The sequence below is a fragment of the Hyla sarda genome, chromosome 7 (assembly GCF_029499605.1).
Source record: "Hyla sarda isolate aHylSar1 chromosome 7, aHylSar1.hap1, whole genome shotgun sequence".
Taxonomy (NCBI): Eukaryota; Metazoa; Chordata; class Amphibia; order Anura; family Hylidae; genus Hyla; species Hyla sarda.
The window spans coordinates 188,210,195-188,354,373 of record NC_079195.1 but is presented as its reverse complement, the minus strand read 5'-3'; the positions used below and the strand labels follow the sequence as shown (position 1 = coordinate 188,354,373).

The 144,179-nt window shown below is 44.2% G+C and overlaps 1 protein-coding gene across 1 annotated transcript; it reads left to right on the top strand.

The window, feature by feature from the left end:
* The first annotated feature begins 32,770 nt into the window (after positions 1-32,770).
* LOC130282926 (vitrin-like) lies at positions 32,771-122,855 on the top strand. Its single transcript, XM_056531891.1, has 9 exons — positions 32,771-32,794; positions 33,943-33,995; positions 53,652-53,687; positions 56,076-56,127; positions 61,932-61,998; positions 62,828-63,311; positions 107,591-107,642; positions 107,736-107,802; positions 122,440-122,855. The coding sequence occupies exons 2-9, from the start codon at positions 33,944-33,946 to the stop codon at positions 122,611-122,613; spliced, it is 984 nt and encodes a 327-aa protein (XP_056387866.1). The 5' UTR covers positions 32,771-32,794; position 33,943; the 3' UTR covers positions 122,614-122,855.
* Positions 122,856-144,179: the final 21,324 nt, after the last annotated feature.

Here is a 144,179-nt window from a genome sequence, read left to right as displayed (position 1 = left end):
TGGTTTAAATTTGCGTATTCCATTATTTGATTAAAATTGGATTAAATTAGACTCATGTGCTGGTTGATACATTTATGGAATAATTAATACAAAGTGAACCATTTATGTTTTGGTCACTTGGTGGTGCTATTGTACAGCACATTTGTCCACCTAGCAAAGGGTAATCTGGAAATTGGAAGCAAGAGAAGGGATGGGGTAAGGTGGAGTAAATTGATTTGGTTTTCTTTTATTTTTCTTTAATTTTACTTCAGATGCCTGGGGGATTGTGTATCCCTTACTGGGGATTGATAGGGATAACAGATCTCAGTGGGATGCAAGTGTTGGTTGGTTATGTGTAAATAAGAGATATACATAAGGGAAAGGGGAGGGCCTACATAGGGCAGGATTGTCGGGAAGGAGGGGAAGGGGGGAATAGGGGAGGGGACTTGGAGGGTAAGGATTTTGGATATATATTGTTGAATCATCTAATAACTTCAAGCATTTTGTTGAGACCTCTGGGTTGTAGGGAGCATAGTTTATAGATCCAATACATTTCTTTGTTATTTAGAGTTTGTATCCTGTATGGTAGGTCTTCTGGAATTTGCTCTATAGGGTAGATGTGAATGGGCATGGGTGAATTCGGGTGTTCAGCTTGACAATGTCTGGAGAGGCTATGCAGTTGGTAGCCCTTGTGGATGTTAGCTCAATGGTGAATTAGCCTCAAATGGAGTGGATGGGTGGTTCGACCCATGTATTGTTTGTGGCATACACATTCTATAACATAGACTACAAAGCTTGAGTTACAGTTAAGATGTGACTTGATGGTGAACATTTCTCCCGTTTGATTGCTTTTTTTTTTTTTTATCAATACACGCACAGTATAAACATCTGGATTTGCCACATTTGTACACTCCATTTTTCAGTGGATGAGACTTTAGTACACTTGAATTGTTCTTCTTTTTATTCTTAGTGTGTCTTTTTAATTGGCTTGGGGCCAGAATATTTTTCAGAACGGGTGCCCTTCGGAAGATAACTCCTTTCCAAACTTTTCAAATGTGGTTGTAGTATGGGGTCTTCTTGAAGGATGTGCCAATGTTTTCTGGGAATTTGTTTTATACTGTTGTAGGCTGTATTATAGGTAGTAATGAAGTTTGGGGTGGATGTGTATTTTGTTATTTCTCCTTTAGTTTCCGAGTCTGTGTATGTGAATGGGAGGCAATCCTCTTGGGTGAGGTCTTTGGTCTTCTTATATGCCTCCTATAATAGGCAACGCTGGGTATCCTTTGTCAATAAACCTTTTCTGTAGAGTTTTTGCCTGCTGTTTAAAGATGTGATACCGGGTGCAGTTTTTCAGGACCCGTTTATAATGACCAAAAGGTACATTGGTCCGTCACTTCTTTAAGTGGCCACTAGAAAAAGACAAGTAGCTATTTGAATCAACACTTTTAAAATATAGGTCGATATAATAATTTAATCTTGCTCATGAGTAATTTCAAGATCCAGGAATTCAACCTGATCTTTAGACCAGTTGGCTGTAAGGGATAGTCTACAATTGTTGTTGTTGATGTTCTTGACAAATTCCTCAATCAGTGCTGTCGTCTATATACCTCTTATAAATTTTCACATGCGGAAAATAAATCTTGGGACCGCATAAATTTGTCCTTGAATTCTCCCATTACTATATTCGCATAGGATGGGGCCACTTGCGTCCCCTTCAAGGCTGACATGTCTGCCCATTGTACCAAAATAAGTTATTTTCCAATAATGAAAAGTGGGCGCAGTACCTTGTGTGGCATTAGATGCAGCTGGACGCCGAGCGTAGTGGGAGATTAGCATTGTCCGATCATGCATTCTACTGGAAAAATATTCCATTTGGAATTTGGAATGGGAGGAGCAATACACAAAATTGTAAGACAATAACCAAAAGTCTTTGAAAATAGTCAGGCACTTGATTGATTGCTGCCGATCTGTCTGGAACCACTTGGGTCTGGCCGGAATCCACAGGGGAGATCCGTATGTCTTTCAGGTTTATATGGAAAGACAAAACAGACAGTGGTGGCGCTATCCTTGTGCCATTACCAAGGACAACACAATAACAGTTCCCACTTTGTAATATGCCCCCGTACCTTGACGTGTTGTTGGGCTCAGAGCTCAACACCTTTTTGCGCATAAAAAGGAGTAGCTGCGTGGCAGCCAGGACCCGGTTCAGTAGATGCACGGAGTTTGCAGAGAAGACTTGGTTCCTTTGGAAGGCTTGAACGGAGTGGTGCCATCAGGTTGCATCTATCATAGGGATATGCTGAAAGTACTGGTCAGATTCCCCCATCCCCTCAACTTATAGCTTGGTTGGACGTGCATGACGCAGTGTTAAATAGCCTTAATAACCAGCACTTAACATAATGTGGAAGGTATAGAACTTTTGTGGCATTATTCCTCCATACTTTTCAAATCAGACAAATGATAATGTAACAAAATAATTTTTTACTTTTGATAAAGCTAGTTCTGTAATAAACATTTGTCATTATACAAATGACAAATGTTTGTCATTATACAAATTCTCTCCTGCGTACACATATCTGACAAGCTGAGAGCTCAGAGCTTTATTTCCATAAGTACCGTACATCATTTATTATGAGGACACTTCAATATGCTTACATAGTAAAATAAAACATGAAACTGCATGGGGGACGGTGAACAGAAGGAAATAATGTCACTTGTACAAGAAGACCATCAACCATCCTCCAGGAACAGGTACTGTGACCGATTTTATTATACATTAGATGCATCAGATTTGTTGAAATGTATGTAACTTATTTATACAATTGACTTAATATTGAAAAAAGATAAAAAAGGAAAACCATGCACATGCTGCAGAAACAACCACATTCAGATGTATCGAGCAGATCTGTAAATTAGCTGCAACCTGTAATCAACAGGGGAAAGATCTCTATACTATGGTGTGGCAGTATGGCAAGGAAAGGGTGTATTTCCTTGGCTCACCCTGCAGAAGCTCTCACCTGCTTCTTAAGTAATGAGGCAGGAGGGAAGAGAGGTGTGTGTATATAAGATGGAGACTCAGTCTAATCTAGGCTCTTCCTAGGAGACAGCATGTGGGCTGTAGGGAAGAGACAGAGCCTGCTGAAGAGTACACAGCCCGAGCTATGAGCGGCTCAAAGAGAGTGACATGAATTGTGAGTAAAAGGTTGCAGGGGACATATGTTTAACCGACTGAGGGAAGCTCAGTGGTTGTTAGTCAGGACAAGCTGATCTGTTTAGTCAGTGACCAGACGGTCTAGGATTTTGTTTGATCCTGCTTTTTGTTTATTTCTTTCCCGGCAACCTGTCTAATAAAAAATAATTAAACAAGCAGAGTTAATGCTCTGATCCAGTACAGATGCTCTGGGGGGGGGGTTGGTATTTATTTACATGCTAGCATCAATAATTTGCTGTATTGGCATATGACCACTGCAGCCAATCACTGGTCTTAGTGGTCCTGCACGGTATTTACTGGCATCACTTTTTTAATGTAACTCTCAAACTCTTTTATGCAAAGTCCTCCACTCTGGTGCCTAACATACTGTCTATTCAATCATGCATAAGCAAACTAATCATGCATAAGCAAACTTAGTCTGTTTTCTTTAAAGGGGTACTCAACTGGAAAACATTATTTTTTTTAATCAACCGGTGCTGGAAAGTTATACAGATTTGTAAATTACTTCTATTTAAAAATCTTAACCCTTCCAGTACTTATCAGCCGCTGTATGTTCCATAGGAAGTTCTCTTATTTTTGAATTTATTTTCTGTCTGACAACAGTGCTCTCTGCTGACACCTCTGTCCATGTCAGGAACTGTCCAGAGTAGGAGCAAATACCCTTAGCAAACCTCTCCTACTCCGGACAGTTCCTATAAAAGAACAACTCAACTTCCTCTGGTCCTTTACAGGTCGTAAATGTATGTCCTGGTGTGCGAAGTACCGCCGCACCAGGAAGTACATTTACGTCCTTGACATACATGACCACGAGCATCGGACATGACCACTGTGGTCAGACAGAAAGGAAATTTTAAAAGAAAATAACTTCCTTTGTACTATACAGAAGCTAAGTATTGGAAGGATTAAGATTTTTAAATAGAAGTCATTTACAAATCTGTTTAACTTTCTGGCACCAGTTCAATTCAGCCCAGCGATCTGCGGCGGATTCCGGGTCAATCGGGTCTCCAGTGACCCGGTGACCCAGAATTACAGGCTGTTCGGGGCCGTCTCTGACAGCCCCGAACAGCCATAGCCAGCAGGGGTGAGGTGGCACTGGTGCTACCTCACGATCGCCCTGATTCGTCGGCCGGTTTACCGGCCAACCAATCAGGGCACCTGCTGCGCGTGTCACTCCCGTAACCCGCTCCGCCCCTCTTCCAGAGGACGTGATCGGGTGCAGGAAGTGGACCCCGGCAGCTGGGGACCCCGATCCCCGGCGTCCCTGTTGGGATCGGGGCCCCAGGAGCGGCGGCGGCAAGGGACTGACCTGACGCGGCGGCTTACAGCAGTAGGAGGTGAGTGAAAGCCTCCTGTTGTTGCTTAGCAACAGCTCCCAGCATGCAAAAAGAGCATGCTGGGAGCTGTAGCTATGCAACAGCAGGAGGCAGACCACCACAACTCCCAGCATTCCCTTATGAGCATGCTGGGACTTATAGTTTTGCAACAGCTGGAGGCACATTTTTTCTATGGAAAAGTGTACCTTCAGCTGTTGTATAACTACAACTCCCAGCTTGCACAAACCGCTAAAGCGCATGCTGGGAGTTGTAGTTATGCAACCAGCAGATGCACCACTACAACTCCCAGCATGCCCGTTGACTGTCGGTGACTGCTGAGAGTTGTAGTTTTGCAACAGCTGAAGGCACACTGGTTGTGAAACACTGAGTTAGGTCACAAACTCAGTGATACATAACCAGTGTGCCTACAGCTGTTGCAAAACTAAAACTCTCAGCATGTACAGTCTGTCAGCGCATGCTGGGAGTTGTAGTTTTGCAACAGCTGGATGTTCCCCCCCCCCCCCAATGTGATGTGAATGTACAGGGAAAACTCACATGGGCGGAGGTTTACAGTAAGTATCCGGCTGCAAGTTTAAGCCGCAGCTCAAACTGCCAGCGAGAAACTACTGTGAACCCCCGCCCGTGTGACTGTACCCTAAAAACACTACACTAACAAAAAATAAAATAAAAAGTAAAAACACTACATATACACATACCCCTACACAGCCCCCCTCCCCTCCGCAATAAAAATGAAAAACGTCTGGTACGCCACTGTTTCCAAAATGGAGCCTCCAGCTGTTGCAAAACAACTACTCCCAGTATTACCAGACAGCCACTGACTGTCCAAGCATGCTGGGAGTTTTACAACAGCTGGAGGCACCCTGTTTGGGAAACACTGGCGTAGAATACCCCTATGTCCACCCCTATGCAAGTCCCTAATTTAGGCCTCAAATGCGCATGGCGCTCTCGCTTTGGAGCCCTGTCGTATTTCAAGGCAACAGTTTAGGGTCATATATGGAGTATCGCCGTACTTGGGAGAAATTGTGTTACAAATTTTGGGGGGTATTTTCTGCATTTTAGGTTAAAAATAAATAAATTTTTACATATGCAAAAGTCATGAAACACCTGTGGGGTATTAAGGATCACTTTACCCCTTGTTATGTTCCCCAAGGGGTCTAGTTTCCAAAATGGTATGCCACGTGTTTTTTTTGATTTTTGTTTTTTTTGCTGTTCTGGCACCATGGGGGCTTCCTAAAGGTGACATGCCCCCCAAAAACCATTTGTCGCTCCTTCCCTTCTGAGCCCTCTACTGCGTCCGCCGAACACTTTACATAGACATATGAGGTATGTCCTTACTCGAGAAAAATTGGGTTTCAAATACAAGTAAAAATGTTCTCCTTTTTACACCTTGCAAAAATTGGGTCTACAAGAACATGCAAGTGTAAAAAATGAAGATTGTGAAGTTTCTCCTTCACTTTGCTGCTATTCCTGTGAAACACCTAAAGGGTTAAAACGCTGAGTGAATGTCATTGTGAATACTTTGGGGGGTGCAGTTTTTATAATGGGGTCATTTGTGGGGTATTTCTAATATGAAGACCCTTCAAATACACTTCAAAACTGAACTGGTCACTGAAAAATAGTGAGTTTGAAAATGTTGTGAAAAATGTGAAAATTGCTGCTGAACTTTGAAGCCCTCTGGTGTCTTCCAAAAGTAAAAACTCATAAATTTTATGATGCAAACATAAAGTAGACATATTGTTTATGTGAACCAAAACATTTTTATTTTTGAATATCCATTTTCCTTACAAGCAGAGAGCTTCAAAGTTAGAAAAATGCAACATTTTAAATTTTTTCATCAAATTTTGGAATTTTTCACCAAGAAAGGATGCAACATACCTAAAAAATGTAACACTATGTTAAAGTAGAATATGTCACGAAAAACTCTCGGAATCAGAATGATAAGTAAAAGCATCCCAGAGTTATTAATGTTTAAAGTGACAGTGGTAAGAATTGCAAAAAATTGGCCGAGTCCTTAAAGGGTACCTTTCATCAAAAAAAACTTTTGATATATTATAGATTAATGTATGCAGAATAACTTTCCAATATCAAGTTATTAAAAAATACACTTCTTTCTATTTCATTTTCCACTTTGAAAAAATGACCACTAGGGGTCTCCCTACCAGTCCTTTTTTTTTATAGATTTCAGACTCATGCTGGAGTCCTAAATCTCAGACTGCAGCCGGGACACGGACAAGCACAGCACTGCTCCCTGGCAGTGAGCAGTGCTGAGTTTGTCTGTGTTCTGGCTGCAGTTTGAGATTTAGGACTCCTGCATGAGTCTGAAATCTATAAAAAAAAAAAAAAAAAAAAAAAAAAAAAAAAAAAAAAAAAAAAAAAAAAAGGACTGGTAGGGAGACCCCTAGTGGTCATTTTTCAAAGTTGAAAATTAAATAGAAAGAAGCTTATTTTTTAATAACATGCTATTGGAAAGTTATTCTGCATACATTAATCTATTATATATCAAAAGCTTTTTTGATGAAAGGTACCCTTTAAGGTGAAAAAGGGTTAAGTCCTTAAGGGGTTAATAGTCAGTAACTGATGACAGAGACAGAGCCCCCAACTGTTATTCCATGACCCTCTCCATCCCATTAATTTCTAATGCAGGATAGAGAATGATGTAAATGACACAAGTGTATATAATTCTTACACTAAGGTCATTAACCCCTTAAGGACGCAGGACGTAAATGTACGTCCTGGTGAGGTGGTACTTAACGCACCAGGACGTACATTTACGTCCTAAGCATAACCGCGGGCATTGGAGCGATGCCCGTGTCATGCGCGGCTGATCCCGGCTGCTGATCGCAGCCAGGGACCCGCCGGCAATGGCTGACGCCCGCGATCTCGCGGGCGTCCGCCATTAACCCCTCAGGTGCCGGGATCAATACAGATCCCGGCATCTGCGGCAGTTCGCCATTTAAATGAACGATCGGATCGCCCGCAGCGCTGCTGCGGGGATCCGATCATTCATAACGCCGCACGGAGGTCCCCTCTCCTTCCTCCGTGCGGCTCCCGGCGTCTCCTGCTCTGGTCTGTGATCGAGCAGACCAGAGCAGAAGATGACCGATAATACTGATCTGTTCTATGTCCTATACATAGAACAGATCAGTATTAGCAATCATGGTATTGCTATGAATAGTCCCCTATGGGGACTACTCAAGTGTAAAAAAAAAATGTAAAAAAATGTAAAAGTAAAAGTAAAAAAAAAGTGAAAAATCCCCTCCCCCAATAAAAAGTAAAACGTCAGATTTTTCCTATTTTACCCCCAAAAAGCGTAAAAAACATTTTTTATAGACATATTTGGTATCGCCGCGTGCGTAAATGTCCGAACTATTAAAATAAAATGTTAATGATCCCGTACGGTGAACGGCGTGAACGAAAAAAAATTTAAAGTCCAAAATTCCTACTTTTTTAATACATTTTATTAAAAAAAAAATTATAAAAAATGTATCAAAGTTTTTTATATGCAAATGTGGTATCAAAAAAAGTACAGATCATGGCGCAAAAAATGAGCCCCCATACCTCTACTTATACAGAAAAATAAAAAAGTTAGAGGTCATCAAAATAAAGGGATTATAAACGTACTAATTTGGTTAAAAAGTTTGTGATTTTTTTTTAAGCGCAACAATAATATAAAAGTATGTAATAATGGGTATCATTTTAATCGTATTGACCCTCAGAATAAAGAACACATGTCATTTTTACCATAAATTGTACGTCGTGAAAACAAAACCTTCCAAAATTAGCAAAATTGCGTTTTTCGTTTTAATTTCCCCACAAAAATAGTGTTTTTTGGTTGTGCCATACATTTTATGATATAATGAGTGATGTCATTACAAAGGACAACTGGTCGCGCAAAAAACAAGCCCTCATACTAGTCTGTGGATGAAAATATAAGAGTTATGATTTTTAGAAGGCGAGGAGGAAAAAATAAACTTAAAAATTAAATTGTCTGAGTCCTTAAGGCCAAAATGGGCTGAGTCCTTAAGGGGTTAAGTTGCAGAAGCCATTAGCAATCTACTTACCTTATTTTTTAATTTTTATTTTTTTCATAAAAATGAAGCATTATTTACATTCCTGTGTAACTTGATTTGTTACAATCGAGGACTGAATGCCCTTCTTCTTTTCCATTCTTTCTGACGTGGTGAAAGCGACCATAAAGAAAATAGAATCACTACTTTCTTCAAGTTCACAGAAGGTGATTCACATAGACCAGTGGTCTCCAGCCTGTGGCTCTTAATCTGCTGTAAAACTACAATTGCCAGGGACGGCTTTGCCTATAGACAAAACAGGCAACCTAGAGCGGCCTCTCGAGGGGGATGCAGCTCTGGCTGCCACAAAACAAACGTGATAAGCCGACGCAGCCCATCTTTAACACCACTCCCCCCTCCCGTCCTGATCATACTGGTGGAACATGGCAGGCAGGGCTCCACTTACAGCACCCCCCCACCCCCCTTATCATACTTCTGGAGTGCTACTTGGGATGTATGTATGATGTGTACATATGTGTGTATGTAGGCTTGATGTGTGCATAAATTTATGAATGATATATGTATGTATGATGTGCGCATGTATGTATGATGTGTATATGTATGTGTGATGTATGTATGTGTGTTGTACGTATGTATGCACATCATAGCCATGTGATCGCCGCATCTAAAATAAAAAATTAAAAAACATTCTCAGCAGCTCAGTCATAGCACAAAAAGCATTAAAACTTCAAGGTGTGGACAGGATAGATGGGCGCTCAACCACCAGGTAGAAGGATAAATGTTTCACAGCACAGCTGCTTCATCAGGCATGCCTGATGAAGCAGCTGTGTTGTGAAATGCGTTGCATTATGGGTGAATAAACGTTTTATCCTTCTAACTGGTGGTTGAGAGCCCATCTATCCCGTCCACACTTTTGGAGTTTTACTGCTTTTTGTGCTATACCTGACAAGACGTGGAGTGGCGGCTGACACCTTACTTGTATTCCACACCTTTATCCATTGTTGCACTTGGTGGAGTGTAACCCATTGTGGTAAGTGCGATATCCACCTAAATAATTCCTTTGTGAAACAACGGTATCACACTATGGAGCGCTGTCTGTCTTATGTTTTATTTTACCAGCAGCTCAGTCAGGCTGATCAAGATTACAGCAGTGAAACCACTGTGTCCCGATAAGCTAAGGGAACGGCAGGAGGGCCCTTATCTGCCTCCTCGCTGTCCAATCGTTGCTAGAATGCTCCAGCCAGGCTCAACAGGCTGGAGCAATCGAGCACAGGTAACATTGATCAATGCTTTGCTATGGTATAGCATTGAACAGTGTATGCAATCAAAGGATTGCCGGTAATAGTCCCCTATGGGAGCTATAAAAGTGTGTATATAAAAAAAAAAAAAAAAAAAAAAAAAAAAAAAGTAAATGTGAATTAACCCCTTCCCTAATAACAGTTTGAATTCCCCCCCCCCCCCCCTTTTCCATGTATGTAACAAAAATAAGCATAAACATATGTGGTATGACCGCATGTGTAAATGTCCAAAGTATAAAAATATCATGTCAATTAAACTGCACGGTCAATGGCGTATACATAAAAAATATTCCAAAGTCCAAAATTGCATATTTTTGGTCAGAATAAATATAAGGTGTCACTGAAAAGTGCTCTGCATGGAAATGGAAGCCTCCAAAAGTTACAAAATGGTGTTTTGCTTTTGAATTTTGTCCCACAAATAATTTTTATTTGTTTCGCCATAGATTTTTGTGAAATGACTGATGTCATTACAAAGTAAAATTGGTAGCGCATAAAACAAGCCTTCATATTGTCGCGTACCGGCAGGACTGGTAGTGGATTCTCATAACCAGAGAGGCGATGACGCGGGTTGTACCAGAGGACCGCTTCTAAGTGGTTACTGGTTTTCACCAGAGCCCGCTGCAAAGCGGGATGGGCTTGCTGCGGCGGTAACCACCAGGTCGTATCCTCCAGTAGCAACTCGACCTCTCTGGTGGCTGATATGGCGTGGTACACAGGGAGCAGGCAAGAGCGTAGTCGGACATAGCAGAGGTCAGGGCAGGCAGCAAGGGTTCACAGGAGAGTATACGGTAGCAATGGGTACGGCAACTGGCAAGGCAATAATCACTGAAGGGAATGCTTTCTCAGAGGCACAAAGATCCGGCAAGGGCAGGAAGGGGCAGGTGCCTTTTATTGGGAAATCACAATGGGAGGTGTGGAACCAGCGCACCAATTACCGGTGCGCTGGCCCTTTAAATATACTGAAGCTTGCGCCCTAGGGAGCAGGGCCGCGTGCCGGGGCCCAGGAGCAAGTGAGATGAACGGGGACGCGGCGCGTGAGCAGGGACCAGCCGCCGCGCTAGCCGCGTCCCTTCCACAGGGAGACCCGCGCTCCCGGTCAGTGTGTTTGACCGGGAGACGCCGGGATCCCAGCATGGAGGACACAGGCAGCGGGCGCTCCGGTCCGGAGGTGGAGACCGGAGCGCTCGCTTTGACACATATGGGTCTGTAGCTGGCAAACTGAAAGCGTTATGATTTTTAAAAGGTGAGGAGGAAAAAACGAAAGTGCTAAAATGGAAAAACCCTGAGTCCTTAAGGGGTTAAGATCAAGCTCTTCCCATGTAACTCACAGCTCAGAGATAATTTGCGCCCACAGCGTATAAATGTAGCTTTATTATAAATGCCCCCCCCACTACTTTTGTTTTGGACCCCAGTGTGCCCCCCTAAATTTTTAAGCTGGAGACTCCACTGGACAGTGTGCAGTGATGGAGCTCTTAGAGATCATGTCTGTCTGCCTCGAAGGAGTACTGCTTTCAGAAGCGGCGTGGTGCTCCTCCGAGGCAGACAGACATGATTACTCAGGTCCTTGGGCTCCTGCCCACCGCCCCTCCATCACTAGTGTGTCACCCCAGTAGTAAGCTAATTACATGAGTAAGAGGTTGTTACAGTGTGTCACCCCAGTAGTAAGGTAATTACATGAGGAGGAAGTTTGTTATAGTGTGTCACCCCATTAGTTAGGAGATTACATGAGGAGGAGGTTTGTTACAGTGTGTCACCCCAACAGTAAGGTGATTACATGAGGAGGATGTTAGTTACAGTGTGTCACCCAAGTAGTAAGGAGATTACATGAGGAGGAGGTCTATTAGTGTGTCACTCCAGTAGTAAGGTGATTACATGAGAAGGAGGTTTGTTACAGCATTTCACCCCAGTAGTAAAGAGATTACATGAGGAGGAGGAGGTTTGTTTTAGTGTATCACCCCAGTAATAAGGAGATTACATGAGAAGGAGATTTGTTACAGTGTGTCACCCCAGTTGTAAGGTGAGGCGTGTCAAAGGGCGGAGAAAAGAGGGCGACAAAATAAATTTTTGCCTAGGGTGCCAAAAATCCTTGCACCAGCCCTGACAACTGCAAGCATGCCCTGTGCCGCTGTAAAAGCATACATGTAGAGATAGTCTTACAACAGCTGGAGAGTCACACTTCTCAGAATACAGACACTGAATATCACTTATGTAGTCATGTAAAATTTAGTAATAAATAAAGAAACAGACAATGAGATCAAGTAAAGCTCAACAACACGATTTGCCTAGTGCTCTGTAACCTTAATTTTTTTATTTCTTTATGGAAATATAACACTAAGAAGCAAAATCACTAAATTCTACCAGACATTCCACCAAAATACTACATTTCATAATAGGGAATTTATATTGACTATAGTCAGGCCCCACGCTTGAATAAGGCAGACCAAGTGGCCGCTTTTGGGGGCCACAAAATCGAGGGGGGCGGAAAGATCTGTGATGTCCCAGTACGGAATATATAGATATATATTTTAAGGACCTTTGAGTTAGTCACATGATAATGTGTCCACATGATGTGTTTGTTACCCAGAGAGCACCAGCTAACCAGGTGACCTGCAGCTTGACCTATGGGCTTCTGGCTCAGCCCCCCTTTATAAGAGGGGGAGCCATTACAATCTCGCTCTTAGATCCTGAGGCACAGTAAAGACCAGACATCTCAGAGGTAGTGTCCAGTATACCTGGAGGCCTTAATCCTACCTACAGCCACATGCCAGTGAGTCTAGTCATCTCTGTCTGCTGTCACTACCTACAGTCAAGTCTATTATAGTCAGCGTGGCTGTCCTAAAGCCTGTCAAAGTCACTACAAGTCCCAGCAAGCTGTGTGGTCCTTCTGTGTTACTGGCCACCTCTCTGGAATCCTGGCCTAGCTGTAAAGACTATTTCCATCAGTCTACCTCAGTAAAGCTACCGTTAACCCTAAACTGGTCTTGAACTATTATTGCGCTGCCTAACCTTGGGATAGCGGTACTACGGTTCAAGCAGTTACTGGGAAAACCACGCCCTGGCATCATGAACATTTAGGGGTTAATAACACCTGCCCCTGGGCTACAACATCTGCCCCATACCTCACCTCACACCCCGTGACCCACCACAACTAAAACTTTGGCGTCACGAAGATGATAAAGGTGTGTGCCTTAGCCATAAAGCCACAAGTCCTCCCCCCTAGTCTGAGTCTGAACTGTGTCCAAAGTCGCATGCAGTTGTGAATAAGTTTGAGCCAAAGAAGTGTACGGAACTTTGTTGTTGAAATGTCTCTTTACTGTGGTGCTGAAAAAGTAGTGGGGGAGGTGAAGAAAATGTTGCTGTTTATTGTGAGGTAGTCAGCAAAAGTTAAATTGACGATGTTCAAAATCAGGCCTGAAGCCATGTTACGCGCCAAAATGTCTGCCTTACCTGAAAGGGTTAATCTAAAGGTCGAGAAGCACGCGAAAGGTTCCCGCCAGAGCCTGCGTCCCACCCCTGAGCATGGAGATCACGTTGCTGTGTCCAGTCCGAGGTGGAACTTGAAAGGTCTACCCCTTGTTGCCAGGGGGCGGACAAAGAGGATGCACCGCTGAGTCGCTTCTGGTCCCAGGCCCTGCTGATGACGTCCTTCCGGGCAGCGGCCATCTTGTCGGAGACATGCATAAGAAGCATCGTGGAGCCTGACCTCTTCAGTTGACCGTAAGTGCCGGCTGGTAGGGAGAAGATGGAGCAGTAGCAGCAATCCACGTGTGCTGGGAGTCCCAAGATGGAACAGGAGCCTGTTGCCAAGGGGACCAAAGCAGGAAGATCCCTGGACGCAGCTGTACAACGAATCCTGGTGGCTGCGCAGGGCTCCGGAGGTCACGGTCAAGTATCCGCTGCTGCGCAGACTCTGTCGACACAAACGCTTGCGAAAAGTAAGTCATTGGTACCGGGTGGGGTGGCCCCTTTATACACCCTGTAGTGCCCCGCAACGCCCCTGAAAATTTGCAGTATAAGGGGAAAGCACTATTTGGGGGGTCCTTACCAATACTGACCAGGCCACTGCAGGCCCGCACTAAGTCTCTTAAAGGGCCAGTAACCCTTAGCCTGCCAAGAGGCTCAGCCATGAGGAAAAAACGGTGTTCCAAGATTAATGACCTTAGCTCCCCGACGAAGGTCAGCATGCCGAAACGCGCGCTGGAGTGGCGGCATCCCGGTCCCTGCAGTTCTCCTGTTTCTGTTTTATTGTTGTGGGTATTATGCACACTTTGACTTTTATTACTATGTACTTTACCCTTAGTGCATAGGTTGCCCATACACCTTAACATACAGCACCTTGTTTACTTGCATTTTGCACTTTTTTTTATATTCCCTGTATATATGCTGCTATACATAGAATGGTGTCTGTATCTATATGTGCTGTCTGATTACTGGCCTATGTGCAATACCCCCATACTACCATCTCCTCTGCAGGGTATCCGGCGTTGCCGCCTTTTGTGATGCATTGTTTGTCTCTTTATGTGTATATCTATCTCTTTAGTGCATACCAATAAAATTTGTTTTACTTTTACACAAGTGACTCTTTTTTGGGGCTTTTTTGCTCTGTATTTGTAATGTTTAGTTTGGAGTCATATTTATGGGTTTCATTTACTCAGGGAGGGTGTTACTGTGGTATCTTATTTGTATCACACACCTACTCTTTTCTCCTATTTTTTTTTGGTCTGTCTTTTCTTGTTTGTCATAAAAATAACTAGTGTTCTGGGGAGAAGTGTGTAATGCCAAGGGACCCCAGTAGCCAAGGCATTGGGCAGAGAGCCTCCGGCAACCCAATCCACCAGTGTCATGTCTAGTCTTGTATAAAGTGTTGTTATGTATAGTCAACTGTCATAGTATGCATAGCCATAGTTAAATGTCATAATATGCATAGTCATAGTCCATAAGTTGTGATATAGTCATAGGTATGTTGTTGTTCTCTGTTGAATGCAGAAAATTTAAGCATGTATGGACATTGATACAAAGAGTCTATTGCATTATCAATAACAGCCTGGAAATGGGCATTGGGTTACAATGCCCCAGGACTGCATTCGGCCGCTTCGATCCTCAAGCCTTACAGGACCATTCGTCGAGGATTACTTCTATTTAGTAGGGGGGTTTGTGATGGCCCAGTACGGGATATAGTCCCATACAGTACTTAGGTCCTGTCAGGTTGAGTCCCTCTGTGTCCTAGGGGCTCTCCTGCAGTGTCTCCCCCATAGTAATATATATTATGTATTGTGTAATGTGTGCTATGTATAAAGGACTTTTAAGGACCTTTGAGTTGGTCACATGATAATGTGTCCACATGATGTGTTTGTTACCCAGAGAGCACCAGCCAACCAGGTGACCTGCAGCTTGACCTATGGGCTTCTGGCTCAACCCCCCTTTATAAAAAAGGGGGAGCCATTACAATCTCGCTCTTAGATCCTGAGACACAGTAAAGACCAGACATCTCAGAGCTAGTGTTCAAGCCTACCTACAGCCACATGCCAGTAAGTCAAGTCTTCTGTGTCTGCTGTCACTACCTACAGTCAAATCAAGTCTATTATAGTCAGCGTAGCTGTCCTAAAGTCTGTCAAAGTCACTACAAGTCCCAGCAAGCTGCGAGGTCCTTCTGTGTTACTGGCCACCTCTATGGAATCCTGGCCTAGCTGTAATGACTATTTCCATATGTCTACCTCAGTAAAGCTACCGTTAACCGTAACCTCGTCTTGGACTATTACTGTCCTGCCTAACCTTGGGATAGCAGTACTACCGTTCGGGTGGTTACCGGGAAATTCACGCCCTGGTGTCATGAACATTTAAGGGTTAATAATACCTGCCCCTGGGCTACATCATCTGCCCCATACCTCACCTCAGTGTGAGGAGACTGTGGAGGGGGAGGGGTTGCATATGTATGATGGGGAGGGGGGTGTTGGTTAGGACCAAGGATAGGGGGGGGGATTGTATTTGTATGATTGATGGGAGGGAAGCAGGTGGGTGAGGACCAAGGATGGGGGGGGTTGAGGAAACCGAGCATGAGGGGGTTGTATATTTTTGATTGACGGGGGGAGGCTGGTGGGTGAGGACCAAGGATGAAGGGGGTTCAAGGGGGAGGAGAACAAGGATGGAGAGGGTGAGAAGACCAAGGATGGGGGGTTGTATATTGATGGGGGAGGCTGGCGGGTGTTGGTGAGGACCAAGGAAGAGGGGGGGGGGGGGGGATGCCGAGGGTGAGGAGAACAAGGATGGAGGGGGCGAGGGGGCGGAGACCAAGGATGGGGGTGGGGTTGTATATGTATGAATGCTGGGGGGGGGTATTGGTGAGGACCAAGGATGGGGGGAGCCAAGGGTGAGTAAACCAAGGATAAGGGCGGTTGGGTTGTATATGTATGATTGTTAGATGCATGGTTCTTAGGGCATTAAGGTTAAGACTATTCAATTTTTAGCATCGATATACAAAGGTACAGTCAATGGTGTACCTACCGTTTGGGTGGGCGGAAGGCTGGGGGATGTTGGTGAGGACCAAGGATGGGTGGGGCGAGGGTAAGGAGACAAAGGATGGGGGGTTGGTGAGGAGACCCAGGATGGGGGGGAAGCCTTCTGAAGCGGGGCTTAGGGGTCTGGGGAGGGGGCAGAGGAGCCTGGAGAGGACTCTGGGATCTGGGGAGGGGGGCAGAGGAGCCTGGAGAGGACTCTTGGGTTTGGGAAAGGGGGCAGAGGACCGTGGAGAGGACTCTGGGGTATGGGGAGGGAACCAGAGGTGCGTGAAAAAGACTTAGGGGTCTGGGGAGAGGGCAAAGGACTGTGGAGAAGACTCTGAGGAGTGGGGAAGGGGGCAGAGAACCGTGGAGAGGACTCTGGGATCTGGGAAAGGGGGCAGAGGACCGTGGAGAGGACTTAGGGGTCTGGGGAGGGAGCAGAGGAGGTGAAGTACACAGGGATCTGGGAGAGGACAATGCGAGGGTGGGACTTAGCTGAAGAAGAAACAATGTGAGACAACATCATTATGGGCACAGTATGTGGCACTAATATATTCAGGGTGCAGTGTTTGGCAGTATTATATTCAGTGGATACAGTGTTTTTATTTTCCCGTAAACGGGGTGGTATGATGGCTCATTTTTTTTGTCATGTGATCTTTAGTTTTTATCGGTTCCATTTTTGTTTTGATGGGACTTTTTGATCACTTTTTATCATTTTTTTTTTTTTTTTAGGTATTACAAAGTGACCAAAAATACACAATTCTGGACTTTGGTACTTTTTTACGTTTGCGCCATTGACCATGCGGTTTATTAATGTTATATTTTTATAATTCAGACATTTACGCACGCAACAATACCACATATGTTTTTTTATTTTTGTTTACATACAAATATATATAATTTTTTAATGGAAAAAGTGGGGTGATTATATTAAATCCCATTTATTATCTATGGGGGACATTTAACAAGTGATTTAGAGGGAGAGTTATCAAAACCTGTGCTAAGGAAAAAGGTGCCCAGTTGCCCATAGCAACCAATCAGATCGCTTCTTTCATTTTTGAAAAGGCCTTTGAAAAATAAGATATCTGATTGGTTTCTATGGGCATCTGCAACACTTTTGCTCTACACCGGTTTTATTAAATCTCCCCCTTAGAGCTCTTTTTCTGCTTACAAAAGTGGCACAAAGTGTGCCTTAGCAAATTTTTGTGCGACTTTTGTGGGTACGCATAAAGTTGCAAATAACCGTACTTAAAGGAGTAGTCCAGTGGTGAGCAACTTATCCCCTATCCTAAGGATAGGGGATAAGTTGCAGATCGCGGGGGTCCGATCGCTGGGGCCCCCTGCGATCTCCTGTACGGAGCCCCGACAGCCCGCGGGAAGGGGGCGTGTCGACCTCCGCACGAGGCGGCGGCCGACACGCCCCCTCAATACAACTCTAAGGCAGAGCCGAAGCGCTGCCTTCGGCAATCTCCGGCTCTGCCATAGAGATGTATTGAGGGGGCGTGTCGGCCGCCGCCTCGTGCGGGGGTCGACACCCGCTATCTCGGCGGAGAGCCGGGGCCCCGTACAGAGAGATCGCAGGGGGCCCCAGCGGTCGGACCCCCCGCGATCTCAAACTTATCCCCTATCCTTAGGATAGGGGATAAGTTTTTCACCACTGGACTACCCCTTTAAGCAATTTTCAAAATGGAGAAAGGCTCATTTGGTCCACCAACATCCATGAGCAGCTCACACAGTTTCTTTAAAGACACAAAGTCCATCATCCAGGCACAGGTGGCATCTTCATTACACACTCCAGTCTCTGCCCAGACCATTTCCAGTGTCTTAGTAGAAAGAATTGAACCCCTTAGGACCTAGGGCATATGGATACACCCTGGCTTTCTGGTACTTAAGGACCCAGGACGTATCCATACGCCCGTGGGAATTACTGTCCCCGCCGCGCGCCGGGGGGGGACCGGACCGGGGTGCCTGCTGATCGATATCAAATGCACAGGGTGGTCATCAGACCCCCCCATGTCGGCGATCGGCGCAAATCGCAAGTGAATTCACACTTGCGATTTGCACCGATTCGGGTCTATGGTGATCCGGAATAGAAGGGGGATCGCGGGTGTCCAAGACACCCACGATCCCCCTGAAGCGATAGGAGTGAGGTGGCAGGGGTGCCACCCCTCCTATCCCTGCTATTGGTCATCAAGACGCGATGACCAATAGCAGATCGGGGGCAGGGGGCTTTACTTTCGGTTTCCCCGTCCTACCCACCCACAATAGGCGGGGCAGAACGGGGAAACGACACAGGACCGGCACCGGAGTCCACTCACCCATCGGTGACTGTAGCGGGTGACAATCGGCGGCGGCAGCGGGCGACTATCAACGGAAGAAGAGGACGGCGACGCAGCTCTGTGGATCCTACGGAAGCCGGTGAGTTGCTTAGCAACATCTGGAGGGCTACAGTCTGAGACCACTATAGAGGGGTCTCTAAACTGTAGCCCTCCAGGTGTTGCAAAACTACAACTCCCAGCATGCCCAGAGAGCTATTTAGGCATGCTGGAATTTGTAATTTTGCAACAGCTGGAGAGCTACAGTTTGAGACCACTGCACAATGATCTCTATACTGTCGCTCTCCTGCTCTTGCAAAACTACAACTCCCAGCATGCCTACATAGCAGTTTGCTGTCTGAGCATGCTGGGATTTGTAGTTTTGCAACATCTGGAGGTCCACAGTTTGGAGATCACTGTGCAGTGGTCTCTAAACTATAGCTCTCCAGCTGTTGCAAAACTACATCTCCCAGCATGCCCTTCGGCGATCAGTACATGCTGGGAGTTGTAGTTTTGCAAAAGCTGGAGGCACACTGGTTGGAAAATACTGAGTTAGGTAACTGAAGGTTTTCCAACCAGTGTGCCTCCAGCTGTTGCAAAAGTACAACTCGCAGCATGCACGGTCTATCATTACATGCTGGGAGTTGTAGTTTTTGAAACAGCTGGAGGTTTGTCCCCCCATGTGAATGTACAGGGTACATTCACACAGGCAGGTTTACAGTTTCTGCTTCAAGTTTGGGCTGCGGCAAATTTGTCGCCGCAGCACAAACTCCTAGCGGTAAACTCACTGTAAATGCCCGCCAGTGTGAACGTACCCTAAAAACACTACACTACACTAACACATAATAAAGGGTAAAACACTACATACACACCCCCTTACACTGCCCCCCAATAAAAATGAAAAACGTATCGTACGGCAGTGTTTCCAAAACGGAGCTTCCAGCTGTCTACACCAGCCTGTTAGTGTAATTTTATTTTTTATTTTTTAAACTAACATGCTGGTGTTGCCCCATACTTTTTATTTTCACAAGCGGTAAAAGCAAAAAAAAGACCCCCAAAATATGTAACACAATTTCTCCTGAGTACGGAAATACCCCATATGTGGGCGTAAAATGTTCTGCGGACGCACAACAAGGCTCAGGAATGAGAGCGCACTATGTACATTTGAGGCCTAAATTGGTGATTTGCACAGGGGTGGCTGATTTTACAGCGGTTCTGCCATAAACACAAAAAAAATACCCACATGTGACCCCATTTTGGAAACTACACCCCTCACGGAACGTAACAAGGGGTATAGTGCGCCTTAACACCCCACAGGTGTTTGACAAAATAGTTGGCTGGGAAAATGAGAAAAAAATTTTTTCTCTAAAATGCTGGTGTTACCCTAAATTTTTCATTTTCACAAGGGAAAATAGGAAACAAGTCCCCCAAAATTTGTAACCCCATTTCTTCTGAGTAAGAACATACCCCATATGTGGATGTAAAGTGCTCTGCGGGTGCACTACAATGCTCAGAAGAGAAGGAGCGCCATTGAAGAGAATAGAAGAGATTTTGAAGAGAAAATTTGTCCGCGGCCACGTGTCTGAAGGCCACGTGTGTTTACAAAGCCCCCATAGTGCCAGAACAATGGACCCCCCCCACATGTGACCCCATTTTGGAAAATACACCCCTTACGTAATGTAATAAGGGGTACAGTGAGCATTTACGCCCCACAGGTGTCTGGCAGATTTTTGGAACAGTGGTCCATGAAAATGAAAAATTTAATTTTTCATTTGCACAGTCCACTGTTCCAAAGATCTGTCAAACGCCAGTGGGGTGTAAATACTCACTGCACCCCTTATTAAATTCTGTGAGGGGTGTAGTTTCCAAAATGGGGTCACATGTGGGGCGGGGGTCGACTGTTCTGGCACCACGGGGGGGCTTTGTAAACGCACATGGCCCCCGACTTCCATTCCAAACAAATTCTCTTTCAAAAAGCTCAATGACGCTCCTTCTCTTCAGAGCATTGTAGTGCGCCAGAAGAGCCCTTGACGTCCACACATGGGAAATTTCCATACTCAGAAGAAATGGGGTTACAAATTTTGGTGGTCATTTTCTCCTATTACCCCTTGTAAAAAATGTAAAATTTTGGGAAAACACAGCATTTTTGTGAAAATATTTTTTTTTTCATTTACACATCCAACTTTCACAAAAAGTCGTGAAATACCTGTGAGGTGTTAAGGCTCACCGTACCCCTTGTTACGTTACTTGAGGGGTGTATTTTCCAAAATAGTATGCCATGTGTTTTTTTTTTTTTTTTTTTTGCTGTTCTGGCACCCTAGGTGCTTCCTAAATGCGACATGCCCCCCAAACACCATTTCAGCAAAATTTGCTTTCCAAAAGCTAAATGTGACTCCTTCTCTTCTGAGCATTGTAGTTCGCTCGCAGAGCATTTTACGTCCTAACATGGGGTATTTATGTACTCAGAAGACATGGGGTTACAAATTTTGGGGGGCATTTCCTCCCATTACCCTTTGTAAAAATGATAAATTTGGGGAAAAAACTGCACTTTAGTGAAAATTTTTTTTTTTCATTTACACATCTGACTTTAACAAAAAGTCATCAAACACCTGTGGGGTATTAAGGCTCACTGGACCCCTTGTTACGTGCCTTGAGGGGTGTAGTTTCCAAAATGGTATGCCATGTGGGGGTTTTCTGTTGTTATGGCACCATAGGGGCTTCCTAAATGTGACATGCCCCCCAAAAACTATTTCAGCAAAATTCCCTCTCCAAAATCCCATTGTCGCTCCTTCCTTTCTGAGCCCTCTAGTGCACCCGTTGAAAACTTGACATACACATATGAGGTATTTCCTTACTCGAGAGAAATTGGGTTACAAATTTTGGGGGGATTTTTCATCTGTTACCCCTTGTAAAAATTCAAAAACTGGGTCTACAAGAACATGCAAGTGTAAAAAAATGAAGATTTTGATTTTCTCCTTCACTTTGCTGCTATTCCTGTGAAACACCTAAAGGGTTAACAAACTTTCTGAATGTCATTTTGAATACTTTGAGGGGTGCAGTTTTTATAATGGGGTCATTTATGGGGTGATTTTGATAAGAAAGCCCTTCAAATCCACTTCAAAACTGAAGTGGTCCCTGAAAAATTCCGATTTTGAAAATTAAAGTAAATCCAAAAGTAAAAACGTGTCAACTTTATGATGCAAACATAAAGTAGACATATTGTATATGTGAATCAATATAACATTTATTTGGAATATCCATTTTCCTCATAAGCATAGAGCTTCAAAGTTAAAAAAAATGCTAAATTTTAAATTTTTTTCATAAAATTTTAGAATTTTTCACCAAGAAAGGATGCAAGTATCGACAAAATTTTACAACTAACATAAACTAGAATATGTCACGAAAAAACTATCTCGGAATCAGAATGAAAGGTAAAAGCATCCCAGAGTTAATAATGCTTAAAGTGACAGTGGTCAGATGTTCAAAAAATGGCCGGGTCCTTAAGGTATATTTGGGCTGGGTCCTTAAGGGGTTAAGTCAGCTTCTGTTACTTTTTGCAGTGGTAAAGAGGAGGTTTGCAGAAAGAGAAGCCTAGACTGCTTCGGATTGGAACCATACTGTCTTTAGCGAAAACACGTTCTATTTCAACTTTGCTCTCCCCTGGGAAGGGAGCATCACAACCCCTGCATGAAGCGGTGGCTGACACGCCCCCTCCATATATCTCTATGGGAGAGAAAGAGATAGCCGAACGGCCCTCCCATAGAGAAATATAGAGGGGGGGGGTGTCGGCCACTGCTTCGTGCAGGGTTTGTGATGCTCCCTTCCCAGGGGAGAGCAGAGGGCCCATGAAGGAGATCAAGGGGGTCCCAGTGGTTGGACTCCCCACGATCTAAAACTTATCCCCTATCCTGTGGAAAGAGGATACGTTTTTATGCATGACATTTCTCCTTTAAGCTGCAGTAGCATACTAATTTATTTGTGTAATTTGTAATTATAAAGATGAAGAAGTGATAGTCAGTAGTAGTTATGCTGTCATCATCCTATACTGTACATCCACAGTAGTTATTTCACAAGAATATCAGCAAACAATTTACAGAAGGGACTATACTGGATCTACCTGTCAGCATGGGTGTTCATGAGAACAAATGACTACTTACAAAAAGAAGACTAGAACATAGACCCAACAGAACACACAGAAACTGTCTAGTGATCTCTCTGACTCATTCTTAGGGTTTGCTAAACTTGAGGGGGGAGATTTATCATTGCTTTTAGAGCATTTTTTTTGTCTATGTTTTGGTGCAGTTCAGGCCCAAGCAGCATATTTAGCGACTTTTATGCGTCTTTTGATTTAGACAGTTTTACTCTTTTTGCCTACCCATAGAACTTTTTCTTTTTGACCATGCAGTGGTCACGTATTTATCATTTGCGACTTTTGTCAAAAGTCTCTATGTGCGCAAAGTCATTTTTTTAGGCACAAAGCTACACCACCTACCCGTAGGTGTGAGAATCCCTTCTACCTTCTGCAATTCAACCTTTAAAGGGGTATTCCAGGATTTTTTTTTATTTGACTATGCTACAGGGGCTGTAAAGTTAGGGGTAGTTCATAATATAGTGTCTGTACCTGTGTGTGACGGTTTTCTCACAATTCTTCTGTGATTTTCATTCCAGTATTTATTTTTACCAGCATACAAAATTACTGTTGTCTCAGATTTTTCCCAGGTTGCAATGCGGCCGAGACCTGACACTAATAGTCAGCTGATGACAGGGAGCCTGTCTGCTTCAGTGGGTGGAGGGATCGCTTGGAGGGAAAGAGATCAATCTGCAACTAATGCAACAGATGTAGGCACCCTGATTGAAAACCACAGGTCTTTGAATGGATGCAGCTTATTAATGTTTCAATGAAATTGTGGGATTTGTAGTCAAAAAAAAAGTCAAACAGGAAATACCAGTTCACAAAAAGCATAGCCACAGTGTTATGGTAATCTCACAACATAGCCATTTAGTCCCAAAACAAGTGCAGATCCTTCCTAAGCATGTCCATTAATGTCTGCCAGGTACATACAAAAATCACCTTATAGTGGATAACCCCCTTAACCCCTTAAGGACCAAGGATGTACCGGTACATCCTTGGTCCTGCTCCCGTGATATAACGCGGGGTTACACGGTAACCCCGCGTCATATCACGGCTGGCCCGGCGTCATAGTGAAGCCGGGACCCACCGCTAATAGTGCGCAGCGCCGATCACGGCACCCCGCGCTATTAACCCTTTAGCCGCGTGCTCAGAGCTGAGCCGCGCGGCTAAAAGCGAAAGTGAAACCATGCCGGTTAACTCAGTGGGCTGTTTGGGATAGCCGCGGCAAAATCGCGGCATCCCGAACAGCTTACAGGACAGCGGGAGGGCTCCTACCTGCCTCCTCGCTGTCCGATCACCGAATGACTGCTCAGTGCCTGAGATCCAGGCATGAGCAGTCATGCGTCAGAATCATCGATCACTGGTTTCCTATGAGAAACAAGTGATCAATGATAAAGATCAGTGTGTGCAGTGTTATAGGTCCCTATGGGAGCTATAACACTGGAAAAAAAAAGTGAATGAATATCATTTAACCCCTCCCCTATTCAAAGTTTGAATCACCCCCCTTTTCCCATAAAAAAAACAGTGTAAATAAAAATAAAAATATATGGTATCACCGTGTGCAGAAATGTCCGAATTATAAAAATATATAATTAAACTGCTCGGTCAATGGCGTGCGTGCAAAAAAAATCCAAAGTCCAAAATAGTGCATTTTTGGTCACTTTTTATATCATTTAAAAATGAATAAAAAGCAATCAATAAGTCCTATCAATGCAAAAATGGTACCGTTGAAAACTTCAGATCACGGTGCAAAAAATGAGCCCTCATACCGCCCCATACACAGAAAAATAAAAAAGTTATAGGGGTCAGAAGATGACAATTTTAAACGTATTAATTTTCCTGCATGTAGTTATGATTTTTTCCAGAAGTACGACAAAATCAAACCTATATAAGTAGGGTATCATTTTAATCGTATGGACCTACAGAATAAAGATAAGGTGTAATTTTTACCGAAAAATGTACTATGTAGAAACGGAAGCCCCCAAAAGTTTTTTCAATTTTGTCGCACAATGTTTTTTTTTTCCATTTCACCGTAGATTTTTGGGCAAAATGACTGACGTCATTACAAAGTAGAATTGGTGGCGCAAAAAATAAGCCATCATATGGATTTTTAGGTGCAAAATTGAAAGAGTTATGATTTTTTAAAGGCAAGAAGCAAAAAACGAAAATGCAAAAACGGAAGGGGTTAAGGACCATGGCTTTTTCCATTTTAAATTTTTCCTCCTTAACTTAAAAAAATCATAACTCTTTAAAATTTTCACCTAAAATTCTATATGATGGCTTATTTTTTGCGTCACTAATTCTACTTTGTAATGACATTAGTAATTTTACCCAAAAATCTACGGTGAAACAGGAAAAAAAATCAATGTGCGACAAAATTGATGAAAAAACACTATTTTGTACGTTTTGGGGGCTTCCGTTTTTACGCAGTAAATTTTTCGGCAAAAATGATACCTTATCATTATTATGTAGGTCCATCCGGTTAAAATGATACCCTACTTGTATAGGTTTGATTTTGCATCACTTCAGAAAAAAATCATGAATACATGCAGTAAAATTTATACGTTTAAAATGGTCATCTTCTGACCCCTATAACTTTTTTATTTTTCTGTTTTCAGGGCACTTTGATGGCTCATTTTTTGCGTCGTGATCTGAAGTTTTTAGCGGTACCATTTTTGTTCTGATCAGACTTTTTGATCAAAAGTGATCAAAAATGGACTTTGGAATTTTTTTGCGCGTACGCCATTGAACGTGCGGTTTAAAAAGTGGTATATTTTTATCATTCGGACATTTCCGCACGCGGCAATACCACATAAGTTTATTTTTATTTACACTGTGTTTTTTTTATTCTTGGAAATGCCGGGTGATTCAAACTTTAATTAGGGGAAGGGATAATTGAAAGGGTTAATGATTTTTTTACACTTTTCTTAATGCAATGTTATAGCCCCATATAGGAGCTATAATATTGCATAACTGATCTTTTACACTGATTGATCCATCTCCATAGAAATGGATCAATCAGTGTTTTCGGCGATTGAATGCTCAAGCCTGGATCTCAGGCTTGAAGCATTTATTCGGTGATCGTACAGCGCAGGAGAAGGTAAGAAGACCTCCTCCTGTGCTACAGCTGTTCAGGATGCCGCGATTATACCGCGGCGATCCCGAACAGCTCCCTGAGCTAGCCGGGGACTTTTACTTTCGTTTTTAGCCACGCGGCTCAGCTTTGAGTGCGCGGCTAAAGGGTTAATAGCGCGCGCGGCACCGCGATCAATGCCGCGCGCTATTAGAGGTGGGTCCCGGCTTCACTGTCACACCGGGCCCGCCGCGATATGATGCGGGGTCACCATGTGACCCCGCGTTATATCGCAGGACCGTGACCCAGGACGTACCCATACGTCCTGGGTCCTTAAGAGGTTAACCTCTTGTGGACGACAGCATCCCACTCCCCTTCAATGACACATACTCAGGAGATGAGCTCGGGTCATGGCTGAGTGGTCCTGGTGGCTATCTGCCATCAGGACCCATCTCTAATGCCACATATCACCGATCACGGTGATGCCCGGCTTTAACCCTTTAGACACCGCAATCCAATTTGATTGTAGCATCTAAAATGCAAGTAAAAATGTCCCGGCAGCTCTGTGAAAGTAAAAACACCTAACCGGCCAAATTCAGGACCTGGCAAAAAGTGTTACTTCCCACCCTCACAAGCATCTAGAAAAAGTGTATGGGGTAGAGATTTTCCCACCACAGCAGAGTTGCGCAAAATTCATCATCCTGCTGCACCTTCTTCATAAATAAGATGCACGCTAGTCAAACCCACCACCCAAATAAATGCAGGAGAATAGCTCTACCATAGACATTATTTTAAAAATCTGGGCCGAGGTCTCTTTTATAGTCTTTGGGGAAAATTTACAACATTCTGGGTCATATTTTGGCAAAAAAAGGTTTACATGCCGTTGCTTGGCAAGATCAGCTACTTGCACTCCACCGCTACCCAGCATCCCTTTCTATGCCCTGTAACAGCACTAATAAGGTATATAACAAAAAAAAAAAATTAGATAGATAGATATATAGATATATATAGATAGATAGATATAGATATAGATATATATATATATATATATATATATATATATATATATATATATATATATATAATCTCACCAGACATTGGGGGACATGTATCATTGCATTTAGACCATTTTTCACGTCTACAAATTTTGCGCAATTGCGCTTTTTTTTGCATAGAGCTGCGTTTTTTTTGGTGGACAGTTTTCTAAAGTTGTCACCAGTTTGGTCTACCGTACACCACCTAATCCAGTGGACTGGTATTTATCAATTGCGCAAAAAAAAGTAGATGTTTTTTTTTTTTTGTGCAATTGCGCTTTTTTGCAAGAAAAGTAGTCTAAACCTAAGAGTGCTAGCAAGGACTCGTAGAAAATGGCAGACGGTGGAAGATGCAGGTGGGGGATGCAGGAGCTGTCTCTCAGCACTGCAGTACTACAACTACTCCCATCATGGGACAGAATCTGTCCCATAATGGGAGTAGTTGTAGTACCGGAGCGCTGAGAGACGCACATCCCCTGTCTGCGGGACTCTATTGTGACTGTTAGGACTACTACTCCCATCATGGACAGACTCTGTCCATGATGGGAGTTGTAGTCCTGGGGCTGAAGGACAGATCGCAGCAGGTCATTCTCCAGAGACCCGCTGCGATCTGCATTTATTAACTTAAAAAGCCGGCGGTACATGCGGCTCCACTGCGCTGCCGCCGGCTCCTGTATACAGATGTCACGATTCATAATCCCCGCCTCCGGGAGACAGGAGCTCTGATTGGTGGAAAGCTATTCACCACTATACACCAATCAGAGCTCCTGTCTTCTGGCGGGGATTATGAATTGTGACAGGTCTATACAGGGGAGCGAGTGGAGCCGCTTCTACAGTACTGTATATAATTGTTATGTGTACTGTACCCCCCCCCCCCCCCCAGACTAATACTGACCCCTTCTATAGTGAGCGCAGGGACCGCTGTGTGATTGACAGGTCCCCAGCGCAAGTGTCCGGCCCCACTGACCTTTATATGTTGTAAATCTTTATGATACACACTGCCCGTCCTCCTCTTCATTCTTCTGATGCCGGAGACGCGCGGCTTCTGCTTTCACTATAGTCAGAGTGCCCCCTGCCGTTGTCTGGCCCCAGCCCTGTGCAGTGTGGAGGCAGGGAGGGGGCGCTCTGTCTATAGACTATGATACAGAAGCCGCTCGTCTCCGGCATCAGAAGAATGAAGAGGAGGACGGGCAGTGTGTATCATAAAGACTTATAACATATAAATGTCAGTGGGGCCGGACACTTGCGCTGGGGACCTGTCAATCACACAGCGGTCCCAGCGCTCACTATAGAAGGGGTCAGTATTAGTCTGGGGAGGGGGTACAGTACACATAACAATTATATACTGTAGAAACGGCTCCACTCGCTCCCCTGTATAGACCTGTCACAATTCATAATCCCCACCAGAAGACAGGAGCTCTGATTGGTGGGAAGCTATTCACCACTATACACCAATCAGAGCTCCCCTCTCCCGGCGGCGGGGATTATGAATCGTGACATCTGTATACAGGAGGCGGCGGGGAGTGCAGTGTTGCCTCCGGCTTTTTAAAGGAGTAGTCCAGTGGTGATTCAGTGGTGAGCAACTTATCCCCTATCCTAAGGATAGGGGATAAGTTGCAGATCGCGGGGGGTCCGACCCCTGAGGCCCCCCGCGATCTCCTGTACGGAGCCCCGACAGCCCGCTGGAAGGGGGCGTGTCGACCTCCGCACGAGGCGGCGGCCGACACGCCCCCTCAATACAACTCTATGGCAGAGCCGAAGCGCTGCCTTCGGCAATCTCCGGCTCTGCCATAGAGATGTATTGAGGGGGCGTGTCGGCCGCCGCCTCGTGCGGGGGTCGACACCCGCTATCTCAGCGGAGAGCCGGGGCCCCGTACAGAGAGATCGCAGGGGGCCCCAGCGGTCGGACCCCCCGCGATCTCAAACTTATCCCCTATCCTTAGGATAGGGGATAAGTTTTTCACCACTGGACTACCCCTTTAAGTTAATAAATGCAGATCGCAGCGGGTCTCTGGAGAATGACCTGCTGCGATCTGTCGTTCAGCCCGAGGACTACAACTCCCATCATGGACAGTCTGTCCATGATGGGAGTAGTAGTCCTAACAGTCACAATACAGTTTCGCAGCTGGGGGATGTGTAAGAGCCATCCCTCAGCACTGCGGTACTACAACTACTCCCATCATGGGACACAAAATTTCCCATGATGGGAGTAGTAGTCCATGGGCAGACTGACGGATCTCAGGGGTCTCACTCTTGAGACCCCTTGCAACTTCTCCGCCCCTGCCCCCTAGTGATGACATCATTAGGGGGCGGAGCTTCACAGTCCAGGCCTGAAGCCAGGGTGGTAAGTATGGCTCTGTTCTCATTATGCGTTTTGCATAATGGGAACAGAGCCTTTTTGGCAGTGTGTTCCCAAACAGGGAGACTCCAGCTGTTGTTTACCTACAGCCCCCATGATGGGAGTTGTAGTTTAGCAACAATTGGAGGCTCCCTCTTTAGGAACACACTGCATTATGTGCGCTCTACCCAGGGGAGAGCGCCAAAAATGTACTGACCCATTTTTCGTGTTTTTATTTTCTTGTCATTTCAGATAAGTGAATGCAGAGGACTACCTGAGATTCGGTGGAGTGTGACGATGACTAGCATTTTTTTAATGTCAATAAAAGGGTTAACGAGGGCTGTGGGGGAGTTTTTTTAAATCCATTTTTTATTTCATGTGTTGTGTTTTTTATAATTGAAATTTCAGGCTTAGTAGTGGAAGCTGTCTTGTAGACGGAATCTATTACTAAGCTGGGCTTAGCGTTAGCCCCGAAAACAGCTAGCGCTAACCCCCAATTATTACCCCGGTACTCACCGCCACAGGGGTGCCGGGAAGAGCCGTTACCAACAGGCCCGGAGCATCAAAAATAGCGCTCCTTGGCCTAGGCGGTAACAGGCTGGGGTTATTTAGGCTGGGGAGGGCCAGTAACAATGGTCCTCGCCCATCCTGGTAATGTCAGGCTGTTGCTGATTGGTTGGTGTCTGATTGACACTGAAAATATGGGGAAGCCTATGTGTTGTTGTTTTTTTTGTAATAAAAAAAGTGTGTGGTTCCCCATATTTTCAGTGTCAGTCAGACACCAACCAATCAGCAACAGCCTGACGTTACCAGGGTGGGCGAGGACCATTGTTACTGGCTCTCCCCAACCTAAATAACCCCAGCCAGGAGCGCTATTTTTGACACTTCAGGCCTGTTGGTACTGGCTCTTCCCGGCAACCCTGTGGCGGTGGGTAACGGGGTAATAATTGGGGGTTAGCGCTAGCTGTTTTTGTGGCTAACGCTAAGCCCGGCATTGAAAAAAAATGTATTTAAAAAAAAAACACTCCCCACACAGCCCTCATTAAACCTTTTTATTGACATTAAAAAAAAGCTGGTCATCATCGCAGTACACTGAATCTGACGTAGTCCTCCCCATTCACATATCTGAAATGAGAAAAAAAAAAGGTTAGGACATCATTTGTGATCTCACCTGGTGAGTGCGCCCATACTGCAGTGTGTAACAGGTAGCCGCCAACTGTTGTCTGCCTACTGTATCCTGTATATACATTCATCTATAGATGGCTGTATATACAGGAGAGCGCACAAAGATTTAACTCAGAGCTGCAGTGTGGGTTAACTCTTTCCTTGCTGGGCTCCTGTATAGTATACATGGATACACTATGCCCCCTGTATACTATACAGCGGGCGGAGGTAAGTAGTGATGATCTGCACCCTGTATATGTATATGCTATACATCACTCCTCACCTCCTTACACTCCGTGGGGCGGGCGCTCTGCATCCGACCCATGGAGTAGTACCTGCAGTGAAAAAAATGCACACAGGGTACAAAAATGTTTGTTTCCGCACACCAGCAAAAATGCAAGAAAAAACACAAGGGGAGAGATTAATCAAAACCTATGTAGAGGAAGAGCGGTGCAGTTGCCCATAGCAACCTATGAGATTGCTCCTTTCATTTTTGTAAAGAAGCAATCTGATTGGTTGCCATGGGCAACTGCACTACTCTTCCTCTGTACAGTTTTTGATAAATCTCCCCCAAGAAAAATGACCAAAATGCAGGAAAAGCTGGGACCGTTTTTCAGGCGTTTTTGCTGGTGGACAAAAAAAACCTCAGTGAAATCCTGAAAAACAATAGAACAAAAGCCCAGCGTCCAGGATACACCACTATTCCTGTGAGGTGTAGAACAGGTCTACAAATAGAACTGTGTGGAGATTTAGACCATTGCACGAAATTTATCATGGGGCTTGCACAAGTTTGATAAATTTGGAGAAATTGCTCCAAATTTAGACCAACCAAAATGATCTACAAAAAACGTCTACCAACAACAACATTGATACATCTCCCCCATTGTTCCTATCAGCTGTGCACCGGACTATGTAACCTAAATAAATGCCTTTACTTTCCTTTGTGGTTAGTGTTGCAGTTTGTTTCACCTCTATGAAAATTATTTATATATATATATATATATATATATATATATATATATATATATATATAACATTGGTGAGACAATTATCCAAAATAACATCGTATACTGCTAAATAAATCAAACAGTTACCAAATAACAACAGTAATTGGTAGGAAATATTATTACCACACATATTATTATCACACTGTTACTGACCAAATCCTGTATACTCAGACCAATGTAGTAGCCCACCTGAAGGAAGTATCACCTCTGTAGGTAGAAGTATCCCTGAAGGCTGCCCAAGACCTGGAGCCATCTTGACTCATCGGACCCATGCAATTGCGCTGTGGGTAGTCTGATGAGTGTCACAAAGCCCTGCTAATGTTTTAGATCCCAGGACCAGTATTGATCATGGTATCTAAAGGGTTAACGGTGCGCATCAGTATGATTACTGATGTCCACCATTAGCGGCAGATCCCCAGCTGCTGATAAAAACTCCTATGCTTGCTTAATAGATTGTACATGCTTCCAGGGCATAAATGTACACCGTTGTGTGCTAAGTTCCAGATGGCAAGGGGTACATTTGCACTCAGCAGCTTATAGATGTTAATCCCTGCCGATTACTAATATTTTTTTTTTCTTAAAGTGCTTAACACAGAATAAAGAAAGTGAAATTTCTGCTTAGCTTAAAAATTTTAATAAAAAATATACCATATTGGCGTGCGCAACTTTTTAATCAAATGTGTTGCATAATACACCCAAAAAAAAAAAAAGGCACCAAATCCTTTGAATATACCCTCTCAGTGCATTATCTCTGTATGGGGGTCATAATTACTGTACTCTTATGAATGCGTAAATCATCTCTATACTGGGACATCACAAGGACCATTGTTTGTGTGTAGTCAGTGATGTAAGGGTACGTTCAGACTACGGATTATGAACAGAATCTCCGCTTGCAGAATTCCGCGATCGGAGATTCCATTCTGGCGGCCGCCGCAATACTTCGGCAGTAGGACCGCACGGCACTGCGCTGTCACCATTGATGGCTATGCAGTGTTAGCGGACTTCCACTCAAAGAATGAACAGGTTCTTTCTTTGCGCAGAACAATTTCAGCGGCAGAATTGTCCGCCGCTGAAATTCCGCAGTGTGAACGGGTCTCGCGGAAACCCATTCACACTAATGTTAATGTTCACAGCACGTAATTCCGTTTGCGGAATTACGTAGTGTGAACATACCCTAAAAGTGTGTGTTATCTATGGTCTGTGATATACCTGTCCTACCTTTACAGAGACAACACAGTGTGGAGTGGGGAGGTATCAAACCTTGTGTAAAGGAACAGTGGAGCAGTTGCCCACAGCAACCAATCAAATTGTTCTTGTTGCAAAAATGAAAGCTGGAATCTGATTGGTTGCTATGCGCAACTTCTCCACTGTTCCTCTACACAAGGTTTGATAAATCTTCATATATGTGCAGTTTCATCGGTCCTGCCCAGCACTAGTTTCTAAAAGGGTCTGTTAGCACAATGAGTATGAGAGAGTATAGAGTGTATAGAGAGTATACCAGTGCTATAATTCTGTCCCTGTTAAACATTTTGCATCACAGCCCAGGAACTAGATGTTCTGTTTCTGTTTTTACTGCATTGAAATACAAATTTTGTTGTGAAATTTTTTTTTTCAGGATCTCTTCACTACTTTCACTAATATCAGGGCACATGACAAAATTCATTGGGCCAGGTTTATCATTCTGACTGAAACGAAAACTGTCTGGTTTTGCCCACAACAACCAATCACAGCTAAGCGTTCATTGTACCAGAGCTCGTCAACATCTGAAAGTTGAGCTGCGATTGGTCATTATGGACAAAACCAGACAGTTCGAGTCCGTTTACACTGAGGAAATTCAGCAAGGAATTTCCTCATTGAACTTCCTTAGTGAAACTTAAAGGGGTACTCCACTGCTCAGCGTTTGGAACAAACCGTTCCGAACGCTGGAGATGGCACTGGGAACTCGTGATGTCATAGCCCCGCCCCTCATGACATCACGCCCTGCCCCCTAAATGCAAGTCTATGGGAGGGGGAGTGACAGCTGTCACGCCCCCTCCCATAGACTTGCATTGAAGGGGCGGGGCGTGATGTCATGAGGGGGCAGTGCTATGACATCACGAGCCCCCGGCGCCGGCTGGAGCATTCGGAAGAGTTTGTTCCAAACGCTGAGCAGTGGAGTAGCCCTTTTAAAGGAGAGCCATCGTGCAGGACAACTTTTCTCCAACATGACCCTCCATGTATCTCTATGGGAGGGCAGGAGAATACAGCGTTCTGCTAGCTCCTGGTCTCTCTCTTGTTCAATCTTCTGGTGGAAACCAATTCCTCACTGAAGGTTTAGCTTTGGAATTTACCTCATGTGAACTAAGCAGCATAATCCCATTGAAGTCATTGAAAGATTGCTGTATGAGGATTCCGCTTTCAATTCCCTTGAAATTCCCAAGTGTTATCTACGTAGTGTGAATAGGGGCTTTTGGGTTCATCCAGATTGATAAATCTGGGCCATTTTTTCATAACTCTTAATTTCTGACCTAATTTTTTTTTTTACCATTACAGGATGAAGCTGTTACTTTCCATTTTCATTGCTATTGCAGTTTTCAGACATGCAGGTATGAACATTTTACATTAGATATAAGTTGGCGACCTTCACTTTGAATAAATGATAACACTAAAATAAAACACACATGTAGATTCATCTTACACTGAATGAATGTCACTAGAGTTTATGATCAATTTTATATCAATTTTATTGAATAAAAATCAACAACACAATTATTAAAATATTGCAGGCAGGAATTCCTATATATGGTGAAGCCAGACTACACAGGATTCAATAACAAATATAAATATACAGGATTGGAGAAGTCAACAATGTGCATAAAGTAGTGGACTTTTTCATCCAAACACTCTTTTACCTTTACCTCACATATAGTTTGTATACTATCTATGGGCTTATAACAGTCTCCATATGGCCATTAGTAAATGAGATAAGGTACTATATTATAGACTAGTAAACACACATATCATTATTGCATTATCCAATACACTGAATAGTAATGAATATCTCACCCATGGTGGAACAAAATATAGGAAGCACTTGCACAAAGAGGTTGTTTCATGAAGACTAATAGGATATATTGTGGTGTCCCGTTACCGTATTACATACCGTACCTTGGTAGGGGTCCCCAAAGTGAGAGTTCCTAGGAATCGAGGGGTCCTCAGGTCTAGTCCTCCCCTAGTCACCCCTTAAATAGTTAATATAATATTCAGGTAAATGTAAATAAATGTATACAAAAAGCGTATTTACCTTGCACTAACGTCGCAGGAGATGCGGGTCACGTGACGATGTTTTAGTCTCTATGGTAGGTAAAAAGGACCTTTGGGGGTTAATGAGACATGTGATACCCACTATGCCTTGTAAAGCTGATTGACAGATGGTGTGGACCAATCCTAAAACGGCCAGCCCCTGCCCATATAAGGGAGCTGCAGCCAATAATCTCTCTTGTTCCTGAGCAGCAAAGCAAGCAGCATCAGCTCTCTTCTTCTTGTTCCTGCGCTGCAAAGCAAGCAACATCTCTTTTGCTCTTGGGTAGAGATGTAGCGAATTGTTCGCCGGCGAACAGTTCCCGGCAAATTTAACATGTTCGCCTCGCCAGGCGAACATATGTGAAGTTCGATCCGTCCCCTATACTTTAACATTGCAGTAAACTTTGACCCTGTGAGTCAGAGTCAGCAAACACATTACAGCCAATCAGCAGCAGTCCCTCCCTTCCAGACCCTCCTACCTCTTGCACGGACGCCATTTTACCCTCATTCGGCATACTGCAGGCTTAGGAAGTGGAGGGTCAGAGAAGCTGCTCCTGCTGTATAGGGAAAGCGATAGCTAGGTTGCTGCTAGGTGGTGTATTCAGGGTCCAGTTTACTCCTAAAGCACTAGTGTAACATCTGCTTTAAGGACAGCACCCAAAAAAGCACTTTTTAGGGCTCAAATATCAGTCTGTGTGTCTTGCAACAGCTGGAGGCACCCTGGTTGGGAGGGAACCGCTGGTTAAAAGGGGTACTCCAGAATAAAACTTAAATTCCTTCAAGCAACTAACTACTACAGTATTCAAAGGGCTGAAAGATATCAGTCCGTGTGTTTTGAAACAGCTGGAGAAACCCTGGTTGGGGACCACTGCTTAAAAGGGGAACTCCGCTGGCAAGCTTTTTTTCTTTAAGGCAACTAACTACTACAGTATTCAAAGGGCTAAAATATATTAGTCCGTGTGTTTTGCAACAGCTGGAGGCACCCTGGTTGGGGACCACTGCTTAAAAGGGGAACTCCGCTGGCAAGCTTTTTTTCTTTAAAGCAACTAACTACTACAGTATTCAAAGGGCTGAAATATATCAGTCCGTGTGTTTTGCAACAGCTGGAGGAACCCTGGTTGGGGACCACTGCTTAAAAGGGGAACTCCGCTGGCAAGCTTTTTTTCTTTAAAGCAACTAACTACTACAGTATTCAAAGGGCTGAAATATATCAGTCCATGTGTTTTGCAACAGCTGGAGGCACCCTGGTTGGGGACCACTGCTTAAAAGGGGAACTCTGCTGGCAAGCTTTTTTGCTCATTGTCACACTAGTGCAAATCCATATTTGGTGTGAAAATTGTGAAAATTTAAAAAAAAAAATACCTTTTTTGGCTGTTAAAACCAGTCACTGTCAGTTCACATCACAGTTGCTAATTTTTTTTGCCTGCAGGGCAAATTGTGTCACCCTAGTGCAAATCACATTAGGTGTGACACTTGTGCAACAAAAAAAAATAATACCTTTTTTGGCTGTGAAATAAAATCAGTCACTTCACTTCACACTTGGGAGTCTTTTGGCCCTTAGGGCTCATTGTCACACTAGTGCAAATCATCTTTGGGGTGACCGACCATAGTGTAAATTTGAAAAAAAATACCTTTTTTGGCTGTGAAATTAAATCAGTGAGTTCACACTTGGGAGTTTTTGGGCCTGCTGGGCTCATTGTCACACTAGTCCAAATCATCTTTGGGGTGAATAACCATAGTATAAATTTGAAAAAAAAAATTCCTTTTTTTGGCTGTGAAATAAAATCAGTCAGTTCACTTCACACTTGGGAGTTTTTGGGCCTGCTGGGCTCATTGTCACACTAGTGCAAATCATATGTGGTGTGACCATAGTGTAAATTTGAAAAAAAACAACCTATTTTTGGCTGTGAAATAAAATCAGTCAGTTCACTTCACACTTGGGAGTTTTGGGCCTGCTGGGCTCATTGTCACACTAGTGCAAATCATATGTGGTGTGACTGTAGTGTAAATGAAAAATTAATAAAAATAAATAGAAAAAAAATTGCTAAAAATATTTTTTTTAGCTATTGGGACACCGCAGTGGAAGGTACCCGGCCAAAATTTCTTTGCACAAAAGGCAATCCCGAACCGGTACTCGATTGTGCAACAGGAAGTAATGGCATGTCTGGCACACAGTGTTGGGGCATGGGTCCAATTGACCACTGAAACCTGGTCTGCAAAGCATGGTCAGGGCAGGTATATCACCTACACTGCACATTGGGTAAACCTGGTGACGCTGTGCAGGGTTGCCGCGGTGGATTTCTAATGAAGGCGGGCCTCTTGAGGCTGATTGGTCGCTCGCTGCTGGATGGTATGGGGGGCGACCAATCAGGAACGTGCCATACATGGCTGTGTACAGTTACCCTGTCATAGGAAAAAGTTGGTGAGGGGATGTCATCCAAAGACGCGCATGGGGATGGTAGGCTTAACTCTGATTGGCTGTTCGGAATGTCAAGTGAGCCAATCAGAGAGGGGACGTATGAGTTCAGGTTGCAAGTCTTTGCCGCTGGTGGTGGCAGGATGTCTTTCAAATCTTTCAGCCAATCGCTGCTGGGCAGGTCCGGGCGGCGACCAATCAGGTTAAAGACGTATAATTCCTTTTTGGGGGATTCCTAGAGGCATCGGCGGCAAATCTTTTTTGAAGAATTCGACCAATCGCTGGTGGGCAGGTCCGGGCGGCGACCAATCAGGGATGAGACGTGCATTTCCTCTTTGGAGGATTCCAAGAGGCATCGGCGGCAACTCTTTTTTGCAGAATCCGACCAATCACGTTCCGTCTGGGTAAGGTGGCGACCAAGGATGACTTGTATGACTTAACCGCCACCAACTATGGTTCAAGCCGCAATGTTTTAGGGCACTTTCTGGCTGGGAAAGGAACAGAAATTTTTCTGGCTGCTGCTACAGCAGCGGCTGCAACAATACCAAATTGTTCAGCCATGTGTACATGCCTAATTTTTCTGGTACTCTCTGCTGACATCTCTATCCATCATGCCAGTGAGGCGCTTGATTTGCGACAGCCCAACATGTTGGAATTCAACACTCCTAATGTTCGACCGCCTGCTCAAACAAGAAAAAGCTGTTAACGAATATTTGTATGACCGGAGTGCTAGGACATCATCTGTGGAGCTGGGAATTTTTTTGCCACGTTACTGGACGCTCATGCGCAATGCCTGTAGACTCATGTGTCCTTTTGAGGAGGTGACAAACCTATTCAGTCGCACCAAAGGCACCATCAGCGACATCATACCATTTGTTTTCCTCCTGGAGCGTTCCCTGCGAGTGCTGGATCAGGCAGTAGATAAGTGTGAAGAGGAAGAGTTGTGGTCACCATCACCACCAGAAACAGCCTTATCAGCATCGCTTGCTGGACCTGCGGCAACGCTGGAAGAGGATTGTGAGGAAGAGGAGTCAGAGGAGGAAGGTGGCTTTGAAGAGGAGGAGGAAGACCAACCACAACAGGCATCTCAGGGTGCTCATTGTCACCTATCTGGTTCCCGTGGTGTTGTACGTGGCTGGGGGGAAGAAGATGATACCTTCCCTGACATCACTGAGGACAATGAACGGGACATGAGTAGCTCGGCATCCAACCTTTAGAAAATGGGGTCTTTCATACTGTCGTGCCTGTTGAGGGACCCTTTTATTTTGAAAAGGATTTCTTTGTGTTTTTCACCGTCCTGCATTATAGAGTCTTCTGGACTTTATGATAATTTAAACTTGAATTTTCAAGAGTACTAACCATTACACAAAGGAACGCTTGTTGCGTGTGATTTTTTAACTTAAATTTTCAAAAGTAAAATACAGAGAGGGAAGAACTCTGTTTCTTTATTTGATACAAAATTTTATTTAGAAAATAATTTCTTTTTGTGTTTCTGGACTCTTGGATATGCGCTTGTTCTTATTTTTCAGCCATGTGTACATGCCTAATTTTTTTTGGCCTTTGGTGCTGCACTTTTTCTGCTGCTGCAATTTTTCTGGACGCTGCTACAGCAGCGGCAGCAACAATACCAACTTTTTGAGCCATGTGTACATGCCTACTTTTTCTGGTACTCTCTGCTGACATCTCTGTCCATTTTAGCAACTGTGCATATTAGATGTATGGTAAGGGTAGCATGGTGGCTCAGAGGTTAGCTGCCTTGCAGCGCTGGGCCTTGGGTTCAATTCCCACATGTGCTGCCTAAAGGGGGGCTCTAACTATGTGCTGCCTAACATGTGGGAATCTATGTACTGCCTATAGGGGGGATCTAACTATGTGCTGCCTAAAGAGGATCTAACTATGTGATGCCTAAAGGGGGCTCTATGTGCTTCCTAAAGGGGATCTAACTATGTGATGCCTAAAGGGGGCTCTATGTGCTCTCTAAAGGGGGGCTCTAACTATGTGCTGCCTAGAGGGGTCTATGTACTGCCTAGAGGGGGGATGTGATGGCTAAAGGGGGGCTCTAACTATGTGCTGCCTAATATGGGGAAATCTATGTGCTGCCTAAGGGGGGATCTAACTATGTGATGCCTAAAGGGGGCTCTGTGTGCTGCCTAAAAGGGGGCTCTAACTATGTGCTGCCTAACATGGGGGAATCTATGTACTGCCTATTGGGGGGATCTAACTATGTGATTGCTAAAGGGGGGATCTAACTATGTGCTGCCTAAAGGGGGGCTCTAACTATGTGTTGCCTAATATGGGGGATCTAACTATGTAATGCCTAAAGGGGGGCTCTATGTGCTGCCTAAAGGGGGCTAAAGCACGTTATTCCAAAGAATTTAGGAATGTTAGGTGATTTATGCCCTTTTTGGATTAAAACCAGACTCTGCATCAACTATGTAATTTTCCATGGGAGTTTTGCCATGGATCCCCCTCCAGCATGCCACAGTCCAGGTATTAGACCTGTTGAAACATCTTTTAAATCACTATTGTGGCCAGAAAGAGTCCCTGTGGGTTTTAAAATTCGCCTGCCCATTGAAGTCAATGGCGGTTTGCCCGGTTCGCCGGTTCGTGAACATTTGGGGAAGATCGCGTTCGCCGTTCTAGAACCGAAAATTTTATGTTCGCGACATCACTACTCTTGGGTTGCTGTCACTGGATGAGGTAGGACCTCCACAACTTTCAACGACAATTACTAGGCCAAAGCCTTGCGGCCTCGGCTGAATCAGTTAGTGAGTTCTTCTAAATTTCCCCGCAAATATCGGCAAGGACCCTGTACCTAAACATAACCCTAAATCCAGCGCATACTAAATCCCTACAAACTGAAGTCCCAACCAACTGTCAATCTAAGCTAAGCTGTTCATAGACTCTGTTACAAAGACTGCTTATGTTCGCATGTTACAGAAAATCCTCAGTAAAGTTTACGCAAGTTTTCAGCAAAGCTCTGGTTGTGGACAATACTTTATTCTGCATCTAACTATAGCTCTTGGGAAGGGTGGCGATAGGCCAAGCCATACAGCATTTAACCCTCACCCTGGCATCACGACTGACAAGAGTTAATTATAACCGTGATATACCTCACAGCAACACCCCAACTGCCATACACCCCCCGAGGCACCACAATATAAATGTCATAGAAAGGGGCCCTGCTATGAATCTCCCACCATAAACCAGAGCAGAAAGTCTATTGTGGCAAACCTACAACCTGTATATTATATGATTAACGAGTGTTTTCTCATTTATTGGCTGATTGCTGGCCTTATTACATGGAACAATGTCAGGAAGGGTACTCCTTGAAATGCTCATTCAGCCAATAATAGTCCCATGTAAAAGGGCCTTTATGTTTTTGTAATATTTACTGTCTGTTTATGTCTGTTTAATATCTTTGCTATCCCCATTTACTAAGATGTCTTGCACGGTTGGCAATGCATTCCGGTGTACATCTTGCTCAATATATACACTTCTTGAACAGTGGTTCGAGGGTGCATACTACTGTGTAAGATGTGTGCAAGTTGTTCATTTGTAAGCCCAGATGCTGGACCTAGAGGAGCAACTGGCAAGACTGGGATACAATGACAACATGGAGAGGAATCTGTTGCTGACTGAGCAAGCACTTCCTGGGGCAGAGGGGGATGGGCTAGTGGTGTGGAGGTGCAGGATAGTGAGGCAGATAGCTGAGTTAAAATAATAAAACAGGGTAGGGGAAAAGTGTAATGGAGGCGAGTCCTGATCTAGCACATGCCCAGATTGCAGATGAGGGGGATTTTAATTCAGAATTAGCACCCCTGAAGCAAGACACTGCATCTGTCAGTCAAGGGGGCATCTGCTCCAGTAAAGATTGGAGGAGGAATGTAGGGCAGGTCTGACAGGTGCTGTTAGGGGGGGACTCAATTATTAGGGAGACAAGGCAATCTGTTACAAAGATCGCAATAGATGAACAGTGTGTTGTCTTCCTGGCACTCAAGTTCAGCACATTGCGGATCCGGTTGACAGATTACTAGGAAGAGGCTGGAGTAGACCCAGAGAACATGGTGCACATTGACACCAATGACAAAGTAAGAGATAGGTGGAGTGTCCTTAACCCTTTAAGGACTCAGGGTTTTTCCGTTTTTGCACTTTCGTTTTTTCCTCCTTACCTTTAAAAAATCATTTGCACCTAAAAATTCATATAATGGCTTATTGTTTGCACCACCAATTCTACTTTGTAATGACATCTATAATTTTACCCAAAAATCTACGGTGAAACAGAAAAAAAATCATTGTTCAACAAAATTTAAGAAAAAACGCCATTTTGTAAATTTTGGGGGCCTCCGTTTCTACGCAGTACATTTTTCGGTAAAAATGACACCTTCTCTTTATTCTGTAGGTCCATAAAATTTAAATGATACCCTACAAGCACGAAAATTGTCATCTTCTAACCCCTATAACTTTTTTATTTTTCCGCATACGGGGCAGTATTTGGTACATGAAGATGTTAGTGGTACCATTTTTATACTGATAGGACTTTTTGATAGGTTTTTATTAATTTTTTCATGATATAAAAAGTGACGAAAAATACGCTATTTTGGACTTTGGAATTTTTTTTGCGTGTACACCATTGACCGTGCGGTTTAATTAATGATATATTTTTATAATTCAGACATTTCTGCATGCGGCGATACCACATATGTTTATTTTCATTTACACGTTCTTTTTTTTTAAATAGGAAAAGGGGGGTGATTTTTTGCAATAACACTGCACACACTGATCTTTTACATTGATTATTGTTATCCCATAGGATAACTGTTACGCCGAGCGCTCCGGGTCCCACTCGCAGCGTTTTCCTGTTCGCAGCGCCCCGGTCAGACCCGCTGACCGGGAGCGCTGCGATAATGTCCCTGGCCGGGATGCGATCCGCGATGCGGGACGCGCCCGCTCGTGATTCGCATCCCGGTCCGCTTACCAGTCTCGTTCCCCATCTGTTCTCTCCTGGCACGCGCGGCACCGCTCCCTAGGGCACGCACGTGCCGGTTCTCTGCGATTTAAAGGGCCAGTGCGCCGCTGATTGGCGCCTGGTCCTAATTAGTGTATTCACCTGTGCCCTTCCCTATATAACCTCACTTCCCCTTCCCTTCCTTGCCAGATCTTGTTGCCATTGTGCCAGTGAAAGCGTTTCTTGTTTGTCCCAAGCCAGTGTTCCAGACCTCTTGCCGTTGCCCCTGACTACGATCCCTGCTGCCTGCCCTGACCTTCTGCTACGTCCGACCTTGCTCTTGCCTAATCCCTTGTACCGCGCCTATCTCAGCAGTCAGAGAGGCTGAGCTGTTACCGGTGGATACGATCTGGTTGCTACCGCCGCTGCAAGACCATCCCGCTTTGCGGCGGGCTCTGGTGAATACCAGTAGCAACTTAGAACCGGTCCACACCAATCCCTCTCTGACACAGAGGATCCACCTCCAGCCTGCCGAATCCTGACAGTAGATCCGGCCATGGATCCCGCTGAGGTCCCGCTACCAGTTGTCGCTGACCTTACCACGGTGGTCGCCCAGCAGTCGCAACAGATAGCGCAACAAGGCCACCAGCTGTCTCAACTGACTGTTATGCTACAGCAGCTTCTACCACAGCTTCAGCAGCCATCTCCTCCGCCAGCTCCTGCACCTCCTCCGCAGCGAGTGGCCGCATCCAGCCTCCGTTTATCTTTGCCGGACAAATTCGATGGGGACTCTAGACTTTGCCGTGGTTTTCTCTCACAATGTTCCCTGTATTTGGAGAGGATGTCGGAACAATTTCCAACTGAACGGTCGAAGGTGGCTTTCGTGGTTAGTCTCCTGTCTGGGAAGGCCCTGGCATGGGCCACACCGCTCTGGGACCGCAATGATCCTGTCACTGCCACTGTACAGTCCTTCTTCGCTGAGGTTCGAAGTGTCTTCGAGGAACCAGCCCGAGCTTCTTCTGCCGAGACTGCCCTGCTGAACCTGGTCAAGGGTAATTCTTCAGTAGGCGAGTACGCCATCCAATTTCGTACCCTCGCCTCTGAAATATCTTGGAATAACGAGGCCCTCTGCGCGACCTTCAAAAAAGGCCTATCCAGTAACATCAAAGATGTGCTGGCCGCACGAGAAATCCCTGCCAACCTGCATGAACTTATTCATTTGGCCACCCGCATTGACATGCGCTTTTCCGAAAGACGCCAGGAGCTCCGTCAGGATATAGACTTTGTTCGCACTAGGCGGTTTCTCTCCCCAGCTCCTCTCTTCTCTGGTCCGCTGCAATCTGTTCCTGTGCCTCCTGCCGTGGAGGCTATGCAAGTAGACCGGTCTCGCCTGACACCACAAGAGAGGACACGCCGCCGCAATGAGAACCTATGCCTGTACTGTGCCAGTACCGAACACTTCCTGAAGGATTGTCCTATCCGTCCTCCAAGTCAGGAAAGACGCACTCCGATTCCGCACAAAGGTGAGACAGCTCTAGGTGTGAACTCTGCTTCTCCACGTCTTACTGTGCCTGTGCGGATTTCTTCTTCTAACTCCTCCTTCTCAGCTGTTGCCTTCTTGGATTCTGGATCTGCAGGAAATTTTATTTTGGCCTCTTTCGTTAACAGGTTCAACATCCCAGTGACCAGTCACGCCAGACCTCTCTACATCGCTTCAGTTAATGGTGAAAGATTGGACTGTACTGTGCGTTACCGCATAGAAACCCTGTTAATGTGCATTGGACCTCATCACGAAAAAATTGAATTTCTGGTCCTCTCTAACTGCACTTCTGAAATTCTTCTCGGACTGCCTTGGCTCCAACGCCATTCCCCTACCCTTGACTGGACCACCGGGGAAATCAAGAACTGGGGTGCTTCTTGCCACAAAAAATGCCTCACGTCTGCTCCCAGTCCTGCCAGTCGAACCCCTATGGCTCCTTGTATACCAGGTCTCCCCAAGGCCTATTTGGACTATGCCGATGTTTTTTGCAAAAAACAAGCAGAGACTTTGCCTCCTCACAGGCCTTATGACTGCCCTATTGATCTCCTTCCTGGTACTACTCCACCCCGGGGCAGGATCTATCCTCTGTCAGCTCCTGAAACATAAAGCCATGTCGGAGTACATCCAAGAAAATTTAAAAAGGGGATTTATCCGCAAGTCTTCCTCCCCTGCCGGAGCGGGGTTCTTCTTTGTCTCCAAAAAAGACGGTTCCTTACGGCCATGCATCGATTACCGCGGTCTTAATAAGATTACTATAAAAAACCTCTACCCCCTGCCTCTTATCTCAGAACTCTTTGACCGCCTACGTGGCGCTAACATCTTCACCAAGTTGGATTTAAGAGGTGCATATAATCTCAACCGCATCAGGGAAGGGGATGAGTGGAAGACCGCATTTAATACCAGAGACGGACACTTTGAATATCTGGTTATGCCCTTTGGGCTCTGCAACGCCCCTGCTGTCTTCCAGGACTTTGTGAATGAAATTTTTCTTGATCTGTTATATACCTGTGTTGTGGTTTACTTGGACGACATTTTGATTTTCTCTTCTAACCTCGAAGAACACCGCCGTCACGTCCGCCTGGTGCTCCAGAGACTCCGTGACAATCAATTATATGCCAAGATGGAGAAATGTCTCTTTGAATGCCAATCTCTCCCCTTCCTAGGATATTTAGTCTCTGGCCAGGGACTTCAAATGGACCCAGACAAACTGTCAGCCGTGTTAGATTGGCCACGCCCCTTCGGACTCCGAGCTATCCAACGCTTCTTGGGGTTTGCCAATTACTACCGACAATTTATTCCACATTTTTCCACCATTGTGGCTCCAATTGTGGCCCTAACCAAGAAAAACGCCAACCCTAAGTCCTGGTCTCCCCAAGCAGACGAGGCATTCAACCGTCTCAAAACTGCCTTTTCTTCTGCGCCTGTACTCTCCAGACCTGATCCATTTAAACCCTTCTCACTGGAGGTAGACGCCTCCTCGGTGGGAGCCGGAGCTGTACTCCTACAAAAAAACTCTTCTGGACATAACATTACTTGTGGTTTCTTTTCTAAGACCTTCTATCCGTCGGAGAAAAATTACTCCATTGGTGATCGAGAACTGTTGGCCATAAAACTAGCCCTCGAGGAATGGAGGCACCTGCTGGAGGGTTCCAAATACCCAATTATCATATACACAGATTACAAGAATCTCTCTTATCTTCAGTCTGCCCAACGGCTGAATCCACGCCAGGCTAGGTGGTCGTTGTTTTTTGCCCGTTTTAACTTTGAGATTCATTTTCGCCCTGCTGACAAGAACATCAGGGCTGACGCCCTCTCTCGGTCCTCTGATGCCTCCGAAATGGAAGCCCCCCTGCAACACATTGTTCCTCCTGAGTGCCTGATCTCCTCTTCCCCAGCTTCCATCAGACAAACACCTCCTGGAAAGACTTTCGTCCCTCCATGCCAGCGCCTCAAGATCGTCAGGTGGGGACACTCCTCGCACCTCGCCGGCCATGCTGGCATCAAAAAGTCCATCCAACTCATCTCTCAATTTTATTGGTGGCCTACCCTGGAAGCAGATGTTGCTGATTTTGTTCGGGCTTGTACAGTCTGTGCCCGGGACAAGACTCCTCGCCAGAAGCCTGCCGGCCTCCTTCACCCTCTGCCTGTCCCTGAGCTACCATGGTCTCAGATTGCCATGGACTTTATAATGGACCTGCCTTTATCCCATGGCAGCACAGTCATTTGGGTGGTCGTTGATCGTTTCTCCAAGATGGCACATTTTACCCCACTTCCAGGTCTTCCTTCTGCGCCACAGTTGGCGAAACAATTTTTTGTGCACATTTTTCGCCTTCATGGACTCCCCACGCATATCGTCTCGGATAGAGGCGTTCAATTTGTGTCAAAATTCTGGAGAGCTCTCTGTAATCAACTAAAAATCAAATTACATTTCTCGTCTTCCTATCATCCCCAATCCAATGGGCAAGTAGAGAGAGTTAACCAGGTTCTTGGTGACTATTTGCGACATTTTGTTTCCTCCCGCCAGGATGATTGGGCTGATCTTCTACCCTGGGCCGAATTCTCGTACAATTTCAAAATCTCTGAATCCTCCGCTAAATCCTCGTTCTTTGTGGTGTACGGCCGTCACCCTCTTCCCCCCCTCCCCACTCCCACGCCTTCTGGTTTGCCTGATGTTGACGAGGTTACCCGGGACTTCTCCACCATCTGGAAAGAGACTCAAAAATCCCTCCTACAGGCCTCATCCCGGATGAAGAAGCATACCGACAAAAAGAGAAGAACTCCTCCTGTCTTTGCTCCTGGAGACAAGGTGTGGCTCTCCGCCAAGTATATCCGCTTCCGTGTCCCCAGTTATAAACTGGGACCACGTTATCTTGGACCCTTTAAAATCAAGTGCCAAATCAATCCCGTCTTCTACAAACTCCTAACTTCTCTCCGTATTCCTAACACTTTTCATGTTTCTCTCCTTAAACCGCTTATCCTTAACTGCTTCTCTCCCAAGGTTGTCGCTCCTACTCCTGTCTCCGGGTCCTCAGATGTCTTCTCGGTTAAAGAAATTCTCGCGTCTAAGACGGTCAGAGGTAAAAAAAAAATTCTTGTAGATTGGGAGAATTGCGGTACTGAGGAGAGGTCATGGGAACCCGAGGATAACATTCTCGACAAGGACCTCATTCACAAATTTTCAGGTTCCAAAAAGAGGGGGAGACCCAAGGGGGGGGGGGGTACTGTTACGCCGAGCGCTCCGGGTCCCCGCTCCTCCCCGGAGCGCTCGCAGCTTTTTTCCTGTTCGCAGTGCCCCGGTCAGACCCGCTGACCGGGAGTGCTGCGATAATGTCCCTGGCCGGGATGCGATCCGCGATGCGGGACGCGCCCGCTCGCGATTCGCATCCCGGTCCGCTTACCAGTCTCGTTCCCCGTCTGTTCTCTCCCGGCACGCTCGGCCCCGCTCCCTAGGGCGCGCGCGTGCCGGCTCTCTGCGATTTAAAGGGCCAGTGCGCAGCTGATTGGCGCCTGGTCCTAATTAGTGTATTCACCTGTGCACTTCCCTATATAACCTCACTTCCCCTTCCCTTCCTTTCCGGATCTTGTTGCCATTGTGCCAGTGAAAGCGTTCCTTGTTTGTCCCAAGCCAGTGTTCCAGACCTCTTGCCGTTGCCCCTGACTAAGATCCTTGCTGCCTGCCCTGACCTTCTGCTACGTCCGACCTTGCTCTTGCCTAATCCCTTGTACCGCACCTATCTCAGCAGTCAGAGAGGTTGAGCCGTTACCGGTGGATACGACCTTGTTGCTACCGCCGCTGCAAGACCATCCCGCTTTGCGGCGGGCTCTGGTGAATACCAGTAGCGACTTAGAACTGGTTCACCAGTACGGTCCACGCCAATCCCTCTCTGACACAGAGGATCCACCTCCAGCCTGACAATAACATTGATCAATGATTCTTCTGCTTCAATGCTCATGCCTGGATCTCAGGCACTGAGCAGTCATTCAGCAATCAGACACGCAGTAGGCAGGTAGGGACCCTCCTGGGGCCTACCAGCTGTTCGTGATGCCAAGATTTGGCCGCGGCGGTCCCAAACAGCCCACTGAGCTAACCAGCAGTACTTTACTTTCACACGGTGATCAACTTTGAACGCCTAAAGGGTTAATAGCTCACAGCACTGCGATCAGTGCCGTGCGCTATTAACCACAGCTGTAGCCCCGCGTTATAGAACGGGAGCGGACTCAGGGTGTACAGGTACGCCATGTGTCCTTAAGAGGTTAAAAATTATATGGGACATAGGAAGTAAGATGAAGGCAAGGACCTCCAAGGTAATAATGTAATGCTCGCATATTTGTCTTTTGTATTTCTTGCATTGGTGCCTGTTCAGACATGCTGATTATGTCTGACCAGTTTCTTTGTGTATTCTCTCTGGTTATGGAAGAATTAATGCTGTCAGCCTTTAGGATCCTGGGTTGGGTGTTTTTACTCCAGCTCTCCTTGATCCAAGTGCTTGTAATTTTCATTTAGTTTCTGTGTCTGTGTGTGTTCACTTCACACTTTGTCTGTCTAAGCACATGTCCTGAGTTTTGACCATGGCTATCTGTCCTGTCTGCTATGTATTTGATATCTAGATTTTAGCTTGCTATGTTTTGAAGTTGTTGTCAGTTTTAGGATGTCCTGCTCTGTATAGCATTTGTTCAGTTACTGTTTTGCCTGTGTTTGGTGTATCATAGTCTGTGTTCACATTGTATGTTTGAATTAGTACTGTTTTTGATTTTCTTGTTATCCTGGATCTCCTAGGATAGAATACTGTACCAAGCTTGGTGTATGTTAGTCTTGTATTTTTATCCATGTCCCTCCATGTTGTGGAATTTTGACTTTGTGGATGTTTTGGACCTTGACCTATATTCCTCCATGTTGGAATTTGGCTTTTGAAGTTTATCTTGTTTCTGTCTAGTGTGAATAGTGTTCTAGTAATCCTGACCTTTATTGTGTCTGACATCAGTAAACCTGTTCAACCTCTGCATATTCTGGTTCTGTTTTGCTGTATTACTATTGTCCTGTTATTCAGCCTTGTTCATATTCATTGGTTTGTGTTTACCCCTTGTGTTCTTGACATGTACCCCGAAATTGTACAGTTTGTTTATTATTTTTGACTCTGACGCCCTAGCACATAATACAGTGTAGGGATTGTCTTCATGGTTGTCGATCTGTCACTTAGGGCAGATAGACAATAGGAAGGGACAGGGATTGAGGGTGAGTTTAGGGCCTCACTTACTCCCTGCCCCTTTATGACACAATATTTTCTGAAATACTACCTGTACCACATGTCACACCAGAGAGGCAGCGGGAGATTAGTGTCTCAGAAACTGGTGTAGGAAGTAGGGCTTTGGGTTTATGGAGAACTAGAACGACTTTTCTGTGGGATACAGGCTCTACAGTAGGGACAGGCTGCATCTCAATGGGAAGGGTACAGCTGTGCATGGGGAGAAGATGAACGGAAGGTTGGAGGAGTGTTTAAAATAGGGACTTTGAGTCAACAGTAAATTTAACCGTATTGACCAGTGTCAAGCAGCTGCAGCCAAGACTAATAAAATCATAGGGTGCATCAAAAGGGGCAAAGATGCACGCGACAAGCAAAATTCTACTACTGTACAAATCACTAGTCAGACCACACATAGAATACTGTGTACAGTACTGAGCACTAATGTACAAGAAAGATATAATGGAGCTGGAGAGGGTTCAGGGGTTCAAGGGGAATGGGAGGACTACAGAACCTTGAAAGATTATCAGAATTAGGGTTATTTAGTTTAGAAAATAGACAACTTAGGGGTGACCTAATAACTATGTATAAATATATCAGGGGGCAGGACAGAGATCTCTCCCATATTTATACCCAGGACTGTGTCTATAAAATGGGGCATCCACTACGTCTAGAGGAAAGAAGGTTTCTACAGCAGCACAGATGGGGGTTCTTTACTGTAAGAGCAGTGAGAACTCTGCCAGAGTAAGTAGTCATGGTGACCCCAATAAAAGAGTTTAAAAGGGGCCTGGATGCATTTCTGGAGAGTAGTTGGTTATGAGAACGGTATAGGTTATGGTCACTAGATTTATAGGGACAGAATTTATTCTGGTAGCCATATTTGGAGTCAGGAAGGAATTTTTCCTCTGTCATGGGGCAATTGGTATCACCCTCATGAGGCAAAATTTCCACTTTTTTTTTTTCTGGCCCAAAAAAATGCCAGAAAAAAACGCCATGCCACAGCATTTTCCTGCACATGGCGTTTTTTTCTGGCATTTTTGCCTTTGAGTGGAAATTGCATTTTTGGCCCCTTGCTGTATGGATGCAGTAGGGGTGGAAAAAATTGTATTTAAAGGTGTTGTGCGCTGCCCTGACTTTCGGAGCTCCGCTCACAGTGTCCGGAAGTTCATTACTCCGAACGCTGTGTGCGGGCTTCCGTGTTCACGGCCGCCGGGCGTGACGTCACGCCCGGCCCCTCCTGGCGTCTTGCCCGCCCCCTCGTGACGTCTCGCCTGTCCCCTCGTGACGTCACGCCCGCCCCCTCTACCAAAGTCTATGGGAGGGGGGCGTGACAGCGGTCGTGCCCCCTTCCCATAGACTTTCGTTTAGGGGGCGAGCGAGACATCACGAGTGGGCGGGCGAGACGTCACGAGGGGGCGGGCGAGACGTCACGAGGGGCCGGGCGTGACGTCATGCCCGGTGGCCGCGAACACGGTAGCCCGCACACAGCATTCGGAGTAATGAACTTCCCGATGCTGTGAGCGGAGCTCCGAAAGTCAGGGCAGCGCACAACCCCTTTAACGAAATTTATAATTTTTATAGAAAAATGTTAATACATTTTTAAACAGGGCCAAATTTATGTGGGCCGACAGGGACCTAAGGTAGCCGCCAATATTTTTTTTTTTAGAAAGGGACCATTTAAATGTAAAAATAATGTATTTTTTATAAATAATTTTGTTAAACTTTTTATTAGTAATCGATTTTAATAATGTGTTTAATAAAGTGTGTGTGTTTTGAACTTTTTAAACTTTTTTTTCTTTATTAATTAATTTTTTAGGTAGTACTATTACTCCCAGCATGGAACAGACTGTTCCATGATGGGAATAGTAGTACCTGTGTTAATAGACAGATCGCCCCAGGTGTCACTTCTGACACCCGATTCGATCGTCCTTTATATTGCAGAGATGCGGAGCGGCTTTCTCCTGCACTCACATCTCTGCTCTGTACTCCGGGCTTGCCAGTGATGTGAATAGAAATTTACATCACTGATTCACATTTTCCGCCCAGAGTGGTTATTGGCCGGATGGTGGCAGCCAATCCTGCTCTCAGCGGGAAATATGAATCAGTGATGTGAATTTATATTCACATCACTGGCCAGCCCGGAGTACAGAGCAGAGATGTAAGCGCAGGAGAAAGCCGCTCTGCATCTCAGAAGGATGAAGGATGACCACAGTGGGTGTCAGGAGTGCTGGGAGCGGTAGTACCTGCATTAATTGATCACAGCCGGTTTCACTTCTGGCACCTGTTGTGATCTGTCTATTAATGCAGGTACTACAGCTCTCAGCATGGAGTAGAGTGTGCTCCTTGTTGGGAGCAGTAATACCTTCAGTTAAGGACAGATCACAGCAGGTGTTACTCCTAATCATCATGTATAATGTATAGATGCGGGCGGCACAGCCGCTCTTCTCTGGTCCCCTGCACTGTAGTATATGCCGTATATACACACCTTTTCATATTTCCCACTGAGAGTTGTGATTGGCTGGATCCATCAGGCCAATCACAGCTCTCTGCGGGAAATATGAATCTGTGTATACAGTATGAATACAGTATGAATACAGTGCAGGGGAGAGGAGAAGCGGCCGTGCCGCCGACTTCTGTAAATTATATACCAGGATCACAATGGGTGTCAGAAGTGATACCCAGGGCGATCTGTCTATTAGAATAGGTACTACTACTCCCATCATGAAACAGTCTGTTCCATGCTGGGAGTAGTAGTACTACCTAAAAAAAAATAAAGAAAAAAGGTAAAAAAGTTAAAAACACACACTTTATTAAACACATTATTAAAATACATTACTAACGAAAAGTTTAACAAAATTAATTATATAAAATATATTATATTTACATTTAAATGGCCAAAGTTAAAACTCACATGGCGATTTCAGTGAAAAAACACCATAGGCTCAACATGCTGTGATTTTGAAAAACTGCCAAGGTGCTTAACCCCTACAGGACCCATGATATACCAGTACGCCATGAGTCTGCTCCCGTTCTATAACGCGGGGCCATGCCGTGCCCATCCTCTAACAACAGCCGTGACCCGTGGCTAATAGCGCGCGGCATTGATCGCGCTGCCGCGTGCTATTAAACCTTTAGACGCGGTTTTCAACTTTGCCGGTTAGCTCAGGGGGCTGTTCGGGATGTCCGTGGCGAAATTGCGACATCCCGAACAGCTGAGACACAGCAGGCGTGTCCCTTACCTTGCCTCCTGTTGTTCGATCGCCGAATGACTGCTCAGTGCCTGAGATCCAGGCATGAGCAGTCAAGCGGCAGAATCAACGATCAATAGTTTCCTATGTAAAAGATCAGTGTGTTCAGTGTTATAGCCCCATATGGGAGCTATAACATTGTAAAAAAAAAAAAAAGTGAAAAAAAAATAAGTGAATAAAGATCATCTAACCCCTTCCCTAATAAAAGTTTGAATCACCCCCCTTTTCCCATTTAAAAAAGAAACTGTGTAAAAAAAAATTCCAAAAATGTCCAAATTATAAAAATATATCATTAATTAAACTGCACGGTCAATGGCGTATGCGCAAAAAAACTTCCAAAGTCCAAAATAGTGTATTTTTGGTCACTTTTTATATCATGAAAAAATGAATGCAAAGCGATCAATTAATTCGATCAATACAAAAATGGTACCACTAAAATCTTCAGATCACGGCACAAACAATTAGCCCTCAATCTGCCCCATACTAAGAAAAATAAAAAAGTTATAGGGGTCAGAGGATGACAATTTTAAACATATAAATTTTCCTGCATGTAGTTATGATTATTTTACAGAAGTAAAACAAAATCAAACCTATATAAGTAGGGTATCATTTTAATCATACAGACCTACAGAATAACGAAAAGGTGTCATTTTTACCGAAAAATGTACTGTGTAGAAACGGAAGCCCCCAAAAGATACAAAATGGTGTTTGTTTTTTTCAATTTTGTCTCACAATGATTTTTTTTTCTGTTTCGCCATAGATTTTGGGGTAAAATGACTGACGTCATTACAAAGTAGAATTGGTGGCGCAAAAAATAAGCCATCAAATGCATTTTAAGGTGCAAAATTGAAAGAGTTATGAATTTTTAAAGGTAAGGAGGAAAAAGCGAAAATGCAAAAACGGAAAAACCCCAGGTCCTTAAGAGGTTGAAAACACCAAAAGTATTATAGAAACACCAAACAGAAAAACGCAAAGGGGATATGGCCTTTTGCGTTTTTTTTTATTGACTTGCAGCTAACATCTGGCCGCAGGGGGCCGTTTTGGCGTTTTTTTGGGCACAAGTGGAACCCTAGCCTGAAGGCTTTTTTGCCTTCCTCTTGATCAACTCAGTAAAGACACAATAGGGATAAAGGTTGAACTTGATGGACCCTGGTCTTATAAGAACTATGGGGGGAAATTTATCAATGGTGGTGTAGGCAAACTTTTTTTACACCTATCATTTCTGTGGTGGAAAATGTGTACGTGCGCGGAATTTATTAAATGGTGTAGGGCATGTGATAAATATGGTGCTGGTACACATGTTTTTTACTACAATACCTTAGTTTGTATGGTGCCTCCTGCAACTTTTCAACCCGTATGCAACAAAATGTGAAACTATTGATGCATCCTGTCTGGTCCTGTGTAGGTTTGGGGCAAATTGAGGGTAGTGCAACAAATTCTGTAACAAATCGCTTTCGATTAATCTATTACCATTGCTGTAAATATACTATAAATCTGTGTATAATAACACACCTTGACTTCTTGTGTAAACCAAAAATCTGTTTGTTTTTTCATTTTTATAATACAGGTGCACAAATACAGTCATGTCCACTAGGATACGCAGGTAATATTAACATGAGTTTTAGCTAAAATTGTGGAATAAGCTAATCTGTAGTTAAATATTTATAGCAGAAGGTTCAGCTGGCCGGCACTACCTATATTATGAGTACATAGGATTCCTGGTGACTACTAACACGGGAGACCGGACAGGTCTTGTAGGTGGTTTTCTCTTCAAGAATAAATTGGTTCAGCAACAGTCCAATACGAAATAGGATAGAATATGAATGGCACTCACCATGTACTTCTTAAGACTTTATTAAATTCACGGGTGCAGGTACAAATAAAGCATCGCACCGCTTTAGGCTCGGACACCAGTGTGCTCTGCTCAGTTAACAATTGTTTTGCGCGTGGTCACGCTTCAAGAGACCCTCCCCTTCCTTTTCAGGTATCACACCTAAATAGACCTTCATAGATGACGTCAGACGCGGGGCGGGGATTACAAGCAGATAGATAAAACATAAATAACAAACAAAGTTTCAAAACAATACAAATATTCAGAGAAATATACCCATATCAATGCTGCCATTAAGACCGGCTCCTTTCTGTGCGCTTGTTCTTAAAATCCAGCAGGCCTCAGTCTCATGGAGGATTTTCATACTATCTCTCCCTTCCTGGCAGATTATTCTTTTTAACCCCATGAACTTCAATGCATAGTGTCTCCATTATGTGCTGTTCTCATGTGCTGAATTATTTCTTGTGTTCTAGTTTAGTGTTTTCACCACAAGAGAGATTGAAATTTGTGTTAGAAACAATTTATTAACTAACATAGAAAATAAAGGTTCAATCCCAAAATAAGACTATGTATGCACAAATATATTGCCTCTCTACACACAAATGCTTACAAACAGTGATGTAGCTAAATTGGATACCAAGGTATAAGTAGCACCCTGGCCATAGTGGGTGAAGGAGTCCAAAGGCCTCTCTGGAAGGTTCTGTCTATGATTGTGCACAGTTAAAGAGGTACTTTGCTTCTCAGCGTTTGGAACAAACTGTTCCGAACGCTGAAGCCGGCGCTTGGAGCTTGTGGCATCATAGCCCGCCCCCTCATGATGTCACACCCTGCCCCCTCAATGCAAGTCTATAGGAGGGGCGTGAGGGCTGACAGACCCCCTCCATTAGACTTGCATTGAGGGGCGGGTCATGACATCATGAGGGGGCAGGGCGATGATATCACGAGCTCCCATCGCCAGCTCCAGCGTTCGGAACAGTTTGTTCCTAACGCTGAGAAGCAGAGTACCACTTTAAATAATGCATTTGGCCCACAGGTAAATATAACATTTATCTGTTAGATATGGTAAAAAAAAATCTTTAAACTAAAATCATATTAGAAATGTTTGTGTTTCTAGATATCACTTCTGCAACTTTGCTATCGTGCCCTCTGGTATTCTTTTTATTCCCTCTCAGAATGTTATCCTTACAGTATGTGTCCAGTGCTAGAAAGTAAGAGGGTGTACTAAGTGTGATGTGCTTTGGTTGTATGTGTATCCTGTTAAATGGGTTGTCCAGCAATATAAAACAAGTTCATTTCTTTCAAAAGCAGCACCTCACCTGTCTGTAGGTTGTTTGTGGTATTACAACTTGCTTCCTTTCATTTCAATTGAACTGAGCTGCAAAACAGCACCCAACCTGTGGACAAATGTGGTGCAGGTTTTTGAAGAAATCAGTTCAGTTTACCTAATGCTAGATAAGTTATACTGAAATTTCAGGGCATGTCATCAGTCAAGTGGCAATTATGTGGCCCTAGTGCCCTAGTGAAATTCTGGCCACTGGTTTTGGCAATGCTGTTGCATTCACTGGGTGGGGCTAGAGAGGTAATATATATATATATATATATATACATATGCCATACATGTCTTGGTGAAGTGTGGACCCCCCCCTTCGGATAGGGGATAAGTTTCATATCCCGGAGTTGTTCTTTAAAGGTCAGAAGTACTCACAAGAGCCACATGGGCCCTTCAATGAGCAGATTGGCAGGTTGGCCAGGAGTTGGACCTCTAACTGATCTGATATTGACAGCCTATCCTAAGGATAGCCTACAATATAAAAGTCTTTAAAGGGGTACTCCGCCCCGAGGCATCTTATCCCCTATCCAAGGGATAGAGGATAAGGTGTCTGATCGTGGATGTCCCACCGCTGGGGACCCCCACGATCTCCATGCTGCACCAAACGTTGGTTTAGAGCGTCGAGTTCAGCCCCGGAGACTCGTGCCATCACTGGGGATAAGATGTCTAGGGGCGGAGTACCCCTTTAATACCACTGTTGTAAGTCTGAAGCATGAGAGTCAGTAGAGTTCAATAGTCATCAATGGATTCTCCTTGTGCTTCAAAAACTGTTTTAATAACCCAACAAGCTAAAGAGTATTTGCTTTCAACTTCTACTATTATTATTTCAGTATTAGTTCCTTGCTGTACTACATCGAAAGATCTGTCAAGTTCTACTTCAGAGTGAGTACCGAGTACTTGTCTTATGCTTCCTTTATCATCATGATGGAAGTTGTCTATATCATTGTGGTCTGGTAGTATAACCTAAAGGTCCACCTCACATATAGCTGCAACACCAAAATTACATTGCCACAGAGTCACATGGTGATAGAAGTATGGTTTAGTAGAACTAAACAAGAAGCAACACAGACCCTAAAACATTATGATGGAACAGTAGTCTCAAATGGCAATATGGCAATGTTTTACAATAGAGTCTTGTCCACAATGGTTGGTAAAGCTACTGACGAAAACCTCATCACAGTATTGCAAAAAACAACACACTTGTAATAGTTCATTGTTACAACAACCTTCATTCTCTTCCTCTTTATGTCACACAGCTAAGGATGTGAGATTCTATATGACATAAGATGCAGAAAAATAAAATCCTCAATAGAGTAAAATCCTACGTAAACACAGATTGACACTAATGGCACTTATCCATGTGTTTGTGATAATTGCTATATTTTTAGAGTTTCCACAGGATTTAAGGGAGATTGGACATTATAAAAGAGCAATAGTATTCATATGTATGAGCTTTATTAAAGGGGTTATCCACCAATAGAAAAACAGAGCTGGTAAAAAAAAATGCACCATATTTGCCTTAAGGTAAATCGTGGTTTTGACGTTCACTTTCAATTAAGTGAATGCAGCAAAGTTGTAATGCCACACACAACCTGCGGACAGGTGTGGTGCTGTTTTAAGAATAAATTTGCTCAGTTTTTTTTCACTGGATAACCCATTTAACGGATCTTTTACTTTCTAGGTGTTATCTTTATCTACTTGAAATGACTTCAATTCATGCAAATAAAGGAAATCTAATATATATGAGTGGATTTTATAGTTGTTGTTTCATCAGCCATGAATCTTATCTCTGCCACCCCAGCAAACAGATAAGTTTGCCTTGGAAAGACCCAGTCAGCCAGGCATTTTGCCTGCAGAGGCATGGCAGGGGACCTGTAGTATTTCATGGTGACTTGAGTGTGTCAAAGCCTCATAGAGCGGCTCTAGGTTTTGGCTCAAAGATAGGAGTCTCGAGCTGGAGATCACTTCTATGACACCCATATGTCATAGAATGAATGCAGGAATAAGTGAACATATGAATGTTGCAGCTCGATAGTTATTTAGGGGGCAAAGCAATCCCTCTGCCATTTGTGCTAAAATGCTATGTTCACACAGCAGAATATTTGCGGAATGTCTGCCTGGAAAACACAGGAACACAGCAGGTGCCCGCAGAAAATGCAGGTGATAGGACTGCTTGGAAATGCATTGTCTCGAAAGATGGCAATGCATTACCGAGTGGATTCAGTCAAAAGAACTGATGTCAATTATTTTTGCGGAGTCCAGAATTGGGACATTCCGCTGTGTGCACAGTGTAGCAGAATCCATTTAAAAACAACAGAATCCCATGCTGGTTTTCCCCCAAATTTTACATTTTTTGCAAGGGGTTATAGGAGAAAATGCTCCCCAAAGTTTGTAACCCCATCTCTTCTGAGTATGAAAATACCCCATTTGTGGTTGTCAAGTGCACTTCTGGTGCACTACAATGCTCAGAAGAGAAGAAGTCACATTTGGATTTTGGAAAGCAACTTTTGCGGAAATGGTTTTTGGGGGGCATGTCACATCTAGGAAGCCCCTATGGTGCCAGAACAGCAAAAAAAAAAAAACACATGGCATACTATTTTGGAAACTACACCCCTCAAGGAACGTAACAAGGGGTACAATGAGCCTTAACACCCCACAGGTGTTTGACAAATTTCCGCTAAAGTTGCACAGGAAAATTAAAAATTAGATTTTTTTTCACTAAAATGCTGGTTACCCCAAAGTTTTCATTTTCACAAGGGTTAATTGGAGAAAAAGCCTCCTAAAATGTGTAACCCCATTTCTTCTGAGCATGGAAATACCCCATATGTGGATGTAAATTGCTCTGCGGGCAAACTACAATGCTCAGAAGAGAAGGAATGCCATTGAGCGTTTGGTGAGAGAATTTGGTTGGAATAGAATTCGGGGGCCATGTGCGTTTACAATACCCCCCGTGGTGCAAGAACAGTGGACCCCCCCCCACATGTGACCCCATTTTGGAAACTACACCACTCACAGAATTTAATAAGGGGTGCAGTGAACATTTACACCCCACTGGCATTTGACAGATCTTTGGAAGAGACGGCTGTGCAAATGAAAAATTAAAGTTTTCATTTTCACGGACCACTGTTCCAAAAATCTGATGCTCACTGTACCCCTAATTACATTATGTGAGCGGTGTAGTTTCCAAAATTGGGTCACATGTGGGGGGGAGTCCACTGTTATGGCACTATGGTGGCTTTGTAAACACACATGGCCTTCAATTTCAGACACATTCTCTCTCCAAAAGCCCAATGTCGCTCCTTCTCTTCTGAGCATTGTAGTGTGCCAGCAGAGCACTTTACATCCACATATAGGGTATGTTCTCACTCAGAAGAAATGGGGTAAAAAAAAATTTTTCCTATTCTCCCTTGTGAAAATGAAAAATATAGGGTAACACCAGCATTTTAGTGAAATTTCTTTTTTTCATATCCAACTTTAATGAAAATTTGTCAAACACCTGTGGGGTGTTAAGGCTCACTATACCCCTTGCTATGTGAGGGGTGTAGTTTCCAAAATGGGGTCACATTTCCGTATTGTTTTGCGTTTATGTCAGAACCGCTGTAAAATCAGCCTTCACCTGTGCAAATCACCAATTTAGACCTCAAATGTACATCAAATGTGCACTCTCACTCCTGAGCCTTGTTGTGCGCCTGCAGAGCACTTTACGCCCACATATGGGATATTTCCGTATTCAGGAGAATTTGCGTTACAAATTTTGGGGGTCTTTTTTCCTTTTGCCGCTTGTGAAAATTAAAAGTATGGGGCAACACCAGCATGTTAGTATAATTTTTTTTTACACTAACCCCAACTTTACCTTTTCATAAGGGGTAAAAGGAGAAAAAGCCCCCCCAAAATTTGTAACGCAATTTCTCGCGAGAACGGAGATACCCCATATGTGGCCCTAAACAGTTTCCTTGAAATACGACAGGGCTCCAAAGCGAGAGAGCACCATTCGCATTTGAGGCCTAAATTGGGGATTTGAATCCGCCACAAAAATACCCCATGGCAGTGTTTCCCAAACAGGGTGTCTCCAGCTGTTGCAAAACTCCTAGCATGCCTGGACAGTCAGTGGCTGTCCGGCAATACTGGGAGTTGTTGTTTTTCAACAGCTGGAGGCACTGTTTTGGAAACAGTGCCATACACAATGTTTTTTTTATTGTGGTGGGGGATTGTGTAGGGGTATGTGTATATGTAGTGTTTTACTTTTTATTTTGTGTAGGTGTAGTGTAGTGTAGTGTTTTTAGGGTACATTCACACGATTGGGTTTACAGTGAGTTTGAGCTGCGGCTGAAAATTTGCTGCATCTCAAACTTGCAGCAGAAAACTTGCTGTAAACCCACCTGTGTGAGTGTACCCTGTACATTCACATGGGGGGGGGGGGGCAAAGCTCCAGCTGTTGCAAAACTACAACTCTCAGCATGCACTGACAGACCATACATGCTGGGAGTTGTAGTTATGCAACAGCTGGAGGCACATTGGTTGTGAAATACTGAGCACTTGTTACTTAAAGGGGTTATCCAGGAAAAAACTTTTTTTTTATATATCAACTGGCTCCAGAAAGTTAAACAGATTTGCAAATGACTTCTATTAAAAAATCTTAATCCTTTCGGTACTTATGAGCTTCTGAAGTTAAGGTTGTTCTTTTCTGTCTAAGTGCTCTCTGATGACACGTGTCTTGGGAATCGCCCAGTTTAGAAGCAAATCCCCATAGCAAACCTCTTCTAAACTGGGTGGTTCCTGAGACACGTGTCATCAGAGAGCACTTAGACAGAAAAGAACAACATTAACTACAGAAGCTCATAAGTACTGAAAGGATTAAGATTTTTTAATAGAAGTAATTTACAAATCTGTTTAACTTTCTGGAGCCAGTTGATTCAAGTGTTTTCCTGGATAACCCCTTTAACTCAGTGTCTCAGGACCCCCCTGGGCGATATGACGGGATGGCTGCTGATAGATATCAGCAGTCATCCCGTTCCGATCACAGTGTCCAGAGACGCGGTGATCAAGGAAAGCTGCGCCGTAAATGTACAGCGCTGTGCACTAAGAACTTCTTAGCAGCACCGTACATTTACGGTGCTCGTCCTTAAGGGGTTAAGGACCGAGGGCGTACCTGTACACCCTGGTCCCATTACTGGTGTTAAAAGCTTGCTCATGAGCTGAACACACTTCAAACCCGGTGGGTCCCGGCTGTTATCAGCACCCCGGGCCAACGGTTAATGCCGGGTATCACCGATCGGGCCGATGCCCGGCATTAACCCTTTAGATGCCACTATCAAAGTTGATCACAGCATCTAAAATGAAAGTTCAACGTTCCTGGCAGCTCAGCGGAGCTGATCAGGACCATAGCGGGAAAATTGCCGGGCGGGAAGGCCCTTACCTGCCTCCCTGCCATCTGATCGGTCCTCTGCTGCATTAGGAAGCTTTAGCAGGCTGGAGCAGCAGAGCACCGATAACACTGATCAATGCTATGCTATGGCATAGCATTAAAAAAAGTTAATAATAGTAAATTAAGCCCTTTCTAATAAAAGTTTGAATCACCCCCCCCCCACCTTTTCCCATTTAAAAAAAAATAAAATTATGTAATAAAAAATAAAAATAATCATATGTGGGACTGCCGTGTGCGTAAATGTCCGAACTATTCAAATATAAGGGTAGTTAAACAGCTAGGTCGATGGCGTTTACGTAAAAAAAATTCAAAAGTCCAATATTGCTATTTTTCGGTCACTTCATATACCATAAAATAATGAGCCCTCATATAGCCCCGTATGCGGAAAAAAAAAAGTTATAGGGGTCAGAAGATGACAATTTTAAACATACTAATTTTGAAGTAATAAAATAAAATAAAAACTACATAAAATAGCTATCCTTGTAAAAGTATGGACCTTCAGAATAAAGATGAGTCATTTTTACCAGAAAGTGCACTTTGCAAAAACGGAAGGCCCCAAATTTACAAAATGGTGTTGTTGTTTTTTATTTCACCACACAAATAATGTTTTGGTTTTTTTCTGCAGATTTTGGTATGATATAAGTAATGTTATTACAAAGTACAATTGGTGACTCAAAAAACAAGCCCTTATATGCATCTGTAGGTGCAAATTGAAAGCGTCATGATTTTTAGAAAGGGAGCAGGAAAAAACTAAAGTGCAAAAATGAAAATTGGCCTGGTCCTTAAAGGGGTACTACGTGGGAAAACATCTTTTCCCCTATCCAAAGGATAGGGGATAAGATGTCGGATCACAAGGGTCCTGCCATTGGGGACCCCTGCAATCTTCGGGCTGGAAGCTTGGAGCTTCAGTGTTCGTGATGTTACACCACGCCCCCTCCATTCATGTCTATTGGAGGGGGCGTGACGGCTACATACTATCCATAGACATGAATGGAGGGGGCGTGGCGGCTGTGGTTGCCAGTCATCCAGCACGGAGCAGAGTTCGCTCCCTGCACTGGATAACTGGGGTGCCGCAGCAGAGATCACGGGGGTCCCGCCGGTGGAGACCACCGCGATCTCCGCTGCGGCACCCCAGTTATCTGCTGTACGGATAGGGGATAATATGTTTTCCGGTGGAGTACCTCTTTAAGGCCAAAATGGGCTTCGTCCTTAAGTGGTTATAGTAATATATATTTACTAATATTACCTTCTTCTGCTGTAGAATTTATTGTCCATCTGGATGTATGAGCAAAAATCTTTCTGTATGGGGAACAGAAATCTACACAGAGGTAAAACGATTTTATATTGCTGTATTACAAATTGTCCTCCCTTATACCTCTACATCAGGTTATTCCAGGGGTGGGATATAAATGTGTAACAACTGGTTCCCTATTTGGCGTGATGGATTCCCGCAGTGTAGTGCATTTTGGAAAATGATTTACTCATACTCAAATATACCAATTTCCAATTTTAAAAGTGCTATAGAAGTTTTTACCATGTGACTACAGCTCCCAGTATGAACTGAGTTTTGGTAAGGGTTATGCTGGGTATGTTGTTTTCCTCGTAATCACTCCAGACAATACAAGCGAATACATGACTGATGGGACACAGTCAGGCCAGATACACAATGAGCCACAGGTGACATTTTCTCTCTACTTGCCATGACTTTTACCCTCTGCAGAGGTTTCTGCCTTGACATCTTTGGCTCCTTACTTCCCTCTCAGTCCTACAACAGTTTTTCACAGTGCCATACAATGCATCCCCTGTATATAATACTGCCAAATAATGTGCCTCTTTTAATATGCTGTGCTTTTTGAGTTACTGTGTACATTCATGGAACATCTCTAAGGGATCCCTTACACCCACAGAAGCTGATTTTTTTTAATTTTACAATATGTTGCGTTACTACAATGTGGCAGTTGTAATGGATCACAATAGAAGGACATTGAAAGTAATTGGTTGCCTGGCACAGAGCTCCCAAAAGTAACAAATCAATAGATAATGTAAATAATAAACTTTTATTTTTTTGTTTATTGTTTTTAATGAAATTATTTGTATTACCAAAGTATGTCTTGAAGTTTGTGTATCTTGTAATAGTTGTCTGCATCTTCTCTACAGAACACAGCTGTTTGCCTGGCTGCCATCCATGCTGGCAAAGTTTCTAACGGAGGAGGATACATTACAGTACAAAAGTTGCCAGGCCAAGAGATGTACATTGGTTCCACTATGAATGGAATAATCAGCCTAAATTATGGAAAATCTGCCACATCCTTTTCCTTTCTTGGTTACTCAACACAGACAGTGGCTCCAACTATTTTTCTTAATACTACTACTACTACAACTACTACTACTGCTACTACTACTACTGCTACTACTAGTAATCCTACTTCTGCTATAGTAACATCCACGTCTGCTACTGTGACTACGACTACTATGGCTACAAACACTATCTCTCCTACAAGTCCTGTTACTTCTGCCACTACTACTGTCACTTCCACCAATCTTATATCTACTATTATTCCTATGAGTAGCACAAAGAATAACATTGCCACAACTGCAAGTACTGCCACTACTGCCACAACGATAACTGCAGTTAACATTGGTAAGATTTAAAAAGCAGAGCAGCACAATAACAGAGCCTGGAGGTGGCATCAGTATGAGGAGACCATATAGTGGCTGAATGACACAGCGTGGAGGTGGCAGCAGCATGAGACAATATAGCGGCTTAATGACACAGCGTGTAGGTGGCGGCAGCATGAGGAGACCATATAGTGCCTGAATGACACAGCGTGGAGGTGGCGGCAGCATAAGGAGACCATAAAGTGGCTGAATGACACAGCCTGGAGTTGGCTGCCACTTGAGAACATATAGTGGCTGAATGACACAGCCTGGAGTTGACGGCAGCATGTGGAGACCATATAGTGGCTGAATGATCAAGGCGTGGAGGTGGCGGCAGCATGAGGAGACCATATAGTGGCTGAATGACACAGCGTGGAGGTGTTGGCAGCATGAGGAGACCATGTAGTGGCTGAATGACACAGCTTGGATGAGGCTGAAGCATGAGGACACCATATTGTAGCTGAATGACACAGCGTTGAGGTGTTGGCAGCATGAGGAGGCCATATAGTGGCTGAATGACACAGCATGGAGGTGGAGGCAGCATGAGGAGACCATATAGTGGCTGAATGACCCAGCGTGGAGGTGGCGGCACAATGAGGAGACCATATAGTGGTTTAATGACACAGCCTGGAGTTGGCGTCAGCATGAGGAGACCATATAGTGGCTGAACAACACAGCCTGGAGTTGGTGGCAGCATATAGTGGCTGAATGACCCAGCGTGGAGGTGGCAGCAGCATTACGGGAGCATATAGGGGCTGAATGACACAGCGTGGAGTTTGCGGCAGGGTGAGGAGACTACATAGTGGCTGAATGACACAGCCTGGAGTTGGTGGCAGCATATAGTGGCTGAATGACACAGCCTGGAGTTTGCGACAGCATGAGGAGACCATTTAGTGGCTTAATGACCCAACGTGGAAAAACTTCCCCTGTAAGGCCCTAGTGTTGCCCTATTAATTCCCTTTTTTGCAAGTGTTACTCACCCTAATAAGGGCGGTCCCACTCAGGAAACTCTATTTCCACGTAAAAACTCTGGGAAATGGCAGTGTTTGTGTGGGGCCGCCCTTTTTAGGGCGAGTAACACTTGCCAAGAAGGGAATTAATAATGCTAGAGTAGGGCCTTACAGTGTAAGTTTTTACCCCCACCGGTTACAATGGACCATACGTTATTCCCTTCGCCCTTTTGGAGGTCTTTGCATCACATCAATACTTGGTGGTGTAGGCGGCAAATGGTATTTTTTGCACACCTTTCCTTTTGTTTGATTTAAAAAAAAAATTGGGTACATATATTTTATCCTAAGAATATTATTAAAAGTTACGTTTTACGTAATGCATATCCTCAATACTTACTTGTGGTCTGATACAGAGGAATATCTGTAACTGGAGAGCAGAGCCTTAAATATGTTTAGTACTATCCATATTTGTGAAGTGTTGGTGTGGCACCATGGTCAATCTACTCTGATACATCAGGCGTTGGTGGGTGGAAATCCTGGCTGATCCATGCCTGATTCATCTTCAAAAAGGTCAGTCTCCACATTTTTTGTGGACAAACGAGTTCTCCTTGGGGAGACTATGGCCCCTGCCACACTAAACACCCGCTCTGATGGCACATTACTGGCTGAGCAGGACAGCTTTTCCAGGGTAAACTCTGGTAGTTGCGGCCACAAATCAAGTTTGGCTTCCCTGAAGTCCAGCGGATCTTCAAGGTGTGTTGGCATGGACATGTCAAGGTATGTCCCCACCTGCCGGATCAGATCTTGCTCCAGGACTACCTGCTGCTGATGAGTTGCTTCAATATGCGGGTGAAGAAAGATACTCATCAGCAACTGTAGACTCAGGCTGCTGCTGATGGGGCTGGTACTGCTCCTGCCACCCTACCCCTCCCCAGCAGCCATGGCAGTGGAAGGTGAGCGCAGAGGGCCCCCCAAGTCAGCGAGAGGATGAACGATGGCGCAGATAGGCATCGGCCAACTGTCTACGTAGGATGTCTCAGTAGTAGGCTAGTTTGCCCTCCCTCTCAGTGGCCAAAAAAATGGCCCCCATTTTGTGCCGGTAGCGAGGGTCCAATAAGGTGGAGAGCCAGAAGTCATCCTGCTGCCGAATGGTGACAATTCGGTGGTCACTACGCAAGCACCTGAGCATGCATCCTGCCATTTGTGCAAGTGACTCGGAGGGACTCCCTGCCTCCATCTCCACCGCATACTGCCACGGTGTGTCTTGATCCTCTGTCTCACCTTCCTAATAACCCTCTATCTCCTCTAGTTGTTCCTGCTCCTCCTCTACTTTCAAATAACTAGACAAAATGCCCATCTCGCGAAACCTAAACTGTGCTCCACTGTGCCCCTCCCGCTACTCCTCCAGTTCAGCCCCTACAGGGCTCATGTGGCCATGAGATGTAGGTGCCATGTATCCAGTGCTCTGACAAACCATTGTTTCCAAACACGTGTTGTAGAAGCATTGGAATGACGTTGTTCATCCCATAATCCTGTCGACTGACTAATAATGTGGCTTCCTCAATGGGCCTGAACAAACGCACGTATGAGCTGCCACAGGTTGACATTGAAGTTGCCTAGGGGAGTCCCCCTATCCGCTTGGATCATCAAGAAATCGATGATGGCTTTTCTCTGATCGTATAGTCGGTCCAACATATGGGGGGTGGAATTCCAACCTGTGGAAACATCGCAAATCAGACTATGTTCGGGGATACCGTTCTGACGCTGCAGCTCAAGGAGGGTGTGCTTTGCGGTGTACAAGTGGCTGAAGTGCATGCAAAGTTTCCTTCCCATTTTTAGGATGTCTTGCAGATGGGGGGAACACTTCAGGAAATGCTTGATAACCAGATTGAACACGTGTGCCATGCAGGGCGCATGTCTCAGGCTTCCTTGTCGCAACGCAGACAAGATGTTCTTCCTGTTGTCGGTCACCATGCTTCTCATTTCCAGTTTTCATGGAGTAAGCCATGATTCGTTTTCTTGATGAATTACTTTTAGCAGTTCCTCCTCTGTTTTACTCCGTTCGCCAAGGCAAACCATGTGAAGAACAGCGTGACACCGCCGAGCCCTGCATACATGGTATGCTGGAGGGGCACTGAGACTTGTCCGTGTAGTGGATGCTGAGGAAACAGTGGAGGATGAGGAGGCGGAGTCTGACACTGTCACAGGACCAACGGCCTGAGAGTGTGGAGGCGGAAGCAGCGTGACCTGTCCAAGTTGCTGTTGTGGCTGTGCAGGAACCACATTCACCCAGTGGGCCCTAAAGTAGTGTTGAGCGTGAATAATTGAAATGCAAATTTTTACCCCGAATATCGGCACTCCACAATTTCACAAATATTTAGAATATAGTGATATATATGTTCGTAGTGATGAATATTCCTTTTTTGTTTGCGAATATGCAAATATTCATGAATATCGGCACTTCCAGTCAGAGGACACTGATGCCTCCCTTCTTTTAGGTGAAAGATATAATTGCTCATGCGCACTACATGAATTTCATAACTAATTTTCGTATGGAAAAAAAAAAAACGAACATAGCAAATATGCGAACTTCGAGAATATAGGACGAATATTCATCCATATATTAGAGAATTATTGCAAATTCGAATATGGCCTATGCTACTCATCACTACCGTAAAGGACATGTATTGTCCCTGACCATAGTTACAGCTCCAGACGTCAGCGCTTCCGTGCACTTTGGTACACACCGACAGGATCAAGGACTGGCCCACCTATTGTTCCACAAAATTGTGCAGGGCTGTTACTGCCTTATTCACAAAGAAATGTTTGGAACTCTCCACCTCGGCTCGGCACAAGCCATCAGTTCTCTGAAAGGTGCAGAGTCCACCACTTGAAAAGGTAGGGACTGCAGCACTAGCATCTTGGACAGAAGCACAATCAGCTTCTGCGCCGTTGGAGGAGTGGGCGCATGGAGGAGTTGTCTCTTGGACATCGCTTTGCCGATGGATTGCTGGCGGAATGACTCGAAGTAGGAGGAGCAGGAGCATCTGGATCGACCGAAGATGGGTATGACACACAGCTTCCTTTGGCTGAGGTGGTGGAGCCTTGGCTGGCTTAAACAGGGAGCGGCGTGCCACTGGGCCAGGCTGGGCGTCACCATAAAGGCTGCTTTATGGTGACGCTGCATATATTGATGCAGGGCCATGGTGCCAACATTGGGACCCTGGACACACTTCACCTTCTGCCGACACATCTTGCATCTAGCAAGGTTAACATCCTCCGGATGCTTGATGAAGAACTGCCACACCGCCGAGTAGCTGATCTTCCCACCAACAGTCCGCAATTATTGACTGCTACTGCCACCAACTCCAGGAACCCCTGTTCCACTACCTCACGGGAAGGTAGGCTGCCGTGAAACAGGTGGTCTACCCGGGCATGTTTTGCTCCAGACTTTCCACTTCTGCCACCATCGAGTTGTGTCTGCTCATCACTGATGTCCTCCTCAGGTTCCTCAACAGTGTCTGCTTAAGGAACCTGAACGCTCGCAACACCACCTCCCACACCACTTTCCTCATCCCTACTTTCCGGCCTAGGTGAGGAAGCGGCGGATGTCTCCTCCACTTCTTGGCTGGCTAGTAGCTGCTGACTGTCCTCTAGTAGATCGTCCTCACTAAATAGTGGAGCTGAACCCACAGCATAAGATACTTTTTTAGGGGAGGGAACAGCATAGGACAGAGGCAATGGGAGGACAGGGACTGCTTCTGGGCCATGCCAACTGATGGTTGTGTCAGAGGAACCCACCGACTGTTGACTGGGGGTGTCAGATGTCACTTGTGATGAAGTGGATGATGGCAGATGGGTTGCTTGTCGAGAAACAACCACTAGCTGGTACGGGGAGCTCAAGCCTCTGGCTGTGACTCCTGCTGCCACTCGCCCCTAGTCTGCTGTGACCTCTGCCTGATGAATTTAGGCCTCTGCCACTCCTCTGTGCATGTCCTGGCACTTCTCTGACTGACATACTTAGTGCGTATATGAGGGGAGTACAATATGCTCCACTATGCTTAAAACAGTATTTGTCTACAACACCAGCAGGCCTTTTACAGTAACTAGGCCCTTAAGACTTTAACAGGAACAAAATAGTACACCACTTAGATGTACGTATGTGATATGCACTTATGAGGGGAGGACAATGCACTCCACTATGCTTAAACAGTATTTGTCTACAACACCAGCAGGTGTATACTTTTCCCTGGCCTTTCACAGTATCTAGGCCCTTAAAACTTTAACAGGAACAAAATGATACACCACTTAGATGTACGCAAAGGTCACAGTTACACTTAATAAAGCACAATATCCTTTTAGTGCTCTGCTCATCCTAACTGGCTGGCTACTATTAGGTTTTCAGTTGTTGTACACACCAGTGCTGCAGCACACAGTCGCTGTGTACTACACCCAAAATTGCACTTTCTCTCTCAATCTCACTCCCTTCCCTATCAGTGATTCTAGGCTGGATTTGGGCTTGGGGTGCTGTAAAAAGAAAGGTTTTCTGTGCAACACACTGCTCTCTGTCCCTTTCTGCAACAGAACGCTGATGTGACTGGGAGGTGAATCGCTGCTGTAAAAATGCTTTCTGTGCAACACACACTTCTGTCTGTCCCTCTCTCTCTGCAATAAAAGGCTGATGTGACTGGCCGCAAGATGGCTGCCGATTATATGGGGCTGTGACATCACAGGGGTGGCTGGCTGCTGATGGGCTGCATGCGATTCAGGGTCATCCCTCACCCTTGTTCCCGCCTTCCCAGGTTTCCTTGCCCCATGTCTTCACATGTGGATCCACCATTTTAGATGCCCTGGAGCCTGGACCACACTAAATGGAGTATAATGAAGCGATTCGCGCGATCGAATCGCGGCCATATTTGCATTCATTGCAAATCAAATTTTTCCTGAAATTCGTAACAAATTCGGATTTGTCAGATTCTCTTCACTCATCCCTACTGAAGGCCATAGAGTCAACAAGATGGTATGGGAGAGCCTGCGTCACCAACTGCTTGACCAGGTGAACATTAACCCCTTAAGGACCGAGATCATTTTGGCCTTAAGGACCAGAGCAATTTTGCACATCTGACTATTGTCACTTTAAGCATTAGTAACTTTGGGATGCTTTTACTTATGAAGTTGATTCCGAGATTATTTTTTCGTGACATATTCTACTTTATCACAGTGGTAAATTTTCGGCGATACTTGCATAATTTCTTGGTGAAAAATTCCAAAATTTCATGGAAAATTAGAAAATGTAGCATTTTTCAAACTTTGAAGCTCTCTACTTGTGAGGAAAATACAGGGTGAGGAATTTATATGGATACACCTTAATAAAATGGGAATGGTTGGTGATATTAACTTCCTGTTTGTGGCACATTAGTATATGTGAGGGGGGAAACTTTTCAAGATGGGTGGTGACCATGGTGGCCATTTTGAAGTCGGCCATTTTGAATCCAACTTTTGTTTTTTCAATAGGAAGAGGGTCATGTGACACATCAAACTTATTGGGAATTTCCCCCCAAAAATACTGGTGTGCTTGGTTTTAACGTAACTTTATTCTTTCATGAGTTATTTACAAGTTTCTCTTTGTTTACAGCCATTGACATGTCGTCGAGGTTAACACATGAGGAGCGGAGAGAAATTGTGTTGCTGTCTGGTGAACACAGTAACCGGGTCATTGCAGCAGATTTCAATGCAAGACACCCTACGAGACCACCCATCTCCCATGCTACAGTTAGCAAACTGCTTGCTAAGTTTCCTGAAACTGGTTCAATGTTGGATTTGCCAAAATGTGGACGCATGAAATCTGTCACTAATGAAGAAACATCAGTGGCTATCCTAGCTTCATTCAGCAAGAGCCCACAGCGTAGCACTCTCCGCATGTCACTGGAGAGTGGCATTAGTCGAACATCCCTTCGGCAGATATTAGCTACTCACAAATGGCACCCTTACAAACTCCAGCTACTGCAGCATCTCAATGAGGATGACCCAGATCGGTGCAGTGAATTTGCAGAATGTGCAAAACTAAAATTGGAACTGGACCCTCAGTTTACGCAGAAGATTTTGTTCAGTGATGAGGCAAACTTTTATGTGAATGGTGAAGTTAACAAACAAAACCACCGCTATTAGTCTGACACTAACCCACATTGGATAGATCCCTCCAAGACTGTTGGAACACAAAAATTGATGGTATGGTGTGGTATATGGGGTACAAAGATAGTGGGGCCATTCTTCATCAATGGAAACCTCAAGGCCACTGGATATGTGAAATTGCTACATGATCATGTGTTTCCCTCCTTATGCACTGAAGCTTGCACGTTCCCTGAGTTTTTCCAGCAAGATGGTGCACCACCACATTATGGGTGTCAGGTCAGTGCATTCCTAGATGAACAGTTTCCTGGAAAGTGGATTGGTCGTCGTGGGCCAGTTGAATGGCCCCCAAGGTCTCCCGATCTGACCCCCTTAGACTTTTATCTTTGGGGTCATCTGAAGGCAATTGTCTATGCTGTGAAGATACGAGATGTGCAGCACCTGAAACTACAGATACTGGAAGATTGTGCTAGCATTTCTCCTGCGGTGTTGCTATCAGTGTGTGAAGAATGGGAGAAGAGGGTTGCATTGTTAATCCAACACAATGGGCAGCACATTGAACACATGTTATAAGTGGTCAGAAACTTGTAAATAACTCATGAAAGAATAAAGTTACGTTAAAATAAAGCACATCATTGTTTTTCTTGTGAAATTCACAATAAGTTTGATGTGTCACATGACCCTCTTCCTATTGAAAAAACAAAAGTTGGATTAAAAATGACCGCCATGGTCCATCTTGAAAAGTTTCCCCCCTCACATATACTAATGTGCCACAAACAGGAAGTTAATATCACCAACCATTCCCATTTTATTAAGGTGTATCCATTTAAATGGCCCACCCTGTACACATACCAAATAAATCATATATTGATTCACACATACAATATGCATACTTTATGTTGGCATCATAAAGTTGACATGTTTTTACTTTTGGAAGACATCAGAGGGCTTCAAAGTTCAGCAGCAATTTTCCAATTTTTCAAAACATTTTCAAAATCAGAATTTTTCAGGGACCAGTTCAGTTTTGAAGTGAATTTGAAGGTCCTTTATATTGGAAATACCCCATAAATTACCCCATTATAAAAACTGCACCCATCAAAGTATACAAAATGATATTCAGAACGTTTGTTAACCCTGTTTGTTAGGTGTTTCACAGGAATTGCAGCAAATTGAAGGAGAAAATTCAAAATCCCCATTTTTTTACACTAACATGTTCTTGTAGACCCAGTTTTTGAATTTTTACAAGGGGTAAAAGGAGAAAATGCCCCCCTAAATGTGTAAGCCAATTTCTCTCGGGTAAGGAAATACCTCATATGTGAACGTAAAATGCTCTTTGGGTGCAATAGATGGCTCAGAAGCGAAGGAGCGACAATGGGATTTTGGAGAGTGAATTTTGGTGAAATGGTTTTAGGGGGGCATGTCGCATTTAGGAAGCCCCTATGGTTTCACAACAGCAAAAATAAAAACACATGGTATACTAATTTGGAATCTGCACACTTTAAGGTACGTAAGAAGGGGTACAGTTAGCCCTAACACCCCACAGGTGTTTGACAACTTTTCGTTAAATTAGGATGTGCAAATGAAAAAAAAATGTTTTCACTAAAATGCAGTTTTCCCCAAATTTACCATTTTTACAGGAGGTAATAGGAGAAAATGCCACCCAAAATTTCTAACCCCATTTCTTCTGAGTACGGAAGTACCCCATATGTGGACGTCAAGTGCTCTGCTGGCGCACTACAATGCTCAGAAGAGAAGGAGCCACATATGGCTTTTTGAAAGCAAATAACATTTTTCATTTTCATGGACAACTGTTCCAAAAATCTGTCAGACACCTGTGGGGTGTAAATGCTCACTGCACCCCTTATTAAATTCTGTGAGGGGTGTAGTTCCAAAATGGGGTCAAATGTGGGGTGGGTTCCACCGTTCTGGCACCATGGGGGCTTTGTAAACGCACATGGCCTTCAATTCCAGCCAAATTCTTTCTCCAAAAGTCAAATGGCGCTCCTTCTCTTCTGAGCATTCGAGTGCACTGCAGAGCACTTTACATCCACATGTGGGGTATTTATATACTCAGAAGAAATGGGGTTACAAATTTTGGGGTGCTTTTTTCCTCTTACCCCTTGTGAAGATTCAAAATTTGGGATAACACCAGCATTTTAGTGAAAAAATAAAAAAATTTCATTTTCAACAAAACTTCTTCAAACACCTGTGGGTAGTTAAGGCTCACTATACCCCTTTTACGTTCCTTTAGGGGTGTAGTTTTCAAAATGGGGTCACATGTGTTTTTTTTTTGTGTTTATGTCAGAACTGCTGTAACGATCAGCCACCCCTGTGCAAATCACCTCAAATGTACATGGAGCTCTCTCACACTTGAGCTTTGTTGTGTGCCCGCAGAGCACATTTTACATCCACATATGAGGTATTTCCGTACTCAGGAGAAGTTGCATAACAAATTTTGGGGGTCTTTTTTCCCTTTTACCTTTTGTGAAAATGTAATTTTTTTACAATAACATGCTTGAGTAGACCCCAACTTTACCTTTTCATAAGGAGTAAAAGGAGAAAAAGACCCCCCAAAATTTGTTAGGCAATTTCTCCCGAGTATGGAAATATCCCATATGTGGCCCTAAACTGTTGCCTTGAAATACGACAGGGCTCTGAAATGAGAGAGCGCCAATGCATATTTGAGGCCTAAATTAGGGATTTGCATAGGTATGGACATAGGGGTATTCTAAGCCAGTGATACCCAAACAGGGTGCCTCCAGCTGTTGCAAAACTCCCAGCATGCCTGGACAGTCAATGGCTGTCCGGCAATACTGGGAGTTGTCGTTTTGCAACAGCTGGAGGCTCCGTTTTGGAAACGGTGCCTTACCTGATGTTTTTCATTTTTATTGGGGGGGGGGGACTGTGTAGGGGTATGTGTGTCTGTAGTGTTTTACTTTTTATTTTGTGTAGTGAGGTGTACTTTTGTTTTTAGGGTACATTCACACGGGCATGAAACTCGCTATAAACCCGCCCATGTGAATGTACCCTGTACATTCACATGGGGGGGGCGGAGCAAACCTCGAGCTGTTGCAAATATACAACTCTCAGCATGCCCTTTGGCTGTCCGTGCATGATGGGAGTTGTATTTTTGCAACATATGGAGGGCTGCAGTTTTTGGGACCACTGTGCAGTGTTCTTCAATCTGTGCTCTTCCAGATGTTGCAAAACTACAACTCCCAGCATGCCCACACAGTCCAGGCATGCTGAGAGTTGTAGTTCTACAATATCTGGCCCTTCAGATGTTGCCGAACTTCAACTCCCAGCATGCCTGGACAGTCTAGGCATGCTTGGAGTGGAAGTTTTGCAACATCTGGAGGGCTACAGTTTGGACACCACTACTTAGTGGTCTCCCAACTGTTCTCCTCCAGTTGTTACAAAACTACAACTCCCAGCATGCCCTTCGGCTGTCTTGGCATGCTGGGAGTTGTAGCTTTGCAACAACTGGAGGCATACTGGTTGGGAAACATTGTTTCCTAAATCAGTGTTTCCCAACCCGTGTGCCTCAAGCTGTTGCAAAACTTCAACTCCAAGCATGCCCAGACTGCCTAGGCATGCTGGGAGTTGTAGTTCGGCAACATCTGAAGGGCCAGATGTTACAGAACTACAACTCCCAGCATGTCTGGACTGTCTGGGCATGAGAGTTGTAGTTTTGCAACATCTGGAAGAGCACAGATTGGAGACCACTGCACAGTGGTCTCCAAACTGCGGCCCTCCAGATGTAGCAAAACTACAACTCCCAGCATGCCCAGACAGCCAAAGGCAGCAGTGAATATCACTTTACGGCGATTTTCACTGCTGCTTCCACTTGCCTGCCGTCACTGCCTTTAAGATTTGCCTGCCGCCTCCACGTGTGCCTGCCGCCGGTCCCCGGTCCTTACTACCGCGCCGTCCCCGCCGGGCCTCCCGCAGCTCCCGGGATCCTCTTCCCCTGCTCTGCCCGACTTTTAGGGGCGGGCAGAACGGGGATCCGAACTTTAACCTCCCAGTCAGCAATCAGTGATCGCTGACCAGGACCATCCACAGATGGTCCTGGGGGGGGGGTTGCAGAAGTTGTCCACCGCTGGTATCAGCGGGACTTCTGCCAGTTAACCCGTGCGATGCCGCGCATCGCCGGCTTAAAGGGTAGCTCCCACCATCACTTTTTTTCTTTTTTCTGTCCCTGCCTATTACCCATCTATCCCTAATCCCCCCCCCCCTGCCTTTAATTTTTTTATTTTTTTTTACATATTAAAAATGCCTTTTTGTCTGCCTGGTAGTGTGCCCACTACCAGGCAGACTTCCCCAGCAGGCACCACGTCACTGATGCCTGCTGGGGCCGACACTTCCGCCCGTAGTTCACCTATACAGGGCGCCTCCAGCTGTTTCCCCACTGCAACTCCCAGCTTGCCCTGACATCTATTGGCTGTCAGAGCATGCTGTGAGTTGTAGTGGGGAAACAACTGGAGGCATACTGTATAGGTGAACACAGTGATGGCCGCATATCCCGCTCCCGCCGCGCAGCCCGCAACCCCCCTGTCCCCGCTGTGCCGCTAAACCCACTACCCCCCCTCCCCTCCTCTCCCCCTTCAAAAGCATAAGCATTGAGAACAGTAATTTTACCTGTCGCCGGGAGCCGGGGCCGGCGTGCGAGGCCAGGGAGCCTGCGCGCGTCCTCTTCCTTCAAATCGCTCGCTCCCGCCTGTCTGATTGACAGGCGGGAGCGAGCACCGCAGTGAATGAATTCCGACTCGTTGCCAGGCTTCAACGAGTCGGAATTCATTAGTGACGTCACTGCCGAATGCATTCGGCCACTAGGAGGGCGACCCCTAGTGGCCGAATTTAAAAGTGATTTTAAACTGTTTTAAAATCACTTTTTTTTTTATTAAAGTATATTAGAGGTATGTTGTAGTACTTAAGTACTACAACATATCAATTTTTTGATTTCATGACAGTGCCCATTTAACTGAATTACTTTTATAAACGTCATGATGCGCGAACTACCAGCACATCATGATGTTTATATAAGTCATTTGCGGGAAGGGGTTAAGGCCCGCCACAACAGGGTGACTGGGTGAACACTGTTGTCTGGAGGACATGAATTTCCCAATAGACAAATGAGGGGATTGAGGAGGAGGAGGCAACACTGATGAGTACAAGACAGATATGCTGCCTGTGGACATGGCCTGGCTGCTAGACAGTTGGGAGGGAGTGGAATCTGGAGGAACATCAGTAGCAGCAGCATCTCGACTGTCCCACGCGGCCTTGTGGTGATGCTCCATATGCTTATGTAGAGACTTGGGGGGAGATTTATCAAAACCTGTCCAGAGAAAAAGTTGCTGAGTTGCCTATAGCAACCAATCAGCTTGCTTCTTTCATTTTTGAAAAGGCCTGTAAAAAAATGAAAGAATCGATCTGATTGGTTGCTATGGGGAACTTAGCAACTTTTCCTCTGGAAAGGTTTTGATAAATCTCCCTCTTGGTTTCTACACTCGGACCATGGCCAAGGTTTGCTTTCTGTCTTCATAGAGGATAAAGTGTCACTTGTCTGCATCTGGTAAGGTGAAAAATTATTTCCAAACAGCAGAATACCAGACTGGGACTGCACCACCAGAATGTGCCCTCCTCTGGAAGGTCTTTTTTATAGAACCTACACAGGGAGCAGTGTCTCCGTCACCTGCTCTCATCAGATCAGCAGCCCTACATTTGTTATGTTTCACAGGTCGTCTTCCCCTACCTCGGCTATGCTCTTCTTCCCTGACACTGCCAATATCCTCCTGCCCTTAACAGATCAGCACCTCCTCAACTGGTTCCCCTTTATGTTTAACGCAACATCATCCTCAACATATTACTCCTCTATGTCTACTCGTCTCTGCATGAACTTCTTAGGCTCCTTGCTCCCCCTCAGCATAGCCACCATGACTCCTTACTGTTTCCCCACCACACCTACCACCACCAGTCCTGCTAGTGCTTTGCTTGGTCACTGATTCCCCCTCCACCACCTCGGCAACAAACTCCAAAGCTTGACTCTCCCTACACAGCTCCTCCTCGTAGCTAGTGCTAACCTTCTGCATAGCAGTAGGGGGGAGGCAAAGGCATAGAGGAGGAAACATAGCATCTAGGATGGACATTTTCACTGTGCCATGTGACTGTAGACGAGGAAGAATCCACTAACAGGAGTAAGACTCCTAAGAACACTGAGTCATCCAGTCCAGAAAAAAAAAAAGCTTCATCTTGTAAAACCACTGTCAAGTAGTGAGAACTTGGGATGGCTGCTCCTACTACCACCAGGCACCTGGCTGCTGTTGCTGCTACCTGTACTGGTGCTGGTACTGGCACCAATATTCTTACTGGCAGAGGACATGGCAGGAGTCTTCTGTCCTCTACTCCATCCAACATTCCCTTTACCAAACATGACATTAGAGGTTACTAATGCATGTGACTTAAAGGCATTTATTGCTTTTTTGTTATGACACAACTAGGAAGATATAATATGTGTTCCAGTAAACCACTAGTATGCAGGAAAACTGTACCAAGAGGATGTTATGAGCGGCCTCTTGAAAAAGGATAGAGGTTATAAAAGTGTAGGGGTGGAGGCAGTCCGAACTGATATACCTAATAATGGTGAGACTGATTCTATGCACCAATCTTTAGTTTAGCTGCATGATGGCAGTAATATTGAACATTGGCAACATAACTTTTTGGTCAAATTGGTTCTACCATATGTGCATAGTTTACTAGAGGCTCATTGTAGCCAGACTCATCTGTGTACTTTTGCGCTTATGAGTATATATGTATAAGCATGATATACTTCAAACTTACATTGCTATAGTAGGTTATTGTACCATAGAGAACTACAGTACCACATATTGTCCTCTTTTAATATTTTGCAAATTGCACCCTCCTTTACCAAACACTTTGGAGGTTAGTTTTTTTTACAAATGCATGTGACTTGAAGGCATTTGTTGCTTTTTCGCAATGTCACAAACTAGGAAAATATAAGATGTGTTTTAGTAAACCACTAGTTGTCAGGCTTTTTGGTACCGATATAATCAGATGTTATGATATGAAAGATGTATGAATCAAAATTATTCAATTTAATGAATTTTCACCAAGTCAGGAAGTTAGGGAAAAACAGTATGTTTGAGAAACAGAGTGGAATGTGTGAAGTAATCAAAATGGATTACTCAAGACAATACCCATGATTTTTGACAAGTCTCCAAGGAAAGTCCTGGAGAGTGAAACTCATTGTCTGTCATTTTCACTCCAATGGGGGGTCTGCTCTGTACACCTGGATACAGGTGTGTGTGTGTGTGTGTTTAACAATGTATTTGCATTCTATTTATCTGTATCTCTGGCCATCTATTTGAGATACCTGAGAAGTATCAATGGCATTGTCTTGTCTTGGATTATGTGTATACAGGTGATAAGGTGGCCAAAATAATCTTTTGCATCTCTAACACAATTATAGTAAATTAATGTTTAGCTGTGATGTCACGTAACTAGACATGTGACTAGCCCTGATTTCCATATACACACCCACCAGTCATCATTGGATGACATTATATTTATTTGGGTGGACCCTTAAGATAGGAAACAGGTTAAAACATGGGTGAAGGAGAACTAGAGGGAGAGCTAGAGGAACTGCAGGACACAGAAAGGGGGACCCCATCCTCATTACAGATCCTCATTACTGAAGTTCCTAGAGGCTACCTGAAGGGGCGGAGCTATGAAGAGCCAGGGAGAAAAACTTTAGTCCATAAGTAATTTCTTCTACGATTACCGGTTATGACTACAGGCGTTCCCATGGACCCCAGGCAGCCATCTTTCTGTGATTCAGAAGTACTCTCAGTAAGATACACAGGTTTCTTATTTAATTAAGTTACCTCCTTTTAATGTGGACAGAATTATGTTATGTATAGGAGCAGACCTGGCTTTTATATATAACCTCAATTTTATCTAAATACAAAACGCACCTATTATGCTAAACTTCTTTTACTTAAATCTCAGCAGCAAAAGAACTTATGAAATATTACAGTGAAAAAACGTTAACGTAGAGCATGACATGGCGTAACCATACATGCTGACATGTCAATAACCAATCAGAGTGTGGTACAGCATATGTAAGTCACAGTTAGTAATACATCTTCCTCTTCTTTTGCTGCTCAGCAGCCATAACAGATGAGTATAATTTTGTCCATTGTTTTATACAGAGTTTTAGGTTTCTATATGATCATATGATTCTGTATTAAATGTTGTTTCCTATATAAATTTCATATATATATATTCTTTAATATATATAGATTTATATAATTTTGTATTATTTGCAAGTTTATTTCTCATATTGGGTATATTTTGTTTGCCATAGTTAATATATACGTATTTGTCCAACACATTCCCCCCCCCCATTCTTTCCCCTTCCCCTCCCCCCTTTCATTCCTTATATATATAATTTTCCTTCTGTCCCTTTACTTAATTTTCTCATAACCTTTCTATAGTTATTTATACATTACCTGACACTGTGTCACTTCCGATTACCTCTTCAATTCTTCTGCTTTGCTTGGCTTTCTCCTGCGCCCGCTCTCCGGCCTCTCTTCTCTATTTCTTCCTGCGCCACCGCCGCCATTTTGCCGAGGCCCGCCGTCTGGTCTCGCGATCGTTACGCAGCAGAGTGGTGATCACCTGTTGCGCAGTTGCTAAGACCCCCGTCATTCGCCGGAGCTCCGTGTCGCAGATACATTGTATACACCTTCTCCTCTCCTATTGGTGATAGGTTTTTCATTATATCGGCATTTTTTCTGCTCTATCTCGTTTCTTATCTCACTCTGCCATCTAGTGACAGTTTTATCAACTGCACTTTCCCAAAAATGTTATATATTTGTTATATATATATTCTGCCTTAATTTGATTGGCATATACAGTCAACTATATATATATATATATATATATATATATATATATATATATATATATATATATATATATATATATATTATTGTTCTTCTTGCCAGAGCTAGATTTTTCTCATGATGGATGTGGTTGAGGATCCTAAAACAGTTTCCAAAGATACCCGCCCCCAAACCATGGCCTCCAACATTGGTACTCCTGACCCAGTACTGGATAATTATATTAAGGACCTAGTAGATGACTCTGTATCTAGGTCAGTAAATTCTGCTGTTCAATCAGCTGTTTCTGTACTCCAGGACAGTATTTCAAAGTCTATGTCCTTGGTTTTGTCTCACTCTGGGCACAATGAGGGACATTTATCAATGTTTGCTTATGTATTCTTTTTTTTAGTAATTTTTTCCTTACTTTTTTTTTGCTTATGTGTGACTTATTTATCAAATTGTTTCAGCCTGTTGATAATTTTCTTTCACGTAAGCATTTTTTTCTTTTTTACTTTGGTAGTAGCTTTTTCTGCTCCATGTTTAAGCTGGAGTAAATTTAGTCAATTTTTAACCCTGTTGCGACTTTTTTTTTGCACAGTTGCGACTGTCGCAGTTAATAAATACCTGACTACCCGTAGTCAATTTTAAAATTATTACTACGTAGTTAATTTTTGGAAAACTTGCTTTTCTCGCTTTCCAGTCAAAATGTCGCACGAAAAATCGCGTAGTCGCAGTTGCGACAATTTTGCGACAATTATAGTAAAGAAAACCTGACTTAACCCGTTGATAAATGTCCATAAATATTACTGTACCAAATATTCCTCTCCCTAATATTTCCACTTCATCTGACCATTTTTGGTCGCCTGAAACTTAGTTTCAAAGTTGGCTAAGGGTTTCCATACCCATAAGAAAGCCACCTCAAAAAGGCATCACGCTCATGACGGCAAGGTTCCCCATAAAAAACGTTCCAAAGAGGTTCGCCAAGTTACATCTAATGATGACAGACCTATGCCAGGTCACTCTGATTATCGCACTCAAACAACCCTCTACACAAGAGGAGGTTAGAGCCAAAAAGCCTAGAAAGACCGTACAATGGTCCAAACTAAACTCGTTTAACGAGTATAATTCTGATGAATCCGCTGACACCTCTAGAAGATGCCCTAGAGGACTTAGAATACATTTCTGATGAGAGCGGTGAAATAATTGAAGACCTTGATGCTCAGGAGGCAATAATATTAGACCCGGACACCTCTTATTTTGACCCTTCCCTTATTCATAACCCTAGATCCAGGGAATGGCTCCCTAAGCCTGTTGTTGCTACATTCCTTGCTCAACGGGTTAATAAGGGGTTGGACAAATCCACCCGTAGTAAACTTAAGTCTGAGTGTCCGAGACCCTCTCTCCCTCATTGTTCCTCTACTACTCCAGAAATTGACCCAGTTTTGAACAAATTTTTAATGAAATCTGGCAAGAACCCTAAAAAAGGGATAGAAAGAAGTTTTAGGGCCTGTCAGGATAAACTCCTGGACATGCTTGGTCCGCTGTCAAAGATTCTTGATCTGGTGGAGGAATCCTCTGATACTCAAAGACCCGTAGATACGGAAGTTTTAAAAGGATGGCCTCAGCGGGCAGTGTGCTTCATAGACAATGCCAACGCAGCCCTATCCACTGAGCGGAAACGCTCAATCCTTATGAGGATTGACCCCCAATTAACTAATTTGGCCTCAAATGACCCTCCTCGCCCCACAGAAGGACCTTTTATTTGGGGAAGAATTTATTCATGAGATGAACAAATATGTTGGATTATTTTCTTCCATTAATAAGGCACAATCAAATTTAAAAAAGGTATTCTCTAATCGAATTTTTGGAAGGGCCGGAAAGGGACTGAGCCGCTTTTCCGTCCGCTCTCAACCATTCAGACATTCTACAAGAGGCTCCTTCCCTCCATATCAACAATCCCATCAGCATTCCTATCAACCACCCTACGGACCGCCATCCTCCAACCCCTCTCTGTTCTTCCCATACCGGGCCAGACCCTGGAGAACAAGAGGCCAGCGTGGAGTGCCAAGAGCAAGACCTTCATCTTCAGGTGAGTGCACCTCTTTCTATCAAAACTGTTCCATTGGGCGGAAGGCTAGTCCATTTTTTGACAAATTGGACTATGATGACTTCCGATTCATGGATCCTAAATACTGTTTCAGGCTTCCAAATAGAGTTTGTATCTCTACCCATTCAGCCTTGTCTTCCTCATCCAATCCAATTCTCCTCAATAGATAAAAATTTGATCGACTCAGAAGTGGAAGATCTTATTGCGAAAAACGCCATTTTATCTGTCCCTTTGAATTCTCTGGGATTTGTCAGCAATCTCTTTCTTGTAAAAAAGAAAGACGGAGGTCACAGACCTGTAATCAACCTAAGACTACTCAATTTTGTTGTGTACAGGCATTTCAAGATGGAGGGTATCCATCTTTTGAGGGACATACTGCTATAGGACGATTGGTTGATCACAATAGATCTGAAGGATGCTTACCTAACGGTTCCTATACATCCTTCTTCCCAACCTTATCTACAATTCCTGTGGAACAACTGAAAATGGCAATTCAATTGCCTTCCTTTCGGACTTTCTTCACAGCCCCTTGGTGTTTTACCAAACTTTTGAAGCCAATAGTCGCCTTACTCAGAAGCCGAGGTGTACGCCTGATTATTTACCTCGAATCCTCCAAGGAACAGCCCAGGTTAAAAGCAGCGCACAAGACTTCAAAGGTAAAATGATTTATTTACCCGGCATGCAATGCGTTTCGCTGAACAACCAGCTTCATCAGGCATGTTAGGGGTAGAGACACATGCGGTATTTATACATAATAATTAACCCATACATTGCTGATGTAAAAGCAATGTGCAGGAACACATAAAAACACACATAAAAACTAGTAGATTGATAGTTAAAAATACCACAAACATATACTAAAACAGAATAAATATAAAAGATATGTAAAAAATATATGAAAAACAAAAATAATATATATATAATATAATAGTGGAAAGCCGGTCATGCTCAATCATCTCATTTAAACCACCAGGAAAAAGGGAACCAAGTGAAAAAATCCAATATGACTCCCTATTAATTAACCTTTGGAAACGATTTTTTATAGTGGATAGTATAACTTCAATAATTTTAAATTTTATACAATCAAAATTACCTGCATGGATCTGGCAAATATGTCGTGAGACACTGTGTAGCATGAACTGCTTTCCTACATTGGACCGATGTTTATTCATGCGGGACCGTCTGAACGGTGCGGCCCACATACTGCAGACCACAAATACAAGATAAATGGTATATCGCATAGCTGCTTTCGCAACCATGTGTTCCTTTGATCCAAAAGGTTTTCTTTGAAGTATTACAAATAAAGTTATCACCTTTTTCTATCATGGTGCAACATTTACATCTCATTTTCCCACATGGAATAGTGCCATTATCGTGTGCTACAGAATTGGATATAACAGATCGATTATTCTTCAAACCATCACTAGGGGCCACCAGATTCCGCAGATTTTGTGATCTGCGGAATGTGACGCCCGGGTGTTCTGACAAAATATCTTTAAGAATCGGATCACCTTTTAATGTATACCAATATTTATTAAGTATTGTTTTTATCTTAGGTGCTGCACAGTTAAAATTGGTGACAAAATTATAACTGTAATTCTTATTTGGTTTTTTATTGTTTTTACATTTATCCATTGTAAGGTTTGTGGTTTCCTTCTCGATATTATTAGCAGCAGTTTTTGCGGTTATCAAATCCTCTTGTCGTTGTACCTTAGCCCGATTGAAAGCTATATTTAAAATGGATTTAGGGTAAAGTGAAAGTAGCACAACATGCTACTCCCTTACCGCAACATGTAAACCAGGTTGTAAATACTTTGCAATATGGAAATCTGGTCCAGACATTACCGCAACATGTGAATTTGATCCACACACCGGATCCACCTATTGATGGATCCGGTGGTGATGAATCAATGTTGGAGGATATTAGTCTTAATATTTCTATACTTATGGTACATGATATTTCTTCTTCTACCTTGCTCCATAGCCCGACAGATACCACTTCTGATTCTAGTCTTTTTTTAGGCTCCCGCCCTATAATTGCCAGCACTGTCACACTTCAACATATGGAGGAGTGTGTAACCACCAATCGCATCACTCAATATTTTCAACCGATTGCAATAAAAAGAAAATTCGACATCGAGGTTGCAGGGGAGGCAGGAAAAATAGATCAAAAAGGTCCCAGTCCAGATTCCAAGAAGAACAAAAATCTGCTATAATAAATTCAGAACCAAGTATTCTTGACAATATAGTTAGAGATAGTGATGGTAAAATAACAATTTTTAATTTATCTTCTTATGTTTTGGCCCAGAATGAAAGGGTTATCTTTTTGTCCAGTTTCGCTACCAAAAAATTTTCAATTATTTCTAGATTTGAATCGGTTTATACGTAAACTTACACTTAGTAGACATTTCTCTCTTTTGAACAAACGTAACGCTTTGGTAAAAGATCCACATTCGGGGCAATCCAATATAAGAGTTCTACCAATTCTAGATACTCCAGGTAATACTGAAATTAAGCATGTAAAAGTAGCCCCTCCTTCATCATTTTACCCTATCCATAATAAAGGCCCTTATGTTGATACTTTCTACCAAATCGTTTCAAAGGAACTTTGCTCTTTGCGAGATAGCCATACCTTTGGGAAAATACAAGATAACCTAAGTGCTGTTGAACGACAGGCTGTGAAAAGTTTACAGGATAATTCATCTATAATTATCCGCCCCGCTGATAAGGGGGGCGGAGTTGCAGTTTTGGATAGAACTGCGTATATTAATGAGGCCCTCGGAATCCTCTCCGATAAGGAGTATTATGAAGTTTTGGTTAGTGATCCTTCTTCTATGTGTTTTTTGGAGTATAAAGAGTTAATAAAAAGTGCTACTGATAATAATTTGTTAAATAAAAAAAGAATGTGATTTTTTATCAGTTAAAAATTATTCTTTACCTATTTTCTACTATCTACCTAAGTTGCATAAATCCCTACTATTTTTTTTATTTTAGAACATAATATTTTTAGTTTTAATGAGATTATCTACAGACAATGCAGGGGCTGTGCGATGGGGACTCGATTCGCCCTCAGTTATGCCAATTTGGTTATGGGGCGTTTCGAGTCCTCTCATATCACACAGTCCCCTGTTTTTAATCGATATATCGCCTTCTACAGGCGATATATTGATGGCCTGTTCATTATTTGGACAGGTTCTTTTCTTCAAGCACAAGAGTTTGTGGACACTCTTAATTTGAACACTTGGGGTTTAAAATTTACTTTACACTGTTCTCCCTCCTCTATTGATTTTCTTGATCTCCAACTCAGAAAGGATTCTGACGGCCGCATAAAAACTAAAACGTTTATTAAACCAGTGGACATAAATAGCCTGTTGGACTTCAATAGCTCCCATTATCCTCAGGGGATTCGCAATGTGCCCTATGGGCAATACTTGCGTATCAGGAAAAATTGTACCTCTAATACTGATTTCTTGGAACAATCCCGTATTCTACAGGTCCCGCATGAATAAACACCGGTCCAATGTAGGAAAGCAGTTCATGCTACACAGTGTCTCACGACATATTTGCCAGATCCATGCAGGTAATTTTGATTGTATAAAATTAAAAATTATTGAAGTTATACCATCCACTATAAAAAATAGTTTCCAAAGGTAAATTAATAGAAAATCATATTGGATTTTTTCACTTGGTTCCCTTTTTCCTGGTGGTTTAAATGAGATGATTGAGAACGCTGGGTAGCATGACCGGCTTTATTATATTATATTATATATTATAGAGAGAAAAATTACCCTAAATCCATTTTAAATAAAGCTTTCAATAGGGCTAAGGTACAACGACAAGAGGATTTGATAACCGCAAAAACTGCTGCTAATAATATCGAGAAGGAAACCACAAACCTTACAATGGATAAATGTAAAAACAATAAAAAACCAAATAAGAATTACAGTTATAATTTTGTCACCAATTTTAACTGTGCAGCACCTAAGATAAAAACAATACTTAATAAATATTGGTATACATTAAAAGGTGATCCGATTCTTAAAGATATTTTGTCAGAACACCCGGGCGTCACATTCCGCAGATCACAAAATCTGCGGAATCTAGTGGCCCCTAGTGATGGTTTGAAGAATAATCGATCTGTTATATCCAATTCTGTAGCACAAGATAATGGCACTATTCCATGTGGGAAAATGAGATGTAAATGTTACACCATGATAGAAAAAGGTGATAACTTTATTTGTAATACTTCAAAGAAAACCTTTTGGATCAAAGGAACGCATGGTTGCGGAAGCAGCTATGCGATATACCTTTTATCTTGTATTTGCGGTCTGCAGTATGTGAGCCGCACCGTTCAGACGGTGCGGTCCCGCATGAATAAACACCGGTCCAATGTAGGAAAGCAGTTCATGCTACACAGTATCTCACGACATATTTGCCAGATCCATGCAGGTAATTTTGATTGTATAAAATTAAAAATTATTGAAGTTATACCATCCACTATAAAAAAATCGTTTCCAAAGGTAAATTAATAGAAAATCATATTGGATTTTTTCACTTGGTTCCCTTTTTCCTGGTGGTTTAAATGAGATAATTGAGAACGCTGGGTAGCATGACCGGCTTTCCACTATTATATTATATATATATATTATTTTTGTTTTTCATATATTTTTTACATATCTTTTATATTTATTCTGTTTTAGTATATGTTTGTGGTATTTTTAACTATCAATCTACTAGTTTTTATGTGTGTTTTTATGTGTTCCTGCACATTGCTTTTACATCAACAATGTATGGGTTAATTATTATGTATAAAAACCGCATGTGTCTCTACCCCTAACATGCCTGATGAAGCTGGTTGTCCAGCAAAAAAATAAATCATTTTACCTTTGAAGTCTTGTGCGCTGATTTTAACCTGGGCTGTTCCTTGGAGGGATCCGTCTGAGTGCTTCACTTGTGTTGCCAGGAGCAGCTGCCGATCTTCGCCCGTTGAAGGGTTATCCCACGCTTTCACCATAGTTGTATTTGGTCGCAGTACAACTATACTTGGTGAGCATTTTTGCTTTTTCCATCTCCTCTTTATAATACGTTATCACACTAGGAGCGCTCTCCTTGTCTATATTTGCTATTTACCTCGAGGACATTCTCATAATGGCTCAATCAGAGTCTCTTCTTCTTTCCCACAGGGATTGGACTCTGTCTCTTCTTACCAGTTTGGGTTTTCTAATCAATCACAAGAAGTCTGTTCTTCTCCCATCTCAGGAGATGGAATTCTTGGGATTTCTGATCAACACCACGTCGACCACTTTGATTCTTCCGCCCAGGAGACTGAAAACTATCCGGAAGGAAATTCGCCATGTTCTTCACAAAGAGATTATTTCTCTGAGGACAACTGCTCGGATTGTGGGCCTTCTCTCAGCATCCATTCAAGCAATTTGTCCGGCTCCCCTACATTATCGAGCCCTCCAACTTCTGAAGATTCGTCATCTCAGGGAGAGTCTAGGATATTCGGACGAGGTTCGTCTGTCCTTGGATGCCAAAGAAGAACTTCTTTGGTGGTTATCCCACATTCATTCATGGAACAGCAAGGCCATTTTCAATCCAAACCCGGATATCATTATAGAATCAGACGCAAGTCTGAGTGGCTGGGGAGTGCGTTGCGTCTCCCTCTCTACTGGAGGGAAATGGTCTCCTTCCGAATCTTCTCTACATATCAATTGCCTGGAGCTTTTGGCTGGGTCCTTCGCACTAAAGAGCTTTGCAAAGTATTCCTCTCACTGCTGTGTTTTACTACGCATGGACGATATCTCAGCTGTCCAATATATCAACCATCTTGGTGGTACAACTTCAAAAACCGAGATTGCCAAAGATTTTTGGCACTTTTGTTTAGAAAAGCATATCACTTTAAAAGCGGAATATCTTCCTGGAATTTCCAACTCGATCGCAGATTGGAACTCTCGTTTCCTGACAGATTTCAGCGATTGGAAACTCCATCCTGTGATCTTTTAACATATCGCCGAACTATGGGGCCCTCTCAAGTTAGACATGTTCGCTTCTCGTCTGAATTGTCAAACCCCTCGGTTTTTCAGTTGGAGACCGGATCCAGAAGCCCTGGGAGTGGACGCCTTCCTTCAATTTTGGCCTCCGGACGTTCTTTACGCATTCCCTCCATTCAATCTTATTCCAAGGGTTCTTCTTCAAATATCTCTTCGCAAGTCAACCATGGTCCTTGTCACACCTTGGTGGCCAACTCAGCCATGGTTCCCTCAACTTCTACATCTATTAGTAGATTATCCTTGCATCCTTCCTGCCATTCCGGATCTCTTCCTGGACAATCATGGCAACATCCATCCTTTAATTCTATCAGACCAATTGACTCTAATCGCTTGGCCTAGCATAATAGGAGCGTTTTGTATTTAGATAAAATTGGAGATTTTTCATAGCTGTCTGAGACGACCATCTATCAGAAGTTTGAAGATTTCTTCATGGATTTCTCCTTTATGAAAGAAGTCTTCATGCCATTCCAGATGTTTGCCTTTGTAGTGTTTGCAATTTTCTGCTCGTGTTTCATCCTGTTTTAAGAAGCTGCTTCCTGGTTCAGATCCCTTCCAAGTTAACTGTTCTCCATTGATATGGATTACCTGACTTCGCCGCAAAGAAGAGGAAGATGTATTACGAACTGTGACTTACATATGCTGTACCACACTCTGATTGGTTATTGACATGTCAGCATGTATGGTTACGCCATGTCATGCTCTATATTAAAGTTTTTTCACTGTAATATTTCATAAGTTCTTTTGCTGCTGAGATTTAAGTAAAAGAAGTTTAGCATAATACTCGCGTTTTGTCTTTAATAAAATCTATGTTTTCCTTTACCAAGGCTAGGAAAATCTCCAATTATGAGATGGTAACAGTAGTTTATTAGTCACACCCCATTCCACTGCAGATGAACGGGGCGCGTCTTATGGGGAGCATATTGCATATTAGCATAGTCTAAATGAGATTTTCCTCTGCTCCCCCTCATGAGATAATTATTCCCATGAGAAAACTTAATTTAAGTCTTCCTAATTAGAAGCGTATTATAAATTATATATTTAGTACCGTATCTTACCAGAGATAGTTATGGTTAGAACTGGGCGGGGTTTACTCCCATTTTATATATATGAAATGCCCATTTGATATCATTTAATGTGATGATCTCCATGCAAAGTAATCTATTGATATCTGAACTAACCTACTTCTGTGACTAAGTTAAATATTATTAAATAACATCACTAATACATCATTGATTTATATCTGACATTATGTCATTGATATACTTTGTCATTTCATTTATATTATGGTCTGTTTATTACTCTTTAATGTTAGTCAATTGTAACCAATAAATGTACATATCATTTTTATAATAACTGCGTTATTATTTTATTATAATGCAAAAGTTACTTCTACCACTACTTTAAAGAACTCATATCTGGGAAATAGTCAGGCCCAGATATGGTAAATTGCATTGTTTGTATATTTTTGCCAATTCATAACGTTCATAATATTTTTCATATTTTTGTTGACAATAATTAATAATTCATAATTCATAAATAAGTTATTATGAGTTATTAACCCCGACATAGTATGCGCAAAAAAACTATATCAACAGCGCAAATCTGTGCCTTTGGAAGGCACTTATTGCTTTTTTGCTATGACACAATGAGGAAGATATAATTTGTGTTTCAGTAAGCCACTTGCTGGGCTTAGTAGTCAGCAATTAGGCTTGTGTAGGAATGCACAGGAGGGCTTCCCATGATGAGCCCACACACAGAGGCAGGAAAGGATCACTTTTTGCTGTGGATCGTTGTAGAGCCCCTATAGGATTTGTGCACTGCGGATGTTAGTGTTAGGATCAGGCTTCTGGCTGAGGCATCAGGATTGTGGCTTAAAGGGGTACTCCGGTGGTTAATTTTTTTGACTATATGGCATCTTCTTTGTAAGTTTTGTTTCTCTGCAAAATAGATGTGTTATATGTTTTGGCAGCATGTGTGTGTTTTGCTTACCTGTTAGTTTTTTTTTCACTTATTGGTTAACATGTTTTAGTCCGGAACAGTAAACGTTATGTTTTAACTACATTCCTTCGGTGAGCTGGATACATCTTTTCTTTGTTTCAAGTTGTCTATATGGAATGTGGCCCGCTGCCTCCGTGCTCCCGATATCCACTGACCTGCTGATCATCTACACATCTATGTGAATGCTGTCCTAGGGGTGGTGAGCTGAAAATATTTTTTCAGGACGTTCTGTAGTTCAGAGTGTTTTCTTTTACTGTTGTCCACAGCGGCCATGTTCTGAGTCTGCTGTGGACAAGATGTCATAGCTTTTTTTTTCTCTGTCTGCATGAGAGAAATAATCCACGCCCCCTCATCTCCCTCCTCCCGAGATCTGCATGAGAAGCCTGAGTACACAGCTTCTCAACTCCCCTCCCCCTGCTCTGTCTTCTGAAGACGCAGGTATGCACAGGAGGAGGAACACAGATAAGATAAGTGTGTTATCTGAAGGGGAGGATGACAAGGTACATGGGCTGGGAATGTATGGACTGCAGGGGAATAAATCTCATACTGGGAATGATCTCTATATGTGAAGGGGAGGGGGGACTCCTGAATGACACATGCTGGGAGTTGTAGTCCCTGTTATGTGTATGTATGCTAGTGTTTACAAACCAGTGTGCCTCCAGCTGTTGTAAAACTACAACTCCCAGCATGCCCTGACAGACTTTGGGCATGCTGGGAGTTGTAGATCTGTAACAGCTGGAGGCATACTGTTTGGGAAACACTGTTCTAGCCTATTGAGCATACACATCATCTTACACCAATGTTTCCCAACCAGTGTGCCTCCAGCTGTTGCAAAAATACAACTCCTAGCATGCCCAACGGCTGTCAGGGCATGCTGGGAGTTGTAGTTTTCCAACACCTGGAGGCACCCTGGTTGGGAAACACTGGTGTATGCCCTACAGAGGTGTGGTGAACTACAACCCCCAGGAGACTACAAAGGCAACATGCTGGTGTTATGCTGAAGACTCCTGAATGACACATTCTGGGAGTTGTAGTCCCATTTGTGTGTGTATGACAGTGTATCCCAACCAGGGCTGATTTATATTAGTGTGCTGTGTATAAGGGGGCTGACCCGGGAAAATAGTAGGATGGGTAAAGGGCGGAACAAAAAAAAAGGAGCCGCCCCAAACCAGCAAGGCATGTTGCATACTGGGATTTGTAGTTTTCAGCACAGCAAGAAACAGGAAATAGAAGCAAAGATAGGAAAACAAAGTGGGGGATAAAAAGACAACAAAGAATGAAAATAGAGTAGCTTAAACAACAAGAATAGATATGAAACAAAACAAATAGGGTAAGTCAAAAACGGAAAAACACATTGACCACCCGAGTACCCCTTTAAGAATTGTGCCTCCTGTTCACACACAGTGGCCCTAATTTACTAAGAGTGGAGTGTACTTTTCTTTGTGGATTTTAATTCCCTACAATTATGTTCCCACGGTATTTACCAAGGTTTCCCTATATTTTGCACTTTTCCCTACATTTTGCTTTTTTTACACATGCTCTGAACTGTCGGGTTTTCCTCAGCTCAAATGCACCACATTTTCTGTATAAACCTTAGTAAATATTTTGGGTTTTTGTAAAAATGTTGGGGACACGCCCACTTTCCCAAATGACCACACCCCTTTTTCAGGTTTTCACAGTAAAATGGAGAGTTACTCGGGCGCAGAACCAGACAAAACATGTCGGGTTTACAATAGTAAATTAGGGCCAGTGTCTATCCCCTTAGCTCTTTCTCTCCAGCAAATCATATGATAACCATGCTTTTTACAAGTTTTCGCACAAACAGAATCTGTAAAAGTTCTAAAACTCGGCAAACCAAGCAAAACTCAAAGTTCAGGTCGAATCCGGGTTGACCTGGCTCAGCTTGCTCAACACTAATGCCTACCAATAGTTTAAATTTCACCAATACAAGCCTACAAAACAGGCCACAAGAGGAGTATGGTTTATAGCAACATAGCCTAATTGTCAGTTTTCTAGATGTTCCCAGGCATTTCGAACTTTCCCTTTTCTTCTTCATATGACCCAGGGCATCATGTTGTTGTTTTTTTTACCCTGACTCTTTGTAGCAATTTTCAAGCATCAGCCTCCCCCTTTCCCCACAAATGCTTCCAGATTCCCACACACACACATGTTCAGCCTCACCCAAATGTACCAAGTCTCCCCAATATACAATGCCTCGAGCCCCTTTACACACACCCAAGTGCCTTCAACCTCCCTCCACACAATCGCACACACAAATGCCTCCAGCCTTACCCAAATTCCTCTAGCCCCACCCAAATGCCTGCAGACTCGCATACACAAAATGCCTACAGCCTCACTAAAATGCCTACAACTTCACCCAGTGATGTGGTGATGAAAATGGCTTTATTAGGTTTAGAACAACATGTTTCGAAGGTATGTTCAATGAACCCGACAAAGAGGGTTGTACCTTCGAAACGCGAAGTCGGAAGCCATCAATTAGGAATTTTTTCCTAATTAACCCTGCCAGGTGTCATGTCTGTATTGGCCACACACAGCTATTGGTTTGCTTGTGTGTGAACAGTTTTATGTTCCCTAGTCAGGGAATAGTTAAAAGCCTTTGGCTTGCTAGCCAATAGCTCCTAGGGTGTGTCTATGGGGTGTGCAGGGGTGATAGGGATGTGTACAGAAGCAACAGAGGGGTGACAGGGGGTGTACAGATGTGATAACGAGGTGTACAGGAGTGACATGATGTGCACAGGGGTGAAAAGGAGGTGACGGTGACAGAGGGAGAGAGTGCAGTACCTGAAGCTTAGCTATGTTCCGGCTCCATGTCCAGCTGTGCCGTGCCAGCTCCTTTTCACCATCCCCATAATTCTGCTGGAGGACCGGGAAGAATCCAGAGGCCAGAGCTACTATTCATCATTGTGAGGAGGATGGGCAATGGAACTGCATCCCCATCCCATTGTATGCACATACGCATACAGTTTTCTCTTTCCCCCCCATTGCACCGTGTGTCACAGGCATGCAGGATGGGGCAGGAAATAAAAAAAGATATATAATTTTTTTTCTTTGCGCCATCTTTCCGACTGTAAAGAAAAACACAATTTAGCAAATTTTTGAAGGTCTCGTTTTCACGCTGTACACTTTACCATAAAAATTATGTTTTCTTTTTTCTGTGGGTCAATACGATTAAAATTATACCCATGATTACATACCTTTCTATTATATTAATACTTTTCAAAAATCTCAAACCATTTTACAGTAGTTTTTATCGATACAACTTTTGTGTACATTTAACTTTGTAATCGCTTTTTATTATTTTTTTGGAATGTGATGTGACAAAATAACAATTTAGGACTATATTTTTTACGCTTACTCCGTTCATCGTATGGGATCATTAACATTATATTTTGATAGTTCAGACATTTACGTATGAGGCAATACCAATTATGTTTATCAAAGAGTACCTCTCAGGATTTTGTTACATTTGATAATCCTCCCAGTTCACTGCCCCCATCATGACAAATCACCCCCTGCCTTTATTTTTATTATTTTTTTAGTTTTCTGCCTTGATATTGCTCTGTATTTTCTGCTCAGTCTCAGTCAGATTCACAGACTGGGAAGGGGCATTACCCAGCAGGCGGGACATCCTCTGAAGCCATACAGGGGAGAAATTCCCTCCCTCACTCTGCTACACACAGCTCAGAGCTGTGTGAGATGAGCAATGATTGGCTAAGGCTGCACACACACCCCATAGCACTACAGACTGCATTTCCTGATTTAGGACTTCTGCCAGGCCAATAAGAGTCCAAAGTCTGTGCAAGAGATGGGGGGAAATGTGTTCTTGACAAGTAGGGGAAGACATAGTGGCAGCTTTTTTAAACACAAATAAAACATAGAAAACTTCATTTTTTTTAAACAAAGAAAGATTATAAACAAAGCAAGATTTTAAACAAATAAATATTTTTTATTTGCCATAAGGAGTGCAATAGCAAAAATTAGTTTCAATTATTGTGCCCACTTAATATTTTTTTTTACGCTTTTTGGGATAAAATAGGAAAAAGGGGCCAATTAAATATTTACTGGGAGGGGCTTTTCACATTTTCTTTTTACTTTTTTGTACTATTTTTTTAACACTTTTATAGTGCCTATAGGGGACTATAGCAATAATTAAATTGCTAATACTGTTCATTGCTATGCATATGCATAGCACTAATATATATTATTGGTGATCTTCTTTTTTAGTCTGTTCGATGTCAGACCAAAGAAGAAGACCCCAGGATGACGGACGGAGCAGGTAAGGGGACCTTCGTCCGCCAAGTCGGATAATCAGATTCCCGCAGCAGTGCTGCGGGCGATTCGATCATTCTTTCCAAGTTTCGCATTGTCGTAGATGCCATGATCTGTATTAATCACGGCATCTGAAGGGTTAATGGAGGACTTCAGTGTGATCTACCATTACCAATGGGTCCCTGGCTACTGATAGCAGCTGGGACCTGCTGTGCATGATGAGAGCACTGGTCCGGTGCTTGCGTCATGTACAGGGACGTAAATGCACATCCTTGTGCGTTAAGTTAACACTGCATCATTGTCCTTAAGGGGCTACACAAAAACGCAGACCCTCGTAAATGGAAGTGGGTAAGGGTTAATTTAACTATCCTATATTCTTAGCTGGAATATAAGTAACAAGTGTACCAATATTTCATGGAAATATCTTTAGCCGTTTGGAAGTGATGCTGGAACATTCAAACAGCTATTCAATATAAAGATAGAGGGTGTAATCAGCACCTGGGTGTGGTGTTGTGCACCTGAGTCTCCACGGTTTCTCAGCACAACATAGTCCCAAATAAAAAATGCACTTCACACAATAAATTCAGTGTTCTCCAGCATATCACTTTACTTTAGCCGCATGTTTCTTGAGAAAGGGAGAGATCCTGAAACGTCGCCTGGTTCCCTCACCTCCGTGTGAGCAGTCATCTTCTGTTCGGACAAGAAAGCAGGAGGTAGGGCCAGCATGGACATTATTGCACGGAGCTCCGGTTGGAGTTTGAAGTAATGCCTTAGACCTCATTAGCGACGAGCACTGGGTGAATATGATGTGTTCTAACACACTATGTCCGTAAAATAAGTTTTTGTATGGAAACATGCGGCTAAAGTAAAGTGATATGCTGGAGAACACTGAAATTATGGTGTGAAGTGCATTTTTTATATGGAACATTCAAACACACACATACATACACACATTGAGTTATATATATATATATATATATATATATATATATATACAGCAACAGGAGAATACAGCAGCACACTGCTAGCACAAAGATATAGATGAAACATGAGTATATAGATAAAACATGAGTATATAGATGGAACATGAAAAGCTATACAGCTGTAATGCAATAAATGAAGATATGAAACTATGAAAATATGAGGTACTTAGCTTGCAAATTTGGCGCCAAATATAGACTAGCTGAGTACCCGGCGTTGTCCGGTTTTTCCTTCCTAATCCTTGTTGGGGAGGAATATAAACAAAGGAAGAAGCTTTTGACTTCATATTCAGTCCTCATATATTGTTGTCATATCCCAACCCCATATCCCGTCCTCCTATCCCGACCTCCTATACCATCCTCCTATCCCAGAAGTATAGGAGAAAAAGCTGCGATGGCACTCCCAAGGAAGTAACCCGAAGTCGTGGGTATTGGTTAAAAATAATTAATTTATTTTTACAGCATAAGAAATCAAAGAAAATAATAAAATAAAGCAAGCCGCGTTTCGGGAGTCACAGCTCCCTTTCTCAATTGCAGGTGATTGCTGTATGGCAAGGTGACAGGTATATGTGTTTAAATATATAAGAAAATGGCGTCAAAACCAGGTGAGCTGGTGACGTCATATGGGGTAGATGACGGGGCCAGGTAAGGGCCGGGCACTAAAGACCTACATAATAAAACATAATCAATGAAGGAGCATGATATCCACATCAAACATGTAAAAATGCATAGGTATAGTCTTTTACAGGAGTATTTAGATGTTCAAACTGAACCGCGAGAAATGTCTGTAGTGGCGACCAATCAGGAAGCTGCCGGCGTCCGTGGGACCAATCAGGAGACAGTAGGAGGAGGCTGTCATCGCTGTGCAGGGTTGCCGCTATGGGAAATGAATGGAGACGAGCCTCTCGAAGCTGGTTGGCCACTTGCTGTAGAGGTGGCCAATCAGGAGTGAGCCGTACATGGCTGTGTACAGTTACGCTGTCATAGGGGAACATGGGCCGTGTGGGGATATAATCCAAAGAGGTATAAGGGGATAGTGGGCGGGATGCTGATTGGCTGTCCCTGATGTTAGATGAGCCAATCAGAAGGGGGACGTATAAGTCTGGGTTGCAAGACTTTGCCGCTGGTGGCAGTAGAAAAAAGTTCAAAGGTGTCAGCCAATCGCTGCTGGGCCGGTCCGGGTAGTGGCCAATCAGAAAGAAGACGTGTATATCCTCTGTGGGTGATTCCTAGAGGCATCGGCGGCAAATCCATTTTGAAGAATACGACCAATAGCTGCTGGGCAGGTTCCGGCGACGACCAATCATGAAGAGGGAAGTGTTGTAGTGCTGTCAGGAGGCCGGTGTCAGACTTTATCATCGTCCGGGCGGGCTGTCATCTCATCTGGAGGTCATCGAAGTCCGGATCACACTCGGAACTTGTCATGGAGGAGCTGTAAACCTGTAAGGGGAGGAAAAGGTAGAAGGGGAGGGAAGAGACAGGTGGTTTTGACGGCGGCTCGGTGTCAGCTTGTCTCGCAGTGAGGAGGCATCTGGTGTGGATGTCACGATGTCATCAGAACCTTGCGCTGTCATTAGCTGGCATCAGTGGGTGGACTGGGGGTGGGAATTACGTGACTTTTTCGATGTATTCATTCAGGCCCGAGGGTGTCAAAGTTTTGAGGGTGAAGATCCAGAAATTCTCACGCTTCCTCAGGACTGCGAAGTAGTGGGCAGTGTCAACGGAGATGTGTTCGATAGGTGTGATGGTGTGACACCGGAAATCGCTGCTGTGCTTTTTTGCTGCATGCCTGGAGACACTGTGGAGTTGGTACCCCTTGGTGACATTGGATCTGTGCTTGTTGATGCACTGATTCAATGGTTTGATGGTACGTCCGACGTACTGGAGACCACAGGGGCACTCGAGGAGGTAGATCACATAAGAGGTGCTGCAGTTGATGAAGCTCTTGATAGGGTAAGTGATGTTGGTGATCCTGCAGGTGAACTTGGTGCATCTGTTTGCAATGTTGTTGCAGCCTTTGCAAAGGGGTTTGCTGCACTTGTATGAGCCGGTGACAGGTGGGGTGTCCCAGCAGGGTAGTCTGTTTCTTTGGTGCTTTGAGCTTACTTGGTGCCAGCATATTTTTGAGAGACCTGTTTTTCTGAAAGTGATGTTAGGTCTGGGTTGTCAAAATGTCTTTAAGGAAGGGGTCCAGCAGGAGAGTCTTCCAGTGGTCTGTAATGATCTTCTTGATGTTTTTGTGGTCATAATTGTAGGTAGTGATGAAGTTGAAGGAGTGGGTATGTTCAGGTGGGTCAATGTTGGTGACCTTAGGTTTCAAGCACTCTTTCTGTGAGAATTTACTAGCCTTGAGTTTGCTCTGGTTGATGAGTGAGGTGGCGTAGCATTTGGATTTGAAGCTCTGGTCCAGGATTCTACTTTGGTCCACAAAGTCTGAGGGTTCGGTGCAGTTTCTTCTGATTCTTTTGTACTGACCAAAGGGGATGTTTTGAGTCCACTTCTTAAAGTGGCAGCTGTCATAGTCGAGGTAGCTGTTCCCATCCACTGACTTGAAGTAGGTTTTGATCTGGACCTAGTTGTCCTCTGTGTGGTAGACAATGACATCCAGGTATTCAATGGAGTCCTCTGGGTGGTTAGAGGTCAATTGGATGTTCCAGGAGTTTTCATTGAGGGACGTGAGGAAGTTGTTGAGGTTATCCTTAAAGCTGTCCCAGATGATGAAGATGTCATCTATGTATCTTTTGTACAGTATGCAGTGTTTGAACAGTTCATGTCTGTACAGTACATTCTCTTCGAGGTGTCCCATGAAGAGGTTAGCGAGACTAGGTGCGAATCGGCTCCCCATCGCTGTGCCACAGCACTGGTGGTAGATGCTGCCGTTGAACTGGAACGTATTGTTCTGCAGGATGAAGAGGATGCTGTCCAAGAGGAATTGGCGCTGGAGAGGTGGCATGGTGGGATCACTTTGAAGAAAGTGGGATACTGAGGCGATGCCCAGGTGGTGGTCAATGATGGTGTACAAGGAGGTAATGTCCATAGTCAGGAGGCTGTAGTGACTTTCCCACTTTACATTGAGGATGGAGTTAATGAAGTCTGTGGTGTCCCTGGTGTAAGAGGGTAGTGCTTGGACGTATGGCTGTAGGATGATGTCCACATATTGTGACAGATTCGAAGTCAAGGAGTTGATGCCGGCGATGATTGGTCTGCCGGGTGGATTCTTTTGGTCTTTGTGGACTTTGGGCAGGTAGTAGAACAACGGGGTGTCCGGCTCCGTGATGTTAATATAATTGTACTCCTGCTTGGTGATGATGCCCTCTGTCAGACCATGGTTGAGTAGTTTGCTGAGCTCTTGCCAACTTGCTGTAGGAGGTGCGGTCGGAGAGGAGCCTTTGTGATTCCTTCAGGTATCTGTTGAGTAGAACGATGCCGCCGCCTTTGTCAGCCAATTTAATGACGATGTTGGGGTCATCCGACAGTTCTTGTATGGCTTTTCTCTGTTGAGATGTGAGGTTGCTGGAGTCCTTTGGTTTGTTGGAGGGTTTGCAGAGTCTCTTAAAATCAGTGGATACTCCGGCAGCGAAGGTGTCGATGAAGTTGCCTTTATGGTGGGCTGGAAAACACTGGGACTTGGGTTTGAGTCCACTGTGATGTGGTGGAGGATCAATCAATGTTGCAGGTACCAATGTTTGTGCAGCTGCAGGTGTTTCTTTGGCGTAGTGGCTGGGTAGGTTAAAACGTCTTTTTAAGAGTTAATTTCCTGATGTAGGCATTGAGGTCCAGGAACAGGGTAAAGTCATTGGGTCTGGCTGATGGGCAAAAGGACAGACCTTTCTGGAGGACACTCATGATGTTTAGTGAGAGTTTTGCTTGACAGGTTGAAGATTTTTTACTGTGTCCAGGTGGGTGGAGGATGGAGTAGGTGGTACAGAGTCTTTTACTGAAAATGTTGCTTCTTTCTTTCTTTTTCCTCCTCTGCTTCCTCTCTTTCTTTTCTTTTTTGTGTTCTGGTTTGTAGTGGTGCTTGCAGCGGCGGGGCCAGTGTGACTTTCTCCAGGTTCTGGTTGATGATCCCCGCTTGTACGGCACTCACCTGGAGCGGCGTGGTGTTGCAGTTTAGGGTCGGGGGAAGGACTAAAAAAGACTCGGCCAGGGAGGCATTGGTCGTGGAGAAGTCCCCCAGGTCGGTCGCTTCGTTTCTGTGGAGGTCGGGGGGAGAAAGCGGATAGCCAGCTGTGGGGGTGAAAAAAGAGGTAGTATCTCTGGAGGCAGATTGTAGCGGTGGTGATAGCTGGGTACGTGGCGGTGTGATGCTGCCGTGCACCGTGATGAGGGAGTCATCGAAGCATGTGGAGGACTCGTTGGCTGATGAGTCGAAGTGACCGGAGGGTAGCCGAGGTGCAGTATTGCTGGGGCGGTCGCTGTCATTCTGGTGTTGCCTTTCGATACATTCCAGGAGTTCGGGTGGGATGGTAGCAGGGTCGACAATCTTGGTAGGTGCTCCGCTGGGTGCCATGGTGGTTGGGGGTACCACCGGGTGGGGAGCGGGGGTAGCAGCAGGGGTAGCTCCACTGGGTGCCGCGGTAGTTGGAGGTACCACCGGGCGGGGAGCGGGAGGTGCTAGGGTAGCTCCGCTGGGTGCCGCGGTAGTTGAAGGTACCACCAGGCGGGGAGCGGGGGGAGCAGGGTGACGGGGGGGCGCACCTCGGTGGTAGGTGCGCCGGGCTGGAGGCGGGCGGCGGGTAGGAGGAAAAAGAAAGAAAGAAGCAACATTTCCAGTAAAAGACTCCTACTCCATCCTCCACCCACCTGGACACAGTAAAAATCTTCAACCTGTCCATCAAAACTCTCACTAAACATCATGAGAGTGTCCTCCAGAAAGGTCTGTCTTTTTGCCCATCAGCCAAACCCAATGACTTTACCCTGTTCCTGGACCTCAATGCCTACATCAGGAAATTAATTCTTAAAAGACATTTTAACCTACCCAGCCACTACGCCAAAGAAACACCTGCAGCTGCATAAACATTGGTACCTGCAACATTGATTGATCCTCCACCACATCACAGTGGACTCAAACCCAAGTCCCAGTTTTTTCCAACCCACCATAAAGGCAACTTCATCGACACCTTCGCCGCTGGAGTATCCACTGATTTTGAGAGACTCTGCAAACCCTCCAACAAACCAAAGGACTCCAGCAACCTCACATCTCAACAGAGAAAAGCCATCAAAGAACTGTCGGATGACCCCGACATCGTCATTAAATCAGCTGACAAAAGTGGCGGCATTGTCCTACTCAACAGAACCGACTACCTGAAGGAATCACAAAGGCTCCTCTCCGACCGCACCTTCTACAGCAAGTTGGCAAGAAACCCCATCGCCGACCAACAGAAAGAGCTCAGCAAACTACTCAACCATGGTCTGACAGAGGGCATCATCACCAAGCAGGAGTACAATTATATTAACATCATGGAGCCGCACACCCCGTTGTTCTACTACCTGCCCAAAGTCCACAAAGACCAAAAGAATCCACCCGGCAGACCAATCATCGCCGGCATCAACTCCTTGACTTCGAATCTGTCACAATATGTGGACTTCATCCTACAGCCATACGTCCAAGCACTACCCTCTTACACCAGGGACACCCCAGACTTCATCAACTCCATCATCAATGTAAAGTGGGAAAGTCACTACAGCCTGACTATGGACATTACCTCCTTGTACACCATCATTGACCACCACCTGGGCATCGCCCCAGTATCCCACTTTCTTCAAAGTGATCCCACCATTCCAATTAATCTTGGACAGCATCCTCTTCATCCTGCAGAACAATACGTTCCAGTTCAACGGCAGCGTCTACCACCAGTGTTGTGGCACAGCGATGGGGAGCCGATTCGCACCTAGTCTCACTAACCTCTTCATGGGACACTTCTAAGTGAAGTACTGTACAGACATGAACTGTTCAAACACTGCATACTATACAAAAGATACATAGATGACATCTTCATCATCTGGGACAGCTCTAAGGATAACCTCAACAACTTCCTCACGTCCCTCATTGAAAACTCCTGGAACATCCAATTGACCTCTAACCACTCAGAGGACTCCATTGAATACCTGGATGTCATTGTCTACCACACCGAGGACAACCGGGTCCAGACCAAAACCTACTTCAAGTCAGTGGATGGGAACAGCTACCTCGACTATGACAGCTGCCACTTTAAGAAGTGGACTCAAAACATCCCCTTTGGTCAGTACAAAAGAATCAGAAGAAACTGCACCGAACCCTCAGACTTTGTGGACCAAAGTAGAATCCTGGACCAGCGCTTCAAATCCAAAGGCTACCCCACCTCACTCATCAACCAGAGCAAACTCAAGGCTAGTAAATTCTCACAGAAAGAGTGCTTGAAACCTAAGGTCACAAACATTGACCCACCTGAACATACCCACTTCTTCAACTTCATCACTACCTACAATTATGACCACAAAAATATCAAGAAGATCATCACAGACCACTGGAAGACTCTCCTGCTGGACCCCTTCCTTAAAGACATTTTGCCGCCCAGACCTAACATCACTTTCAGAAAAAACAGGTCTCTCAAAAATATGCTGGCACCAAGTAAGCTCAAAGCACCAAAGAAACAGACTACCCTGCTGGACACCCCACCTGTCACTGGCTCATACAAGTGCAGCAAACCCCTTTGCAAATGCTGCAACAACTTTGCAAACAGATGCACCAAGTTCACCTGCAGGATCACCAACATCACTTACCCCATCAAGAGTTTCATCAACTGCAGCACCTCTTACGTGATCTACCTCCTCGAGTGCCCCTGTGGTCTCCAGTACGTCGGACGTACCATCCAACCACTGAATCAGCGCATCAACAAGCACAGATCCAATGTCACCAAGGAGTACCAACTCCATAGTGTCTCCAGGCAGCACAGCAGCGGAAAAGCACAGCAGCGTTTTCAGGTGTCACACCATCACACCTATCGAACACATCTCCGTTGACACTGCCCACCGCTTCGCAGTCCTGAGGAAGCGTAAGAATTTCTGGCTCTTTACCCTCGAAACTTTGACACCCTCGGGCCTGAATGAATACATCGAAAACGTCACGTAATTCACACCCCCACCCATTGATGCCAGCTAATGACAGCGCAAGGTTCCGATGACATCGTGACATCCACACCAGATGCCTCCTCACTGCGGGACAAGCTGACACAGAGCCGCCGTCAAAACCACATGTCTCTCCCCTCCCCTTCTACCTCTTCCTCCCCTTACAGGTTTACAGCTCCTCCATGACAAGTTCCGAGTGTGATCTGGACTTCGATGACCTCCAGATGAGATGACAGCCTGCCCGGACAATGATAAAGTCTGACACCGGCCTCCTGACAGCACTACAACACTTCCCTCTTCATGATTGGTCGCCGCCGGGACCTGCCCAGCAGCTATTGGTCGTATTCTTCAAAATGGATTTGCCGACGATGCCTCTAGGAATCACCCACAGAGGATATACACAAAAATTCTGATTGGCCACCACCCGGACCGGCCCAGCAGCGATTGGCTGACATCTTTGAATTTTTTTTCTACTGCCACCAGCGGCAAAGTCTTGCAACCCAGATTTATACGTCCCTCTTCTGATTGGCTCATCTAACATCACGGACAGCCAATCAGCATCCCGCCCACTATCCCCTTATACCTCTTTGGACTATATCCCCACACGGCGCTCCCCTATGACAGCGTAACTGTACACAGCCATGTACGGCTCACTCCTGATTGGCCACCTCTACAGCAAGTGGCCAAACAGCTTCGAGAGACTCGTCTCCATTCATTTCCCATAGCGGCAACCCTGCACAGCGATGACAGCCTCCTCCTACTGCCTCCTGATTGGTCCCACGGACGCCAGCAGCTTCCTGATTGGTCGCCACTACGGACATTTCTCGCGGTTCAGTTTGAACATTTAATACTCCTGTAAAAGACTATACCTATGCATTTTTATTCCATCCTCCTATCCTGTCCTCCTATCCTGTCCTCCTATCTCGACCTCCTATCTCGACCTCCTATCCCAACCTTCTATCCAGACCTCCTATCTCGACCTCCTATCCCATCCTCCTTTCCTTTCCTCCAATCTCGACCTCCTATCCCGACCTCCTATCCTGTCCTCCTATCTCAACCTCCTATCTCGACCTCCTATCCCGACCTCATCTCGCAACTTCCTATCCCGACCTCACATCCCGACCTCCTTTCCCGTCCTCCTTTTCCATCCTCATATCTCGACCTCATATCTCGACCTCATATCTCGACCTCCTATCCCGACCTCCTATCTCGACCTCCAATCCCGTCCTCCTATCCCGACCTCCTATCCCTTCCTCTTATCCCGACCTCCTATCCCGTCCTCCTATCCCATCCTCCTATCATGTCCTCCTATCTCAACCTCCTATCCTGTCCTCCTTTCCCATCATCCAATCTCGACCTCGTATCTCGACCTCCTATCCTGACCTCCTATCCTGACCTCCTATCTTGACCTCCTATCCTGACCTCCTTTCCCATTCTTTTTTCGTGTCCTCATATCTCGACCTCCTATCTAGACCTCCTATCCCGTCCTCCTATCCCATCCTCCTATCCCATCCTCCTATCCCGTCCTCCTATCCCGTCTTCCTATCCACTCCTCCTATCTCGACCTCCTATCCCGTCCTCCTTTCCTGTCCTCCTTTCCCATCATCCAATCTTGACCTCCTATCCGTCCTCCCATTTCGACCTTCTATCTCGACCTCCTATCCCGACTTCCTATCCCGACCTCCTATCCCGACCTCCTATCCTGACCTCCTATCTTGACATTCTATCTCGACCGCTTTTCCCGTCCTCCTTTCCTGTCCTCATATCTCGACCTCCTATCCCAACCTCCTATCCTGTCCTCCTATCCCGTCCTACTATCCCGACCTCCTATCCCGATCTCCTATCCCGACCTCATATCCCGTCCTCATATCCCCCCTCCTATCTTGACCTCCTATCTCGACCTCCTATCTCGACCTCCTATCCCGACTCGTAATATGTGTACCAGGTATTGAAATATCTCCAGCCGTACGGAAGTTGTGTGGGAACATACATTCCCCATTGATTTGCATGGGACTTTAAACGAAAAACCCCGACCCTCACAAATGGGGGTAGTTAAGGTTTAAATTAACTATCCTATATTTTAAGTGGACATATAAGTAACATGTGACCAAGTATTATCAAAATATCTCCAGCCGTTTGGAAGTTATGCAGTAACGTATAATTTCCATAGACTTGAATGGGACTTTAAAGAAAAGCCCCGACCCTGGCAAATGGGGGGTGAGTAAGGGTTAAATTACCTATCCTATCTTTGTTGTTGACATAAGTTTCATGTTAATATCTTCAGCCGTTTGGACGTGATGCTGGAACATACACACATACATAGATACATACACGAACACGTTGTGCTTTTGACTGCATATCCCGTCAAATATTGTTGTCATATCCCAACCCCACATCCCGACCTCCTATCCCGTCCTCCTATCTCGACCTCCTGTCCCGACCTCATATACCGTCCTCCTATCCCGACCTCCTATCCCGACCTCCTATCGCGATCTCCTATCCCGTCCTCCTATCCCGTCCTCCTATGCCGTCCTCCTATCTCGACCTCCTATCCCGTCCTCCTATCCAGTCCTCCTATCCCCACCTCCTATCCTGTCCTCCAATCTCGAGCTCCTATCCCGACCTCCTATCCCGTCCTCCTTTCTCGACCTCCTATCTCAACCTCCTATCTCGACCTCCTATCTCTACCTCCTATCCCGTCCTGCTTTCCCGTCCTCCTTTCCCATCCTCCTTTCCTGTCCTCATATCTCGACCTCCTATCCAGACCTCCTATCCCGTCCTCATATCCCGTCCTCCTATCCTGTACTCCTATCCTGACCTCCTACCTGACCTCCTATCCCGACCTCCTATCCCGACCTCCCATCCCGACCTCCCACAGTCCATCCTCGTATCCCGACCCGTACCACCTATCCCGTCCTCCTATCTCGACCTCCTGTCCCGAACTCCTATACCGTCCTCCTATCCCGTCCTCTTATCCCGATCTCCTATCCCGCCGTCCTATCCCGTCCTCCTATCCCATCCTCCTATCTCAACCTCCTATCCCGTCATCCTATCCCGTCCTCCTATCCCCACCTCCCATCCTGTCCTCCAATCTTGAGCTCCTATCCCTACCTCCAATCCCGTCCTCTTTTCTCGACCTCCTATCTCAACCTCCTATCCTGACCTCCTATCCTGTCCTCCTATCCCGTCCTCCTATCCCGTCATCCTTTCCCATCCACCTTTCCTGTCCTCATATCTCGACCTCCTATCCAGACCTCCTATCCCGTCCTCATATCCTGTCCTCCTACCTGACCTCCTATCCCGACCTCCCATCCTGTCCTCATATCCGACCTGTAATATGTGCACCAGGTATTGAAATATCTCCAGCCGTACGGAAGTTATGTGGGAACATACATTTCCCATTGATTTGCATGGGACTTTAAACAAAAACCCTGACCCTCACAAATGGGGGTAGTTAAGGGTTAAATTAACTATCCTATATTTTAAGTGGACATATAAGTAACATGTGACCAAGTATTATCAAAATATCTCCAGCCGTTTGGAAGTTATGCGGTAACATATATTTCCCATTGACTTGCATGGGACTTTAAACATAAGCCCCGCCCCTTGGCAAATGGGGGGTGAGTAAGGGTTAAATCACCTATCCTATGTTTGTTATTGACATATAAGTAACATGTGTGCCAAGTTTCATGTTAATATCTTTAGCCGTTTGAAAGTTGTTGTGGAACATACATACATACACACACACGTTGAGTTTTATATATATATAGATTTAGACTGGTTTTTCCTGTCTTAATTTGTCGCACAGAAAGTCGCAGTCTAAATATGTGTGACTTTTTAGCAACTTTTTTGCGACATTTGCTTTAGAGGATTTTTAGAACATGATGCATTCTAGTCTATTTTAGACAGAAATGCATTGGAAAATGCATTGGTGCTGAATTTATCAAAAGCGACTTTTCAGCGACAAGTCGCATCGGCTGAAAGTATGCCGAAATTTCAGTCCATGTTGGAGAAGGTTTAAATACAGTCTAAAGCATAGATCACAAAGTCTGGGCACAGAATTTATCAAGAGCTGTGCGCTTTTTGATAAATTAGGTGCACAATAGACTAGCCTAACCCTCTGTGGTTTGGTCTATATTGATGCGGGACATAGACAGTTTTGATAAATCTCCCCCATTGAGTTTTATATATATAGATTTAAAATTTTTATATAAATCACAGAGGGACAGATTTACTTAAACTATCTAATTCTTTAACAATGTAAACATTAATAAACGTGCCAGTTTTTATTAAGTTTTTCTGGCTGTTTTATAAATATGATAAATATTTAGACAGTCTAGTCTATGTTTACACCACCTGTTTACTACTTACATGATGCCAGAATTGTGGTACAATTTGGGGAATTAGTGTCGCATTTTTATCCACCATAAGGTGATTTTGGTACATACCTGCAGACAGTAATGTACATGCTTAGGAAGGATCTGCGCTTGTCTTGGGGCTAAATGGCTATGTTGTGAGATTACCATAACGCTGTGGCTAGCTTTTTGTGAACTGGTATGACCTTTTTGAGTTTTCTTCTTTGCCTACAAATTCCATATTTCCATTTTCCTCCCTCCCACACATCAGCCACCCCACCCATTGAAACATAAATGAGCTGCTTCCATTCAAAAGACCTGTGGTTTTCAATCAGGGTGCCTACAGCTGTTGCATTAGTTGCAGATTGATCTCTCTCCCACCAAGCGATCGCTCCACCCATTGAAGCAGACAGACTCCCTGTCATTAGCTGACTAGTGATGTCAGGTCTCGACCGCATTACAACCTGGGAAAAATCTGAGACAACAGTCATTTTGTATGTTGTTAAAAATAAATATTGGGGTGAAAATCACATAAGAATTGTGAGAAAACCATCACACACAGGTACAGCTACATTATAAACTACACTAACTTTACAATTTCTGGAATACCCCTTTATTGGGAGCCTTTGGCTGAGGTAACTTACTGCAGCCATCCATCTGACGTACAGTATATGTCAGGAGATACCTTTCATGTAGGCATGAAACAAGGTACAGACTTATTGTATCCTTACTACAATGGAACAGATTTGCAATTGAATTCTGGCACAATGCGGTCAATTAACTAATGCTTGAAACCAGAAGGCTAATCTAAAAAGTTGCAAATTTTGGCGCAATGCTTTATTTTTTACGCAAAACACAGAAAAAGTTGCACATTTTCTTAATAACCCTAGTTTTCTGATATCAGGTATTGAAAAATTCTTCCCATTGCGCCAGAGTATATACAGTGTATATATATATATATATATATATATATATATATATATATATATATATATAATTTTTTTATATTTTTTTATTTTTATCCTTTCCCCAGCCATATATACATTTATATCTTCCTGGAAAACCCCTTTAATGAATGGGGAAAACCTTAGCTGGGCCCTCCAATCTATAGGTCCCGTGACAGCCATATAAGCTGCCTCTATGGCACACAATTGCTATAAAGGTAAAAAAGATAAAAAGACAAGAATAGGTAAAAAAGGATAAGATTACTGCTTATGGAGTGTGTGGTGCTTCAAAGGCCACTCGCGCATATATATATATATATATATATATATATATATATCATTATTTCAATGATTACAGATTTTTTAATAGCTTTGAACATTTTTATTTTATTTTGTTATAACTTTGCACAGTAAGCCAATGTTTTTTATCTTTACTCCAGTACAAGCCTCTTGTTCAACTACTGCCGTAGACTTACAGGAAGCAATCTCAGAGTAAGTATTCAAACCACTTGTTTACACAAATGTACAACATAAAAATGCTTTGTATTAAACTATTGTTTAAAACTGTCTTTTTGCATTTGATAGTGTCGAGTGTCCACCTGATTGCCTTGCAAATGGACAATCTGTTTGGGGAACTGACTTCTACACAGATGTAAGATAAATACTAGATAATCCTAAGTATTTGTAATTGATGGCTTTAGGTTCACCATCATAGATTTTTGGGCTTCAAACTATAAAATTGCTAGTACCCCATGGATCATAGTTTGACAAGAAATGGTTTACTAGAAGGCCCCCAGCTGCCATAAAAACCCATCAGCAGGATCTGAGGTTTGTCTGATCCTCGCAATTAGCATGGTGGCCCAGCTGTCCTACTGACAGCTGAGCTCCTGCAATCCTGGCACAGTCCTCCATGCCAGGCTAGGCTGCCTCTGTAACAGCGGCCTAACTTCAAGGAGTACTCTGGTGGAAAACAAAGGGAAAACAAATGTTTCAAATCAACTGGTGCCAGAAAGTTAAACAGATTTGTAAATTATTTCTATTCAAAAATCTTAAGTCTTTCAGTACTTATAAGCTGCTGTATGCTTCAGAGAAAGTTGTGTAGTTTTTTTCAGTATGTCCACAGTACTCTCTACTGACACCTCTGTCAGTGTAAGTAACTGTCCAGAGCAGGAGTAAATCCCCATAGCAAACATATCCGGCTCATGGACAGTTCCTAACATGGACAGAAGTGGCAGCAGAAAGAAACTACATGATCAGTGATCTCTAGTTATTTAAAGGGGTACTCCACCCCTAGACATCTTATCCTCTATCCAAAGGATAGGGGATGAGATGTCTGATCGCGGGGTCCCGCAGCTGGGACCCCACGATCTTTGTGCAGCACCCGACGTTCGTTTAGACGTTCGTGCAGCAGACGACGTTCGTTTCGTTTGTGACGTCACGGCTAGAGATGAGCAAACTTTTCAAAAATTCGATTCGGCCGATTCGCTGAATTTTCCGAAAAAGTTTGTTTCGTTCCGAACTTTTTTGCGGCGAATCTATATTAAAAAAGGCTATTTCTAGCCTACAGACAGCCTCAATAGGGGTATAGAACACTTTGCTGTGTTCAAAAACACATATGGAGTGTGCTGGGGTAGTGAAATCATACTGTTAATCAGAATAACATGCAGATTACCGGCATCACTTTTAGAATCACTGCCGCACAGCAGCACAATGACAGAACCTGGTGGTGGCATCAGTGTCAGGAGACCATATAGTGACTGAATGACACAGCGTGGAGGTGTTGGCAGCATGAGGAGACCATATAGTGGCTGAATGACACAGCTTTTATGAGGCTGAAGCATGAGGACAGCATATAGTGGCTGAATGACACAGTGTGGAGTTGTTGGCAGCATGAGGAGACCATATAGTGGCTGAATGACACAGCGTGGAGGTGTTGGCAGCATGAGTAGGCACTAGGCCTTCACAATCCCTAAGATTAAAAGATGAATTTAGAAATTTAAACCGAAGATTTTGTATAGCGGGTGCTACCTATGATAAAATTTGAATTTCCCAGACCCAGGCCCAGCAGCGGCATCAGTGAACCATATATTGCCTGAATGACACAGCCTGGAGTTGGCTGATGCATGAGTACACACCAGGGCTTCACAACCCCCCTCCCCCCCCAAAAAAAAACCCAACAATTGTAGACATTTTTGAAGAAGATTTTGGATAGCGGGTGCTACCTATGAGAAAATTTGAAATTCCCAGACCCAGGCCCAGCAGCGCCATCAGTAAACCATATATTGCCTGAATGACACTGCCTGGAGTTGGCTGATGCATGAGTACACACCAGGGCTTCACAATCCCTAAGAAAAAACACAACAATTTTAGAAATTCTTGAAGAAGATTTTGGATAGCGGGTGCTACCTATGAGAAAATTTGAAATTCCCAGACCAGACCAGCAGCGGCATCAGTAAACCATATATTGCCTGAATTATACAGCCTGGAGTTGGCTGATGCATGAGTACACACCAGGGCTTCACAACCCCCCTCCCCCCCAAAAAAAACCCAACAATTGTAGACATTTTTGAAGAAGATTTTGGATAGCGGGTGCTACCTATGAGAAAATTTGAAATTCCCAGACCCAGGCCCAGCAGCGCCATCAGTAAACCATATATTGCCTGAATGACAGAGCCTGGAGTTGGCTGATGTATGACGAGACCATTGAAATGTCTGATTTTTTTATTTGAAATTGAAATCAAACTTTGAGTGTCCCGGACCCCAGCGTGTGGGTATGAAGGACCAAATCTAACAAGCCCCCACAGGGCTCATATGGCCGTGAGATGTAGGCGCAATGTCTCCATTGCCCTAACCGGCCATTGTTTCCAACACTTTTTACCAAGGCAAACCATGTGAAGAACAGCGAGACTTGTCTGGGCAGTGGAGACTTAGGACATAGCGGAGGATGTGGAGGCGGAGTCGCACACTGTCACAGGACAAACGGACTGACAGAGTGGAGCAGGAAGCAGCATGAGTACACAAGAGGGGTTCACAACCCCTAATATTAAAAGGTGAACTTTGAAATCTCTATTGAATATGCATGTTAGGTAGTGCTACCATCCAAAAATTTAAGGCCCAAGCCCAGAAGCATCAGTAAGTCAAGTAATTCCTGAAAGACACAGGCGCAGGCATCAACAGTACACCCGAGGGTTTCATAATCCCTTTACATTGCAAGATCAATGTTGAAATTTCAATTAAGCTAGTGCTAAATATAACAAAATTTGAGGGCCAAGGCCAGAAGCACAGTAAGTAAATTAGTTCCGGATAAAAACAGAAAGGAAAAGGCATCTGCAGTACACCAGGGGATTTAATAAGCAATAAGATTGAAATATCAATTAATTCGAGGATTTTAATTATTTAACTCAAGATCACCTGATAGCAGATTCTAGACTATAAGGTGTCTCAATGCCACATCCTTGAGGTGGCTGAAGCCATAATAGGTACATCCAAAGAATCAAAAAGTAATTAATTAGAGGATTTTAATGATTTAACTCAAGATCACCTGATAGCAGATTCTTGACTATACAGTGTCTGAATGCCACATCCTTGAGGTGGCTGAAGCAATGGGAAGCCATTATGGCTCACACACATAGGAAATAGGTACATCCAAAGAAGCAAAAAGTAAATGCTTCGAGGATTTCAATTATTTAACTCGAGATCCCCAGATAGCAGATTCTATCTCAGAAATTCAGACAGATATTCCAATTTTAGTAGAAAGTAAAAATGACAACCTTTAGACACTCTCATTAAAAGTGGATAACAGTGTTGAGTCACATGACACAGCAGTCAGCTGTAGCCCAGTTCCATCAAATAAAGGTTTGCTCAAAATTGAGATTTCCACAATAAAGAATAGACTGAATAAAAACAGGCTAACTTCAGTGTTTATTAAAAGGTGAAGTAGAAGAATTCAATTGTTTTCTCAGTCAGAAGAAAATATTAAAGTTGTTTTAGGTATATTGTCTGACGAAATACCTTTGTGTTAGAACAAGTGCATATCCAAGAGTCCAGAAGACTTTATAATGCATGACGGTGGACCACAAAAAGACATTTTTCTCTAAAGTAATGTGTTCTGACATAAAGAAGCAGAGTTCATCCCTCACCGTGTTATTTTGGGAAAATTTTAATGAAGAAATCACACACAACAAGCATTCCATGGTGTCATGGTTAGTACTCTGGAAAATTCAAGTTTACTTCTGAGAAAATTATCAGAAAATTTGAAAAAAATGGAACCCAAGAGGGTTTAATAACCCCATACATTGCACCATAAATTTTGAAATTTAAATTAAAGCGGTATTCCAGGAAAAAACTTTTTTTTATATATCAACTGGCTCCAGAAAGTTAAACAGATTTGTAAATTACTTCTATTAAAAAAATATTAATCCTTCCAATAATTATCAGCTGCTGAAGTTGAGTTGTTCTTTTCTGTCTGACAACAGCGCTCTCTGCTGACATCTCTGCTTGTCTCGGGAACTGCACAGAGTAGAAGAGGTTTGCTAGGGGATTTCCTTCTACTCTGGACAGTTCCCGAGACAGGTGTCATCAGAGAACACTTGAAAGAAAAGAACAACGCAACTTCAGCAGCTCATAAGTACTGAAAGTATTAAGATTTTTTAATAGAAGTAATTTTCAAATCTGTTTAACTTTCTGGAGCCAGGTGATATATAAAAAAATAAGTTTTTTTCCTGGATAACCCCTTTAAGCAAGTATGTATCTAGTCTAAAAATGCAAAAATGTAAGGCCCAAGCCCAGAAGCATCAGTAATCCAAGTAGTTCCTGAAAGACACAGTCAGGAAAAGGCATCAGCAGTACACAAGAAGATTTCATAACACCGAAGATTGAAAGATCAATGTTGAAATGTCAATTAAGCATGTATGTAAGCTAGTGCAAAACATCCAAATTTAAGGCCCAAGCCCAAAAGCATCAATAAGCCAAGTAGTTCCTTAAACACACAGTCAGGAGCAGGCATCAGCAGTACACAAGAGAGTTTCATAACTCCTTACATTAAAAGATCAAAGTTGAAATTTCTATTAAGCATGTATTTATCTCGTGCTAAACATCCAAAAATGTAAGGCCCAAGCCCAGAAGCATCAGTAAGCCAAGTAATTCCTGAAAGACAAAGGAGCAGGCATCAGCAGTACACCCGAGGGTTTCATAACCCCTTTACATTGCAAGATCAATGTTGAAATTTGCATTAAGCATGTATTTAGCTACTGCTAAACATCCAATAATTAAAGGCTTAAGGCCCGAAGCATCAGTGAGGCAAGTAGTTCCTGAAAGAGACACAGGATGAGTCAGGAGCCTGCATTCACTGTACGCAGGAGGGTTTCCTAACCCTAATTGATAACCCAAGAGGATTTCATAACCATAATTGTGAAGTATTGGCGTAGCAGCACGGTCAATCTACTCTGAGGCATCTGGCATTGGTGGCTGGAAATGCTGGCTGATCCATCTCTGATTCATCTTGACAAAGGTCAGTCTTTCCACATTTTCCGTGGACAGACGAGTTCGCCTTGGGGTGACTATGGCCCTGGTCGCACTAAACACCCGCTCTGATGGCTCACTACTGGCTGGGCAGGACAGCTTTTCCAGGGTAAACTCTGCTAGTTTTGGCCATAAATCAAGTTTGGCTGCCCAGAAGTCCAGCGGATCCTCAATGTTTGTTGGCATGGCCATGTCAAGGTATGCCACCACCTGCTGGTTCAGGTCCTGTTTCATGTCTACCTGCTGCTGATGAGTTGCTTCACTATGCGGGTGAAGAAAGCTACTCATCAGCGACTGTAGACTCAGGCGGCTGCTGATTGAGCTGGTACTGCTCCTGCCACCCCTCCCCTCCCCAGCAGCCATGTCAGTGGAAGGTGAGTGCAGAGGGCCCCCCGAGTCAGACCTGCGAGTGGATGGACCATGTCGCCGATAGGCATCAGCCAACTGACTACATAGGATCTCTCTGTAGTAGGTCAGTTTGTCCTCCCTCTCAGTGGGTGTAAAAAAGGCCCCCATTCTGGGACGGTAGCGAGGGTCCAATAAGGTGGAGAGCCAGAAGTCATCCTGCTGACAAATTTTGACAATTCGGGGGTCACTACACAAGCAACTGAGCATGCATCGTGCCATTTGCGTCAGTGACTCGGAGGGACTACCTGCCTCCATCTCCACTGCAGACTGCCACAGTGTGTCTGGGTCCTCTGTCTCGCCTTCCTCATAACCCACTAGCTCCTCTGGCTGCTCCTGCTCCTCCTGTGTGTCTCCGTTCACCAAGGCAGACCATGTGAAGAACAGCTTGACAATGCCGTGCCCTACACACATTGTACGATGAAGGGCCACCGAGATTTGGACGTGCAGTGGAGGCCGAGGACACGATGGAGGATGAGGAGGCGGAGTCGCACACTGTCACAGGACTAACTGCCTGAGAACGAGAGCATGGAGGAGGAAGTGGTATGACCTGTCCAAGTTGCTGTTGTGGCTGTGCAGGAACCACATTTACCCAATGGGCCGTAAAAGACAAGTATTGTCCCTGCCTGTAGTTACAGCTCCACACGTCGGTGCTGCCATGCACTTTTGAACACACAGACAGGCTCAAGGACTGGCCCACCTTCTCTTGTACAAACTTATGCAGGGCTGGTATTGCCTTCTTCGCAAAGAAATGACGGCTTGGGACTCTCCACCTCCCAATGTGCCGACATTGGGACCCTGGCCATGCTTCACCTTCTGCCGACATATCTTGCATGTGGCTACTTGAACCTCCTCCGGATGCCTGATGAAAAATTGCCACACCGACGAGTAGCTGATTTTCCCACCTACAGTCCGCACTAATTGACTGCTACTGGTGCCGTCTCCAGGAACCCCTGTTCCACTACCTCTCGGAAAGGTAGGCTTCTGCGAAGCAGGTGGTCTCCCCCAGGCACGTTTGGCTCCAGAATTTCCACTTCTGCCACCATGCTGACTACCAACCGTGCTACCACCTTGCTGCCTCAGCTGCGGCCTCAAGGGCAACCTGCAACTCTCTTCTCCTGATGATGATGAAGCCCCTTCTGCACCCGGCTCCCAATTGCAATCGGCTTCATCATCATCAACAGGTGCATGCACATCACTGATGTCCTCCTCAGGTTCCACAACAGTGTCTGCTTCAGGACCCTGAGCCCTTGCAAAACCGCCTCCCACGTCACTCTCGGCAATACTACTTGCCCGCCTAGCGGAGCAAGTGGCGCATGTCTCCTCCCCTTCTTGGCTGGGCAGTAGCTGCTGACTGTCCTCTATTAGATCATCCTCAGTGAATAGTGGAGCTGAACCCACAACATAAGATACTTCTCTAGGAGAGGGAACAGCATAGGACAAAGGCAATGGGAGGACAGGGACTGCTCCCGGGCCATGCCAACTGAGGGTTGTGTCTGAGGAACCTTCCGACTGTTGACTGGGGGTGTCAGATGTCACTTGTGATGAAGTGGATGAGCGTGTTAACCAATCAACAACGGCAGATGGGTTGCTGGTCGAGACATGACCGCTGGCTGATAACAGGAGCTCAGGCCTCTCATTGCGACTCCTGCTGCCACTTGCCCCTAGTCTGCTGCCACCTCTGCCTGAAGTATTTAGGACTCTGCCACTCCTCTGTGCACATCCTGGCACTTCTCTGCCTGACATACTTAGTGCGTATATGAGAATATTACAATACGCTTCACTACTCTTTAAACAGTATTTGTCTAGAACAACAGCAGGTGATTACTTTTGGCTGTCCTTCCACAGTATGTAGGCCCTTGACAGATTAACAGGTACAAAATGGTACACTACTTTGATGTACGTATGCGGTATGCACTGATGAGGGCAGAAAAATGTGCTGCAATGAGCATAAAAACTCTGTATTTTTGTAAAACACCAGCCGGTGAATACTGTTGTTTAGACTTTCACAGTATGTAGGCCCTTAACAGATTAACAGGTACAAAATGGTACACTACTTGGATGTACGTATGCGGTATGAACTGATGAGGGCAGAAAAATGTGCAACAATACGCAGAAAAAAATCTGTATTTTTGTAAAACATCAGCCGGTGAGTACTGTTGTTTGGACTTTCACAGTATGTAGGACCTTGACAGATTAACAGGTACAAAATGGTACACTTTTTGGATGTGCGTATGCAGTATGCACTGATGAGGGCAGAAAAATGCGCTACAATGAGTGTCACGAACCGGCAGGACTGGTAGTGGATCCTCTAGACCAGAGAGGCGATGGCACGGGCCGTACCAGGGGAACGGAGTCTAAGGGACTACTGGTCTTCACCAGGCCCCGCCGCAAGGCGGGATGGACTTTCTGCGGCAGGTAGCCCCCAGGTCGTTCCCCCAATAGCGGCTCGACCTCTCTGGCAGCTGATATGACGAAGTACACAGGGAACAGGCAAAGGCGTAGTCGGATGTAGCAAAGGTCAGGGCAAGCGGCAAGGGTTCACAGGCGAGCAGACGGTAGCAACGGGTTAGGCAATAGGCAAGGAGATACAGGCTGATAGGAACGCTTTCTCAGAGGCACAAGGCACAGATCCGGCAAGGGCAGGAAGGGGCAGGGAACTTTTATTAGGAAGGAGCAGGGGTCATTATCCAGCTCACCAATCAATGGTGCGCTGGCCCTTTAAATTTACTGAAGGTGGCGCGCGCACGCCCTAGAGAGCGGGGCCACATGCGCCGGGAAGCAGGGAGAGTCAGTGCAGGGAACGAGGCGCCAGGTAAGAAGGACTGACTGGGACGCGGCGCGTGAGCTGGGACCAGCCGCCATGGCAGCCGTGTCCCCGACACAAGGGATCCCGTGCTCCCGGTCAGTGTATCTGAGCGGGAGGCACCAGGATCCCGAGGAGAGGAGACGAGGAAGTGGGTGCTCCGGTCCGGCGGCGGGGACCGGAGCGCTCGTTGTGACAATGAGCCTAAAAACTCTGTCATTTTTGTAAAACACCAGCCGATGATTACTATTGTTTGGACTTTCACAGTATGTAGGCCCTTGACAGATTAACAGTTACAAAATGGTACACTACTTGGATGTACATATGCGGTATGCACTGATGAGGGCAGAAAAATGCGCAACAATATGCAGAAAAAAATATGTATTTTTGTAAAACACCAGCCGGTGAGTACTATTGTTTGGACTTTCACAGTATGTAGGCCCTTGACAGATTACCAGGTACAAAATGGTACCCTACTTGGATGTACGTATGCGGTATGCACTGATAAGGGCAGAAAATGCGCAACAATACGCAGAAAAAATCTGTATTTTTGTAAAACACCAGCCGGTGAGTACTATTGTTTGGACTTTCACAGTATGTAGGCCCTTGACAGATTAACAGTTACAAAATGGTACACTACTTGGATGTACGTATGCGGTATGCACTGATGAGGGCAGAAAAATGTGCAACAATACGCAAAAAAAATCTGTATTTTTGAAAAACACCAGCAGGTCATTACTTTTGCCAGGACTTTCCCTGTATCTAGACTTGTTACAGATAAAAAATAGTAGACTGCGTTGATGTAGGCATGTGGTATGCACGTATAAGGGCAGACAAATGCACTACAGTCCGCTGAAAAAACATATTTGTGAACAGCAGCAGGACCCAACAGTGCAGCACCAAAAAAAAAAAAAAACAGGGATTAAACCCTAAATTGCACTCTGTCACAGAGTGTTAAGAATGGTGTGCACTGGTTTTTATACAGTCTACACACAATTCTAAGCAGCAGATGATTTGTGGAGCAAAAAAAGCACAGAATTGCGCTGAAAAATGAGATAAGATGGTTCACAAAGTTCAGGCAGCTTGTTGATATGTATGAGGCAACGAAAAGCTATCTCCCCCTCTCTGATGCAATGCTCAATAATGTAAATAGAAGGTTTATATATCATAAGATCCTTTTCAGTGAGAACACCAAAGCACTGCACTCCTGTCTGTCCGCAAAGCTGATGTGACTAGCAGTTGCAGTGTAACGCTGTGGTATAAGCAATTCACACACACGCAGCCCCGTTCTCTCTCTCTCTGAGTGCATGGATGAAATGAAGAGAGGCAAGATGGCTGCTGATGATATAGGGCTGTGACATCACAGGGGTCAATGAATGCTGATTCTGAATGCTGAAGGCTGCATCTCACATGTGATTCAGGGTCATTCCGCCTACCTTCATTCCTGCCGTAGTTTCCCGCCCTCCCATAATCCCCTGCCCCATGTACTGACATGTGGATCTGCCATTTTAGGTCTGCTTTAGCCAGGAACGCTGTAACATGGAATTTAATTAAGCGATTCGCGCGATAGAATCGCAGCGATATTCACATTCGTTGCAAATCGCATATTTCATTCGTAACGAATTTGGGTTCGTCAGCTTCGATTCGCTCATCTCTAGTCACGGCCATGCCCCTTATGACGTCACGCCATGCCCCCTCAATGCAAGTCTATGGGAGGGGGTGTGGCAGGAGGGGGCGTCCGCTCCAAGCGTTTGGACCAAAATGTTCCAAACGCTGTGGCAGCGGAGTACCCCTTTAAGGATACTAGGCCATTTATGAAAGTCACAAGAGAGGTCAATGGCAAGAGTTTAGAATATAGAGACACATATAGTTTACATATTGATCTCTTGTATGAGCATAAAAAAAAACTCTGAAGAAAATGATAAATGTCCCCCATGGGCTGTATATTAGTACCCATGACAAACTCTGCGGAGGTGGAGAGGGGGAAATCAGTATAGGAAAGAAGCTGCGCTAGTGCATGAAAGCTAGTGAAGGCGGCATCATCCTGGAAACACTGTACTGTGAGGGACACACTTACAGGAAAAGTCTAAGACTAGGAGCTGGTTGAAAACAGAATATCAGGGGTAAATAAATAGAGGAATGAAGACTGCAGCTTAAAATGAAATACAACTATTTCAACTTAATGTACCACTAACATACAATATGTTAAAATTGGAGATTTTCCTAGTCTAGATGACGGAAAATATAGGCCCACATTTATGATTATAGGTGTAAGCGAAGCATTTTTTTACACCTTTTTTTTGTGTGCTGGTAATGTGTAGGATCACCAAATTTATTAAATGCTCACAGAGAATTTGATACATTTTGTGCAAGTAAACATTTTCTAAAATTTCTCTCTTCACATACACCAAAAAGCCACGCCAGGTCTGGGATGGTGTAGTTTTAGAGACTTTTCAGTGGCTTTGCGCCTTTTTTGTGCCTTTTTACAAAAGGTGCAGTTCATAAATCCCTTCTATATCATGTGTATTGACAAAATCAGAGGATCGCAACTCAAAATCAGCAGAAATGTGTAAAAAAAAAGGGGCAAAAAAGGTGCAAAAAACCCTGCTTGCACCTTTTTGTGCCTCTTGTAGACACAAAAAACAGTCTAAAGACAATGATAAATGTCAGCCATAGATTTTATTAACGACAGGAGACGAACATTATGCTATTCTTCTTTACTGACACAAATAGCAGCTGAGTACAATGAAGTTTTTTCAAAGAAATAAAAACGAGAGATATGCAAATAGGTATGCCCTAACAACCAATCATAGGTGAGAATAGGTGATATAAGGTGCATACAGGTAAATCACTTCCTCTTCTTTGGTGCGAAGAGTTAAATAAATAAAACAACTAAATACATCTTGTCATTAAAGGGCTTATACTTAATACAATAACATAGACTATTTGAAGAAATAATGTAAGTAAACAGAAAACAGTCCAAAATAATTGAAGAATAAAATCTTCCAGTGGATGAAGAACTTCAGTTGAAGGATCCTAAGAATACCCAAAGAATGTGGAGCTGAGAATGGAGGTCATCTCTCAAACGAAATCCCGTCAGGAATGAGCAGTTATACTGAAAGAAAGAACACATGTAGATAATATCGTGTAGGGAATAGGGAGGGATAATGTTCGTCTCCTGTCCTTAATAAAATCTATATTTTCCATCATCTAGACTAGGAAAATCTCCAATTTTACAACATGACAGGAGACTCCATTATGCAAGTTTAAAACTATAATATAGTAACTGATGAAAAAGCATTTATAACTACAATAATAATATAATAAAATGCAAGAGAAATTTATAATATAAACATAGAGACATGAGATTCAGGTCTAAAATAAAAAGTTTTAAAAGTGGACTCTGATGACCAATCTGCAGCTTTTAGGATATCTGCTAGAGATCCTCCAGATTGACTCAATTTAGTGGACATGGCTCCTCTAGTAGAGTGAGCTCCAAACAGAGATATATCTATACCCACTAAAGCCATAGTCTGTCTTATCCATCTGGCTAACGTAGGAGGGGAAACTGGATGGAAAGGTTTTTGAAAAGAAATGAGTGAGTAGAATTGATAGATCTTAAAGGAGCCGTTTTGGTTTCGTACACTTTTAAATAATGAACCACGCATAGATTTGGATTATGAGGAAAGGCAGGATAGAATACTGACTGAAGGTTGGTTTTGGTCCTCCTGGAGATATGGAAACAAACTCATTTAGGAGGGAATTGTCTGCGAGAAAATCAAGAGCCCGCACATCAGATACTCTTTTAATGGAAATGAGACATAAAAGAGTAGTGAGTTTGAAAGATAAGAGTTTTAACGAAAGGAGATCGTTGTCACCCCAGGATTCAGTTAACCCCATAAGGACCAGGGGGTTTTCCGTTTTTGCACTTTCGTTTTTTCCTCCTTACTTCTAAAAAATCATAACCCTTTTTTGCACCTAAAAATCCATATTATGGCTTATTTTTTGCGCCACCAATTCTACTTTGCAGTGACATCAGTCATTTTACCCAAAAATCTACGGCGAAACGGAAAAAAAATCATTGTAAGACAAAATTGAAAAAAAAATGCCATTTTGTAACTTTTGGGGGCTTCTGTTTCTACACAGTAAATTTTTCGGTAAAAATGACAGCTTATCTTTATTCTCTTATATACCCTACTTATATTGGTTTGATTTTGTCGTACTTCTGAAAAAAATCATAACTACATGCAGGAAAATTTATATGTTTAAAATTGTCATCTACTGACCCCTATAACTTTTTTATTTTACCCCGTATGTGTCAGTATGAGGGCTCATTTTTTGGGCCGTGATCTGAAGTTTTTAGCGGTACCCTTTTTGTATTGATCGGACTTGTTGATCACTTTTTATTCATTTTTTCATGATATAAAATGTGACCAAAAATACACTATTTTGGACTTTGGAATTTTTTTGCGTGTACGTCATTGACCGTGCGGTTTAATTAATTATATATTTTTATAATTCGGACATTTACGCACGCGGCGATACCACATATGTTTATTTTTATTTTTATTTACACTGTTGGTTTTTTTAAATGGGAAAAGGGGGGTGATTCAAACTTTTAATAGGGGAGGTGTTAAATGATCTTTATTCACTTTTTTTTTCACTTTTTTTTTGTAGCCATAGGGACCTATAACACTGCACACACTGATCTTTTACATTGATCACTGGTTTCTCATAGGAAACCAGGGATCGATGATTCTGCCACTTGACTGCTCATGCCTGGATCTCAGGCACTGAGCAGTCATTCGGCGATCAATCGGACACCAGGAGGCAAGGTAGGAGACCCTCCTCATGTCTAACAGCTGTTATAGAAAGGGAAAGGACTCAGGACGTACTGGTATGTCCTTGGTCATTAAGGGGTTAAATTAAGAATTTTCGAAACGTCCCAGGTAGAGTGATACTTAGGTAAAGGTGGAAATCTAAATTTAATACCTTTTAGTAATTTACAAACTAAAGGGTGTTTACCTATAGAAACAGAATTTATGGGAGCATGATAAAAAGCTATCGCAGAGTGATAGACATTGATGGTATGATATGATTTCCCTAAGTCAAAAGAAAAAGATAGAAAATTTAGAATTTGGGTTAAAGGTGCATGGACGGGATCCAAATCCCGTTGAGAGCACCAATCAGACCAAATTTTCCAGGCTGATCTGTAAGCAGATCTGGTACCTGGAGCCCAAGCATCTGCGAGGACGTCCCTAGTTGATGATGAAAACTCTGGATTTTGGACTGGCAACCCGAGATGAACCAGGCTATCAGAGTTAAGAGATCTGAAGTGACTAGAGGATGAGGGTTCCCCAATGGGTCCTGAAGAATTAAAGGGGGAAAGGAAAGAAATGCTGTAAAATATATAGAAAAATTGAATTACATTTTTTGTTAATTACATTCAATTTAAAGACATTATAGAAATATACCACAACAGGCCATGAGATGGCACTGCAGGCTAAGGAAAAAATTACTTCACCTTATGAACTTCTTTCTCAGATGACACAATGAAACTACTGTGCGCCTGACAGAAATAATGTCCGTACTCTGTCACAAGAATCCTGTTCTGACAGGATTCCTGTGAAATAATTTCAAATAAACGAGCCGTGCGGCTGAGTACGAAATATACCCAGCTGGGCACGAAATATCGCGAGAGCAGTTGTGAGGGGACTGAACGCGCGTGATGACGGGGAGAAGTAGCGACGCAGTGAGGGATAGAAAAGCTGGGTAAAATGGATACAGCAGAGAAGAAATGAAAGCAGAAAGCTGGGGAAAAGATGTAAGTACGGAAAAAAGGTGACGAGTGAAAGAAAATGATAATTGGTAACATAGGATAAGCATTGGGAATAAGAGTAGTGAATGACAAAATATAGATAGGTTACTACAAGAGTAGACAATTATATAAAAAGGGGAATATATGAATAGGACAATAAATGAGTAAATTAAACTTTTGAGAATAATATATCTAATAATAACGCAAAAGAAATTTTTGTATCACTTAACCTTGATGCAGAGCAGCAAAGAAGAGGAAGTGATTTACCTGTATGCACCTTATATCATCTGTTCTCACCTTTGATTGCTTGTTAGGGCATACCTATTTGCATATCTCTCGTTTTTTATTTCTTTGAAAAAACTTTATTGTACTCAGATACTATTTGTGTCAGTAAAGAAGAATAGCATAATGGAGTATCCTGTCTTGTTATAAAATCAATTTTTCAAAGGTGTCCATAAATGGATTAAGTGGCTGGCAGAAGACAAATCTAGGGAAAATGAATTCAATACTAGCTTTGTAAATCCACATTATGTAAGCTCTCCAGTGTCAGCTGCAGGCAGGGAGCTTTTCTACATACTGATTTTGGTAGGGGTGTAGATGATAAGACCAGAGGCTAGAATAAAGAGACCCCTCAAGCTCTTCTAAGTACTCTGGCTCTTCAGATCATTGCTTAGAGATTGCACATGTCTCGGCTCTGCTTTACTCATACTTTAAATAATCTCTATCATCATCTTTTACAGGATTCATCTGTATGCCTTGCAGCTATTCATGTTGGAGTCCTAAGCGACAATGGAGGGCATATGAGAGTAATGAAGAAACCGGGGCAGGACGCCTACAGTGGTTCTACAAGTAATGGAGTCACAACAAGTAGTTATGGAGCATGGCATGCATCTTTTATAATACAAAAGGTTTAATTGTTCATTTTTATTTTTCAGTTAAAACATAGGCAGAATGCTAGTGGAAGTTATAAATATATACATTATCATTATTTTTCTTTTTTTAAATGCTTGTACTTTACTGTATTTTTCCAGTAGAACTAAGGTTCAGAAATGATAAAAAAAAAAAAAAAGTCACATTCAGTCACATTGCCTAACGAAGAAGTAGGCAATGTGACATCATCTGTTCTCTACCTACCATAAAGGACTAGCTAACTCTAATAAACTAATAAATGTGTTTTTTTTTTTTTTTTTTTTTCAAAATATTCAACTATTGTACTGAATAAAAAATAAAATGTTACCTTTAAATCTTAATATGTAGTTTGGGCAGCATTTATTTTTATTTTTTTTAAACAAAATAATGACAGAATTAGTGTGACGTGATCATCTGCTACATGATCTGCATGTGAATAATTTTGTTCATTAGATGGTTAAGAGAATTAGGTATGTATTTAAGGTTCTGTGGATGTTATATTAGTAGTGTGGTGGCAAGGGAGGACACAATTTAGAAACGGGATCCATGGAAACTGGTCACAGTTATGTCAACCATGGCTGCATTGGTACAACGAACCCTGGTATCCTCTGAGACATAGTTGTCAAAGGTGATGGGCTGCACTAAGGTGGTGGAGTTTAGGGCACTCAAGATGATGTAGGAACAGGAATACCAAACACAGGGAGACACTGGGAGACTTGCAAAAACTTCCATCACAATACAGACTCTAATACAAAGTCTAATAGAAGTCTAATAGAAGTAATTTACAAATCTGTTAAACTTTCTGGAACAAGTTGATTTGAACAAAAAAAAATAAAAAAAAATTTCCACCAGAGTACTCTTTTAATGTAAGATGTTTCTTCCTGTGGGGAAAGAGATGTTTTATTTTTGAAAGAACAATTGGTCCCCTGCACCGCTCATTATCCTGAAGATTGTTATTGAGACCATGGTCCATTGGTTAGTGCCAGAGGAACCGATGTTAGTCTCTCTGTCCAGCTGACAGGGCCCTAATCCAGCCGACCACACGAGCGGGCTGTAGGAGTTAGCAATGCAATACCGCCCAGTTGGCTGATGAGGGGGTTGTCGGTTCGGAGCTAGAAGTTCTGCAGCAAGTCACTGCCTTTGACAGCCAGGGGAGTGTCTGCTTCATTAAGAAGGAAAGGAGGAGTGCAGGGCAGGCGAGACAGATGCTGTTAGTGGGGGACAGACAGGGCAATCTTTCACAAAGACTGGGATTGTCGAATAGTTTGTTGTCTTCCTGGTGCTCAAGTTCGGCACATCACGGATCGGGTTGACAGATTACTGGGAGGGGCTGGAGAAGACCCAGCAGTCATGTTGCACATTGGCACAGTAACAATGACAAAGTAAGAGGTAGAAGGAGTGTCCTTAACAATGATTTCACGGACTTGTCTTAGGCAGTAAGCTTAAAGCAAGGACCTCTAAGGTACATTTTACCAGTACCATGTGCCCCACCAGAGAGGCAGTGGGAGATAAGGGAGCAAAAAAAGTGGTTCAGAAGCTGGTGTAGGAAGGAGGGGTTTGGGTTCATGGAGAACTGTGCAAACTTCTCTGTCGGAAACCGGCTGTACCATAGGGACAGGCTGCACCTCAATGGGGAGGGTGCAGCGGTGCTCAGGGAGAAGATGGCTAGAAGGGTGGAGGAGTGTTTAAACTAGGGACTGGGGGGGAGGGAATCAACATAGAGGGGGGAGATAGTGTAGATAGAGAGCTGGGAATAGGTAATTAGGGATGAACAAATCGAATCTGACAAATCCGAATTTGTTACGAATTTCAGGCAAAATTCGATTTGTAACAAATGCAAATATCAGCACGAATCGCTTCATTAAACTTCATTTAGTGCAGTCCAGGCTCCAGAGCATCTAAAATGGCGGATCCACATGTGAGGACCTGGGGCACGGAATCCTGGGAAGACGGGAATAAGGGTAGGTGGGATTACCCTGAATCACATGAAGCATGCAGCCTATCAGCAGCCAGTCACCCCTGTTATGTCACAGCCCTATTGCAGAGATAAATAGGGACAAACAGCGCTGTGTTTTGACCAGAAAAGCTTTTTTCTAGCAGTGATTCACCTCCTAGTCACATCAGTGTTCTGTTGCACAGAGGGACAGAGAGCAGTGTGTGTTGCACAGAAAAGCATTCTTACTTCAGCGATTCACCTCCCAGTCACTACAGCGTTCTATTACAGAGAGGGACAGAAAGCAGTGTGTTGCACAGAACAGCAGCGATTCAGCTCAAGCACAAATCCTGCCTAGAAGCACTGACAGGGAAGGGAGCGAGATTGGAAGAAAAAGTGCAATTTTGGGTGTAGTACACAGCGACTGTGTGCTTCAGCACTGGTGTGTACTGCTGGTGTTGTATACAAATACTTTTTTAAGCATACTGTAGTAGCGCGTTGTCCTCCCCTCATAAGTGCATACCACATACAGACAGTACAGACCAAAAGTTTGGACACACCTTCTCATTCAAAGTTTTCTTTATTTTCATGACTATGAAAATTGTAGATTCACATTGAAGGCATTAAAACTATGAATTAATACATGTGGAATTATATACATAACAAAAAAGTGTTAAACAACTGAAAATATGTCATATTCTAGGTTCTTCAAAGTAGCCACCTTTTGCTTTGATTACTGCTTTGCACACTCATGGCATTCTCTTGTTGAGCTTCAAGAAGTAGTCGCCTGAAATGGTTTTCCCTTCACAGGTGTACTGGCTCTGCAGAGGAGTTGGTGACACCGCCACGACTTGCAGGTAGGCCTGCTGCCACCTCCTCTACTCCTCCTACTCCATCCTCTTCCATAACATCCTCGGCCGAGTCCTCTTCCACTGCTATGTCTTGCTCCACATCACCGGCACCCCCCCCCAGCTCCCCAGGTGCTATTCCACATCCCGGATACAGCAGTGTCACGCCATCTTGGGGTTGACTTGCCTCAAAGCGGAGAGTCACACCGCACCAGCGCTCCTGTCGGCCCTGAACACACAGGTGGACCAGTGGCTGACTCCGCACCAACTGGAGATCGGCAAGGTGGTTTGTGACAATGGAACAAATTTGTTGGCGGCATTGAGGTTGGGCAAGTTGACACATGTGCCGTGCATGGCACATGTGTGTAATCTGATTGTACAATGCTTTGTGCTCAAGTACCCAGGCTTACAGGATGTCCTGAAGCAGTCCAGGAAGGTGTGTGGCCATTTCAGGCGTTCCTACATGGCCATGGCGCACTTGTCAGATATCCAGCGGCGAAACAACATGCCAGTGAGGCGCTTGACTTGCGACAGCCCGACACGTTAGAATTCAACACTCCTAATGTTCGACCGCCTGCTCCAACAAGAAAAAGCCATCAACGAATATTTGTATGACCGGGGTGCTAGGACATCCTCTGTGGAGCTGGGAATTTTTTTGCCACGTTACTGGAGGCTCATGCGCAATGCCTGTAGGCTCATGCGTCCTTTTGAGGAGGTGACAAACCTGGTCAGTCGCACCGAAGGCACCATCAGCGACATCATACCATTTGTTTTCTTTCTGGAGTGTGCCCTGCGAAGAGTGCTGGATCAGGCAGTAGATGAGCGTGAAGAGGAAGAGTTGTGGACACCATCCCCACCAGAAACAGCCTTATCAGCATCGCTTGCTGGACCTGCAGCAACGCTGGAAGAGGATTGTGAGGAAGAGGAGTCAGAGGAAGAATGTGGCTTTGAAGAGGATGAGGAAGACCAACCACAGCAGGCATCCCAGGGTGCTCCTTGTCACCTATCTGGTTCCCGTGGTGTTGTACGTGGCTGGGGGGGAAGAAGATTATACCTTCCCTGACATCACTGAGGAAGAGGAATGGGACATAAGTAGCTCAGCATCCGTCCTTGTGCAAATGGGGTCTTTCACGCTGTCGTGCCTGTTGAGGGACCCTCGTATAAAAAGGATGAAGGAGAACGACCTGTACTGGGTGTCCATGCTACTAGACCCTCGGTATAAACATAAAGTGCCTGACATGTTACCGCATTACAGCAAGGCGGAAAGGATTCAGCAGGTCCAAAATAAATTAAGAAGTATGCTGTACACAGCGTATAAGGGTCATGTCCCAGCACAACAGGGATCTAACAGGGGAAGAGGTGAAAGTAATCCTCCTCCTCCTCCCACGAACACGCCAGCAAGGACAGGATGCTGTACAGACATGATGTTGATGGAGGACATGCAGAGCTTTTTAAGTCCTACGCATCGCCAAAGCCCTTCGGGGTCCACCATCAGAGAACGACTTGACCGACAGGTAGCAGACTACCTGGCCTTATACGCAGATATCGACACTCTGAGGAGCGATGAACCCCTTGACTACTGGGTGTGCCGGCTTGACCTGTGGCCTGAGCTATCCCAATTTGCGCTCGAACTTCTGGCCTGTCCCGCTTCAAGTGTCCTGTCAGAAAGGACCTTCAGTGCAGCAGAAGGTATTGTCACTGAGAAGAGGAGTCGCCTTGGTCAAAAAAGTATGTGTCACGATGCCGGCTGGCAGGTAGTGGATCCTCTGTGCCAGAGAGGGATTGGCGTGGACCGTGCTAGTGGATCGGTTCTAAGTCACTACTGGTTTTCACCAGAGCCCGCCGCAAAGCGGGATGGACTTGCTGCGGCGGTAGTGACCAGGTCGTATCCACTAGCAACGGCTCAACCTCTCTGACTGCTGAAGATAGGCGCGGTACAAGGGAGTAGGCAGAAGCAAGGTCGGACGTAGCAGAAGGTCGGGGCAGGCAGCAAGGATCGTAGTCAGGGGCAACGGCAGGAGGTCTGGAACACAGGCTAGGAACACACAAGGAAACGCTTTCACTGGCACAATGGCAACAAGATCCGGCGAGGGAGTGCAGGGGAAGTGAGGTGATATAGGGAAGTGCACAGGTGATCAGGCTAATTGGAACCACTGCGCCAATCAGCGGCGCAGTGGCCCTTTAAATCGCAAAGACCCGGCGCGCGCGCGCCCTAAGGAGCGGGGCCGCGCGCGCCGGGACAGGACCGACGGAGAGCGAGTCAGGTACGGGAGCCGGGGTGCGCATCGCGAGCGGGCGCTACCCGCATCGCGAATCGCATCCCGGCTGGAGGCAGTATCGCAGCGCCCCGGGTCAGTGGATCTGACCGGAGCGCTGCAGTGAGGAGAGTGTAGCGAGCGCTCCGGGGAGGAGCGGGGACCCGGAGCGCTCGGCGTAACAGTACCCCCCCCCTTGGGTCTCCCCCTCTTCTTAGAGCCTGAGAACCTGAGGAGCAGACTTTTGTCTAGGATATTGTCCTCAGGTTCCCAGGATCTCTCTTCTGGACCACAACCCTCCCAATCCACTAAAAAAAAGGTTTTCCCTCTGACCTTTTTTGATGCCAGAATCTCTTTGACGGAGAAGATGTCCGAGGAGCCGGAAACAGGAGTGGGAGGAACAGATTTGGGAGAGAAACGGTTGATGATGAGTGGTTTAAGAAGAGAAACGTGAAAGGCATTAGGAATACGAAGAGAAGGAGGAAGAAGAAGTTTGTAAGAGACAGGATTAATCTGACACAAAATTTTGAAAGGACCAAGATAGCGTGGTCCCAACTTGTAGCTAGGGACACGGAAGCGGACATATTTAGCGGAGAGCCATACCTTGTCTCCAGGGGAAAAAATGGGAGGAGCTCTTCTTTTCTTATCCGCGAACTTCTTCATGCGTGATGAAGCCTGTAAGAGAGAATTTTGGGTCTCTCTCCATATGATGGAAAGGTCACGAGAAATTTCATCCACAGCGGGCAGACCAGAGGGCAAGGGGGTAGGGAGGGGGGGAAGAGGGTGACGGCCGTACACCACGAAAAATGGGGATTTGGAGGAAGATTCAGAGACTCTGAAGTTATACGAGAATTCGGCCCATGGAAGGAGATCTGCCCAGTCATCCTGGCGGGAGGAAACAAAATGTCGTAAATAATCACCCAGGACCTGGTTAATTCTTTCTACTTGTCCATTGGATTGGGGATGATATGCAGAAGAAAAATTTAGTTTAATCTTGAGTTGTTTACAGAGAGCCCTCCAGAATTTAGACACGAATTGGACGCCTCTATCCGAGACGATCTGCGTAGGCAACCCGTGAAGACGAAAAATGTGTACAAAAAATTGTTTAGCCAACTGAGGCGCTGAAGGAAGACCAGGAAGAGGGATGAAATGTGCCATTTTGGAGAATCGATCAACGACCACCCAAATAACAGTGTTGCCACGGGAAGGGGGTAAATCAGTAATAAAATCCATACCAATCAGAGACCAAGGCTGTTCGGGGACAGGCAGGGGATGAAGAAAACCAGCGGGCTTCTGGCGAGGAGTCTTATCCCGGGCACAGATAGTGCAGGCTCGCACAAAGTCCACAACATCCGTCTCCAGAGTCGGCCACCAATAGAAGCGGGAGATGAGTTGCACAGATTTCTTGATGCCCACATGACCTGCGAGATGGGAGGAGTGACCCCATTTGAGGATTCCGAGGCGTTGGCGTGGAGAAACAAAGGTCTTTCCTGGAGGAGTTTGCCTGATGGAGGCTGGAGAAGTGGAAATCAGGCAGTCAGGAGGAATGATGTGTTGCGGAGAGAGTTCAACTTCCGAAGCATCCGAGGAACGAGAGAGAGCATCGGCCCTAATGTTCTTATCGGCAGGCCGAAAGTGAATTTCAAAATTAAATCGGGCAAAGAACAGAGACCACCGGGCCTGGCGAGGATTCAGCCGTTGGGCAGACTGGAGGTAGGAGAGGTTCTTGTGATCGGTGTAAATAATAACTGGAAATCTTGATCCCTCCAGCAGATGCCTCCATTCCTCAAGTGCTAATTTGATGGCTAGAAGCTCTAGATCCCCGATGGAGTAGTTCCTCTCCGCCGGAGAGAAGGTCCTAGAAAAAAACCCACAAGTGACAGCATGCCCGGAAGAATTTTTTTGTAGAAGAACAGCTCCAGCTCCCACTGAGGAGGCATCAACCTCCAATAGGAAGGGTTTGGAAGGGTCAGGTCTGGAGAGCACGGGAGCCGAAGAAAAGGCAGACTTGAGTCGTTTAAAGGCGTCTTCCGCTTGAGGAGGCCAAGACTTGGGATCGGCATTTTTTTTGGTTAAAGCCACGATAGGAGCCACAACGGTAGAAAAATGTGGAATAAATTGCCTGTAATAATTGGCGAACCCCAAAAAGCGTTGGATAGCACGGAGTCCGGAGGGGCGTGGCCAATCTAAGACGGCAGAGAGTTTGTCTGGATCCATTTGTAGTCCCTGGCCAGAGACCAAGTATCCTAGAAAAGGAAGAGATTGGCATTCAAACAGACATTTCTCAATTTTGGCATAGAGTTGATTGTCACGAAGTCTCTGAAGAACCATACGGACATGCTGGCGGTGTTCTTCTAGATTGGCAGAAAAAATCAGGATATCGGCCAGATATACAACAACACAGGAGTATAAAAGATCACGAAAAATTTCATTAACAAAGTCTTGGAAGACGGCAGGGGCGTTGCACAGGCCAAAGGGCATGACCAGATACTCAAAGTGTCCATCTCTGGTGTTAAATGCCGTTTTCCATTCATCCCCCTCTCTGATGCGGATGAGATTATAAGCACCTCTTAAGTCCAGTTTAGTAAAGATGTGGGCACCTTGGAGGCGATCAAAGAGTTCAGAGATGAGGGGTAGGGGGTAGCGGTTCTTAACCGTGATTTTATTAAGACCGCGGTAGTCAATGCAAGGACGTAGGGAGCCATCTTTTTTGGACACAAAGAAAAATCCGGCTCCGGCAGGAGAGGAGGATTTACGGATAAAGCCCTTTTTTAAATTTTCCTGGACGTATTCAGACATGGCAAGAGTCTCTGGGGCGGACAGAGGATAAATTCTGCCCCGGGGTGGAGTAGTGCCCGGGAGGAGGTCGATAGGACAATCATAAGGCCTGTGAGGAGGTAGAGTCTCAGCTTGTTTTTTGCAAAAAACATCCGCAAAGTCCATATAGGCCTTAGGGAGACCGGTTACTGGAGGAACCACAGAGTCACGGCAAGGGTTACTGGGAACCGGTTTTAGACAGTCCTTGGAACAAGAGGGCCCCCAACTCTTGATCTCCCCAGTGGACCAATCCAGGGTTGGGGAATGAAGTTGAAGCCAGGGAAGTCCAAGGAGAATTTCAGAAGTGCAATTGGGGAGGACCAAAAGTTCAATCCTCTCGTGATGAGATCCGATGCACATTAGAAGGGGCTCCGTGCAGAAACGTATGGTACAGTCCAATCTTTCATTGTTTACACAATTGATGTAAAGGGGTCTGGCGAGACTGGTCACTGGGATGTTGAACCTGTTGACGAGAGAGGCCAAAATAAAATTTCCTGCAGATCCAGAGTCCAAGAAGGCCATAGTAGAGAAGGAGAAGGCAGAGGCAGACATCCGCACAGGCACAGTAAGACGTGGAGAAGCAGAGTAGACATCAAGGACTGTCTCACCTTTGTGCGGAGTCAGCGTACGTTTTTCCAGGCGGGGAGGACGGATAGGACAATTCCTCAGGAAGTGTTCGGTACTAGCACAGTACAGGCAGAGATTCTCCATGCGGCGTCGTGTCCTCTCTTGAGGTGTCAGGCGAGACCGGTCGACCTGCATAGCCTCCACGGCGGGAGGCACAGGAACGGATTGCAGGGGATCAGAGGAGAGAGGAGCCGAGGAGAAGAAACGCCTCGTGCGAACAGAGTCCATATCTTGGCGGAGCTCCTGACGCCTTTCGGAAAAACGCATGTCAATGCGAGTGGCTAGGTGAATGAGTTCATGTAGATTAGCAGGGATTTCTCGTGCGGCCAGAACATCTTTAATGTTGCTGGATAGGCCTTTTTTAAAGGTCGCGCAGAGGGCCTCATTATTCCAGGATAATTCTGAAGCAAGAGTACGGAATTGTACGGCATACTCGCCAACGGAAGAATTACCCTGGACCAGGTTCAACAGGGCAGTCTCAGCAGAAGAGGCTCGGGCAGGTTCCTCAAAGACACTTCGGATTTCCGAGAAGAAGGAGTGTATAGAGGCAGTGACGGGGTCATTGCGGTCCCAGAGCGGTGTGGCCCAAGACAGGGCTTTTCCAGACAGAAGGCTGACTACGAAAGCCACCTTAGACCTTTCAGTGGGAAACTGGTCCGACATCATCTCCAGGTGCAGGGAACATTGGGAAAGAAAGCCACGGCAAAACTTAGAGTCCCCATCAAATTTATCCGGCAAGGATAGGCGTAGACCAGAAGCGGCCACTCGCTGCGGAGGAGGTGCAGGAGCTGGCGGAGGAGATGATTGCTGAAGCTGTGGTAGTAACTGCTGTAGCATAACGGTCAGTTGAGACAGCTGTTGGCCTTGTTGCGCTATCTGTTGTGACTGCTGGGCGACCACCGTGGTGAGGTCAGCGACAACTGGCAGAGGAACTTCAGCGGGATCCATGGCCGGATCTACTGTCACGATGCCGGCTGGCAGGTAGTGGATCCTCTGTGCCAGAGAGGGATTGGCGTGGACCGTGCTAGTGGATCGGTTCTAAGTCACTACTGGTTTTCACCAGAGCCCGCCGCAAAGCGGGATGGACTTGCTGCGGCGGTAGTGACCAGGTCGTATCCACTAGCAACGGCTCAACCTCTCTGACTGCTGAAGATAGGCGCGGTACAAGGGAGTAGGCAGAAGCAAGGTCGGACGTAGCAGAAGGTCGGGGCAGGCAGCAAGGATCGTAGTCAGGGGCAACGGCAGGAGGTCTGGAACACAGGCTAGGAACACACAAGGAAACGCTTTCACTGGCACAATGGCAACAAGATCCGGCGAGGGAGTGCAGGGGAAGTGAGGTGATATAGGGAAGTGCACAGGTGATCAGGCTAATTGGAACCACTGCGCCAATCAGCGGCGCAGTGGCCCTTTAAATCGCAAAGACCCGGCGCGCGCGCGCCCTAAGGAGCGGGGCCGCGCGCGCCGGGACAGGACCGACGGAGAGCGAGTCAGGTACGGGAGCCGGGGTGCGCATCGCGAGCGGGCGCTACCCGCATCGCGAATCGCATCCCGGCTGGAGGCAGTATCGCAGCGCCCCGGGTCAGTGGATCTGACCGGAGCGCTGCAGTGAGGAGAGTGTAGCGAGCGCTCCGGGGAGGAGCGGGGACCCGGAGCGCTCGGCGTAACAGTATGCATTACCTCATCTTTCTTAAGATGAATGAGGGATGGATCCTGAAGGGACTGACACTGGGCGATACATTTGACTGAACAAGGCTTGATCAGATGAGCTGCCTAGGGGCTAAAAATGGTCCACACGCTGCTGTGTTTGAACTCTGAATGCCGGATGACTTGCGTGACTTATCCGCCACCAACTAGGGTTCAAGCCGCAATGTTTTAGGGCACTTTCTGCCTGACGAAACAAACTGAAATTTTTACCGCAGCGGCTGCGACAATACCAAATTTTCCAGCCAGGTGTACATGCCTAATTTTTCTGGCCTCTGCTGCTGCACTTGTTATGGTGCTGCAATTTTTATGGCCGCTGCTACAGCTGCGACAATACCAAATTTTCCAGCCAGGTGTACATGTCTAATTTTTCTGGCCTCTGCTGCTGCACTTTTTCTGGCTGCTGCTTCAGCTGCGACTGCGACAATACCCAATTTTTCATCCATGTGTATATGCCTAATTTTTCTGGCCTCTGCTGCTGCACTTGTTATGGTGCTGCAATTTTTCTGGCCACTGCTACAGAAGCGGCTGCAACAATACAACATTTTTCATCCATGTGTACATGCCTAATTTTTCTGGCCTCTGCTGCTGCACTTCTTATGGTGCTGCAATTTTTCTGGCCGCTGCTACAGAAGCGGCTGCAACAATACCAAATTTTTCAGGCATGTGTACATGCCTAATTTTTCTGGTACTCTCTGCTGACATCTCTGTCCATTTTAGCAACCGTGGATATTAGATGTATGCTAAGGGTAGCATGGTGGCTCCGAGGTTAGCACTGCTGCCTTGCAGCGCTGGGGTCTTTGCACGTTTTTCCAAACCATTTAGGAATAATAGGTGATTTATGCCCTTTATGGATTAAAACCAGACTCTGCATCAACTATGTAATTTTCCATGGGAGTTTTGCCATGGATCCCACTCCGGAACGCCACAGTCCAGGTGTTAGTCCCCTTGAAACAACTTTTAAATCACTATTGTGGCCAGAAATAGTCCCTGTGGGATTTAAAATTCACCTGCCCATTGAAGTCAATGGCGGTTCGCCCGGTTCGCGAACTTTTGCGGAAGTTCGCGTTCGCGGTTCGTGAACCGAAAATGTTATGTTCGCAACATCACTACTCCTGAAGCAGTTGAGGAACCTGAGGAGGACATCAGTGACATGCAGACACAACTCGATTATGATGAAGATGAAGGGGCTTCATCATCATCAGGAAAAGAGGATTGCAGGTTGCCCGTCAGGCAGCAGCTGAGCAAGCAAGGTGGTAGCATGGTTGGCAGTCAGCATGGTGGAAGAAGTGGAAAGTCTGGAGCCAAACGTGCCCAGGGTAGACTACCTGCTTTGCGACAGCCTACCTTCCCGTGAGGTAGTGGAACACAGGTTCCTGGAGTCGGCAGAAGTAGCAGTCAATCAGTGTGAAATCAGTTACTTGGCAGTGTGGCAGTTTTTCATCAAGCATCCAGAGGAGGTTAACATGGCCACATGCAAGATGTGTTGGCAGAAGGTGAAGCGTGGCCAGGGACCCAATGTTGGCATCACGGCCCTGCGTCAACATATGCAGCATCACCATACAGCGGCCTGGGAGAACCGTGGCTCCGATGTGGTGGTCCAGCCTGCTGCATCACCCAGTCACCCAGCACAAGGCTCCACCACCTCAGCCGAAGGGAGCTGTGTGTCATACCCATCTTCTGTGGCTCCAGGTGCTCCTGCTCCTCCTACTTTGAGTGATTCATTCCGCCAGCAGTCCATTGGCGAAGCCATGTCTAAGAGACAACAGTATGCACCCACTCATCCAACGGCGCAGAAGCTGAATGTGCTCCTTTCCAAGTTGATGGTGCTGCAGTCCCTCCCTTTTCAAGTGGTGGACTCTGCACCTTTCAGTGAACTGATGGCTTGTGCCGAGCCGAGGTGGAGAGTCCCAAACCCTCATTTCTTTGTGAAGAAGGCACTAACAGCCCTGCACAATTTTGTGGAACAGAAGGTGGGCCAGTCCTTGAGCCTGTCGGTGTGTTCCAAAGTGCACGGCAGCACCGAGGTGTGGAGCTGTAACTACGGTCAGGGATAATACATGTCCTTTATGGCCCACTGGGTGAATTTGGTTCCTGCAAAGCCACAATAGCAACTTGGAAAGGTCACACCACTTCCGCCTCCACGCTCTCAGGCCGTTGGTCCTGTGCGTATGCGACACCACCTCCTCATCCTCCACTGTCTTCTCAACCTCCACTGCACGGACAATTCTCAGTGCCCCTCCATCATACCATGTGTGCAGGGCACGGTGGTGTCACGCTGTTCTTCACATGGTTTGCCTTGGCGAACAGAGTCACACAGGGGAGGAACTGCTAAAAGTCATTCATAAAGAAATGGAATCATGGCTAACTCCACGAAAACTGGAAATGGGAACCATGGTGACTGACAACGGGAAGAACATCTTGTCTGTGCTGGGACAAGGAAGCCTGAGCCATGCGCCCTCCATGGCACACGTGTTAAATCTGGTTGTCAAGCAGTTCCTGAAGTGTTCCCCCCATCTGCAAGACATCCTAACTAGTGATGAGCGGCATATGCCATATTCGAGATATTTCGCGAATATGAGGACGAATATTCGACCTATATTCGTGAAATTCGCATATTCGTTATATTCGTGCCGTTTTTTTTAACATTGCGAATTTTCACCATGCGAAAATAATCGCGAAGATAATCGCCACTCGCGGACATGCTGGGAGTTGTAGTTCTCTTATACCTCCTCCTGTAATATCCTCTGATATCACATAATAACAGTCTGGACATGCTGGGAGTTGTATTTCTCTTACACCTCCTCCTGTAATATCATCTGATATCACATAATAACAGTCTGGACATGCTGGGAGTTGTAGTTCTCTTATACCTCCTCCTGTAATATCCTCTGATATCACATAATAACAGTCCAGACATGCTCGGAGTTGTAGTTCTCTTATACCTCCTTCTGTAATATCCTCTGATATCACATAATAACAGTCCAGACATGCTGGGAGTTGTAGTTCTCTTATACCTCCTCCGGTAATGTTCTCTGATATCACATAATAAAAGTCTGGTCATGCTGGGAGTTGTAGTTCTCTCCTCTTATCTCCTCCTGTATGCAAATTATTTCCTGGAGCCAGCAGCAATATGGTTGGAAGTAATTTCAGCAAAAGTGAGGATAAACTGGGTTCACACTGCGTTTTACAATTACGGTTCCTGCATACAGCGGGGGAGGGGGGGCTGGGGTAGGAGCGGCAACAGCACGCAGCCGTATGCGGGAACCGTACTTAATGTATTTCAATGAGCCGGCCAGAGTGCTGCTATTCCTGTGAAACACCTAAAGGGTTAAAATGCTGACTGAATGTAATTTTGAATACTTTGGGGGGTGCAGTTTTTATAATGGGGTAATTTGTGGGGTATTTCTAAGATGAAGACCCTTCAAATCCACTTCAAACCTGAACTGGTCCCTGAAAAATTGTGATTTTGGAAATTTTGTGAAAAATTGGAAAATTGCTGCTGAACTTTGAAGCCCTCTGGTGTCTTCCAAAAGTAAAATCACCTCAATTTTATGATGCAAACATAAAGTAGACATATTGTATATGTGAAAAAAAAAATTATTTGGAATATCCATTTTCCTTACAAGCAGAGAGCTTCAAAGCTAGAAAAATGCTAAATTTTACAATTTTTCATCAAAATTTTGGGATTTTTCACCAGGAAAGGATGCAATTTACTACAAAATTTTACCACTATGTTAAAGTAGAATATGTCACGAAAAAACAGTCTCAGAATCAGAATGATAACTAAAAGCATTCCAGAGTTATTAATGTTTAAAGTGACAGTGGTCAATGTGCAAAAAATGGCTGGGTCCTTAAGGGGTTAAGAGTAACACTTGCCAAGAAGGGAATTAATAGGGTGAGAGTAGGGCCCTACAGGGGAAGTTTTTACCCCCCACCAGTTACAATGGACCATTCGTTGCTCCCTTCGACCTTTTAGAGGTCTTTGCATCACATCAATACTTGGTGGTGAAGGTGATACATGGTGATTTTTGCACACCTTTCCTTTTGTTTGATTTAAAAAAAAATTGGGGTCCAGTTAAGTTTTACGTTTTGTTCTGCCTACCTGCCTCAGCTACTATTGTGATCTTTCCACCCACCTGTTGCCACACATCTGATGCCAAGTTCTCCTTTTTTCACCCACCTTCGTAACCAGGTACTGGTATTGCCCCCCACCATACCACTCTGTCACCGGGTCAATTTCAGGACTCCTGATGCTGCTGCTGACACCTCCAGGCTTTCTCATTCTGCCACCATACAGTGGGGATCAAAAGTTTGGGCACACCAGGTAAAAAATTGTATGTGCATAAAGAAGCCAAGAAAAGATGGAAAAATCTCCAAAAGGCATCAAATTATGCAATTATTTCCATCATTTACATTTTCAAAATAAAAGAAAACAAAAAAATGGCATCTGCAAAAGTTTGGGCACCCTGCTGAGTTAATATCTTGCACTGCCCCCTTTGGCAAATATCACAGTTTGTAAAAGTTTTTTGTAGCCAGCCAAGAGTCTTTCAATTCTTGTTTGAGGTATCTTTGCACATTCTTCCTTACAAAAGTCTTCCAGTTCTTTGAGATTTCTGGGCTGTCTGTCACACACTGCTCTTTTAAGGTCTATCCATAGATTTTCAATTATGTGGAGGTCAGGAGATTGTGAAGGCCATGGCAAAACCTTCAGTTTACGCCTCTTGATGTAATCCCCCGTAGATTTTGAGTTGTGTTTAGGATCATTATCCATTTGTAGAAGCCATCCTCTCTTTAACTTCAGCTTTTTCACAGAAGGCATCAAGTTAGCATCCAAAATTTGCTGAAATTTTATTAAATCCATTTTTCCTTCTACTCATGAGGTTCCCTGTGCCACTGGCTGCAATACAACCCCAAAGCATGATTGATCCTCCCCCATGCTTAACAGTTGGACAGAGGTTCTTTTAATTAAATTCTGTTCCCCTTCTTCTCCAAACGTACCTTTGCTCATTCTGGCCAAAAAGTTCAATTTTAACCTCACCGGTCCACAGAACTTGTTTCCAAAATGCATCAGGCTTGTCTATATGTTCATTTGCAAAGTTCAAAGCTGATTTTTGTGGTGAGGACGTAGAAGAGGTTTTCTTCTGATGACTCTTCCATGAAGACCATATTTGTACAAGTATCTCTTTATAGTGGAATCTGGAGGGATTGTGCAGTCAAACGTGGGTTTCGAATTGTTTTTCTCACAATCCTGCGAGCTGTTCTGTCTGATATTTTTCTTGGTCTTCCAGATCTTGCTTTAATTTCCACTGTTCCTGATGACTGCCATTTCTCAATTACATTCCGAACAGAGGATATTGACATCTGAAAATGTTTTGCTATCTTCTTATAGCCTTCTCCAGCTGAGCGTCAACTATGTTCAGTTTCAGATTTCTAGACAACTGCTTAGAAGAACCCATGGTGCTGATTGTTGGGGCAAGGTCAGATGACTCTGGGAATTTAAAACCTTTGAGATTGACATCACCTGGTCATCCAAGATGATGATTGAGAAAAATCCATGACACTGGCAGGTCTCAGCTTTGCAAAGGGGGCAGTGCATGCTATAAATTCTGCAGGGTGCCCAAACTTTTGCAGATGCCATTTTTTTGTTTTCTGTTATTTTGAAAGTGTAAATGATGGAAATAAAATATAACTTTTGTTGACATATTATAAGAATGTCTAATCTGTAATTTGATGCCTTTTGGAGATTTTTCCATCTTTCCTTGGCTTCTTTATGCACATTAATGCAATTTTTTGCCTGGGCTGCCCAAACTTTTGATCCCCACTGTATGTGCTAAATAATAACACTTTAGGTAAAACTTCTACTGAAAATGACTTGGGGGTACTGGTTGACCGTAAACTCAACTTTAGTAACCAGTGCCAGCCAGCCGCTGCCAAGGCTAATAATGTCATGGGATGTATCAAGAGTGGCATAGAGGCTTGTGACAAGGACACAGTTTTTCCTCTGTATAAATCACTAGTCAGACCGCATATGGAGTATTGTGCCCATCTTTGGGTACCTATATAAAGGAAGGACATGACTGAACTGGAGAGGGTGCAGAGGAGGGCGCCAAAGATAATTGATGGTATGGGAGGATTACAAGACCAAGACAGGTTATTTAGTTTGGGGTATAAGCATGGGGTATTAAAACTCTTTTATATTTTTATCCACAGACTAGTATGAGGGCTTTTTTTGCGTGACCAGTTGTTCTGTGTAATGAAATCACTAATTTTACCATAAAATGCATGGCGCAACCAAAAAAAATACTATTGGTGTGGTGAAATCAAAAAGAAAATCGCAATTTAGCAAATTTTGGAAGGTTATGTTTTCAAACCGTACAATTTACGGCAAAAATTACATGTGTTCTTTATTCTGTGGGTCAATACAATTAAAATTATACCCATGATTACATACTTTTCTATTATTGTTGCGCTTAAAAAAAATCGCAAACTTTTTAACCAAATTAGAATCTTTAAAATCCTTCTATTTTGACGACCTATAACTTTTTCATTTTTCCATAAAAGCGGCAGTATGAGGGCTAATTTTTTTATGCCATGATCTTTACCACATTTGTGTATATAAAACTTTTATACATTTTTTTTATTAATTTTTTTTAATAAAATGTGACAAAAAGCAGCAATTTTGCACAATTTTTTATTTTTTTACTTTCAAGCCGTTCACCATACGGGATCAATAACATTATATTTTAATAGTTAGGACACTTACGCATGCGGCGATACCAAATATGTGTATTTATTTTATTAATTTTTTTACACTTTATGGGGATAAAATTGGAAAAAATTACATTTTACATTTTTATTGGGGGAGGGGATTTTTCTAATTTTCTTTACTTTTTTTTTTTTTACTTTTAATTTTACACTTTAATAGTCCCCATAGGGGACTACTTATAGCAATCCTTTGATTACTAATACTTTTCAGTGCTATGCATAGGGCATAGCACTGATCTGTGTTACCGGTCATCTTCTGCTCTGGTCTGCTCGATCTCAGACCAGAGCAGAAGACCCATGGAAGGTGGCAGAGGCAGGTGAGGGGACCCCCGTGTGCCGTTCTGGACGATCGGATCACCGCGGCAGCGCTGTGGATGATCCGATCATTTATATTTCTGACCGCACTCCCTGTATTGATCACAGCATCTGAGGGGTTAATGGCAGACATCCGCACAATCGCGGATATTGGCCATTACCGGCGGGTCCATGGCTGCGATCAGCAGCCGGGACCAGCTGCACATGATCCGAGCATGTACAGGATGTATATATATGTCATGGTGCGCTAAGTACCACAGCACCAGGACGTAAATTTACGTCCTTGGTCATGAAGGGGTTAATGACCTTGTAGAGGGGTTGAATAGTAAAGTAGGAATCTTTGCAGATGATACTAAACTCTGTAAAGTGGTAAACACTATAGAGGACTGTGAACTATTACAAATCGATACACACAGAAAAAAACAGGTACCCGCACTCACCGCAAGGCTGCTGTGACTCGACACCTACAGCTTCGACGGACGATCCGGTGTGTGGCTTGTTGCAGAGCGCTCAGAGTCGTCTGCCGGCAAAGTTTCACGCTCATTGCGCTTCTTCCGGTCTCATAATCATAGAAAAATAGAATGTGTTGGCAGATAAGAACCATTTAGTCTGCCCAATAATCTGAATCCTATCACTAGTCCCTGGCCCTATCTTATATGAAGGATAGCCTTATGCTTATCCCATGCATGTTTAAACTCCTTCACTGTATTTGCAGCAACCATTTCTGCAGGAAGACTATTCCATGCATCCACTACTCTCTCAGTAAAGTAATACTTCATGATATTACTTTTAAACATTTGCCCCTCTAATTTAAAACTATGTCCTCTTGTGGTAGTTTTTCTTCTTTTAAATATGCTCTCCTCCTTTACCATGTTGATTCCTTTTGTGTAGTTAAAAGTCTCTATCATAATTTTACCTATCATATTATTCTAGTTCCTAGACCACAAAAGTGCCATCTTCAGCTTTGTTTAGTGGTTGCTATTGCAAATGGATCTGGATAGGTTGGAGGTTTGGGCTGAGAAGTGGCAGATGAGATTCAACACTGATAAATGTAAGGTAATGCACATGGGGAAGAAAAATCCGGGCTGGGATTATGTATTAAATGGGAGAACACTTGGGACGACTGACGTGGAAAAGGACTTGGGAGTCTTAGATAGGCTCACCACACCACGTTTTTGCAATACAGTTCCCGTAGGCGTTTTCAATGTGAAAACTGTACGGAACCATATTGAAAATCATATGCATTGACTCGCATTGAAAACCGTATGCCAAAAGATGCATCAGGTTGTGTCCGTTTTTCATCCTGTACGGTTTTGTCAGTTTTTTTCCCCCGAACCCAAAACAGTACTTTACCACGTTTTTTGGTCCGGGTGAAAAACTGTATTAAACCGCATAGGTTTTTTTCTAACATGGGAGTCAATGGGAACCGTACAGAACCGTATGTGCGTTCAGTTTCATCCGGGTTTCACCAATACGGTTTTTGACTTTGCACAGTTTCTTTTCTTGGAATTTCAATCAAACAAGTGAAACTTTATTCAAAATGGAGTGAAAAGTTAAAAACGTATAAGTTTTTTTCTTACAAAATGGATGCAACTGGTTTTTAACTGTATACGGGTGGAAATTTGTGCACACGTTTTGATACAGTTTAGTCAGGTTTTGAGGAATCCGTTTTTCATGATACGGGAACTGTGTTGCAAAAATGTGGTGTGAATGCACCTTAAGGGTACGTTCCCACACGGCGTATTTTGCTGCGTATTTGCTGCGTATTTGCTGCTGCGTATTTTCCTACCCATTGACTTCAACAGAGAAAATAAAATACGCAGCAGCAAATACGCAGCAAATACGCCGTGTGGGAATGTACCCTAATAATTAATTTAGCTGTAGTGACCAGTGTCGGGCAGCTGCTGCCAAGGCAAATAAAATCATGGGGTGCATCAATAGGGGCATAGATGCCCACGACAAGGAAATAATTCTACCGCTGTACAAATCACCAGTCAGACCACACATGGAATACTGTGTACAGTACTGGGCACCAGTCTACAAGAAAGATATAGTGGAGCTGGAGTACGTTCAAAGACGGGCAATCAGAGTAATACAGGGAATGGGAGGAATACAGTACCCAGAAAGATTATCAGAATTAGGGTTATTTAGTTTAGAAAAAAGAAGGCTTAGGGGAGACCTAATAACTATTTCTAAATATATCAGGGGGCCGTACAGAGATCTCTCCCATGATCTATTTATACTCAGAACTGGATCTATAACAAGGGGGCATCCTCTACGTCTTGAGGAAAGATTTTTTCTACACCAGCACAGACGGGGGTTCTTTACTGTAAGAGCAGTGAGACTGTGGAATTCTCTGCCAGAGGAGGTGGTCATGGAGAACTCTGTAAAAGAGTTCAAAAGGGTCTGGATGCATTGCTGGTTGTATATAGTAGATTTATAGGGACAGAATGTTGATCCAGGGACTTATTCTGACTGCCATATTTGGAGTCGGGAAGGAATTTTTACCTCTATTATGAGGGTTTTTTGCCTTCCTCTGGATCAACTCAGTAGGGACTCAATAGGGTTATAAATTGAACATGATGGACTCTGGTCTTTTTCAACCTTATGAACTATGTAACTATAAGTTATGGATACTAGAAACCATTGAGTTGTTCTGCTATGTTGCAGTCAGGATGGATTTTTCTTCTCGCGATTGGCATCAGCCTCATGAGGTTTTTTTGCCTTCCACTGGATCAATACAGTAGGGTTTTAGGTTGAACTTGTGATAGTCTCTTGTCTTTTTTCCACCTTACAAACTATGTAACTATCCATGCTTGTGAAAGACCGCATTGGGCAGCTGAAATGTCGCTTAACATGGCTGAATAAAATACATAAGGTTTTTTCACTTATTTTGGAGTGCTGCTAGAATTTTATGCTATATCCAACTACAACTTCTGATGTGATTATCCTATATGCACCCATCATCTTCACACCTCTAAGGTTGTGCTGCTTCAACTTTTTCTGTTTGTATGTAACTAACCAGCAATCCCGTCATGCAGTCTTCGATCTTGTCCTCTCCAATACAAAAATCGTGCACAGCCACTGTCACCAACAGACTGACTACATAAGTGGGCAGGTAGAAAGAGGGGTAGACAAGGAGAATTTGGTGATGGGATATGAATGGTGAGTCCTGCAGCATCCTCATGGTCATGGTTAGAGATGAGCGAATCGAAGTTGCCGAACCCGAATTCGTTACGAATTTCATGAAAAATTCGATTTGCAATGAATACGAATATCGCCTTGATTCTATCGAACGAATCGCTTCATTAAACTCCATTTTACAGCTTTCCAGGCCCTAGGGGACCTAAGATGGCGGATTCACATGTGAGTACATGAGGCAGGGGATTATGGGAGGGCGGGAAACAGCGGCGGGAATCAAGGTAGGCGGGCTGACCGTGAATCACATGTGAGATGCAGCCTATCAGTGTTCACTGACCCCTGTGATGTCACAGCCCCTATATAATCGGCGGCCATCTTGCCTCTCTTCATTTCATCTATGCACTCAGATGGAGAGGACGGAACTGCGTGTGTGTGAATAGCTCATACCACAGCGTTACACTGCAACTGCTAGTCACATCAGCATTAGGGAAAGGCAGGAGTGCAGAGTGCTGTGCTGTTACACTGAGAAGGATCATTGATAGCTAAACCTCCTATTCACGTTATTGAGCATTGCAGCAGAGAGGGACAGATACCTGTCAGCTGCCTCATACAGATCTCCAAGCTGCCTGAACTTTCTGAAGCATCTTATCTCCTCATTGTTCAGCCCAATTGAGTTTATTTTTATTTGCTCCACAAAACTTCTGCTGCTCAGAATTGTGTGACAGAGTGCAATTTAGGGTTTAATTCCTGGATTTTTTTTTTTTGTGGTATTGCACTGTTGGGTCCTGCTGCTGTTCAGAAATACGTGATTGTTCAGTGGACTGTAGTGCATTTGCAGCATTTTGTACCTGTTAATCTGTCAAGGGGCTGGCTACATACTGTGCAAGTCCAAAAAATACTATTCACTGGCTGTTTTTTTTTTTTTTTTTAAACAGTTATTTCTGCGTATAGTTACGCATATATGACTGCCCTCATCAGTGCATACCGCATAGGTACATGCAAGTATTGTACCATTTAGTACCTGTTAAGCTGTCAAGGTGCTCCATACCGTCAAAGTCCAAACAATAGTATCCACCGGCTGGTGTATTACAAAAATACAGAGTTTTTTCTGCTAATAGGCATATTACTGTCCTCATCAGTGCATACCGCATAGATACATCCAAGTA

Bases quoted from the DNA above. Each gene is read 5' to 3' on its own strand.
- LOC130282926 (XM_056531891.1), top strand. From the start codon at position 33,944: ATGAAGCTGTTACTTTCCATTTTCATTGCTATTGCAGTTTTCAGACAT. The intron at 33,996-53,651 runs GTATGAACATTT...TTTATAATACAG, and splicing joins TGCAGTTTTCAGACATGCAG to GTGCACAAATACAGTCATGT. The intron at 56,128-61,931 runs GTGAGTACCGAG...CTTCTGCTGTAG, and splicing joins CTGTCAAGTTCTACTTCAGA to AATTTATTGTCCATCTGGAT.